The 144,179-nt window shown below is 36.7% G+C and overlaps 1 protein-coding gene across 3 annotated transcripts; it reads left to right on the top strand.

The window, feature by feature from the left end:
* The first annotated feature begins 38,262 nt into the window (after positions 1 to 38,262).
* Positions 38,263 to 139,191, top strand: SH3BGRL (SH3 domain binding glutamate rich protein like). Of its 3 annotated transcripts, XM_013050085.2 has the most exons (6): positions 38,263 to 38,590; positions 89,666 to 89,720; positions 96,097 to 96,237; positions 127,780 to 127,965; positions 132,472 to 132,552; positions 138,654 to 139,191. In XM_013050085.2, the coding sequence occupies exons 3-6, from the start codon at positions 96,193 to 96,195 to the stop codon at positions 138,684 to 138,686; spliced, it is 345 nt and encodes a 114-aa protein (XP_012905539.1). In that variant the 5' UTR covers positions 38,263 to 38,590; positions 89,666 to 89,720; positions 96,097 to 96,192; the 3' UTR covers positions 138,687 to 139,191. The 3 variants fall into 3 exon arrangements, with proteins under 3 accessions (XP_012905539.1, XP_004780696.1, XP_012905541.1); XM_013050087.2 differs by lacking the exon at positions 38,263 to 38,590 and having other exon boundaries at positions 89,488 to 89,720; positions 96,097 to 96,253; XM_004780639.3 differs by lacking the exons at positions 89,666 to 89,720; positions 96,097 to 96,237 and having other exon boundaries at positions 138,654 to 139,188.
* Positions 139,192 to 144,179: the final 4,988 nt, after the last annotated feature.

The raw sequence follows: 144,179 nt of genomic DNA, 5'->3' as shown, positions 1-144,179 counted from the left end.
AGGAATATACCCACTTTTTTTCCCAAAGTGGCTGCACCAACTTGCATTCCCACCAACAGTGTAAGAGGGTTCCCCTTTTTCCACATCTTCTCCAACACTTGTGGTATCCTGTCTTATTAATGTTGGCCATTTGAACTGGTGTAAGGTGGAATATCAATGTGGTTTTGATTTGAATCTCCCTGATAGCTAGTGATGATGAATATTTTTCATGTGTTTGTTAGCCATATGTATGTCTTCATTAGAGAAGTGTCTGTTCATGTCTTCTGCTCATTTTTTGACATGATTATCTGTTTTGTGTGTGTTGAATTTGAGGAGTTCTTTACAGATCTTTGATATCAGCCCTTTGTCTGTAGTGTCATTTGCAAATATCTTCTCCCATTCTGTGGGTTACTTCTTTGTTTTGTTGACTGTTTCCTTTGCTGTGCAGAAGATTTGGATCTTGATGACATCCCATATTCACTTTTTTTTCCTTAGTCTTTGGAGACATATTTTGAAAGAAGTTGCTGTGGCTGATGTCAATGCATATGTTCTCCTCTAGGATTTTGATTCTAGAATTAGGATTCCTGCCTCACATTGAGATCTTTTATCCATTTTGAGTTTATCTTTTTGCATGGTTTAAGAAAATGGTCAAGTTTCATACTTCTACACATAACTGTCCAATTTTCTCAGAACCATTTATTGAAGAGACTGTCTTTTTTCCACTGTATGTGTGTGTGTGTGTGTGTGTGTGTGTATCTTTTTTTTTTTTCTGCTTTGTCGCAGGCTATTTGACCATAGAGTTGAGGATCCACATCTGGACTCTTTACTCTGTTCCACTGGTCTATGTGTCTGTTTTTTTTGTTTTTTGTTTTTTTTTTTTTTTTTTTTTTTGCCAGTACCATGCTGTCTTGGTGATCACAGCTTTGTAATAAAGCTTGAAATAAGGCAATGTGATTCCCCAAGTTTTGTTTTTCTTTTTCAACACTTCCTTAGCAATTTGGGGTCTCTTCTGGCTCCATACAAATTTTAGGCTTCTTTTTTCCAGTACAGCATCCATTCCTGATAGAAACCCTCAACAAAGTACCTCTACATCATGAAGGCCATATAACAAAGATCCACAGCTAATCACCCTCAATGAGGAAAATCTGAGAGTTTTTCCTCTAAGATCAGGTAAAACACAGGAATGTGCGGTCTGATGGCTGTTTTTTAACATATTACTGGAAGTCCTAAATTCATCAATTAGACAAGAAAAATAAATAAATGTCATCCCAATGGGCAAAGAATAAGTCTGTTTCACTATTCATAGAAGGCATGATGATATATGTAAAAAACCCAAAATATACCACAGAAAAATTGCTATAATTGGAATAGGAACTCAGCAAGTTGCAGGATATGAAATCAATACACAGAAGTCTTTTGCATTTCTGCACATCAGTAATGAAGTAGCAGAAAGAGAAATCAAGTATTCAATCCCAATTACAATTACACCAAAACCAATAAGATACCTAGGAATAAATTTATCCAAACAGATAAAGCTGGTACTCTGAAAACTGCAGAACACTTATGAAAACAAAAAAATTGAAGAGGACAGAAAGAAATGGAAAAACATCCTCTGCTCATGGACTGGTAGAACAAATACTGTCAAATGTCAATCTACATATTAGTGCAATCCCTATCAAAATAACAAAAGCATTTTTTCACAGAACTGGAACAAACAATCCTAAAATTTGTATGGAACCAGAAAAGATCCTGAATAGTCAAAGAGATCTTAAAAATAAAAGCAAAGGTGGAAATATGGAGGCATCAGGATTTGGTCTTCTAGCTATATTGCAAACTGTAATGATCAAGACAGTGTGATACTGGCACAAAACAGACACATAGATCAACAGAACTAAATAGAAAACCCAGAAATGTCTCCGAACTACATGGTCAACTAATCCTTGATAAAGCAGGAAAGAACAGCCAGTGGAAAAATGAGTGTCTTCAATAAATAATGTTGGAAATACTGGACAGCAACCTTCAGAAGAATGGAAATGGACTACTTTCTTACACCATACCCAAAATTAAATTCAAAATTGGTTGAAAGTTCAATAAAGCAGGAAAGAATATCCAATGGAAAAAAGACAGCCTCTTCAATGAATGGTGGTGGGAAAATTGGACAGCCACATGAAGAAAAATAAAATTGGACCATTTTCTTACACCATACATGAAAATAGACTCAAAATGGATAAAGGACCTCAATGTAAGAAAGGAATCCATCAAAATCCTTGAGGAGAACACAGGCAGCAACCTCTTCGACCTCAGCCACAGCAACATCTTCCTAGGAACATCGCCAAAGGCAAGAGAAACAAGAACAAAAATGAACTATTGGGATTTCATCAAGATCAAAATCTTTTGCACAGCAAAGGAAACAGTTAACAAAACCAAAAGACAACTGACAGAATGGGAGAAGATATTTGCAAACGACATATCAGATAAAGGACTAGTGTCCAGAATCTATAAAGAACTTAGCAAACTCAACACCCAAAGAACAAATAATCCAATCAAGAAATGGGCAGAAGACATGAACAGACATATCTGCAAAAAATACATCCAGATGGCCAACAGACACATGAAAAAGTACTCCACATCTCTCAGCATCAGGGAAATACAAATCATAACCACAATGAGATACCACCTCATACCAGTCAGAATGGCTAAAATTAACAAGTCACGAAATGACAGATGCTGGCGAGGATGTGGAGAAAGGGGAACCCTCTTCACTGTTGGTGGGAATGCAAGCTGGTGCAACCACTCTGGAAAACAGCTTGGAGGTTCCTCAAAATGTTGAACTACCCTATGACCCAGCAATTGCATTACTGGATATTTACCCTAAAGACACAAACATAGTGATCCGAAGGGGCACGTGCACCTGAATATTTATAGCAGCAATGTCTACAATAGCCAAACTATGGAAAGAACCTAGATGTCCATCAACAGATGAATGGATAAAGAAGATGTGGTATATATACACAATGGAATACTATGCAGCCATCAAAAGAAATGAAATCTTGCCATTTGCGACGACATGGATGGTACTAGAGGGTATCATGCTTAGTGAAATAAGTCAATCGGAGAAAGACAACTATCATATGATCTCCCTGATATGAGGAAGTGGAGATGCAACATGGGGGCTTAAGGGGGTAGGAGAAGAATTAATGAAACAAGATGGAATTGGGAGGGAGACAAACCATAAGTGACTCTTAATCTCACAAAACAAACTGAGGGTTGCTGGGGGGAGGGGGTTTGGGAGAAGGGGGTGGGTTTATGGACATTGGGGAGGGTATGTGCTATGGTGAGTGTTGTGAAGGGTGTAAACCTGGCAATTCACAGACCTGTACCCCTGGGGATAAAAATACATTATATGTTTATTAAAAAATAAATAAATAAAAATAAAAAAAATAAAAGGCACAGTGTGTTTCGCCTTGTCAGAAAAAAAAAAAAATTCGTTGAAAGACCTAAACATGAAACATGAAAGAATCAAAATCCTAGAGGAAAACACAGGCAGCAACCTTTTTGACCTCAGTCATAGCAACTTCTTACTAGACACATGACCAGAGGCAGGGGAAACAATGGCAAAAATGAACTATTGAGACTTCATCAAGATAAAATGCTTTTGCCCATTATAGGAAATAATCAACAAAACTAAAGGCATCCTTTGGAATAAGAGAAGATATTTGCAAATGATATATCTGATCAACGGTTCCTACCCAAAATATAGAAAAATATATAAAACAACATCCACAAAAGCAAATAACCCAGATTAAAAATGGACAGAAGACATGAACAGACATTTTCTCAAACAAGACATTCAGATGGCTAGCAGACATATGAAGAGATGCTTAATATCGCTTATCATCAGGGAAATACAAATCAAAACCACAAGGAGACATCACCTCATTCCTGTCAGAATGGCTAAAATTAAAAACACAAGAAATAACAGATGTTGGTGAGGTGCAGAGAAAGGGGAACCCTCTTACACTCTTGGTGGAAATGCAAACTGAGAATCTACTTCATGGTTTGCCTCTATTCTCACACCATGTTCATATGTTTTGTTTCTTAATTTCCACATATGAATCAAATTATATAGTATTTGTCTTTCTTCGACTGACTTACTTCACTTAGCATAACACTCTGTTTCCATTCACATCATTGCAAAGGCAAGATTACATTCTTTTTATGGCTGAGAGATATTCCATTGAATATATATACCACTTATTTATCCATTCATCAGTCGATGGACATTGGGGCTCTTTCCATAATTTGACTATTCTTGATAATGCTGCTATAAACATTGGGATGCCTGTATCCCTTTAAATTAGTACTTCTGTAATTTTTGGGTAAACACCTAGTAATGCAATTGCTAGATGGTTGGGTAATTCTATTTTTAACATTTTAGTGATGGACATGCCCTTTTTCAGATGGCTGCATCAGTTTGTATTCCCACCAAGAGTAAGTTAGTCGAAGACAAATACCATATAATTTCATTCATATGTGGAATTTAAGAAACAAAACAGATGAACATGGGGTGAGAATAGAGGCAAACCAGGAAACAGATTCTCAGCTGTAGAAAGCAAACTGAGGGTGCTGTGGTAAGCAGGAGTGGAGATGTGTTAAATAGGTGACCTTTAAGTAGGATACTTTTGATGAACACTGGGTTTTGTCATGTAAGTGATGAATCACTAAATACTACACCTGAAACAAATCTAACAGTATATGTTAACTAACTGGAATTTAATAAAAACTTGGGGAAAAAGAAGTTGTATACATATAATGAAAAAATCTCAGCCATAGACAAGAATGAAATCTTGCCATTTGCAACACCATGAATTGGGCTAGAGAGTATTATACTAAGTATTATACTAGAGAGTATTAACTAAGTGAAATAAGTCAGTCATAGAAAGACAAATACTATATGATTTCACTCATATGTGAAATTTAGGAAACAAAACAGATGTACATAGTTGAAAAAGTAAAGGAGGTAAGCGAAACCACAAGAGACTCTTAACTGTAGAGAACAAACAGATTGTTACTGGGCGGGAGGTGGATTGGGGAATGGTTTAAGTTTCTGATGTGTATCATGTGTATCATGAGGGCACTTTTTCTGATAATCCTTGGGTTTTGTATGTAGGTGATATATTTTATTTATTTATTTGGCAGACAGAGATCACAACTAGGCAGAGAGGCAGGCAGAAAGAGAGGAGGAAGCAGGGACTCAATCCCAGGACCCTGGGATCATGACCTGAGCCGAAGGCAGAGGTTTTAACCCCTGAGCCACCCAGGCGCCCTTCTACCCACTTTTTAACTGGAGTATTTTTACTTGGAATATTGAGTTCATAAGTTCTTTATATGTTTTAGATATTTTAAATATATTTTAGATATTTTAGATACTTTATCAGGTATGTCATTCACAAATATCTTCCCCCATTCTGAATGTTGCCTTTTTGTTTTATTGATTATTTCCTTTTTTTGTGCAGAAGAAACTTTTAGTCTTGATGAAGTCCCAATAGTTTATTTTTGTTTTGTTTTGTTTCCCTTGCCTTGGGAGACATATTTAGTAAGAAGTTGCTATGGCCAATGTCAAAGAGGTTACTACCTGTGTTCTCTTCTGGGATATTGATGGTTTCCTGATTCACATTAAGGCTTTTTATTTGCTTTGAATGTATTTTTGTGTATGGTATAAGTTTGTGTATGGTCCAGTTTTCCCAACACCATTTATTGAAGAGACTGTCTTTTTTTTTCCCATTGGATATTCTTTCCTGTTTTGTCAAAGATACGTTGACCACATAGTTGTGGGTTCATTTCTGGATTTCCTATTCTGTTCCACTGATCTGTGTATCTGTTTTGTTGTTGTTGCTGTTGTTTTGTTTTGTTTTGTTTTTGCCAGGTCCATATTGCATTGATCATTACAGCTTTGTAATATAACTTGAAGTCTGGAATCGTGGCCTCAGACTTCAGCTTTGCTGAAGTGATGCCTCAGCTTTGCTTTGCTTTTTCAAGTTTGCTTTGTCTATTGGGGTCTTTTGTGGTTCCATGCAAACATTAGGATTGGTTCTTGTAGCTCTGTGAAAAATGCTGTGGGTTTTTCATAGGGATTACTTTAATATGTAGATTGTTTTGGGTGGTATAGACATTTGACAATATTTGTTCTTCCAATCCATGAGAATGGAATGTTTTTCCATTTCTTTATACCATCTTCAATTTCTTTCATCAATGTTTTATAGTTTTCAGAATATAGACCTTTTACCTCTTTGGTTAGGGTTTTTCCTAGGTATTTTATTATTTGGTGCAATTGTAAATGGGATTGAATCCCTGATTTCTCTTTCTTCTGCTTAATTATCAGTGTATAGGAGTGCAACACATTTCTGTATGTTGATTTTATTCCCTGTGACTTAATGGAATTTGTGTATGAGTTCTAGCAAATTTATCGTGGAATCTTTTGGGTGTTTCATATAGAATATTATGCTATGTGCAAAAAGTGAAAGTTTGACTTCTTACTTGCCAACTTGAATGCCTTTTATTTCTTTGTGTGTGTGTGTGTCTGATTGCTGAGGTTAGATATCCCAGCACTAAGTTATAATAATGCTAAGAGTGGAAATCCCCAACTTAGTCCTGACTATATAGGGAAAGCTCCTAGTCTTTCCTCATTGAGGATGGTATTAGCTATGGGTTTTTCATATATGACCTTTATGATATTGAGGCATGTTCTCTCTAAGCCTACTGTGCGGAGGGTATTTATCATGAATCCATGTTGTACTTTGCCAAATGCTTTTTCTGCATCTATTGGAAGGATCACATTGTCCTTATAATTTCTTTTAAAAATGTGGCATATCATGTCACTGATTTCCAACTATTAACCCACACCTGCAGCACAGGAATAAATCCTGCTTGATCTAGCTGAATGATTCTTTTCATGTACTGTTTGATTTGGTTTGCTAGGATTTTGTTGAGAATTTTAACATTCATACTAATCAGGGATTTTAGCCTGTAGCTCTCTTTTTAAGTGGAATCTTTGTCTGGTTTTGGTATCAAGGTAATGCTAGCCTCATAGAATGAGCTTCAAAGTTTTCCTTCCTTATATATTTCTTAGAAGACATTGAAAAGAATAGGTATTCACTCTTCTTTAAGTGTTTGGTAGAATTCATCCTTAAAGTCATCTGGACCCAGACTTTTGTTTGTTAGGAGATTTTTTTACTTCTGATTCCATTTCTTCACTGGTTATCAGTCTGTTCAGGTTTTATTTCTTATGGTTTCAGTTCTGGTAGTTTACGTTTCTGGGAATTAACCCATTTCTTCCAGATTGCCAAAATTTTTGGCGTATTTTTTCATAATATTCACTTAAAATTGTTTGTATTTCTGTGGTGTTGTTTTTATTTCTCATGTCTCAACTACAATTTTATTTATTTTGGTCCTTACCCTTTTCTTTTTATAAGTCTGGCTAAGGGTTTATCAGTTTTGTTAATTCTTTCAAAGAAACAACTCCTAGTTTCAGTGATCTTTTCTACCAGCTTTTCTTTGTTTGTTTCTATATAATTTATTTCTAGTCTAATATTCATTATTTCCTTTTTTTTTTTTTTGCTGACTTTGGGATTGATTTGTTGTTATTTTTCAATCTCCTTGAGGTACAAGTTTAGGTCATTTCAGAATTTTCTTGCTTCTTGAGGTAGGCCTGTGTTGCAATATACTTTCCTGTTGGGAATGCTTTTGCTGCATCCCAAATGTTTTGGACAGGCATATTTTCATGTATTGTTTTATTTTTTTAAATTTCCTGGTTGGCCCATTCATTCCTTATTAGCATCATGTTCTTTAATCACCATGTATCTCTGGTCTTTGCAAATTTTTCTTGTGGTTGACTTCAAGTTTTATTACATTGTGGTCAACACTATGCATGGTATGATCTCAATCTTTTTTACTTGTGGAGACCTGATTTGTGACCTGGTATGTGGTCTATTCTGGACAATGTCCCATGTGTACTTGAAAAGAATATGTATTCTGCTGCTTTAGGATGAAATGTTCTGAATATATCTGTTAAATTCATCTGGCCCAGTGTACCATTCAAAGCCATTGTTTCCTTGCTCATTTTCTGCTTAGATTATCTGTCTATTAATGTAAGTGGAGTGTTAAAATCCTTTACTATTATTGTATTATACTCATGAGTTCCTTTATGTTTGTTATTAATGTTTTATACATTCAGATATTCCCAAGTTAGGGACATAAATATTTATAACTGTTAAATCTTTTTTTGGACAGTCCCCTTTATTATGATGTAGTGACCCTTTTCATCTCTTTTAACAGTCTTTTGTTTAAAATCTAGTTTGTCTGATTTAAGTGTTGCTACTCTGGCTTTCTTTTGACCTCTTTTCCATGACAAATGGATCTCCATCCCTCACTTTTAATCTGCAGGTGTCTTTAGGTCTCAAATGAGTCTCTCGTTGGCAGTATATAGTTTGGTCTTTTTTTTTTTTAATCCAGTTGGACACTTTATGAATTTTTATTGGAACATTTAGCCCATTTCTGTTCAGGGTAACTATTGATAGATATGTATTTAGTTCCATTTTATTATTTGTTTAATTGTTGTTCCTGGAAATCTTCTGTGTCCCTTTCTAGTCTTTGTCATTTTTGGTCTTCCCTTACCATTCAATAAGTGTCCTTTTAATATTTCTTGCAGGGCTGGTTTAGTGGTCAGTTAGTTTTTGTTTTTCTGGTAAACTATCTCACTTTCTATTCTGAATGCAGAATAGAATAGCCTTCCTGGATACAGTATTCTTGGCTATCGACTTTTCCCATTCAGCACATTGAATATATCATCCCACTTCTTTCTGGCTTGTCAAGTTTCTGTTGAGAGATCTCAACTAGCCTTACGGGTTTTCACTTCTAAGTTTGGGAATTCTTTTGTTGCTAATTTTAGTATTTTTTTCATTATTGCTACATTTTGTTCATGTAATTACAATATGTCTCAGTGTTGGTCAACTTTTGTTGATTTTAATGGGAGTTCTCTGTGCCTCCTGGGCTTAAATGTTTGTTTCCTTCCCTAGATTTGGGAAATTTTCATCTATAATTTCATCAGATATTTTCTGCTCCATTTTCTCTCTCTTGTCTTCTTCTAGGACTCCTATGATAAGAATGTTATTACTTTTGAGGTAGTCACTGAGTTTTCTAAGTGTACTGTCGTGATCCATAATTCTTTCCCTCTTTTGTTCACTTTCATTATTTTCCACAATTCTATCTTCTATATCATTTATTCATTCCTCTGCTTCTTCCATCCTGTAATCATTGCATCCAGTTGAATTTGAATCAGGTTTTTGCATTTTTAATTTCAGTGTGTTTGTTTTTTAAGCTCTTTTATCTCTGGGGTAAAGGTCTCCTTGGTGTCTTCCATGCTTTTCTCACACCAGCTAGTATTCTTATAATTGTTGCTTTAAATTCTGGATCAGGTACATTATTTATACCTGCTTCAATTAGATCTCTTGCTGTGACCTCTTCTTGTTCTTTCTTTTGGGTTGAATTCCCCCATGTTGACATTTTGTCTAGGTCTCTGTCTTCTGTGGTTTTGGAAAGCCTGTTATATTTCTTGCTGTTGAGAGTAATGGCTTTATGAAGAAGAGGTCATATAGTGTCCACAGACTGGTGCTTCAGGGAATGTCTCTGGTATATGCTGTGTACACTCTGCTGCTGTATTTTGGTTGTTCTATCCTTCATGTCAGGTGTCCCAAGAGGTGCTCCTTGCTTGCAGTATTCAGTGTTTGGAACTTGGCCAGAGTGTGATGAGTTTTAACTAGATGTTCTCTGGTCAACTTGTTAAGAGACTTGATGGTATTTCCACTAGAACTGAAGCCTTGCAGAACTCTATCATTGGGAGAGGTAGTATGTGCCAAGGTTTCTGCTGACTTTCTGGGGAATAGGTTCACTGCACTTGGAGTGAGGCACACTTGCTGAACAAAGGTAGTACTGACTTAGAGCAGGCAGGCAGGACTTGAAGCAAATTATATAGCCAGTGTTGGCACTGTATTTTTTATGAAGTTGGTTTATGCTGAGGGGTAGGGGTAGGTCATGGTACCAGCCAGCTCCTTTTTCTCCTTGAGAGGGGTCTCTGTGCTTGCACTCCCAGAAGAATGTATAATCTTCCCCATTGCACCCCAGGTGCTTTCCATATTGTCATTTTCACCCCGTTTCTAGGTTATTTGCCTGTCATGAGTGGCACAGTGCACTTTGGGCTCTATCCCTGCCAAGCCTGCTGATTTTAAAACTCCAAAATTTATGGATGTGCTAATTCAGGGGTCTTCACTGGCCTTCTTGGGGAGGGTCTCACCATGCTGAGACTAATGCAAGTTTGATTGAAAAGGGAAGTTGTGCCAAAGTGCAGGGGCATGGGACTTGGAGCAATCAGGCTAGACAGTCAGGTTTGGGGTGAGCTGCCATCAGCGTGTGTTTCTGCATCTATGCCAATGGTGCCTGCCATTTCCTCAGTCCTTATAGAGGAGTCTCTGTGAATGCCATCTCTCTCAGTTGTGCTCTAAGAAGAGCAAACAATGTCTCCCCTTTGAGCCCCCTTCTGATTGCTCCATTTGTCCCCATGTTGCTTGCCTTCTTTCTTTTTAGCAGTATGGCAACACCCTTAAGGTTCTATCCCAGCAATGCCAGTCAACCTTTAAAACTCCAGTCTTTGAGTCCTTGTGGTTGCAAAACCTCACAAAAACCAGCCTCTTGTTTTCCCAGCCAAAGGCTTTGAGGGAAGCGTTCTCCTTGTGCATTCCCCTGTGTACTCCTTACTTTCTTACCTTTCTCTGCTACCAGGGTTCCCTCCCCTTCATGGCCCTTGGGAAGTTTCTCCCCCAAACCACGTATTTACACATCCTACCATTTTCAAAGCAGCCTCTTCTCTCCCTCTAGTTGTGGAATTTGTTCCCTCAGTCCTTTGGTCCATTTTACGAATATTCAGAGTGATGTGATAGTTATCTAGTAGTTTTCAAGGAAAAAGATGAGCCTAGAGTCCTCCTACTGTGCCATAATCTTAGCTTCCTCTCCATATTTCATTTGCATTTAAAAAAATACGTTTGCAGGCAAAGGAAACAATGTTTCATTTTTGTCTAGTAGGTCATTTTTTTTTTATTGTATTTTTGCATCATTTATGCCTCTATAATGATTCTGGCCTACATTGTTTTTATCAGTTACTGCAAGAAGCCTGTTAAAATATCCCATTATAATTGTATATTTGTCTATTTCTCCTTCTAGTTCTGTCTTTTTGTTTTATGTTTTAATGTTGTGTGACTATGCACATACACATTTAGAATAGTTATATCTTCAACAGTAAATTAACTTTTTTGCCATTATGAAATGTCCTTTTTACCTCTAGTAAATTTTTGCCATAATGCTTACTTTTTCTGATATTAATAGCAATGTCAATTTTCTTTTGGTTAGTTTTTGCATTGTACAATTTTTCCATCTTTATTTCTGTTTATTCTGTATCTTTTGATTTAGTATGTGTCTTTTATAGGTGGAATAAAATTGGGCTTTTTTGCTTATCCAATATGATCATCTTTTAATTACGTTAGTAACTCTATTTACATGTAAGGTATTTCAGACATATTTATTTTACATATATACCTTATTACTACTAAATGTCTCATCTGTCTCTTCCTATTTTCTCTCCAGTCTTTTTCTTTTGGTTTTTTATTTATTCCATTTGAATCTTCTATTATCTTCTTAAGCTTATTAGTTATATATTCCTCTAGTTTTCTTTTAGTCACTCTCCTAGTGATTAAAATAGTGTCCTTGAGTATATATATACATATACACAAACACTGTAAGCACTTCATGAATACTATAATGAATGTTGATCATTTAAACTACATTTAACTAATATATATATATTCTAATGTCTTCTAATTTTAAAAATATTTCAAATTCCACAAAAAATTACATTTTTTTCTTAAGTCTTTATTTAAATTCCATTGAGTTAACATACAGTGTAATATTGGTTTCAGGTATAAGATAGAGTGATTCAACACTTCCAGACAACACCAGTGTTCATCACAAGTGCACTCCTTAATGCCAATTGCCTATTTAGCCACTTCCCCACCTCCCCTCTGATAATCTTCAGTTTATTATCTATAGTTAAGGGTCTGTTTTGTGGTTTGCCTCTCTCTTTTTTCCCCTTTTTGGTTGTTCGTTTTGTTTCTTAAATTCCACATATGAGTGAAATCATATGATATTGTCTTTTTCTGAATGACTTACTTCACTTAACATAATACTATCTAGCTCCATCCATGTCATTGCAAAGAGAAAGATTTCATTCTTTTTTATGGCTGAATATATATATATATATATAAATATATAAATATATATATAAATATATAAATATATATATATAAATATATATATATCAAATATATATATATCAAATATATATATTTGAAAATATATATATATATATTCAGCCATAAAAAAGAATGAAATCTTTCTCTTTGCAATATATATATATATATATATATATATATATATCTCCAGTAGTATATATATCTCCATACTACTCCATACTACATCACTTTTATCCATTCACCTATAGTTGGACACTTGGATTCTTTCCATAATTCGCTTCCAAGAGATAATGTTGCTATAAATATTGGGGTGCCTTTGTCCCTTTGAGTTAGTAGTTTTATATTCCTTGGGTAAAATCATGTAGTTCAATTGCTGGATTGTAGGGTAGCTCTATTTTTAACTTTTTCAGGAAACTCCTTCCTGTTTTCTACAGTGGCTACTCCAATTTGCATTCCCACCAACAGTGCAAGAGGGATTCTGTGTCTCTACATCTTTGCCAATACATGTTGTTTCTTGTGTTGTTGATTTTAGCCATTCTGATCAGTATGAAATAACATTGTAGTTTTGATTTGCATTTCCCTGATGATCAGTGATGTTGAGCATCTTTTCATGTTTCTGTTGGCCACCTGTATGTCTTCTTTGGAAAAATATCTATTCATGCCCTCTGCCCATTTTTTAACTGGATCATTTTTTGTTGAATAATGAGCTTTGTAAGTTCTTTATATATTTTGTGTACTAGGTCTTTTTCAGGTATGTCATTTGTGAATATCTTCCTTCATTTTGTAGGTTGCATTTTACTTTTGTTTATTGTTTCCTTTGCTGTGCAGAAACATTTTATTTTGATGAAGTCCCAGTCCTTTCCTTTTGCTTTTGTTTCCCTCACCTCAGGAGACATATCTAGAAAAAAATTGCTACAGCCAATGTCAAAAAAGTTACTGCCTATGTACTCTTCTAGTATTTCAATGGTGTCTCCATTTAGGTATTTCATCCATTTTTATTTTATTTTTGTGCATGGTGTAAGAAAGTGGCCTAGTTTCATTCTTTTGAATGCTATTGTCCAGTTTTTCCAACATTAATTGTTGAAAAGAGTTTTTTCCCATTGGGTAGTCTTTCTTATTTTTTTTTAAGTCTCTCATGTTTTGTCAAAGATTTATTATCTATAATCACCACAACTACAGTCTTATGACCTGTCCAGTTCACAACTGGAAGTCTTTACCAACTGGCCCCCTGTGCCAATTTCACTCAGCCACCACCTCCCCTACTCCTGACAACCACCATTCTGTTTTATGTATCCATGAGTTTCGTTTAGTTTCTTTGTTCATTTTGCTTTTTTAGATTCCACATATAAGTGAGATTATATGATATTTGTCTTTTTCTAACTAGCTTATTTCACTCAGCATGATACCCTCAAGGTCTGTTTATGTTGTGACAAATGGAAAGATTTCATTCATTATCGTGGCTGAGTAGCATTCCATCTCATAGATAAACAGATAGATAGAGGATAGATAGATTGGCAGACAGACAGATAGATAAAATACAGGTCAAGTGTTTTTTTTATCCATTCCTCCACTAATGAGAACATAAATGTCTTCCATATATTGGCTTTTTGAAGTAGTGTTTTTGTTTTCTTCTAATAAATACCCAGAAATTTCTGGATCATATGATGACAGCACACAAGAGAATGAAACTACTATCTTCCACCAGACACAAAAATTAACTCAAAATGAATTAAAGACTTGACTGTGAGTCCTGAAATCATAAGGCACCTCAAAGGAAGACAGTAAACTTGACATCAATCAATCTCTCTCTCTTTCTCTCTCTTTGTCTCTGATTCTAAAAACAAGGCAACCAAAACAAACAAGTGGATCTGCATCAAATTAAAAAAGTTTCTGTACAGCAAAGAATACCACCAACAAAATGAAAAGGCAACCTAATGAATGGGAGAAAATAAGTGCAAATCATATATCCAACAAGGGGCTATTACCCAAAATATATAAAGAAGTCATGTAACTCATGAGGGAAATGCAAATCAAAACAGCAATGAGATATCACTTCTCACCTGTTAGAATGGCTAATATCAAAAAAAGAAGAAATGAGTGTTAGTTTATGGAGAAATAGGAACCTTCATGAATCTTTGTTGGGAATGTAAATTGGTGCACCCACTATGGAAAAATTTTTTAAAAATTTTTTAAAAATCATGATCAATTAGACAATATATAATACATCATCTGTTTTTGATGTTGTGTTCAGTGATTCATTGGTTGCATATAACACTCAGGGTTCATCTCCACACATGCCATCCTTAATGCCCATCACACTGTTATCCTATCTCCCTACCCCCTTCCCTCTGTAACTCAGTTTGGTTCCCGGATTCCAAGGTCTCTCATGATTTTTCTCCCTCTCTCATTTCTTCCCATCCAGTTTTCCCTCCCTTCCCCTGTGGTTCTCCATGCTATTCCTTATGTTCTAAATACAATTGAAACCACATGGTAAATGTCTTTCTCTGCTTGACTTATTTCACTTAACATAATCTATCCAGTTCCATCCATGTCAGTAGTCATCCTTTCTGATGGCTGAGTATATTCCACTGTATATATGAACCACTTCTTCTTTATCCATTCATCTGTTGAAGACCATCTCAGCTCCTTCTACACTTAGACTATTGTGGACATTGCTGCTATGAACATTGGGGTGCAGGTACCCTCTCTTTTCAGTATATATTTATCTCTTTTTCAGTACATATTTATCTTTGGGTAAATACTTAGTAGTGCAATTTCTGGGTCATAGGGTAGCTCTATTTTTAATGTCTTGAGAAACCACTATACTGTTTTCCTGAGTGGTTGCACCAGCTGACATTCCTACCAACATTTTAAGAGGGTTCCCTTTCTCCACATCCTCGACAATACTTGTTTCCTCTTTTGTTAATTTTTGCCACCTTAACTGGTGTAAAGAAGTATCTCATTGTGGTTTTGGTTTGTATTTTCTTGATGGCTAGTGATGTTGAACATTTTTTCATATATCTGTTAGCCATTTGTATATCTTTGAAGAAGTGTCTGTTGATGTTTTCTGCCCATTTCTTGACTAGATTATTTGTTTTTTTTGTGTGTGTGTGTTGGGTTTGAGAAGTTCTTTATAAATCTTGAATACTGGTCCTTTATCTGTAATATCATTTGCAAATGTCTTCTCCCATTCTGTGGGTAGCCTGTCAGTTTTGTTGACTGTTCCTTTGCTGTGCAGAAGTTTTTATCTTGATGAAATCCCAAAAGTTCATTTTTCTTTTGTTTGCCTTGCCTTTAGAGACATGTCTGGAAAGAAGTGCCTGTGGCCAAAGTCAAAGAGGTTACTGTCTATGTTCTTCTCTAGGATTCTGATAGATTCCTGCCTTGCATAAAGGACATTCATCCATTTTGAGTTTATCTTTGTGTAAGTTGTAAGAGTTTCATTCTTCTGCATGTGGTTGTCCAATTTTCCCAGGACCATTTATTGAAGCCACTGTCTTTCTTCCATTGGATATTCCTTTCTGCTTTCTGGAAGATTAGTTGGCCATCGAACCGAAGTCCCATTTCTGGAGTCTTTATTCTCTCTATTCTGTTTGATTGATCTATATGTCTGTTTTTGTGCCAATACTATGCCATCTGGATGCTCACAGCTTTGTATTAGAGGTTAAAGTCGGGCATTATGATGCTTCCAGCTTTGGTTTACTTTTTCAATAATCCCCTGGTGATTTGGGATCTTTTCTAGTTCTCTATAAATTTTAGGATTCTTTGTTTCAACTTTGTGGAAAAATGTCAATGGTATTTTGATAGAGATTCTATTAAAAATGTAGATTGCTCTGGGAAGCATGGACATTTTCATAATGTGTATTCTTCCAGTCCATGAGCATGGAATATTTTTCCATCTCTTTGCATCTTCCTCAATTTCTTTCTTAAGTGTTCTGTGGTTTCTAGAATATAGATCCTTTCCCTCTTTGGTTAGGTTTATTCTAAGTATCTTATGGTATTATAAATGGTTTTATAAATGTATATTATAAATGGGATTGATTCCTTGATAACTCTTTTATCTGTGTCATTGTTAGTATATAAAAATACAACTGATTTCTGCTATATTGATTTTGTTTCCTGTCACGTTGCTGAATTGCTCTATGAGTTCTAGTAATTTTGGGGTGGAGTCATTTGGGTTTTCCACATAACGTATCACGTCATCTGAGAAGAGAGAGAATTTGAGTTCTTCATTTCCAATTGGAATGCCTTTTATCTCTTTTTGTTATGTGATTACTGAAACAATGATTTCTACTACTGTGTTGAACAACAGCAGCGAGAGTGGGCATACCTGTCATGTTCCTGACCTTAAGGTAAAAGCTCTTAGTTTTTCGCCATCGAGAATGATATTCACTGTGAGCTATTCATAGATGGCTTTTATGATACTGAGGTATATTCCCTCTATCCCTATACTTTGAAGAGTTTTAATCAGGAAAGTATGCTGTATCTTGTCAAATGCTTTTTCTCCATCAATTGAGAAAATCATATGGTTCTTGTCTCTTCTTGTGTTAATGTGATCTATCACTTTGATTGATTTGCAGATGTTGAATCACCCTTGCATCCCAGGAATAAACCCCCAACTGGTCATGGTGAATAACCCTTTTAATGTATTATTACATCCTATTGCTTAGGATCTTTTTGAGCATTTTTACATCATGTTCATCAGGGATATTGGTCTATAATTGTCCTTTTTGGTGGGGTCTTTGTCTGGTTTTGGAATCGGGGTAATGCTGGCCTCATAGAACAGGTTTGGAAGTTTTCCTTCCATTTCTATCTTTTGAAACAGCTTCAGTAGAATAGGTGTCATTATTTCTTTAAATGTTTGAAAGAATTCCCCTGAGAAGTCATCTAGCCCTGAACTCATTTTTGGGGAGATTTTTTTTTAAATTTTTTATTTTTTATAAACATATATTTTTATCCCCAGGGGTACAGGTCTGTGAATCACCAGGTTTACACACTTCACAGCACTCACCAAAGCACATACCCTCCCCAATGTCCATAATCCCACCCATTTCTCCCAAACCCCCTCCCCCCAGCAACCCTCAGTTTGTTTTGTGAGATTTTTGATTATTGTTTCAATTTCCTTGCTGGTTATTGATCTGTTCAAATTATCTATTTCTTCCTGTTTCAGTCTTCACAGTTTTAAGTTTCCAGAATTGGATTCATTTCTTTCAGATTGACTAGTTTGTTGGCATATACTTGCTGATAATAATTTGTAATAACTTCCTCTATTTCTTCAGTATTGGTATTGATTTCTCCTCTCTCATTCATGATTTTATTAATTTGGGTCCTTTCTCTTTTCTTTTGGATAAGTCTAGCCAGGAGTTTATTGATCTTATCAGTTCTTTCAAAGAACCATCTTCTAGTTTCATTGATCTGTTCTACTATTCTCATTTCTATTTCATTGATTCTGCTCTAATCTTTTTTATTTCTCTTCTGCTTGAATTAGGCTTTATTTGTTGTTCTTTCTCCAGATCCTTCAGGTGTAAGGTTAGCTTGCCCATTTGAGATTTTTCTAACTTTTTGAGAGTGGCTATGTATTTACCTCTAAGGATCGCCTTTGCAGTATCCTAAGATTTTGAACCAATGTGTTTTCTTCTTTTGGTTAGCCTGAACTGTTAAAGTTCCTTTTTAATTCTTGGTAGACCCATTATTTCTTTAAGAGGATGCTTTTTAACCTCCAATTGTTTGGGTTCCTTCCAAATTTTTCCTTGTGGTTGAATTTCAGTTTCAATGAATTGTGGTCTGATAATATGCTGGGAATAATCTCAATCCTTTGATTTTGGTTGAGACCTGATTTGTGACCCAGTATGTGATCTAGTCTGGAGAAAGTTCTGTGTGCATTCGAGAAAAATGAGTATTCTGTTGTTTAGGATGAAATGTTCTGTATGTATCTACAAAATCCATCTGATCCAATGTGTTATTCAAGCTCTTGTTTCTTTATCTTCTGCTTAGATGATCTGTTGCTGTGAGTGGTGTATTGAAGTCTCCTACTATTAATATTTTATCAGTATGTTTCTTTATTTTGGTTATTAGTTGGTTTATCTAATTGGCTGCTCCCATGTTGGGGGCATAGATCTTTACAATTGTTAGCTTTTCTTATTGGATAGACCCTCTAACTATGACATAGTGTCCCTATAGATCTCTTACTGTTTTCTTTGGTTCAAAATCAAATTTTTCTGATATGAAGATTGCTACCTCAGCTTTCTTTTGAGGTCCATTGGAGTGGTAAATTGTTTTCCATCCCTTCACTTTCAATCTTCAGGTGTCTTCATGTTCATAATGAGTCCCTATAGAAAACATATGGATGAGTCTTGCTTTTTATCCAATCTGAAACCTTGAGCCATTTGATGGGAGCATTCAGCCTGTTCACATTGAGAGAGTAACTATTGAAAGATATGAATTTAGTATCATTGTTTTGTCTGTAAAGTCCCTGTTTCTATAGACTGTCTCTTATTAATTTCTCATCTACACTGCTCTTGGGAGGGGTCTTTCTTGTTTTATAGATTATCCTTAATATTTCTTGCAGGGCTGGCCTAGTCGTCACACATTCTTTCAGTTTCTGCCAATCCTGGAAGCTCTTGATCTTTCCATCCGTACTGAATGGCAGCCTAACTCAATAAAGTATTCTTGGCTGCATGTTCTTCTTATGTAATACCCTGAATATGTCTTTCCAGCCCTTTCTGGCTTGCCAGGTCTCTGTGGATAGGTCTGATGTTATTCTGATGTTCCTCCCTCTGTACATAAGAAATTTCTTCCCCCTAGCTGCTCTCAGGATAGTTTTCTTGGCTATAATTTTGGAGCTTCAGTATTATATTCCAGGATGTTGATCTATTTTTATTGATTTTGGGAGGGGTCCTCTCTACCTCTTGGACACAAATGCTTTCCTTCCCCATGTTAGGGAAGTTCTCAGCTATGATACTCTTAAATACACCTTCTAATCCTCTTTCTCTCTCTCTCCACCTCCTCAGGGATCCCAATAATTACAACACTGGAATATTTCATGGTGGTGTTGATCTCTCTAAGTCTTTTCTCATGGGTTACTAGCTGCTATCTCTATTTTCCTCAGCTTACTTCCTTTATCACTAATTTGTTCTTCTGGTTCATTTATTCTGGGTGTGAGAATATCCAGTTTAGACTGCATCTCATTCATGGCATTTTTAAGTTCAACATGACTAGATCTCATTTCTGCCCATAGACATTCTATATTGTCACTAATGCTTTTCTCAAGCCTAGCTATTGACTTCATGATTGCTACCCTGAAGTCTGTCTCTGACATCTTGCTTATATCCATGTCCATTCAATCTGTGGCAGAGGACATCATCTCTGGTTCTTTTCTTTGTTGAGAGTTCCTCTTCCCAGTCAGTCTGAGGGATGGTTGAGAGAATATACAGAGTCCAAAATATCAACCTCTACCTAAGCAAAATGCACATTAGAAAAAATCCAAAGTGGTTGAAAGCTAAAACAAATATGCCACCAAAGTCAAGATGATCCAAAGCAAAAAGAAAGTGAGGAAAATGTAAAGAGGGGGAAAAGAGAGAGAGAGAGAGAGACGTGGGTAGAGAGATTATAATCTCTCCAAGTGGACACAGCAGGATGATTGATCTGCCTTTTCCTACTTGATTTCTGATCTCTGTGTTAGAAGACTCATACCCCCAAATTGCAAAGAAATCAGAACTTACATATACATCAAGATAAAACTGAAGAGTGAAAAATGGGCTAATGTGAGGCATAAATGTATAAAACATGTGGAAAAAATAAGCAGTGACTTAAAAACATAGGTTGGAAAATATAAATGTATTTGAAATGAGAGCAGAGTTAAAAAAATAAGGACAAAATAAACTATAACAAAAATGTCAAATTTTAGTCTGAAGTATAAGCAAATCCTGAGGGGAACACCTGGAGCTCACTATATTATTTTCCCCTAATGCTAGATTTTTACAGTCCTGTGGGAAATAAGCTTATCATTCACCCATTCTTCCAGTCTGTCTTCTGGGGGAAGGGATAGCTCTCTGCTTCTCAGGTGTCTTTGTGGGTCAGGGTTGCCCCACCCATTGTCAGGGTGGATAGGCTTAATGTGAGCTGGTTGGCTGTGTGGCTTTTGTTCCATGGAGTCTTTCCACTTCTCTTTAGAGGGCCAGAGGAAAAATGGCATGCAGGAATCTCCAGCCCGAATTTATACTATCAAGGTCCCCCACTGCCACAAATCTTCCAAGTCAAACTGTCTCCACCTCTGCCTGTACCAGACTCCACAGATTCATGAAACTTGTGTCTGTCACACCTCTCCTGGGGGAGTCATGGATATCCACAAGTATCTCTGTGCTTTGTGACTTTGCAATTGCCAACAGGCATGGGCTTGCTCATGCACTCTTTTCTGCAGCTCCTAGGTCACAATAGTGCTACCCTAGTGTTCGTTCATGGGCCACACCACTCTGAGAGATGTCCCTGTCCTGGCTGCAAGCCATTCTATATCTCCTCTAGGTTATTAGATGACAGCCCAAACCTTAGAATCCTTTTCTAGTCCTTTTCAGTGTGGTTAGGCAGAAGGCAGTCTCCCTACCTGCTTGCCTTGTGGTTTATGGTACCCAGAGCTGAAAGTGTCCCCTGGGCTCATTGACCATAACCAGTTTCTCTGTTCCACTTCTTGGGCATGGTATCAGTTTTGGCTCCCCCATTATTTCTGAGTCTCCTAGAATCCTGAGACCACAATGATTCACCTAGTATTCTACCTTACTCGCTCCCTGTCCCCTTTACAGAAGGGAATGCCTCTAACTAGAAAAGTTTTCCAAGGTTCCTGACTTTTTGCTCCAGTGTTACATCACTTTCCAGCTGCCAGCTTATGGAGGTTCTCTCCCTCCTCTGCTTATTTTCAGATATTTCCCCTGAAGGTTCAAGGTTCCATACTTCCTGCCTTTCAAAAAGTAGCCATTTTTTGCTTGTGGATATCCAGATAAATCTTCTTACATCTTAGGTGAAATTCATGTGTGTGTTCAGAATGGTTTGATATATATCCAGGTAAATTTGAGGGACCAAATGAAATGATGTCCCCTATGCTACCTCTATCTTGCCCCTCTTCCCCTATTCTAACTTTTTGAGAGGAAATATAAAGGACTATAAATAGTGAAGACTTAATGAAAAGGACCAAAGTAGGAGAACTTGCAATACCACGTTTCAAGATATTAAAATTGATAGTAAATAAGATAGTGTGATATTGGTGCAAGCGTAGATAAATAGGCAAATGGAATAGAATACAAATACCAGAAACGGTCCATGAATGTACAATCACTTGATCTTTAACAAAAGTGGCATTGCAAAGCAGGGGGAAATGGGTGTTTTTATCAACCACAAGTGATAGAAAAATTGTATATCTATGTGGAAAAATTAAATTTGATCCATATCTCAAATCTTTCATGTGAATCAGTCTCAGATATATTCTAGTTATAAAAGTAAAAATAATCATAATAAAACTTTGTAAATGAATGTAAGAAGATATTTTCATGTCTCCAGGGTCTGGGAAGATTTCTTTAAGATTTTACATAAAGCAAACTAAATAGAAAGAAAGAGATTGATATATTTAAACAATGTAAAAATGGCACTGTTAAAACTATAAAATGCCCTGTCTCAGGCTGGAACACAATATTTGTAACAAATATAAGGGTCAAAAGGAGAGGCAGGAAGATGGAGTAGTAGAAGGACCCTAGGCTTTCCTTATACCATGAACATGACTAGATAACTAAAATCATGATAAATACCCCAGAAATTGACCTGGAGATTGATAGAACAAACTCCACAACTATAGGGAGAAAAAAGGCAACATCAAAGAAGGTAGGAAGTGTAGAGATGTGGTTTAGGGGAGAAACAGATTTCAGGTGCTGCAGAAGGGAGCACCTTTAGGGGAGAAATAGATTTAGGGGAGAAACAGATTTCAGGTGCTGCAGAGGGAGCTATAGTCATGCAAAAGGGCAAGAGAGAGAGGAGCAAATAGGAGAATCCACAGGGAGAATATTTCCCCAAAACCATTGCCTCAGAAAAGGAGAGTGGTTGGATCTTTATGAGTTCTGACAACCAGCAGGGCTTACAGCCTGGAGTTTTCAATGCCAGTGGGTTTGACTGGGAAACAGCCCAGAGGGCATTGTGCTGCTCTTGGAGAGAAAACAGGGCAACAACCTCTGGGCAGAGAGCATAGAAACAATGATCTGAAGAGGCCTGGGGCACACAGTGGGGCCATTATTTGCTATTCTTGGCATGCTTCCTGAGGAGCAGGTTTCATATAGACACCTCTCCATGAACAAATGAAGTGGCTGGCATCATTTCCTTCCTTAGTTCCTTAGTATAAATGCAGAGCTTCCTACAGGAAACACTGAAGTACCCACACTGGCTGCCTAACTTGCTTAAACAAAGTCCCATCCAACTGAGTTCCAGTAAAACTGCCCCTCTCTGTCAAGCTTACCTCAGTCCCTGTGCTGTGGACCCCTCCCCCAGGAGACCAGCACAAACTTCTGACCACACCACATCTCTGTACCAGAGTGTTTTTCAGGGCCTCAGTTCTAGTGGAGATGGTGACAGATTTCATTTTACAAGCATACCAGAACACACTTAATAAAAACTTGTTACATTCAGACCAGGGACCAAATAAAGGCAAGGTAAGCCTCTGCAGATGACTGGCCTGAAGGATAGAGCAGGCAGAAGACAACAGAGCACACAGTGCACATACTAAAGAAACACTCCCTGAAACAACATGCCCTGAGCACTACATGACCTTTTCATTATAACACCATTATTTTTAGGAGCAGGAGAAATAACTGGCTTTTCTAACACAAAGAAGAAGATAGGGACTTAGACAAGATGTGAAGACAGAGAAATTTATCCCAAATGAAAGAACAAGAGAAAGTCACAGCCAGATATCTGTGTGAAAAAGATTTAAGTAACATGTCTGACAGAGAATTTAAAGCAGCAATCAGAAGGATACTCACTGGGCTTCAAAAAAGAATAGAAGACATCATTGAGACCCTTACCACAGAGATAAGAGGAAAGAAGAAGAAGAAGAAGAAGAAGAAGAAGAAGAACAACAACAACAACCAGAGATGTAGAGTGCAATAAATGAGATTAGCAATATATATGATGTAATGAAGAGCAGGCCAGAAGAAGCAGGTGAATGAATTAATGACCTAGACTGGACAAGTAAAGGAAACAATGAAGCTGAACAAAAGAGAGAAAAAAGAATTATCCAAAATGAGAATAGACTTAGGAAACTCAGTGACTCCATCAAAAGTAATAACCTTCATACTATAGGAGTCCCAAAAGAAGCAGACAGAGAAAAGGGGGCAGAAAACTTGTTTGAAGAAATAATAGCTGACAACTTCCCTAATATGGGGAAAGAAACAGATCCAGATCCAGGAGGCACAGAGAATTCCCATCAAAATCAACAAAAGCAGGCCAACATCAAGACATATTGTAATTAAATTTGCAAAATATAGTGATAAGAAAAAATCTTAAAAGCAGCAAGACAAAAGAAGTCGTTAGCTTACCAGGGAAAATGCATAAGGTTAGCTGCAGAATTTTCAAAATAAACATGGCAAGCCAGAAGAGAGAGTGGTATGATATATTCAAAGTGCTAAATGAGAAAATTTGCTGTCATGAATACTCTATCCAGTATGGCTCTCATTCAGAATAGAAGGAGAAATAAAGTTTCTTAAATAAAAACTTCAGAGTTTGTGATCACCTAAATCAGCTCTGCAAGAAATATTAAAGGGGATATTTTGAGTGGAAAGAGTCCAAAAGTGTCAGTATAAAGACTGGAGACACAAGAGCAGTAAAAGTGAATATTTCTTTACAAAATTAGTCAAAGAACTCACAAAAATATAATAACATAAAATATAAATATAAATAAATAATATAAATATATATATAAATAATATAAATAAAATAAAATAACATATACCAAAAACATGAGAAGAAGAGAAGAATGGGTTCAAATTTAAATGACCATCAATTTAATATAGACTGCTATTTTCAGAGGAGGTTGTGTATAAATAAAAGTACTGGTAATTATATGTCAAAAATCACTAGTAAACGTGCAAAGGTAAAGAGAAAGGAATCCAAATATATCATTAAAGAAACTGAACAAGCCATGAGGAGAAAGGCATGAAAGGATCACAGAAAAATATCAAGAAACAACCACAAAACCAGTAATAAAGTGGCAATAAATCATGTCTATCAGGAATTACTTTGGAAAGCAAGGAGACTAAATGTTCCAGTCAAAAGACATAGCACATGAACACCTGTGTGGTCTGGTCAGTTAAGCATCTGCTTTCACCTCAGGTCATGATCCCAGGGTCCTAGGATCAAACCCCACACTGGGTTCCCCACTCAGCAGGGAGTCTGCTTGTCCCTCTTCCTCTGTGTTCCCCTCATTCTTGCTCTCTCTCTTTCTCACATGCTCACTCTCTCTCTCTCTCAAATAAATAAACAATTTTTTTAAATAAAAAAAGACACAATATGTCAGAATGGATAAAACATCAACTACAATCTATATGCTGCCTCTAAGAGACTCATTTTAGACCTAAACACACTTGCAGACTGAAAGTGAGGGGATGAAGAAATATCTATCATTCAAATGGATGTGAAACAAAAGCTGGAGTATAGGGCGCCTGGGTGGCTCAGTGGGTTAAGCCGCTGCCTTCGGCTCAGGTCATGATCCCAGGGTTCTGGAATTGAGCCCCGCATCAGGCTCTCTGCTCAGCAGGGAGCCTGCTTCCTCCCCTCTCTCTGCCTGCCTCTCTGCCTGCTTGTCATCTCTCTCTGTCAAATAAATAAATAAATAATCTTTAAAAAAAATTTTAAAAAAAGCTGGAGTATAATACTTATATTGGACAAACTAAAATTTGAAACAGAGAATGTAATGGGACCAAAAAAATAAAAAATAAAAGACACTATAAAAGGATAAGGGGGACAAGCCAATAAGAAGATATAAAAATTGTAAGTAAATATTTATGCACCCAACATGGGAGTCCACAAATATATGAAACTATTAATAACAAACTTAAGAGAACTAATTGATAATAATACAATAAAAGTAGGGAAGTTTAACACCCCATTTACATCAATGGACATATCATCTAGACAAAAAATCAACAAGGAAACAATGACTGTGAATGACACACTTTTCCAGAAGGACTTAACAGATGTATTGAGAATATTCCATCCTGAAACAACAGAATACACATTCTTTACAAGTGCTCATGGAAAATTCTTCAGAATAGATCACATACTCGGTCATAAAATCAGCCTGAACAAATACATAAAGATTGAAACCATACCATGAAACATTTCTGACCACAGTGTTATGAAGCTAAAAATCAACAATTAAAAAAAAAATCTGGGGGCACCTGGGTGGCTCAGTGGGTTAAAGCCTCTGCCTTCGGCTCAGGTCATGATCCCAGGGTCCTGGGATCGAGCCCCGCATCGGGCTCTCTACTCAGCAGAGAGCCTGCTTCCTCCTCTCTCTCTGCCTGCCTCTCCGCGAGCTTGTGATCTCTGCCTGTCAAATAAATAAATAAAATCTTTAAAAAAAATCTGGAAGTCCACAAATACATGGAGATTAAACAACAATCTACTTAACAATGAATGGATCAACCAATAAATCAAAAAAATTTTTAAAAGTACATGAAAAAAATAAAAATGAACACAGTACAGTCCAAAACCTTTTGAATAGAGCAAAAGCCATCAAAAGAGGAAAGTATATAACACTATAGACTTACCTCAAGAAGCAAGAAAATTTTCAAATAAACAACATAGCCTTACCCTTAAAGCAACTAGAAAAAGAATGACTAATTAAGGACAGCAGAAGAAAGGAAATAAGGAAGATTAGAACAGAAATAAATAATATAGAAAAATTAAAAAAAAAACACAATAGAACAGATCTATGGGTCCAGGAGCTGGTTCCTTGAAAAAATTAATAAAATTGTTAAACCTCTAGCCAGACTCTTCGAAAAGAAAAGAGAATGGACTCAAATAAATAAAATCACAAATTATAAGAAACAGAAATACTTATAAGAAAATAAAATGCAAAACAATATGCTAACAAATTGGACAACCTGGAAGAAATGGACGGATTCCCAGAAATATATAACCTAACCAGACTGAAAGAGAAAGACTGGGAGACAAGATGGCTGGGAAGTAGGAGGAGGCGCCCTTTCAACCTGTACCCTAAAGTGAGCTGATTATTTTCCAAATAACTCCGATAATATCCCAATACAAGAGTGCCCTGCGCCTGGGGACCAGCATTAACTCGGGAGTCTGGTAGAAATCACTCAAAAAGAGCAAAGGATCACCAGGGGGAAATTGTGGGAATCGGGGTGTTAGGGTCGGGGCTTAAGTCCCCAGACCCAGGACAGCCACCCCTGGTGCAGAGCCAGAGAAAGTGCAGCAGAGAAACCAGGTCTCAGTCCATGAACTACCAGCGCACCTGAGAGTGCGTGGTGCCCGGCCCCCGCGAGGGGCTGGGAGCCTCGCCAGCCAACAGAAGCACAGCCTTTTTGCAGTCCCCACAGGAGTGCCCTGCCGTGCCATCAAAGTCGTACCCCGTGCCCTCCCCTGAGAGAGGTGCACACAAACGCCAGCCAGGTGCTCTCAGACCTGAAAGACCTGGCACTCCCAGCCCCGGCCATCGGGAAAATCTTAGTGTGCGATCGCTGCTTGGAACTTCTCTGGCCGTCTGGAGCTGCCCAGACAGCCACCGCTGCCATGGTTTTGGGTACAAACAAAAAATCCTGAGTCCCCAGGGACCGCGACTGGGAACCTGCCCTGCCAGCAGCCAAGGGGGCATTTATTTGGGCTCTGCAGCCAGACAAAGGCCTCTCTCTGAGAGGGAGGTCAGGGTGCAGTTTGCTTTCCTCTAAACCTACAAAAACCATCAAAAGCAGTAAAAGCAAGAGAGAAAAACAAAAGTGAACAAATATAAAAACCTCCAGAGAACAAAAGCCTGAAAAAAACAGTTTCCTCAGAGCCCACCCCCTTGAGGGGGACGGGAGGACTTAACTGAGAGAACAGCATTGACTGAAAACCCTCATGGGAGGCCCCTCCCCCAGAAAACTAACCAGGAAAGGAAAAAAAAAAAAAAGATGACAAGAGAACAACCATCACTACTTCATAAGACAATTTTTATTATTAATTCGATCCCACTATTCTGGCTCATTTTTCTTATATAGTTATTTTTTTATTATTATATAGATAATTTTTTAACCAATTTACTGTCACAGTGAGATGTCCAGTACATCAAATTCCATAATAACCTTCTAACCTGAACTTTTTGATACATACACCTGTGTTTTCCTTTTGCATTTCTATTTTTTAAATTTCTTTTTTTCTTAATTTTAGTTTAGTTTAGTCTAGTTTATTCCTTTTTTTAATTTTTATTTTCTAATATTCATATAGAGTTAAACTTCAAGGTAATCCCCTATACCCAATCAATGCAACCCCTATAGGAAAACCAATTCTTAATCCCCCCCTTATCTTAGGAAAGTTGAGTCCTTTAACAAAGATAATCAAGATACATCCAGGAAGAATCAAAACAAACTTCCTCACCCACACTGAGAATTTACAATCACTCTCCCATCTTTTTCTTCCACCAGTATTTCTGTGTTTTTGTGTTTGTCCTAATAGTATATAAATCTTACACTTGGGGTTCTTTTTGACGAGGTTCTTCCTTTATTTGCATATATATATATATGCATATACATATACATATATATTTTTTTTTCTCTTGTCATATACTTTTATCAGTCTTTTTGTTTGTCTGTGTCTGTTTGTATACTTCATAACTCTTACCTTGGGGCCCATTTGGGCTGAACCTTCTCTTTTATCTCACCTTTCTTTCCTGTCTCTCTCCCTCTCTCTTTTTTTTCTCTTCCTTTTCTTTTTCCTCTCATTTGGGTGGGGAACCCTGATTGCTCAGAAGCATTCCAGGGTGCACCTTGACTGCACCACAGTCGATACACCCAGCTACACCCGTTCAGCCATCTCTCACCAAAATGACTAGGAGGAGGAATGCACAACAGAAGAAAAATACAGAGGATGGACCTTCTGCAACAGAGCTAATGGCTATCAACATAGACAATATGTCAGAAAGAGAATTCAGGCTAACAATTATCCAAGCAATAGCTAGGTTGGATAAAGTGATGGGTGACCAAACGGAATTGATTAGGGCTGAACTGAAAACGAACAGAGATCATGTTTTCAATATTAGGGAAGAGCTGAAAGCTACCAGGGATGAGCTTCACAAGGCTCTCAATGAGTTCCAATCTAATCTAAATTCTGTCAATGCTAGAGTAACTGAGACAGAAGATAGAACTAGTGATCTGGAGGACAAACACATAGAGAGAAAGGATCAGGAGGAAGCCTGGAACAAACAGCTTAGAAGCCACGACAACAGAATCAGGGAAATAAATGATGCCATTAAATGTTCCAACGTCAGAATCATTGGAATCCCTGAAGGGGAGGAGAAAGAAAGACGTCTAGAAGATAGAGTGGAACAAGTTCTTCATGAAAATTTTCCAAATCTCGTGAATGGAACCAGTGTTCATGTACTAGAGGCCGAAAGGTTTCCCCCCAAGATTATAGATTCTCAAAAGTCCTCGAGACACCTAATAGTAAGAATGAAGAATTATAATTCTGGCAGAACCTCTTGAAAGCAGCTAGGACAAAGAAGATCCTTACTTAGAGGATCTTCTAGAGGAAAGCCCATCAGAATAACATCAGACCTGTCCACAGAGACCTGGCAAGCCAGAAAGGGCTGGCAAGATATATTCAGGGCACTGAATGAGAAGAACATGCAGCCAAGAATACTTTATCCAGCAAGACTGACATTCAAAATGGATGGAGAGATAAAGAGTTTTCAAGACTGGCAAGGCTTGAAAGACTATGCAACCACCAAGCCGATACTGCAGGAAATATTAAGGGGACTTCTGTAAAGGAGGAAAAAGCCCAAGAATAGCATTGAACAGATATATAGAGACAATCTACAGAAAGAAAGACTTCAAAGGTAACATGATGTCAATAAAAACGTATCTATCAATAATCACCCTCAATGTGAATGGCCTAAATGCACCCATAAAATGGCACAGGGTTGTAGACTGGATAAAACGACAGGACCCATCCATATGTTGTCTACAAGAAACCCATTTTGTACCTAAAGATACACCCAGACTGAAAGTGAAGGGATGGAGAAGCATCTTTCATGCCAATGGGCCTCAAAAGAAGGCTGGGGTAGCGGTTCTCATATCAGAACAATTAGATTTTAAACTAAAGACTGTAGTCAGAGATACACAAGGGCATTACATCATTCTTAAAGGCACAATCCACTAAGATGATCTAACAATTGTAAATATCTATGCCCCCAATATGGGAGCAGCCAATTACATAAGAAAACTGTTAATCAAGATAAAGAGTCATATTGATATGAATACAGTAATCGTTGGAGATCTTAACATGCCTCTCTCAGAAATAGACAGATCATCGAAGCAGAAAATCAATAAAGAAACAAGAGCATTGAACAACACATTGGACCAGATGGATCTCATAGATATATACAGAACATTCCACCCTAAAACAACAGAATACACATTCTTCTCAAGTGCACATGGAACCTTCTCAAGAATAGACCACATACTGTGTCACAAATCAGGACTCAACCAATACCAAAAGACTGAGATTATTCCCTGCACATTCTCAGATCACAGTGCTTTGAAATTGGAGCTCAATCACAAGGAAAAGGTCAGAAGGAACTCAAACCCCTGGAAGCTAAAGACCACCTTGCTTAAGAATGCTTGGATCAACCAGGAGATCAAGGAAAAACTGAAACAATTCATGGAAACCAATGACAATGAAGACACTTCGATCCAAAACCTATGGGATACAGCAAAGGCAGTCCTAAGGGGGAAATACATAGCCATCCAAGCCTCCCTCAAAAAAAAAAAAAAAAAAAAAAGGAAAAATCCAGAAAAGAGCAGCTGCCTCTACACCTTAAAGAACTGGAGAATCAACATCAAGTCAAACCAACTCCACACAAAAGAAGGGAAATAATCAAGATTAGAGCTGAGATCAATGAAGTAAAAACCAGAGATACAGTAGAATGTATCAGTGAAACTAGAAGCTAGTTTTATGAAAGAAATAATATCGATAAACCATTGGTGACACTAATCCAAAAGAAAAGAGAGGAAGCTCAAATACATAAAATTATGAATGAAATGGGAGAGATCACAATGAACACCAAGGAAGTAGAAACAATCATCAGAAATTATTATCAACAGTTATATGCCAATAAGGTAAGCAACCTAGATGAAAGAGATGCATTCCTGGAAAACTATAAACTCCCAAAATTGAACCAGGAAGAAATTCACAACCCGAATAGACCAATATCTAGTAACAAGATTGAAGTGGTGATCAAAAACCTCCCAAAAAACAAGAGCCCAGGACCTGATGGATTCACTGGGGAATTCTACCAAACTTTCAAAGAAGAAATAACACCTATTCTCCTGACGCTGTTTCAAAAAATTGAAGCAGAAGGAAAACTTCCTGACTCTTTCTATGAAGCCAGCATTACCCTGATACCCAAACCAGGCAAAGATCTTACCAAAAAGGAGAATTTCAGACCAATATCACTGATGAATATGGATGCTAAGATTCTCAACAAGATCCTAGCCAACGGGATCCAATAGCACATTAAAAAGATTATCCACCATGACCAGGTGGGATTCATCCCTGGGCTACAAGGATGGTTCAACATTCCCAAATCAATCAGTGTGATAGAACAAATTAATAAGAGAAGAGAGAAGAACCACATAGACCTCTCAATTGATGCAGAAAAAGCACTTGATAAAATCAAGCATCTGTTCCTGATTAAAATGCTTCAAAGTAGAGGGATAGAGGGAACATTCATGAACTTCATCAAATCTATCTATGAAAGACCCATAGCAAATATCATCCTCGATGGGAAAAAGCTTCCGTCCTTCCTGTTGAGATCAGGAACACAATAAGGATGCCCACTCTCACCACTCTTGTTCAACATAGTATTAGAAGTCCTAGCAACAGCAATCAGACAACAAAGAGAAATACAAAGTATCCAAATTGGTAATGAAGAATTCAAACTCTCTCTCTCTGTAGATGACATGATTCTTTATATGGAAAACCCAAGAGACTCAACCCCCAAACTACTAGAACTCATACAACAATTCAGCAACATGGCAGGATACAAAGTCAATGTACAGAAATCAGTGGCTTTCTTATATACTAATAATGAAAATACAGAAAGGGAAATTAGAGAATTGATGCCATTTACTATAGCACCAAGAACCATAAGATACCTGGGAATAAACCTAACCAAAGAGGTAAAGAATCTGTACTCGAGGAACTACAGAACACTCATGAAAGTAATTGAAGAAGACACAAAAAGATGGAAGAGCATTCCATGCTCTTGGATCAGAAGAATAAACATTGTTAAAATGTCTATACTACCTAGAGTAATCTATACTTTTAATGCTATTCTGATCAAAATTCCACCAGTATTCTTCAAAGAGCTGGAGCAAATAATCCTAAAATTTGTATGGAATCAGAAGAGACCTGGAATCGCTAAGGAAATGTTGAAAAACAAAAATAAAATGGGGGGCATCACGTTACCTGATTTCAAGCTTTACTACAAAGCTGTGATCACCAAGAAAGCATGGTACTGGCATAAAAACAGACTCATAGAACAGTGGAACAGAGTAGAGAGTCCAGATATGGACCCTCAACTCTATGGTCAAATAATCTTCAACAAAACAGGAAAAAATATCCAGTGGAAAAAAGACAGTCTCTTCAATAAATGATGCTGGGAAAACTGGGCAGCTATATGTAGAAGAATGAAACTTGACCATTCTCTTACACCGTACACAAAGATAAACTTAAAATGGATAAAAGACCTCAGTGTGAGACAGGAATCCATCAGAATCCTAGAGGAGAACATAGGCAGTATTCTCTTCGATATCAGCCACAGAAACTTCTTTCAAGATATGTCCCCTGAGGCAAAGGAAACAAAAGTGAAGATGAACTGTTGGAACTTCATCAAAATCAAAAGCTTCTGCACAGCAAGGGAAACAGTCACAAAAACAAAGAGGCAACCCACGGAATGGGAGAAGATATTTGCAAATGACAGCACAGACAAAAGGTTGATATCCAGGATCTATAATGAACTCCTCAAACTCAACACACACAAAACAGACAATCATATCAAAAAATGGGCAGAAGATATGGACAGACACTTCTCCAATGAAGACATACAAATGGCTATCAGACAAATGAAAAAATGTTCATCATCACTAGCCCTCAGGGAGATTCAAATTAAAACCACATTGAGATATCACCTTATACCAGGTAGAATGGCCAAAATTAGCAAGACAGGAACATCATGTTTTGGAGGGGATGTGGAGAAAGGGGAGCCCTCTTACACTGTTGGTGGGAATGCAAGTTGGTGCAGCCTCTTTGTTCTCTTTGGAGAACAGTGTGGAGGTTCCTCAAGAAATTAAAAATAGAATTTTCCTATGACTCTGCCATTGCACTACTGGGTATTTACCCAAAAGATACAGATATAGTGAAAAGAAGGGCCATCTGTAACCCAATGTTTATAGCAGCAATGGCCACGGTTGCCAAACTGTGGAAAGAACCAAGATGCCCTTCAACGGACGAATGGATAAGGAAGATGTGGTCCATATACACTATGGAGTATTATGCCTCCATCAGAAAGGATGAATACCCAACTTTTGTAGCAACATGGATGGGACTGGAAGAGATTATGCTGAGTGAAATCAGTCAAGCAGAGAGAGTCAATTATCATATGGTTTCACTTATTTGTGGAGCATAACAAATAGCATGGAGGACATGGGAAGTTAGATAGGAGAAGGGAGTTGGGGGAAATTGGAAGGGGAGGTAAACCATGAGAGAATATGGACTCTCAAAAACAATCTGAGGATTTTGAAGGGGCAGGGTGTGGGAGGTCGGGGTACCAGGTGGTGGGTATTATGGAGGGCACGGATTGCATGGAGCACTGGGTGCAGTGCAAAAATAATGAATACTGTTATACTGAAAATAAAAAATAAATTAAGAAAAAAAAAAGAAAGAGAAAGTCTGATAACCACCAAAGAAATTGTATTAGTAATCAGAAATCTCCCAACAAACAAAATTCTAGGACAAGATATGTTCACAGGTAAATTCCACCAGACATTTAAAGAAGACTTTACACCTATTCTTCTGAAACTATTCCATAAAATAGAAATGATATGAAAACTTCCATGTTCATTTTATGAGGCGAGTATTCTCCTGACACCAAATCAGAGAAGGACAGCACTTAAAAATAGAACTGTGGTTCACTATCCCTGATGAACACAACCGCAAAAATTCTCAACAACGTTCTAGGAAATCAAATCCAACAATATCTTTTAAAAATAATTCACCCTGATCAAGCAGAATTTATTCCTGTGTTGCAAATATGGATCAATATTCACAAATCAATCAGTGTGATAAATCACATTACTAAAAGAAAGGATAAGAACCATATGATCATTTCAGTAGATGCAGAAATTGCATTTGACAAAGTACAACATGAGAGACCATCCCTCAACAAAAAAAGACAATATATGAAAAATCCACTGTTAGTATCATCCTCAATAGGTAAAAACTGAGTTTTTCTTCTATGATCAGGAATAAGAAAGGAATGTCCACTCTTACCACTTTTATTCAACATATTACTTAAAGTCCTAACCATAACAATCAGACTATACAAAGAAATAAAATGTATCCAAACTGGCAAGGAAGAGGTAAAACTTTCATTGTTTGCAGGTGACATAGTACTCTATTTAGAAAGCCTGAAAAACTCTCCAAAAAACCTGCTGGAATTGATAAAGGAATTTAGTAAATTCACAGGATACAAAATCAATGTACAGAAATCTTTCATTTTTATACATCAATAATAAAGCAACAGAAAGATAAATCAAGGAATCAATCCCACTTACAATCGCACAAAAATCATGAAATACTTAGGAATAAACCTAATAGAAGAAAACTATAAATCACTGATGAAAGTAATTGACAATGACATAAAGAAATGGAGAAAAACATTCCATGCTCATGGATTGGAAGAACAAATATTGTTACAATGGCTATACTATCCAATGCAATCGGGACCTTTAATGCCATCACTATGAAAATACCAACCAATTTTTTCACAGAACTAGGAAAAATAATCCTAAATTTTTTGTGGAACAACAAAAGACCCTGATTAACCAAAGAAATCCTGAAAACAAAAGAAAACTGGAAGGGTCACAATTCCAGATTTCAAGCTATATTACAAAGCTGTAGTCATCAAGCCCGTAGGTACTGGCAGAAAAACAGACACATAGATCAATGGAACAGAATAGAAAACCCATACAGTGGTAGAATTGGGGTACATAGTGTAGGAATAGGTTGAGCAGATAGAATAAGACAGAATCGAGCTTATCTCTCACATGGAAAAGTTCCATAACAAGAGTCAAATTATTTCTGGTAGATATGGGTCCATACATATTGCATAGGATAAGAACTAGAAGCCATCTCCCATTCAGAAATTCTCAGTTTCAATCTCTGTCTTTCCTTCCACCCAAACCTTTTTTACTATATTCACTGGGGGTTCTGTTTATGATGAGAAAGATCCACATCTTCAACCTTTCCTGTGTTCTTTCTACCTCCTTGCCTTAACTGATACTTGTTTCTCCAGAACAGCACTTTCCCCTCTCAAGTGGAGGCTGCTTATGTTCTCACACACCACTCAGGGTTAGGAGTCTCTAGGTGGATTATCTTCAAAAGTGAAGGTCTGCTTAGAAGCTTCATTTTCTTGCTCAGCAAATGGACCCTGGGCAAAAGTAGCTCTAATTTATCACTGAGTCCTTTGGAGTTGTAATCGATCCCCATTTCTTACCCTGGTAATTCCTTACTTTCCTGCCTAGGTCTTTGATATTATTAAGAAGATTTTGTAAGTTGTCTTCTAAAATTTTAAATTGTCTTTAGCAAAAAGGTTGTCCCAGATCACCCAGTCCATTATTGCCAGAAGCAGAAATATTTCCTATTTTTAAACTGTTGAGAAAGTGAAAGTATTATTTACCCCCTAATACAAAAAGAAGACTATAAAATCACAATTAAGAAGTGCTTAACTAGGGACACTTGGGTGGCTCAGTGGGTTAAAGCCTTTGCTTTCAGCTTGGTTCATGATCCCAGGGTCCTGGGATTGAGTCCTGCATCGGGCTCTCTGATCAGCAGGGAGCCTGCTTCCCTCTCTCTCTCTGCCTGCCTCTCTGCCTGCTTGTGCTCTGTCTCTCCATCAAATAAATAAGTAAAATCTTTAAAAAAAAAAAGGAAATGCTTAACTAAAATATATGCAAAACATGACCATGTCAGCTTCTTTAAATATTAAATTTAGTATTCATCAATATTTCATTTCACTTGAAAACAATTTGAAATTCAGATTTTTTCTTCTACAGTAGCAGAATTCATATATATATATATATATATATACATATATATATATAATGGTTGCAGAGAAATCACTATCAAGCATGATTTAATGAATTACTTGGTGTTAAGTAATTTTGAATTTAGAAATGGAGTTTTAAAATATTACTATATTTTATTTCACATTTATATTATTTATATTTAAATAAGAAGATAGGTACATTTGAATTTTTTAAAATTTTGCTACACTGTGTAGTGGTGTTTCCAAAATAAGAGTGCCTAGCATATAAGAATATGGAGGGAGAGTGAAGAATGGGACAAAAAGAGCAAAGGCATGAAAATAAGAATAAATACAGTTATTCCAATGAGGAGTCAATAATGATTATGCAGGGAAGTTTAGAGGAGCAATGGGTTTAGAGGAGCTATGTTTAGAGGAGCTATGGATATTGTAGGGTAGGATCATGGAAGGGGATCCTCAAAAACATAATTTAGGTTTCTTTGATAGTCATTGAAGAACTATCCAAAGTATTTCAGCCTACATTGTCTTTATTGATATATGCAAGTAAAATTTTAGGAGGAAAAACAGCTAACAATTATTAAGTACTTTCCCTGTTTCAGGGATGTGATATAGTGATGTTTAGGAGGGAACCTTTGAAGTTGGTTAGACTTGAGGTTGAGTCCTGATTCTGGAATTTACCAGCTATAAGACATTGGGGAAATTACTTATTTTCCTGAGTCTTAGTTTCTTCATCTACAAAATTGTTATAATAACATATACCTCTCAAGGTTGTTGTATGAATCACATATTCTGAAGAAGGGAGATCCTGTGAACAGAGAACAGTTAAGATAAGGTATTACAATTATTGATTCTAGACAAAAGTGATTACACCACTGGAATGGAGAAGGAGGAAGGACTGCAAAGGAAAAGTAAAGAAGCAGGACAGGTGACTGACTCCTTCAACTCACTCTCATTCATCTTGCAAGTTTCTTATTTCTGTTCATTTGACATAATCTGGGAAAATGAAATTATACTCTTAAGAATAGGGTCCCTCTCTGAACATTATCGATTGTTTATACATCTCCTTAGAGCTACAAATAACCATTTGTTCTCTTGAAAGACCCGCGGATCCCCTTACCCAAGAATTCAACACTGCCACAGGATGCAAACAGCAAGAGGTTCTTTATTGTTACGCAGGCGCCTGCCGGTGGTCAGCGCGTGCCTGCGGGTGGTCAGCAGCTCCTGCTAGCTGAGCACACCTGGCTGGGGTGGTGCAGGATTTTTATAGACAGGTACATACAAGTCCCGGATGGGACAGGGCCGATTGGCTGACAATTTGAACATTTGAAAAAAGGCATACTTGGTGTTAGCGGATTGGCTTTGGAAGACCCCCTCGCGCGAAGAGAAAGGCGGGAAGGGGAAACAAAGAGGGGAAGTTTGACCTTATTACTCAGCAGAAAGACATCCAGCCTACCTGACTATGCAGCCCCCTGTCTACGTGACCTACGTGACCATGCAGCCCCCTTGCCTATGTGACCATGCCTCGGCTATTAGGAGAAGGTATCTTGTTCAAACAGGAGACAAGTGTCATGCCCTAAAAGCCAAGCAGTTACAGAAAGGCAAAAGAGCAGTTACATTGAATTCAACCCTGGGGGAAGGGTCTTTTCACTGCAAGGGGAGGAGGGGCACTCTTACACAACAAAAGAGCAGTTAATTATTTAAAGGGGGGGGGGTGTCTTTCACTCTCTGTTCATCATTTCAACATCCCTGCAACATATAACTCAACTCCCTTTCTTCAGTCAATTAAAAAATAAAACAAAACAAAAATCATTCACTTTCTTATACCGTATTTTCAATTTTTTATTGTTTGCAATTTATTCCTCCATTATTGAGTTTGCCAGTCAGGCCTCCTGAAAATTTTCAGAGACAGGATTCACTATCTTAACAAAAAGTAAAACTCATAAAGGAAGCCAATCCTGCCATTTCTGGTCTTAGGGAAACTTGAAACTTTTCTTAAATCTTTTGTGCCATTGCTCACTTCTTCAGTGCCGGATTTCTGCTACCAGCTAACTTCAAAATGATCATTACATAATAGAAGTCTTAAAATGCGCAAGGCTTTGAAGGCATGGGCTCTGGATTCAACAGTCTTCTTTCAAGGAAGATTTGTCTTCTTATTTGCATACATTTCTAAGCAGGAAGTTATGCGCAGAACTTTGACTTTCTGTGGTAAAATGTCTTTCATTCTAATGTAATTTAATTCAATGCTCCCTTTTGTTTTTTCTTTCTCCTCTACCACTTCTTGGGGATAGAACAGTCAACAGATCTGTTTCAACAGATCTCGCGGTGCTATTCGAGATTCCCTATTAAAAAAAAAAAAAAGAAAGAAAGAAAGAAAGGAAGGAAGGAAGGAAGGAAGGCAGGAAGGAAGGAAGGAAGGATGCAAAGGAGCCTGTGTTTTCCAGGCTTTGGGGCTGGGACTGCAGTGTTCTGAGCTCAATGAAAGCAGTCAAAGGAGGAGGCGGGACTCCGGCGAGTTCCCCTTCCACCTTCCCCCACCCATCTCTTCCCACCTTTCTTCCACCTCTACCTCGATTCCAGCCTTTGCGGCAGCTGCTCTCTAGCCGTTTGCACGACCCAAAGAACAGCGGCCTTTGTTCCCAGGATGGTGATCCGTGTGTATATTGCATCTTCCTCTGGTTCTACGGCGGTAAGGAGGGTGGGGAAACCGCCTTTGTTTTCCTACACACCTATCTCCTATTGCCCCAGAACCGTTAAATTGCAGAAGTTCATCAGGGCAGCTGTTCCTTCAGAGGACACAAGCGTCTTCCGCGTCCTGCCCTTCTCTTTCTTTCCTTTGTTGCTTCAATTTCATTTTTCCGTGGAGTTTAGCTTTGTTTGCCTTATGATGTTAAGATCACATTTCTTCTTTGAGGGAAAAGAAAAGCTACTGAATTTTGGTAGATGGGGAAAGGTGGTATATAGGGTCTTTAAGGTTAGTGGAAGAAGTCAAATAAAATCACAGACTGGTGAGTTTCAGGAGTGGGAAATTTGACATTTGTGTTTTAGGTACTGAGACGAAGGGCTGGCGTGCCCTTCTGTAAGGATGTAAAACATGCGCCGGCTGATGACATTGAGTGGAGGCCTACTGAGGCATTGCGATTATTTTTGAAGTGAGGCCGCTTTAATCAAAGAGTCATTTTGCCAGTGTGTAGGAGAGGGTGTTTAAACTCAGACTAAAAAGAGTGTTAGAACTAGGCAGAATTCGGGAGGTGAAGTTGAGAACAATGGTGCAAAATTGTGGGGTTTTTAAAAAGCAATGTAACAAGGGACCTGTTTTTTCTTTCCATAGTGTCCCTTATTTTGACTTCTTTTTTTTCCCCCAAAGATTTGTCTTCTAACAGGTTCTAACTGCTTCAAATATATTGAGAACTAAAAAGGGAACTAACAAGTAAGTGGCTTGTGTAGTGGTAGACTCCAGTTGCTGTTTCTTCAAATGCTGGGACAGTTCCTCCCTGGATTCATGTGCTTTTAATTTAGAGTAACAGTTCTTCAGCGGCTGTGGGAAGCAATAGGATAAACTGGGATGTAACCTGACTGTATATCCATGATAAATCAAAGTGCCTGTTTTTCACAACTCGAACAAAGCTAACAGTAGCAAGAGTAGATAGAAGAGTTCTGGATATAGGATGTAATAATTGCCTCCTCTTCTGAGCTTTAGAGCAGCAGCTATTCCATGTTTTTACTGTTGCTGGTTGTTTTGCTTATGTACCCCTAGGTGGGTTTGGGATAAAACTGAAGGTTATGTGAAATCACAAGAACCTTGAACTTTGAAATTTGTCTTCTCTAGACACTATGTGTGGATGTGTTTAGACAGTTTTCTGACAAAAAACTTGACATTTTTTTAGCAAGTTCAGGTTGAAAACATAAAATTTTCATATTGTCTTTGAACTTCACTTCATGAGCTTCTTGCTTTATTATTAACCACATATATTAATTTTGATATTTTGAAGTAATATTTGAGTTACTCTGAGTCTCAAATCCAATACAGTAATTATAAAATTTTAAAGACCAGCTTAATAACCTTACTTAAATTCCTTATTAGACTGAACAGATCAGGAAGTTAGTTTCATTTTGGGTGATATGCAGTTCCAATATTGCCATTTACTCTTTGCTTTCTTGCTCTTCTGCCCCTCCCCCAAAAGCAGATTAAAAAATAAACTCCTTTCATAATTTCTATTAAAGAATAATTGTACCTCTTTCTTTGTTAAGACTTAAGTTTCTAAGGGCCTTAAAAAATGACTGCTGTCTCTTATTATGCACATTGTTAGACTGGATTGCTGAAGACTATACAAATAGGAAATATTTATGCTACTTGTGTTTTGTTTGATTTTTTTCTTATCAGTAGAGGTTTGTATGTTGTTTCACTAATTATAGTTTTATGAGCCTGTTATCAAAATTATGCATAAGGCCAAAATAAATTATTTTTTTAAAAAGCATGGGTACTTTTAAATAGTGCTAAAATAGTATAAAGTGAGTATACTTCATTTATAACACAAATAGTTATATACTTATATACTTATAATACTTATAATAGTTATATTCTTCATTTATAACACAAATACTAAGGTTTCATTAAAATTGCTACCATATAGTTTTTAACACACGATTTAGAAATTTTGGGGCAAAAATCTTAATGGAAACACAATAATTGGTCAAAATGAGACAGTCCTATAAGTTACTAAGTGTAGGTCTCTGGAGAGCATTTAAAAGAAAGCTTTTGGTTTTGAATTTGTAATTTCTCACTGTTTTCTGATTCCTTCTAGTGGTTGTTATAAAAATAACCAATATTAGATGTTTTATCAGCTAGAGGAGAATCTATGCTAAGTCCAAAACAACATTAACTTGTTCTGTTCTTATTTCAAGACTCCTTTTCCTTCATAGACTGATTAAAACAAAACAAAACAAAACAAAAAAACAGTTTTCAAGTGTTTACTCAACTCTGCCCCAACACAGCACTTGCTTCTCAAAAGTTTAGAAATGAAAGCAAGTAGGTTGGTTTTGCAATGGTTTTCTTGCATCAAAAACTAATGACATACTGTATGGTGACTAATGTAACATAATAATAAAAAAAGAAAGTGATAATAATAGGAACAATTAAGTGTATCAGGTACTATTTCACCTTTTCTTTACAATTTCTAGTCCTGTGAATTAAGTTTATGATTATCTCTATTTTTAAGATAAGGAAATACAGGTTCAGAAAGTTTAAACAACTTTCTCAAGGTCACATAACTAGAAAGCCACAGAACTTGAATCCAACACAAGCTGTTTAAATACAGTAACATGTATTTAACCACCAAGAAATACATTGTCCCAGTGAGGCATGTAGAGGAGGCATGAGAAGAGAAATGTGAACATGAGAGGAGAGGTACAGAAATGACTTTCCCCTGTATATGGAAGAATTACCTGAGCATATACACATATAGGGATTAGAAAAATGAGGAGCTGATGTGGAAGAGGGATAGCATGTCTAAAGTTGAATGTCAGTAAGTGAGGTAAATGACTTTTCATTCAAGAACATGGAGATAAAGAAGACATTCCTATTTGGAACTATTTTTTATAGGTCAAGGTAGAAGAAATTCAGACCTTAATACAGTTTCTTTTTATGGAAATCATTTAGCAGGAATGCAATTCCAAAGTTGTCTGACTATAGGAGGTGATTTCTGCCTGTTCAGAACTGTTTGTGCATGTCTTGACCAACTATAACACAGAAGTGTATACCTTTTTTGTCAAGATTGTAATGCATTATACATTTATATTTAATGGAAAAGGAATAGAAAACACAGACCTTGTGTATCTTAATAAACTTCAAAAACTTTTTTTTTTAAAGATTTTATTTATTTATTTGACAGACAGAGATCACAAGTAGGCAGAGTGGCAGGCAGAGAGAGAGAGAGAGAGAGAGAGAGAGGGAAGCAGGCTTCCTGCGGAGCAGGGAGCCCGATGCGGGGCTCGATCCCAGGACCCTGAGATCATGACCCGAGCCAAAGGCAGCAGCCCAAACCACTGAGCCACCCAGGCGCCCCAAACCTCAAAAACTTTTAACAAAAATCAGCATTGGGTTTTGATGAGAATTGCTGGAGGGATGATTGCTTGGAGAATTTTAACTGTTTTGGGAGGATTTTTTCTCATACTTCTTGTAAGGTTTTTCCGGCGAGATAAACACAACACCAGGCAAAGTGGGTGCAAGGCAAGATTTATTAAAAACGCTCTCCGGCGAAGTTTCAGGGCTCAGGAGAAGGGGAGCCAGGAAAGTTGCACCGGGAGGAGGTGGGCACCCTCGGGCGAGGTTCCACCACTCTGGAAAGCAGAGTGGCGGAAGTTGCGCCCAAGGCAGGGACGAGGGGGCTTTTAAGGGGTCTTGGGGAAAGCTCAGGGGTCTTTTGGCAAGTTTCCCTTATTTGGATATCCCACCACTCATCGGGATCCCATTGGTCCACAGGAGCCCGGGGCGGGGGTCTCAGATTCCTGCTTGGGCCTTTGTTCTCCTGTCCGAGCTCAGGTCTTGTGGCGGGAACTTTCGCCATCTTTGGTAGCCCTTCCTGCCAGCCCAACACTTCCTTTCCCTGGACCCATAATAATCTCTATTTTATGATCTCTATGTATTCTAGGTATGCTTGGTGTAGAAATGTTAAGATTGTGATACATAGATGGTTTCTGAGGGGTTTATTTATGAAATGATTTTTTTAAAATGATCTCTTTTATGACTGTTAAAGGAAACTATTATCCATGTAAGAAATGAAATACACATAATTTTTTTATGACAGTGTTCAGTACACAACTTATAAAAACAAGTAAATAAATGCTTGTGATTGCCAAAGCATGAGTCACTAGGCATAGTATTTTTTTGATTTGGATAATACAGATGTGGAATAAAACACTACAGTTCTTCATTTATATGATTCTCACTTAATTGTATTTTAGGTGACAGAGTATTTTGCTGCTCTGAGTCTGCATTTATAATGAACATTGATTTGATGTATGGTCTTTGTTATAGCTTTCAAGGTTTGTTTGGATGCTGTTTAAAGGTATTTACAAACTATTTAAAAGAACAAAATCAGGAACTGAATGTTTGGACATACTTTTTGGATGCTCTAAACAGTGGAAAATGACAGCATTCTCTAGGTTAATGCAGGAACTCAATATTAGTGCTTTCAACTTGGTGCCCTATATTCTATGACTGACTTCCTAAATTTCACAGCAATAATGGAAAAGTTTTTGGAATAATTTGGCCCAACTTAAAGATGCTTGGAAAACACAATTATCAGTAATGATGATTCTTGAGCACTTAAAAGTCAAATGGTTTTAGGGAAGAATGTATTTTGGGAATTTAGTATAAATTTAGGTTTATGATCTGGTAGAAGAGAAAGATAAAATGAATTCATCTCTAGCTCAAAGACTAGTTTCTCTACTGAGGAGGCATTTTGATCTATGTACCTTAAGGTCAATTTTCCCCCTGGATTGGCCTGGGGGAAAAAAATAAATTGAAACCCCAGACACATTCAGGTCAAATGTTCTAATTCTCTGTAGTTTATCTCTAAATTCTTCTCTAAAATATACATTGCAAAATCAAACATATATCTTTTTATAGGAATATTTTCTGCTACTTAATTGAATAATTAAGCCTGACTGTGGTATTTCATCTCTTACTGAAAATATTAAACATATTGACAATTTGTCAGTGACTATGACCATCTGTTTGCTTTCAGTTCTGCTTTGTAGCCCACCAGAAAGCCTTTTATGCCTAGTCCTTAATGACTTCCTCCAATCCAGATCAAAATTAAATGAAAGTATAATTAGAGAGAAGGGGCTGTTCATTTATGAAGACTTTTTTTATTAATATGAGAGGCGAAGCTGACATTTTACACTTGGTTTAGCAGAATTCTAAGCAAAGGGATTATTTGCTAGTCCAGTCCCTCACATTTTGGCTTTATTAGGTTGTTTGAAGTTTTGCAGATTGCCAGAACATTAGGTAAAGTTTAAATATAAATTAAAACATATCATGACAAATTCAAAGATTATATATTTAGAAGTATTCAGTGTCAGTGTTATTAGATTTTTTTTTAAGGATTTTATTTTTTGATAGAGAGAGACACAGTGAGAGAGGGAACACAAGCAGGGGGAGGGAGAGAGGGAAAAGCAAGCTTCCTGCTGAGCCGGGAGCCCAAAAGACATGGATCCTGATCGCAGGACCCAAGGATCATGACCTGAGCTCAAGGCAGATGCTTAACGACTGAGCCACCCAGGAGCCCCAGAGGTTTTTGTTTCATTACTCATTCATTAACATGACTAATCAAGATTTGACTCTATTAATAGTAAAAGCTAACATTTATTTATGCTACATATATATATCAGACACTGTGCCCAGTGCTTTACATACATTATCTTAATTAGTTTTATCTTTATAATAACACTAATAAGTACTATTATTAGATCTATTCCATAAAATTGGAGAGAGTATCTCTAAGACCCAGAAACATTAGGTATATTGGTCAAGATCAATATAAATACTATTACTAGATCTATTTAATGAAATTGGAGTATTTCTAAGACCCAGAAACATTAGGTATATTGCTCAAGATCAAAGAGTTACAAATGACAGAACTGAGATTAGAACCCAAGTTGTTTTGGGGGTGCCTGAGTGGCTCAGTTCGTTAAGCATCCAACTCTTGGTCTTAGCTCAGGTTTTGATCTCAGGGTTGTGAGTTCAAGTTCCATGTTGGGTTCTACATGGAGCATGGAGCCTGCTTAAAAGAAGAAGAAGAAAAAAAAAGCACAAGTTGTTCTGACTCCAGAACCCACTCCTAAACACTCTGTTACTTACACTTTCACTTAGTGTATAGGTATTAAACAAAAATTATGTCAATAGTGCATTAAAATCTTGTCATGTGACTAGGGGCCTATAGTTGCTGTTTAAGACTGGATGATGCCTGAAAAGAAAGAAAAAGACTGAATGATGCCTAACCAGGCAAATGTGTCTTCATCCATACTCTTTACATGAGAGTTAGGTGAGACTGTGGAAAGTAGGGAGGTTGGTTAGTAGCATCAATTTCAGATACGTTTTAGTTCTTTTTTTGTTGTTGCTAATAAAATTGCCTAAGGGCAGATTTTTAAATAGCATTTGTGCCATGTATTGAACACTTATGATTTTGATTCTCTTCCCTGAAAAAGTATTTTCATGTTGCTATAGGCCAACATAATTCAAATTCAAATTCAAATTCTTTGGGGGTAAATACCTAGTAGTGCCATTGCGTGGTCCTGGGTAGCTCTATTTTTAACTTCTTGAGAAAACTCCATACTGTTTTCTAGAGTGGCTTTATGAGGTAGCATTCCTACCAACACTGTGAGAGGGCTCCCTGTTCTCTGCATCCCCACCAACATTTCTTGTTTCCTAACTTCTTAATTTTAGCTATTCTGACTGGTGTGAGGTGGTATCTCATTGTGGTTTTGATCTGTATATCACTGATGGCAAGGGATAAGGAGCATTTTTTTTTCATGTTATCTGTTGACCATTTGTATGTCTTCTTTGGAGAAATGTCTATTAATGTCTTTTGCCCATTTCTTAACTGATTATTTGTTTTTTCAGTGTTGAGTTTTCTAAGTTCTTTATAGATCTTGGATACCAGCCTTTATCAGATATACCATTTGCAAACATCTTCTCCCATTCCTTAGGTTACCTTTTAGTTTTGTCGAATGTTCCCTTTGTTGTGTAGAAGCTTTTTATCTTGATGAAATCCCAGTAGGTCATTTTTTGCTTGCCTCTGGAAACATGCCATTTTGCTTGCCTCTGGAGACGTGTTTAATGAGAAGTTACTCTGGCTGAGGTGGAAGAGGTTGCTGCCTGTGTTCTCCTCAAGGATTTTGATAGATTCCTGTCTCACATTTAGGTCTTTCGTGCATTTTGAGTTTATCTTTGTATATGGTGTGAGAAAATGGTCCAGTTTCATTCTTCTACATGGGCTGTCCAATTTTCCCAAAACCATTTATTGAAGTGACTGTCCTTTTTCCATTGGATATTCTTTCCTGCTTTGTTAAAGATTAGTTGAGTTGACCATAGAGTTGAGGGTCCATTTCTAGGATCTCTATTCTCTGTTTTTGTTCCAATACCATAATGTCTTGATGATTACAGCTTTGTAATAATAGCTTGAAGTGTTGTTGTATAAAATAAGATTAAGTTTTTTTATAAATTTTTTTAAATTTATAAATATTGTCTCTACTGCAATAATTGTTTTAAGTCACACAAGGTGGGTTTCTGTACATAAAAGAACAGATTTTGAGGCTTCATCAGTGTTTCTACAGTTTATGTCTTAGCTTTTCTCCTCTCAGTATGATGAGCCTGTCAGGATACAGCAAATGTTAACAAGGATGCAGAGAAAGGGGAACCCCATTATACTGTTGGTGGGAATGCAAGCTGGTACAACAGCTCTGGAATACAGTATGGAGGTTCCTCAAGAAGTTAAAAATATAAATACCCTATAATGCAGCAATTGCACTGCTAGATATTTACTCAAAGAATATAAAAATACTAATTCAAAGAGATATCTGTACTCCGATGCTTACAGCAGCATTATCACCACTAGCTAAATTATGGAAAATTCAATAGAGATAACAATTTACCTACCTTCTTTCTCTACCATATCATGAACTTCTTACTGTCCAGAATATGCTTATTCATGGTAAGTTTCCAAATAAATATTTGTTGATGCATGAATGGATGGCATGTTTAAATTCATGTTCAGACATGTCATTCAAATGAGGTTCTGCAGTTGCTAGTGGGAAATGTGTGGCTAGAACTTGGGGAAGGTGGTGCTGGAGAATATATATTGGAGTCATTCAGAAATAAGTACTTGAAACCAAAGGAAAGAATGAGCTCATTTGAAAGGAGGAATTGTAGAGTGAAATGAGAAAAAGGCTAAGAACAAGGACAGGATATTAGTGGATGTTCACATTTAGGATAGGGTAAAAGGAAGCAGGTGCAGCAGATAACAGGAGGATTCATTAAGAGAGATCAGAGTGGCATCCTTTAGTAGAAACCAGAGTACTGATTTAGAAAGGCTGTTGAATTCAGCGTAAGGAAATCATTAGTGATCCTGGAAATAGCAGTTTCAGTGGAATGCTGAGGACAGAAACCTGATTAAAAAGTCTAAAGAAATGCATTATATATTGAAAAGAGGTGAGTAGGTAGGCTAAGATTTGAGTAGTTTGATAAAAAGAAAAAAAAGTTGAAAAGAATTAAGTAACATTACCTTAGAGCTATTAAAATGGAACAAAACTAAGTAACTGGAATTTTGCCTTAAAAAATCCTATTTGTCAGTTTTCCCAGCCTATATTTATCAGAACATTATTGTTGTTTTATTTCATTGTAGAATCAACTTTAAACTAACTCAATTATTAGTGGCTGAAATATTCAAGAATTAGTATTTTAGAAATTATGACAGAGAAAAATGAATATTTGTAATTATAAAACAATGAAAACAAGTAAACATTTTTGTTGAAATGTCCACTGAACATTTTATCAAGACAGATACAAATTACTTCAGAAAGTATTGTCTTTAAAGTATAAAAGTCTTTGTTAATTTCAGTTGCCATATAAAGTCTGTGTTGACTATGTAGTAAAATGTCTTTATTTTTAGCTGTAAATTTAAATTGCCCTTGTAAGAGAATAGTCAGGAAAGTCAAAGTTCCTACAGAAATTATGAAGAATAGCTGGACAACTTACATTACTCTAAACTTCAGTAAAAACTAGCTTTACTCTTCAGAAAATATTGTTCTCTATGCTCTAACTTCTATGAGGTGGATTATTTTAGTCAAAAGAAAGTACAATTTATCTTTTTTTTTTTTTTTCAATTTGTTCTTCTACATTTAGTCCTCCACCTCCTAATCTTAACCTAGCTTCCAAAATTTCTGGGCTGACTTGGGATCTGGTGAAAGCAACTCAATAAAAAAGACATAGATAAATGGAAAGAAATTAGAAATTTGAGGCTCCATATAAATTAAATTATTAAATTCAACTTCAGAGAGTTTATAGAGCTCTGGTTTAGTACTTCTACATTGAGCAAACTTAATACGTACACATACACATACTAGATAAAAATTTGGTGGAGATACTCAAGTGCTGAATCTTAGCATGGACAGGCCCTGCCAATTCTGGATCTATAGGCTATGCTGAGCATTCCCTTCTTTTATCCCAATATTCATTCATTCATTCAGAAAATATTTATTGTCATCCATTGAGCTAGATTCTAGACCCAGGTACTCAAGAGTGAAAAGAGCCAGGAATAATCCTCAGCCTCTTCCCTGAGCCAGAATAAGGGAGGACATATAGAGATGTCAGTTTTAGTGACCAAATTATATGGTTTACAAATAACATATATATGAGGGGCTTGAAAGTGGAAGTACTTTAAGGACTATTTTTGTGCAAGTTGGTATGCTGTCTCGCAGGAATTAGCATTCTCTTACCTCCAAAAAATACCCCAAAGTATTTTGTCTACGTCTTCCAGTTGCCCTGACAATGATCTTCACCTTGAATCACTATTCTGAAAACAGTGATAGTTTAATATTGACTTTAACTTTTACTCCTTTTTCCTGCCATTTCACTTATATTTATAGATTTTGCACTGGTACTATTATACAGTTCTGATTAAAGTCAAATGTAGCAACAATGACAAGTTAAGGATTTGTGGTTTTATTACCTATTTCTATCAGTTACCTTGGGATTCTTGAACAAAGCATGCTAGACCTCTATTTTATTACCTCAGAATGTCTTTTAGTCCACTCAATAATCCCTTCACTTTGGAGTCACCCCAGCTTTGATCTTTTGTGTAAACAATTATGCTTTACAAAAATCTAAGGTGTATTCATTAATTCCTTTATTTATAACACCTCAGCCATCTTATTTTTTGTCTCTCCCTTTGTGTTCTCTCTGGCTCTTTCCTTCTTTTCCAAGGACTATAGGATTTCCAGCTATATATATTTCGTGAGACTTGTGATTTATTGACTTTAAATTAATTTCAAAATCAGCAGTTTATGCACTTTGAAATCAGTAATTTGCTGAAGTCTAAGTATTAGGCATCATTCATTTATGATAGATGACAGTATTAATAATGAAGAGAATCATATGCCATGACTAATGTAAGGCTTAATGTAATGCCTTTAAAAGATTTTATTTCCATGGGCACCTGGTTGGCTCAGTCAGTTAAGCATCTAACTTTTGATTTCAACTCAGGTCATGATCTCAGGGTTTTGAGATTAAGCCCCAGGTAGGGCTTTGGGTTAGGCATGGAACCTGCTTAAGATTAGCTCTCTTCCTTGCTCTGTGACCCTCCCCATTTCTCCCTCTATAAAAACAAAACAAACCAAAACACACACATACTCTGTCTCTCACTCACACTTTGGGGCACCTGGACGGTGCCTGGGAGGCTCATTCTGCTAAGTATCTGCCTTTGGCTCAGGTTGTGATCCTGCGGATCCAGTCCTGCACAGAGCACTCTGCTCAGCAGGGAATCTGCCTCTCCCTGACCACCGCCCCCCCCCCCCGGGGCTCTTGCTCACTCTCAAATGAATAAATAAAAAATCTTTATTAAAAAAAATAGTTGTTTCATTGTTAGATAATTCCAGTTATTAAAAGTAATTTTAGGGGCACCTGGGTGACTCCACTGGCTAAGCATTCTGCCTTTGGCTTGGGTCATGATCCCAGTGTCCTGGAACAGAGCCCCACATCATGCATCCAGCTCAGCAGAGAGCCTGCTTCTTCATCTGCTCCTGCCCTCCACTCATTCTCTCTCTCTCAAATAAATATTTTTTTTAAAAAGTAATTTTAAATTAAGTCAAATTATGGTTCATTCAAACTTCTACCAGTGGTCTGAATTTTTTTTAATTTGGAACTAAATCATCTCTTTGATATTAGATCCCTTTACCTAAGGTAAGACCCACATCATGACTTCTTGCAGTTTTTTGAAAATAGTTTTTGAATATCTGTCTGCAGACTGATTGTTCTTAGTTCTTTCAAATATTCCATATAATGCATATATTTTGTCATTTACTATCCTGACTGTGAGTTTCTAATTTAAGTCTCGCTAATTATCTTTAAAGTTTTTAATCCTGAAACCTTGGTGTAAGTATTCAGTGTAGTTTGGGATATATATGCTTATATTTCTGAGAAATTTGATGAATTTTAATAAAAGCACATTAAGATGAATGATGTGTTCAGGTTGTCCCTGTGACTGAGAGAGAATCTGATGGCAATAACACTTGGAATAAATGTGACAGAGATAAGAGCTGTGCTTAAGTTTTATAGTTAAGTAGAAAAGTAATTTTCAAATCTCCTTTTTTCTATTAGGGCAAATTGAAGAGGGTTATTTTTATGATCATTTGACTATACTGGCTACATTTATTGGGTGAATTAACATAGATGAATGCCTGCATACAATCACATTGGATTAACTATTAGTGTTAAGGCCAACTGTGGTAGACAGAGTAATGGCCTCCCAAAGAAAGCCACATCCTAATCTTTGGAACCTGTAACTATATTACCTAACATAGCAAAAAGGACTTTGCAGATGTGATTAAAGATTTTGAGATGGGAGAATATCTTGGATTATCCAGAAGGGACTGATGTCATCACAGAGTTTGTTATAAGTGAAAGATAGAGACAGGACAATCAGTGTCAGATTGACATGAGAACAAGTTGACAGCCATTTATGGATTAAAGATGGAGAAATGGGCCATGAGCCAAGGAATTCAGACAGCTTCTAGAAGCTGGAAAGAGATACAAAATGGATTCTCTCCTATAGTCTCCAGAAGAGAACACAGCCTTCCCAACACCTTGATATAGCCCACTGAGAAATGTTGGACTTCTGACTTCTAGAAATTTAAGGTAACAAATATCTGTTAGTTTAAGCCATTAAATTTGTGGTGATTTGTTACAGAAGTGAATAAACCAATGTTTAAATTGAATAGTCTCAGTTTCCCTTGATATAGTATAGAGAATTGAAAATAGGAGGTTCCAGAATATTGTCAGTAATGGAGGAGTAGGGTAAGATTTCTATATGGAACAATTGAGCATTTTTCCAATGATCTGGTCATTTGGTAATTGTCTGTAAGGAACTATGATCAGAGCCCTGAACTATCTAATCTGGCACCACAAGAATTGTGCCTGCCTGCCTGATTGTTTTGTTGAGAAAGACATATGACAGTGAACAGAGTCAGCATATTATAGATAGTCAATATAACTTAAACTCCATATAAAACTTTCTGACTATATAATCTACAGTTATGGAAAGAGCTTGGCAGAAGGAGCCAAATGCAGGTCTATTTTAAAGTTCAATCCCCAATTTTTTTTTCCTCAAGAGAGATTTTAAGCAAGTTTCCCTGCTTTTATCTACCTAAGATCTTTATGACTAAGCAAATGGGTCATATTTCTTATATTAAAGACAATTAGCATATAATATATTATTTTATTTTATCTTATTTATTTTCAGCATAACAGTATTCATTGTTTTTTGTACCACACCCAGTACTCCATGCAATCCGTGCCCTTTCTAATACCCACCACCTGGTTCCCCCAACCTCCCACCCCCCCACACCTTCAAAACCCTCAGATTGTTTTTCAGAGTCCATAGTCTCTCATGGTTCACCTCGCCTTCCAATTTCCCCCAAGTCCCTTCTCCTCTCTAACTCTCCTTGTCCTCCATGCTATTTGTTATGCTCCACAAATAAGTGAAACCATATGATAATTGACTGTCTCTGCTTGACCTATTTCACTCAGCATAATCTCTGCCAGTCCCATCCATGTTGCTACAAAAGTTGAATATTCATCATTTCTGATGGAGGCATAATACTCCATAGTGTATATGGACCACATCTTCCTTATCCATTCGTCCGTTGAAGGGCATCTTGGTTCTTTCCACAGTTTGGCAAACATGGCCAAACTATATGCTATATGCTGCTATAAACATTGGGGTACAGATGGCCCTTCTTTTCACTACATCTGTTTATCTTTGGGGTAAATACCCAGTAGTGCAATTGCAGGGTCATAGGGAAGCTCTATTTTTAATTTCTTGAGGAATCTCCACACTGTTCTCCAAAGTGGCTGCACAAACTTGCATTCCCACCAACAATGTAAGAGGGTTCCCCTTACTCCACATCCCCTCTATCCCCTTATTTCCTGTCTTGCTAATTTTGGCCATTCTAACTAGTGTAAGGTGATATCTCAATGTGGTTTTAATTTGAATCTCCCTGATGGCTAGTGATGATGAACATTTTTTCATGTGTCTGATAACCATTTGTATGTCTTCATTGGAGAAGTCTCTGTTCATATCTTCTTCCCATTTTTTGATATGATTGTCTGTTTTGTGTGTGTTGAGTTTGAGGAGTTCTTTATAGATCCTGGATATCAACCTTTTGTCTATACTGTCATTTGCAAATATCTTCTCCCATTCTGTAGGTTGCCTCTTTGTTTTCTTCACTGTTTCCTTTGCTGTGCAGAAGCTTTTGGTTTTGATGAAGTCCCAAAAGTTTATTTTGGTTTTTGTTTCCTTTGCCTTTGGAGACATATCTTGAAAGAAGTTGCTGTGGCTGATATCGAAGAGATTACTGCCTATATTCTCCTCTAGGATTCTGATGGATTCCTGTCTCACGTTGAGCTCTTTTATCCATTTTGAGTTTATTTTTGTGTATGCTGTAAGAGAATGTTCGAGTTTCATTCTTCTACATATAGCTGTCCAGTTTTCCCAGCACCATTTATTGAAGAGACTGTCTTTTTTCCACTGTATATTTTTTCCTGTTTTGTTGAAGATTATTTGACCATAGAGTTGAAGGTCCATATCTAGGCTACTCTGTTCCACTGGTCTATGTGCCTGTTTTTATGCCAGTACCATGCTGTCTTGGTGATCACAGCTTTGTAGTAAAGCTTGAAATTAGGTAACGTGGTGCCACCAGTTTTATTTTTGTTTTTCAACATTTCCTTAGCAATTCGGTGTCTCTTCTGATTCCATACAAATTTTAGGATTATTTGCTCCAGCTCTTTGAAAAATACTGGTGGAATTAGGATCATAATGGCATTAAAAGTATAGATTGCTCTAGGCAGTATAGACATTTCAACAATGTTTATTCTTCCGATCCAAGAGCATGGAATGGTCTTCCATCTTTTTGTGTCTTCTTCAATGTCTTTCATGAATCTTCTGTAGTTCCTCGAGTACAGTTCTTTTATGTCTTTGGTTAGGTTTATTCCCAGGTATCTTATGGTTCTTGGTGCTATAGTAAATGGAATCGATTCTCTAATTTCCCTTTCTGTATTTTCATTGTTAGTGTATAAGAAAGCCACTGGTTTCCATACATTGACTTTGTATCCTGCCACATTACTGAATTGCTGTATGAGTTCTAGTAGTTTGGGGGTGGAGTCTTTTGGATTTTCCATATAAAGAATCATGTCATCTGTGAAGAGAGAGAGTTTGACTTCTTCATTGCCAATTTGGATACCTTGTATTTCTCTTTGTTGTCTGATTGCTGTTGCTAGGACTTCTAATACTATGTTGAACAAGAGTGGTAAGAGTGGGCATATTTGTCGTGTTCCTGATCTCAATGGGAAGGCTGCAAGCTTTTTCCCATTGAGGATGATATTTGCTGTGGTTCTTTCATAGATAGATTTTATGATATAATATAATTCTTAGTAGTTCTTCTCAAAGCTTCGTGAAGATGACAAACAATAGAATGTTTAATTCATATGAAGGTTGCTAAGCATTTGTGAATGGCAGAAACCCAAGATATGATAATATTAAATGACTAGTCAGAATTCTTAAAGAAGTGGTAGCAGAGTGAGGATTAGAATTTTTTGGCTTCAATTAGTATTTTTAGATTGCTCTATATTTCACTATAATAAGGACATCTATTCTATTTGGCAATTTATGTCATTCATGTTAATAACTTTTAATATCTTGTTTAAACTTATTTCAAATATGAAAGTGAGTTTTAGAAGGATGAAAAGACTTGATCAAGGTCACACAGCTCACCAGTGAGGTCACTGAGAGAATATATGTGGTTTTAATTAGGCAGCTGATGTCAAAATTAAGCTTCATAATTCAGATGTAATACCCAGTTGTTTTTTTTTTTATCTATAGAGGTAAAAATATTTTGGGGGTTAGATGGGATGAAGGAGGGATAGGAATTATCTGGTTTATGTAAAGTTTTTCATTTGTAATACTTGAACTCACTAGATAATTACCAGCCATCTTTCAAATGTTGGTATATAAGCTTTTACTCTGCATCTTAGTCTACTGCTGACAGTCTTAAAGCTAGAATTTAACAATCTTTTTTTTTACTGTGAAAATGTTTTGCTCTGTTGAAAATATTCAACTCAAATATTTCTTTATATTTTTATTATTACTCTACGTTTGTTAATTTTTTTAATTTTAAATTACATTGATACTCTGTTTTAACAATGTGTAAATGAGAGAGAAGGAGAGAGAGAGAGAAGATTGAGAATGGATTATTTATTTCACCAGAATCCCAGGATCGCACAGAAAACCAGAAACAACCCATGGAGGCCATATTACCATGAGCAAGTCATCTTTGGTTTAGTGGGTGAAACATGAATGTATTTGAATTCGGTGTTCTTCCTGAGGTAGGCTAGATCTAGCCCTCAAAGATATCAAGTCTTAATCTCTGGAACCTGATAATATTGCCTCATATGGCAAAAGGGGCTTTGCTGATATGATTAAATTTATGATCTTGAGATGGGGAGATTATCTTAAGTTATCTAAGTAGGACCTAATTGTAATTACAAGGATTCTTATAAGAAGGAAGCAAAGGAATATTTGATGACAGAAGGGGAAATAGGAGATATAATGATGGAAATAATAGGTTAGAGTGCTACAAGGAAGGGAATACAAGCCAAGAAGTGCAGGTAGCCTCTAGAAACTATAAGAGGCTAGGGAAATCAATTACATCTAGAACCCTCAGAAGAAACTAGCCTTACCACCATCTTAATTTTAGCCCAATTAGGCTAATTTCAAATTCTGACCTCCAGAGTTGTAGGTGAATAAATCTGTATTGATTGAAGCCACTAAATTTGTAATTATATGTTATTGTGACAATAGGAAACCAATATAATTCCCTGCTCTGTCGTTAAATCATGTATTCTTGGCTAATTCGTTTAATTCTGTGACTACTTTTGTTCCTTTTAGGTAATGTTGGGTTTAACAGTGCCTGTTATAGCTCTATCAAGCCTGTTATGAAGAACTGTGTAAAGTTGTACCTGAAATAAATATTTTGGGCTTTTCACTACAATATCGCTAAAGCAATTAACTAGTCTCTCATTTAAGAGTTCCACTTTATTTTTCTACTTAAAAACAAGGAAAATATTTTCTTCTGTACATTTCTTACATTTCTTACCACCATATGTCCTCACTCTGCTAGATTTATTTTAGAAAATGGAAAACCTGCCATATTGCTTGCAAAACCCTTGGGGCTTGAGTCTATGTGAAGATTGCACAAATATTCTTGAACAGACTATCAGATGGAACTGTTGACATCTCTCGAGCATAAAGGGAACCAAGTTTTACTTTTGCTTTACAAAGGACTTTTTTTTTTTTAACTTGCTGTCATGGTTAAGTCTTAAAGTCACAATAATTAATTTGCTTCTTAAAAGTAATAGCCTTTAAATATCAAATACTCTTTAAATCATGGAATTAAAAATAAATTGTCATTTTTCCCAGCTCTTATAAGCTTGTATGTTGTTAAATAACCTAAACCAAGAGTGGGATGAGTACAATAAACTAACATCTGGAATGTTAACTCACAGATAACATACTTCACTAATTTCTTGGATTTCTGCACTCTCTAATTTACAGAAATATTACAAAACAAATTGTGACCATGTAGCTTCATTCTTTTATATATTTTATTAAGCAGATAATTTTAGATACAAGGGCTCTAGAAAATATGTTTACAATGATTGCCCATGAATACGTATTGACTTTCCTAGTGGTAGTTATTATTACTATGTTTATAAGAACAGTCCATTTTGAACTATAGTATATAGTCAACCCATTTTACTTTGTTTATATTTTTTGGATATATAACTCTAAAATCTTTTGTTCAGCAAAATGACATTAAGTGTGACACATGAGCTATAGCTTATAAGTTACATATAGGAATTACAGGTTTTGAGATTCACTATTATCGAATTTTGGGAATCCTGAATGTCTGGTTGAAAGGGAGGTCTGCTTTTGAAAAGAACATAGATAATCTGGCAACTCTTATTTTTAAAAAGATATTATTTACTTATTTGAGAGAGAGAGAGCACAAGGGGGATGCAGATGGAGAGGGAGGAGGAGACTCACTGCTGAGCAGGCAGCCAGAAGATGTGCTCAATCCCAGGATCCTGGGACAGATACTTGACTGACTGAGCCTCCCAGGCACTCCTGGGTAACTCTTCTTCAAGGAAGCTGTGATGCATATTCATCTCTGGTGCCTAGAATTCATTTCCAGAGGCTATAGAGGAGGTATCAGTGATTAAATGAAATGGTATTACTAGTAATTAGGGATTTACCAAACATGTAGTGTAATGAAAAGTCCATTGGATTTAGAGTAAGAAATTCAGAAGTTGAATTTCAGTTCCATCATTCATAGCTGTGTTACTAGGTCATTTAGTTTCTATAGACCTTAGTGACCTCAACTAGAGAATGAGTATACTAGTACTTGCTCTACCTATTCCATAATGTTGTTGTAAAGAATGAGTGAATATGTATCTTTTATTTATTCATTCATCAAGTACATTTGGAGCATTTACTATGTTGCTTGGCTCTGTGCTAGGCCATGGGGATTCAGCAATGAATAAGACTGACATAGCACTTGCTTTCATTAAGCTTACATTCTAATGGTAAATGCAGATACTAAAAAAGTAAAGACATAAATATGGAATTACAACTTGTGATAAGTACCATGAAGGAGGGGTTTGGGGTTTAATGTGAGAGCATAACAAGAGACTTACTTCAGGTAGTGTGGTCAGGAAGGATCCCACTGTGGAGGTGATAATTAAGTTTACTCTTGAAAGAAGGAAGAATCAATTACATGACACGCAAGAAAAATAATATTTCAGAAGGAATAATAGCAACTTTTTGAGATATTTTGAGATAAAACTGAGAAGTGAGAAGACATTAAATAGAGCTTTGAGAACATGATGGTAAACTTTATAAACTCTAAAATCCTCTGTAAGTTTAAGCGGTGATAATATTATTGGCACTACTATTTTTGATGTAATATCCCTGAGTTCTCTCATCCCTATAATGAATGTGTGGCCCTAAGTGAATCTTGGCACATGGAGATAGGCCTGTGGATTTCTGTATTTCAGCTTTGACTCTGAGTCAGATGGGATGAAAGCTGGGTTTTCCTCATTTGTCTTCAGATCAAAGGTATTCTAGGTGTCTTCTATAGTTACTTTTCCCCAAATGAAATTATTGGTTTCTTGGAGTTCCTGATTAAGTCACAGTAGGCAGAAGAGTTTTATCTGTTTGCACTTCTAATATCAACAATTTCATCCCTGAAAACTAAGTAAAGAACTGTTTTATTGAGTGGTCACTTGAAGGCATACTTCTTTATGTCACACTCATCAGGAAAAACAAGGACTTATTTTTCCAATGAGTTTCTAGAAGAGAAAGATTGATAATTAGACATCACTTATTATACTTGGGTTATCTGTCTGTTGAAGTGGAAGACTTCATGAAACAACAGTGTAGCAGAATAGAAAGCTTCCTTAGAAATAAGCTATTTAAAATTCGTGATTATATATATAAAGAGCTACAGCTCAGGAACTAAACTCCAGGTTACTTGACTTGTAGGTCAGAGCTCTTGAAAACAGTATGTTGATACACTTGATGAAGTCTTAGAATATAGATAAGGTTTAATGACATAGAGTTCAGAGCCTATGGACAAGAAAAAATTCTTGAGATGTCTTTGATGCAAAATGGTGGTTTAATAAAAGCACAGGGATAGGACCCATGGGCAGAAAGAGCTGCTGCTCTGGGGTTTTGAGGAGTGGTGCATTATATGCTTGCAAGATGGGAGGGGGTTAGGGAATGGCATAAGTCTCTAAGGAATCTTAGAAGCAAGGTTTTCAGGACCTTGAGGGGCTAGCTATTGTTGAGAAAAAGGTCATTCATTACCAGTAATAAAACCTTTTCATGAGACCCTTTAGATGTGTATCAGTAGGCCATATGCTTAGGAGTGATTGTCAACACTATCTTGGAGGGTTTAAAGATAAGATTTCCAAAGGAATTTGTTAAAGTAGAACTTACAGGATCCTGGTTGAGGGTAGGGGTCTTCAGGCTAGGATTGCCCTTTGCCCTTAGCAAAGCATTAAGGTGAAGGCAGTTGAGTCCCTAGAGGAATGTCACTCTGCCTGTTTTAAGGGCTTGTCAGTGGGTAAGGAAATTTAGTAATTTTTCTTCTGCCTCTGTTTCCCACATCATTCTCCCCTGAACAATCTTGGCCCTTAAATTTTTAAGGTTGCTGAGGGTAGAAGTTCTCATGTTCTATAACTTCTTCCTGCTGAATAGGAGCGTAGGCTGTCCATACCTACGGGTCAGTATTGGTCAGTCGAGGAATGTGTAGGGGAATTACAAAAGACAGAGCCAGCTGAACCCAACGCTGACAGTAAAGAAGTGTCTCTGTGAGTGATAAGGATCATCTGTCGATGAGAAGTCATTGTAGCAATGGAGTCTCAACACCAAATAGAGACACACTGAGCAAGGCAACACATTAAGATTAGTAAGGCTAACAATGAGAAGTTCAATAACGATCTTTAATTGTTGACCATAATCCTCCTTTAAAACAGGAACTTAACCAATCACTGAGAGAAAAAGAAGGATTTTGTAGAATCCCAATTTGGGTATTCATATCTTATGTTATAATCTGGTGACATTTTTGTGATAATCTGGGATGTACACACAGAATTTTGTTCTGGTAACTGCACATGTGCTGCCCTGTGCTGCTCTTAGGACAGCTAAGGTTGATTTTATTTTGTAAAACTGCTTTACACCTTTTGTGTTTCAGTTATTTAATAGAGAAATGCTATTTTGAGTATCACTATGGTATTTAACCATATACTTGTTAAGACCTTTTATGTGCCAAAAAACACCCTTCAGTCCCAAAGGGGAAACAAAAATGGTTGTTAGTTGGTCGCACCAATGAGACACAGAATGAGCTCACCATTGTTTTAAGTTTTGGAAGGTTGGCCAGGTTGGTAATGGTTTTAATAATGCATCCATGATTCTGGGCAAAACCCAAAGTACAGTGACCTATCCACTCTGGGGAAGCCATGAACATAAATTAGAGCCATATAACCATCAGGTCCCATTAGGAGACAATCCTCCAATTCTGGGTTTCTATAACTGCAGTTAAGATCTCAAGGGCTGTTTAGTTTTGGAGGGCCGTCTTTTTAATGTGTAATAAAGGCAGAACATTGTTACTTTGTAGGGACCAAGGGAGTCCAAACCTAGGGACAGTTTTCCTTCACAAAGTTTTTGTCACCTCCATGGCTTTTTTGCCCAAATCAGTGGCCTGGTGTAAACCTTATATTACTTTGGATCCTAAGGTCATATCCTTTGACATCCTTTGAAGTGAATTATAGCTATCTCCTTTAGGTAGGTGTACAGCCTTAAGAAAAGTAATAATTTTAGGCCTGTATTTGATTGTGGAGTTATAGCTTGATAATAATCCCCCTTTCTTCCAAATTGCTCCATGGACATAAAGGACTAGAAAAGCATATTTGGAGTCAGTATTAATATTTATTTTTTAGGTTTTGGCAGTTGCAAAGCACTAGTGAGCACTATGGCATACCCAGCTTTTCTTATTCTTTTTATGAAAACTATAAATATTGTCTTCAGTAAACCAACTGTCATTTATTTTTAATAGGGGCATCTTAAATCTGGTCAACTAGAGTAAGCAAGATCAATAACCTCTGAATGGTCAGGTCCAGGTATAAGGGTAGATAAGTCTGATAGGTTGAGTATTATTTCAGGCATATCTGTAAGTGAAACCTGGTATTTATAAGTTGGCCTCCATCATCCATTGGTGGGTGGCCTTTGGTTTCGAAGACAAATCTGGACCTGATGTGAAGTCATTACAGTCAGGGACTGTACTACAGTTAGATTTGAGGCTCCCTTTACCAAGAGCACTGTTGTATGCTTAGCTAAAGCCTTTGTTTGCAATTGTACCTTAATAGAGGTGGCTTTTAGGATAAATATGACTAAGGGATGAGACCATTAAAAAGCTCTTTTTGAGTGGTCCAGCCTTAATAATATCCTAATTACTAGCAAGTGGGATCACTTGCAAGTGGGAGAAAACTTGTCAAGAGATAAGGGGAGTCCCACATGCATCATCCAATCCAATCATAAAGAAATTGGCATAATTTATTATCTCCACAAGTCCATAGTTAATCCTATGGAGTAGGGTATGCTTTTGGCTTTTGGACAATTTTATTATCCCAACCACACAGAATTGGTAAACGTTATAGTTAAGTTATATAATTGTTGGGGAATCAATCCCATTTTCCAGTTGTTTAATCATGTGCCATGGGGTCTTGTTATAATCCCCACAGAATAAAAAGCAAGAAGATTGTCTAAACAAGCTATTGTGCAACCTTTCTGAAGTTTACCTCAAATTGTATAGCTTAGGTAAACAACATTTAAAGACAATCAAATCTAGAATTTAACATTCACCAAGGTGTGTTATTAAAACAGAATTTTTTAAAAGATTGTATTTATTTATTTGACAGAGAGAGATCACAAGTAGACAGAGAGGCAGGCAGAGAGAGAGAGAGAGAGAGAGAGAAGCAGGCTCCCTGCTAAGCAGAGAGCCCGATGCAGGACTCAATCCCAGGACCCTGAGATCATGACCTGAGCTTAAGGCAACGACTTAACCCACTGAGCCACCCAGGTGCCCCAGAATTTTTCACTCTAAAATAACCCTCATTTCCAGAGATAGCCAAGTCAGGACTAATTTATTTGAAAAACAAGTCCGGTTTTAACAAAGTTGGCCTAATTATTTACATAAGTTCAGCAAGAACAGTGAGTGATCATATAAATCTTTTAGAATCTGCTTTGCTGGAACTTCTTATAAGGAATATCTAGGTTGAACTTTTAGTAGCCTCTGAGGCCAGAAGCCAAGACAAGTACTTGCCATCAGACATGCCTGCAATACCTGTCGATTTGGGCAGAGTCCTGTTAGAGGTCCCCAAAATATCCTGAGGTTCCTGTACCTGACAGGAAGTGACATTCTTTACTCACCTGTTGAGGCTACTGTGAACTCCGTAAGCAAGGTATCAGGCCCACAGTTCCAAGGGGCTTTATGGCTCCAGGTTTCATTAAGTCAATCTCAATTCCTTAAAGCTGTCTGGTGAGTGAGTCTATGCATGTCTTTCTCAAATATGACCTTCTAGTCAAAGCCTTGGTAAAATAACCAATGTTTCCAATAGTGTCCTGTTACAAGAACAGATTCTTATTGAACTTATGCAAATGACTGCATGGAAGAAAGAATACTTTCTGAGACCTTGAGTTTCAGAGGGTTCAGATAAAGAAAAAGAATGCTTTGATTTGTTACAAATGAATATTTTTACATTTTTGTAAGTCACAGATAACTTAAGTAAAATTTTCCTTAGTCTGAAAGAGCAAAATTAGAGAACAAGCAATGTCTAAAATAAGAGACATAACACTATAATCTTTTAGTTCATTTAGTCCCATGTTACTAACTCTGGTTTAGTTTGAATGCAGCTTTAGTTAGTTCTGGAAATTCTTACCCATTTCAGTTTTAGGATTTTCAATATATTGAATACCTGTATTTGTCCTGAAAGTCCTTTATATGAATCTCTTTGAAGATAAAACTCATTTTACACGAGAATTAGAACAATTATAAGTGACAAAAAAAACTCAGAAATGGACATTGTTAATGATCTGAAATAAGAGTTCACTATGATACTATAGCCAAGGAAACTCAGTTATCCTATGACACACTGACACATAACACTTTTACAGCCAGAACCAGAATGTACCATACCAAACAAGCAAGCCTAATTAGTCAAGACTTTGTTCAAGATTTAAATCTTGGGAAAGTTTTTAAAACCTTTTAAAGCACATGCCTAAATAGGATTAGGGATATTAAAGATCTGATAAAACAAAACATAGAAACTATTTTTTTTCTAGGCAGGCAAAGAGAAATCTATTTACATTTTCTTCTTAACAGCAGATCAATTAATCTAAGAAAACTTTGTCTTTTTGAACAGAGAGAAAACCAGCTTTCTATACCAGTGCCTTTTTAAAATTCATTTCAATCTTTAGTCCATCCTGACCATACCTAAAATTCCATTCCAAAGATTTCCCTTCACAAACCGTCTACAAGGTTTGCATTTCCTTTGCATTCAGATTTTGTCCCAAGCCATTTCCTTACAAACAACCATCTCATTTAGGACAAAATTACCTTCCTTTACCTTCAACAAAATGCATTCCCACTCCTTATATCTTTCTTACATATCTTCTACTTTTCCACATACAGAGTTGTTTTCCTTATTTCCATCAGTCTTAGTTACACTTAGCAGAATTCTGTACTCTTAGAAGCAACTTAATCTCTAGTGATGGCTAAGTATTAACCGATTGTCAACTGTTACAAGAGAATTTTTTAGATGGCAAATTTATGAATCAGTTAAGCACACAATATGTTTGCCAACAATTTTAAATATTTTTAATTTTTTGCAGTAAGTTAAAAGTACAAACCTATGTCCAGTAATCAATGTTTTAGCACCTTATCCTATTTGGAAAAGACCTAGATGTCCAATAAATTTAATTTCATTTGTCATCCAAGCAAAACTTTAAACTTTTAGGTTACCAGAAACTTTGAAAGCTATCTCAGCAAGTACCCATAAGAAATTTGAGACAGAATATTAACCATCAGTTTAGTCATCTCTTTGCTAACAAATTTCAACAGATAACACAAGCTTATTTGACCTTCAGTAAACTTTGAAGTGTCATCTTTAATTATAATAACTCAAAAGACACGTTTATCTTAATTAAACAAACAGACTTAACTTAGTTCAATTACTGATTTACGTTCCACCTGGACCCACTCCACTTTCCAATGTTTACCTGAGACAAGGGTGGGGAAATCTGGAGTGGGGCGTGTTAGGTCCAGGGGGTGCTCTTCTTGTTCCTTGAGAGAGAAGAGAGGAGGTGCCATGGTGCAGGAGGCACTGAAGATGGTCTAGAAGCCAGTTATCCAAGTCATACCCAGGTTGGTGCAGAAACAGGAGAAGGGGAAGACAGAAGAAACAAAGTGCTGCCAGAAGGCAGAGAAAGGGTTCCTGGTTTTAGAGGTCATCAGCTCCAACAGAGGAGCAGATGTCATGTTTTCCCACCAACAAGGAGGGAAGGGTTAGACAGTCCATGTCGGGCCAGAAAAGACAGGGAATTTGCCTGAAACAAAAGGAGTTTCAGCAGCTGCTTAGGAATATTCCTTAAAGTGTAGAGCAATGAAGGCCTAGGTATGAGCAATGAAGGTATCCTAGTTCATTTGCCCTATTTCCTACAGAGGGGATCTAACTGATAGATCCTACTGAGGCCATGCAGTGATACAGGAGCTCAGTCCTTTCCTGAGTTTTATAATGCAATTTGTTTCCAGTGGGTTAAAAGGGCACTCCAAGGTAGAGTCCTTGGAAACCAAAGAAGCCTACTGAGGCCATGCTCCCAGAAAAGTAAGGAAGGTCCATTATTAAATCCCCGCTGACTCCTGGGTGGGGTCCCACACCAGATATGTCAGAGGTTCCCCTTTGTCAAAAGGGACCGGAGGCATCCCTCACACAAGACATCACTATTGATCAGTATCCTGCCTTCCCTGGGAAGGCATTCCTGCTGTAAAAGGCCTTGAAGGGGTACTGGTGCCCTCCACTACCCCATCACATCCGAGGCTGCCGATGGATGCCTGATGAATGGACTAAAATACCGTGCTATGCCATGCCATCATCTGTCCTGAAATTTTTGTACTGCTTTGCTATTTTAACCCATGGAAAATACTAGGAAAGTTTGGCAAGGGGAAATTACCCAATTTTGTAGCTTTAAGTAGTGAAGGACACTGACAAGAAACAGTAAAGACTGAAATCCATCATGGTCTAAGCAACATTCCAACACACATAGTCCTTACAGACAAATTCCCTAGGAAATGATCCCTGGTTGGGTTTTAATTCAATCAGGTACTGGTTTTGGCCAGCTCCCAGTGGGGGATCCCATGGTCAGAAGTGGCTAGACCAAGGATGCAGAGGGGATCATATTAGATCAATAAGGAAGAAACATCACACAGGAGTCTTGATTGGCAGCCATCCTGGTGACTTAGGTGGCTATCCCGTGCCCAAGACAGACCACTTTGTTTGAGAACAGGAATAAAGAGAGGGCATCAAGTTTCTGGATCTTATTACCATTCCAGCCAGGGTACTAACTTCCAGCCCAAAGGCAGACATTCTCCTCCCCATTCAGTAGTCATAGTCTAGAGGACTGCATGCAGCCTGAGCAATTGACATGAAAGTGTTCCAATAAGACCATACTCCTTGAAAAGCCCCTGAAATGAGAGTAAAGGAAGAGAGAAAGTACTCACCAATTTTGCACCAAAACTTAGAGTCCAGATCTAAAAACTCAAAGTCCCTTCATGGTCACCAAATGATGAAATCTTAGAGTATAGATAAGTTTCAGTAATGTAGAGTTCGGAGCCAGTGGGCAAGAACGAATTCTTGAGATGTCTTTGACGCAAAATGGTGGTTTATTAAAGCACAGGGTTAGGACCCATGGGCAGAAAGAGCTGCTACTCTGGGGTTTTGAGGAGTGGTGCATTATAGGCTTGCAAGTTGGAAGGGGGTTAGGGATGGCATAAGTCTCTAAGGAATCTTGGAAGCAAGGTTTCCAGGACCTTGAGGGGCTAGCTATTGTTGGGAAAAAGGTTATTCATTACCAGTAATAAAACCTTTTCGTGAGACCCTTTAGATGTGTATCAGTGGGCCATATGCTTGGGAGTGATTGTCAACCTGTATCTTGAAGGGTTTAGAGATAGTGTCCAAAGGAATTGTTAAAATAGACTTACAGGATCCTGGTCGGGGGGTAGGAATCATCAGGCTAGGATTGCCCTTTGCTCTTAGCAAAGCCTTAAGGTGGGGGTAGTTGAGTTCCTAGAGGAATGTCACTCTGCCTATTTTATGGGCTTGTCAGGGGGTAAGGAAATTTAGTAATTTTTCTTGTGCCTCTGTTTCCTATTGAAGGCATAGCCATTGAAGGCAAATGCATTCACTAATTGGTAGTCTGTGGCTCTATAAGGAGAGAAGCCAGAAAATCCATGTTGGATTGCTCTTGAAAATTTTTCATGTAGAAATAAGTTTAAGGGGCGCCTGAGTGGCTCAGAGGGTTAAGCCTCTGCCTTGGGCTCAGGTCATGTTCTCAGGGTCCGGGGATCGAGCCCTGCATTGGGCTCTCTGCTCAGGAGGAGCCTGCTTCCCACTCTCTAGCTCTGCCTGCCTCTCTGCCTGCTTGTGATCTCTGTCTGTCAAATAAATAAAAATAAAATATTAAAAAATAAGTTTAAATATAATTTTAGTAAGAAGCCTGTGAATACAAGCGTTGTTTGCTCTTAATCTTTCAAGAAAATAGTTTTCTGCAGAAGAGAATGACACATTTCACTGACCATATACCATATACCTACCTGTCATCTAAAAAAGATGCACTTGAAGATGAAGTTCTGTTTGTACATTTGCAGTCAAGTGAATACTCATCATTCCTAACTCCGTGACATTAGGCTTTTTTTTTTTAATGAGAGAAATTGAATTTCATTCCATACATATTATTGGCCTTTGAAAATAACAGTATCCGTTGTTTGTCATTTTAAAAATAGACAAATTAGGGATGCCTGGGTGGCTCAGTTGGTTAAGCAGCTGCCTTCGGCTCAGGTCATGATCCCAGCGTCCTGGGATCGAGTCCCACATCAGGCTCCTTGCTCAGCAGGGAGCCTGCTTCTCCCTCTGCCTCTGCTTGCCATTCTGTCTGCCTGTGCTCGCTCTCTCCCCCTCCCTCTCTCTGATAAATAAATAAAATCTTAAAAAAAAATAGACAAATTAGTTTATAGTTTTGGGCACTTTATTTTTTTAATCATTTCTTTCTGAAACTAAGGACCTAAATAAAGTAGTCCAGTTCTATGGGATTTTGCCCTGTGCTAGAAAGCAGTTGACTTGTTGCTATAGCTGACTGGAAGGGGGATTCCTAACTCTTATCATCTAATAGCAATTATTTTAACTGAATTGCTACCTGTTAAATTGGTGATTGTATAATCAATTTTGTGATGAGCTTGTCAAATTTTTGCTGAAAAGTTAGTGTAATTAAGTTAAGTGTGTAATTAATTGGGTATAATTAAGTTAGGTGTAATTAAGAAACAATATTCAGTTTCAATTTGTGCAAAATTACTGTGTTGACAGTTTTCATAATGACTTCTTATTTAAGTTTTAGCATGCCATTGTGGTACAATAAATAAATTAATTAAAAATATGTATATATTAATTATATTAATTATATTGAGCTCAATCACCAGTGGCCAGAAATTTAATCAATCTTGCCTACATAATGAAATCTTCATAAAACCCCAAAATGACAGGATTTGGGGAACTTATAAGTTTTTTAATATATCCATGTTCCAGGAGAATGGTGCACCCTAATTCAACAAGAACAAAAGTTCCTACACTTCAGATTCTTCCAAAACTCACTCTATGTATCTTTTTATCTGGCTGCCTATTTCTATCCTTCACAATAAATAGTAAATAGAAGTGTTTTGTTTTATTTTGTTTTTCATAGACCTTTCCTAAGTTCTATGAGTTGTTCTAGTGATCTTGGGGGGTGGGGTGTGGAAACCCTTGAATCTGTAGTTAGAAGTATGGGCTTCCTGGGGTCACCACTTGTGACTGGCATAATCCCAGGACTGAGTCCTATAAATGTGGGATCTTATTTAATTGCAAATAGTGTCTTAATTGTATTGGTAGACACATGTGGTATCAGAGAATTGGAAAATTGGTTATTAATGTAGAAAAATTACATATAGCTGTCAGAAAAACCACATTAGCATGCTAGTTAGTTTTGAGATTAAAATGTGAATGTTTGACATTTAAATTCCAGTACTCTTCTTTGGTTCTTGTTTTGTAACATTTATTAGTGTTCATAAGTGATACCAATAATATCTCTATAGAAGAACCTTTCAGAACCTTATAATATATGAAACTCAGCTACATAAACATTAATGCCAAGCTATTAGAAGACCCCAGTTGTAAAAGTGTCAGCTTTGGGTACAAGGCTACAGTAGCAATATTCTCTGGGAACTAGCAAATTAAATTAACTAGGATAATGTGTATGGTATTTAGCATAATACCTGGCACATAGTAAATGCTAAATATATATGTATGTCCATATGTTATTAATGTGTATGTGTGTATTTTAAAAAAGTGATTAAACAATGTAGGTAATATAAACAAACTATATTCAACACATCATGAAGGAGGAAGTCTTCATTTAGAGAGCTGCAAAATGGGGTGGAAGGCAGGAAGCTTTTACAGAATAAAGAATAAAGAATAAGGAAGAGAAAAGTAGAAAATATCTAGTTGGTTGGGGACACATAGTCTAACTTGTTTGGGGTGAGAAGGCCCAGATTTAGCATGCTATTTTGAGATTGACTGACTGGGTATACTGTTTCTGGCCAAGTACAACATTATAGGAACACAAAAAAATATCTAAATTTTAGTTTCCTAACATGGCACTCCAGTCAGGAGTGGTTCCATCTTTTGCTTAGAAATTATAAACTGAGGGTTGCTGGAGGGAACGGGGGTGGAGGGGATGGGGTGGCTGGGTGATAGACATTGGGGAGGGTATGTATTGTAATGAACAGTGGGTATTACATAAGACTGATGAATCACAGAATTGTACCACTGAAATAAATAATACATTATATGTTAATTAAAAAAAGAAATTTATTACAAATAAATATGCACACACACACTCATATGCACACACCTCTAAGCCTCAGTAAGACAGAGATAATAAACCTACCTTACTTGGCTGTTATGAAGTTTAAATGAGATAATATAATTAGTACAGTGTTAAAGCAGTAATTGTTCAATGTCACTTGATATTATTAGTTTTTGTAATTATTATTTATTATTACATATAAATAGATGAATTCATATTGTCCATAAAATCCTTTACTAGGTACAGCATTGTATATAAGTTATTTAATCCCTTCTGAAGCTCATTTTATGAAATGGAGGTAATATGACTACATATACATCACAGAATCACTGATAACTAAACATGATGAAGCTCTCAATTTAATGTTTGGCATACTCTAAGTATTCAATCAATCATAATGATGATAATAATGATAAAAAAAGATGATTTGTCTGTCCCATGGATAATAAGTGTAGACTAGCTGTCAGCCCTTTTGAACAGAAAGACTTTTACTGCTCTATTGATACTGACCTGGAATGGTTTTTCCTGTTACTAAATTTACACTTTCAAATGCATACCCATCTCTTTCTCTTCTCATTCTCTCTCCTGTGCTGGCTCTGGTTTTTGCATGCTAAAGGTAGCTGCTTTGGGAAAGCACTCATGGCATATATTTGCTTTTTCAGAGATCTAACTGAATACTTAGTAAAACAATTTTCATACTGTGAAATAATGATCCAGTATTTCCTTTTTCTTTTGACATACAGGGTCATATTCTCAATATGCTTATGAACTAGTATCTGGCTCTGCACTTGTCTGATTCATCTAACTCACTTTACCATAAATTTGGCCTTATCAGATCATGTCTTTATTTAAAATTTTGATATTTTGTTCATCATATATTTTTTGTATTAATTTTTATTTTAAATATTTCTTTAAAATATTATTTATCTTGATTACTGGGGTTTTTGGCACCCCTTAAAATTTTACTCTAGGTGAGGGCCTCACTTCCTTCACCCTAGTCTAGGTCTGTTCTAAACAACTGAAGAACATCATAAAACTATAGAGCTCCTTGAGATAATGGGATATAGCTTTTCAGAATATAAATATGGAAATATACCCTGATAGTATTTGAATTTTTACTATGTATTGATTAATAAAATATAAGAAAAACTACCATAAATTTGGTAATACTTTGAAATGAATTTGTTTTTTATACTTGATCTTAGCCAAAAGGCTGAGAAGCAATGAAATGAATTTGTATTTTAATTTACACAACAGTTTCTATACATATTAGAAAACATAATCATACGTTTCAGTTCAAGACGTATTCTTTAAATCTCTAGAAAATGCTTCCTGTACTCAGAGCTTTTTAAGTCATTTACAGTAATAACTCTATTCTTCCCTCTTCACAGTGATTTCTTGACCACAGATCAGAAACCACTGTATAAGAATTCAGATTAAATAAGGAAAATCAGTGCAATTAAAATATATTTTATGTATGTAAAATAAAACATATCTCATATAATTTATTTATTTATTATATTTATATATTAATTCATATTTAAACAATATATTTATATAATTTATTTATATATTTATATAAAATATAATTATATAATTTATATAATTGTAAATTTATTTTATATATATATAGTATATATTTTATTTTATATAAAATAAAAAAGGCAGAGACTTTAACCCACTGAGCCAGCCAGGCACCCTAATTTTAGGGCACCTGGCTGGCTCAGTGGGTTAAAGCCTCTGCCTTCGGCTCAGGTCATGATCCCTGGGTCCTGGGACAGAGCCCCATATCAGGCTCTTTTCTCAGCGGGGAGCCTGCTTCCCCTCCTCTCTCTCTGCCTGCCTCTCTGCCTACTTGTGATCTCTGTCTGTAAAATAAATAAATAAAATCTTTAAAAATGCATATATTATATATTATACATATTATATATAATATATGTAAATATATTATATGAAAGGTAAAACTTTGGCTTAAGTTTGAAGATCGAGTAAAAGAAAAGGAGGAGGCCATGAAAAAGTTAGGATGGCAGAGAAGCAGGGGGACCTTGACCTTTCCTCATCCCTCAAACACAGCTATATTGAGGTCAGATCACATGGAACACCTAGGAAATCGATCTAAGGACTGGGAGAAGGAACTCCACAGTTGGAGGGAGATAATGTGGCAGATGCAAGAGGCTTGGAAGTGAATTGGGGGAGAGAAATACTAGTTTTCCAGGGAGAGAGAAAAGGGAGAGATAGAGGGGTCGAGGAAATGCAGCACTGGGTTGGCACAAGATGAAAATCTCTCTGCATCACAGACTGATGAGCAAGGGGTTCTGAATGTTGCAGGTCTTTTGCATCAGCTGGTGGTGCTCAAACTCTAAGGTTGCGAAGGGTACAACTTCCATCAGAGCAAAGCTGTGGTGTGTATTCCTGGGGAGAAAGACGGTGCTGGACCCAGAGTGCAAACGTGGTGTAGGGATATCCTAGGTCACACTGGGAGAAAACTTTCCCCTTCCCGGAGTACATTTGAAAGAAGGTATATTGTCTCTCCAAGGACAAAATCCTATAGGCACCCTCAAACATATACAAAAACAATAACAAAAAAAAAAAAGAACAAAGGAAAAGGAACAACAACAAAAAAGACAATAAAAAACTATACTATACTATACATCCCCAGGGGTCAGAGGCATGCACAAAGGGTGGGTAATTTGGTCACTGCTTTTCACTGTGCTATACCATAGATTCTGTGCTCTGTGCAGTTAGGATAAAGAACATTAGACAGAGTGCTGCAACAAGACTGTACTCCAAAAGAGGGGACTGGTCCTTTTAGTGCGGGTCCTTTAAGATTTGGAATTTTGAATCCCATCCATGCACCAAACATAAAAAGCAGGAGAGCTGTGGCAGTGGGCACACTGAAGGTCTTCACTATTCTGTGAGAGCTTCCTAAACAGTGGAGGGATTTGAGATACCCTGTCCAGGGAGGAGATAGTGCAGTGCTCCCATTTTCCCATTACCAATAACATGGTCAACTTCAGAAAGCAACACAGTGGCCCCCAGTGGAGGAGAGAGTTGCTTATACCAAACCCCAGGCTGCTGTGTGTGTCAAGTGCATGTTCACTAGGGTAAGTCTGACTCTGAGCCACTGAAATAGGCCTCTCCCTGAGAAGACCAGCATAGGCAGCACTCCACATGCACCACATAGAGTGGTTCAAAGCATCACCTGAAATGCTGATGGAAATAGGACAAGGCTTTACTTTCTTTTTTTCCTTTTCTTTGGAATCAGGGTTATAGTTTTTTGTGTGTTTTTAGGGTTTTTTTTCCTTACTTTTTTTTTTTTAATGTGGCTTCTTTTTGCTTTTCTTTTCCTTCTTCTTCTTCTTTTTTTAACCTTTCTTTTTCTTTGGAATCAAGCTTATATAGTATAGTTTTTGATTGTCTTTTTTGTTGTTGTTCCTTTTCCTTTGTTCTTTTTTTTTTTTGTTGTTATTGTTTTTGTTTATGTATTTTTGGTCAGGATTTTTTTTTTTTTTGCTTTTTCCCCCCTTTTTTTCCAGACTTATGTTAACAGACAAATCAAAGCAAACCTAGTTAAAGGTGCAAACACTCTCCACTGCAAGCAAAGAGGAACTCTGCAGAGGAATAAACAATGGGAGAGAACAACTAAAATGTACCAGTAAGGCGCACACAGCATACACGAGAAACACTTCCTGAAGTGCCAGGTCCTGGACAGTGTATGACCCCTTTTTAATATAGTATTACTGTCAGGTACAGGAAACAACAAGATTTCAAAACACACAAATGATAGAAACTTAGCCAAAATGACAGAAAGGAGGAATTCTCCCCCGGGGAGGGGGGTGCAAGAAGAAATCATAATCAGAAACTTGCTCAAAAGAGATATAAGCGGTATTTCTGAACAGGAATTTAGAACAATAATTATAAGACTATTAGCTGAGCTTGGAAAAAAAAAAAAAGCCCTAGAAGATAGCAGAGAAACCCTTGCTGCAGAGATAAAAGACCTAAAAGCTAAGGTGACTGAAAAAAAAAGTGCTGTAACTGAGATGCAAAACTGACTGGATATAACCACAATGAAGATTGAAGACATCAAGGAGAGTACAGGTGGTATAGAAGAAAAAATTGTGGAAAATAATGAGGCTGAAAATAAGAGGGGAAGAAAACTATTAGATCACCAAAGTAGACTTAGGGAACTCAGTGATTCCATAAAACTAGTAATATCTGTATTATAGGAGTCCCAAAAGAAGAGTGGGTTAGAAGAGCAGAAGATTTATCTGAACAAATTATAGCTTTGAACTTCTCTAATCTGGTGAAGGAAAAAGGCACTCAAGTCCAAGAGGCACAGAGAATTTCCCTCAAAATCAATAAAACCAGGTCAACAAAAAGACATATCCTAGTGCAACTCACAAAATACAGTGATAAAGAGAGAATTCTGAAAGCAGCTAAGGACAGCAGTTCCTTAACCCACAAGGGTGGACACATAAGGTTAGCAGCAGAGTTGTTCACTGAAACTTTGTGGGCCAGAAGAGAGTGTGAAATGGGAAAAATATGCAGGCAAGAATACTTTATCCAGCAAGGCTGTCATTCGGAATAGGAAAGATAGTTTCCAACACAAGCAAAAACTAAAGGAGTTCATGAACATTAAACCAGCTCTTCAGGAAACATTAAAGGAGACGCTTTGAGAGGGAAAGAGAGACCAAAAGCAACAAAAAGTAGAAAGGAACACAGACAATCTATAGGAACAGTGACTTTTCAGATAATACAATGACAATAAATTCATACCTACTGATAATCACACTGAATATAAATGGACTAAATGCTCCAATCAAAAGAAATAAGGTGTCAGAATGGATTAAAAAAAATCCATATGCATTTACAAGAGACCCATTTTAGACCCAAAGACACCTCCAGATTGAAAGTGAGGGGGTAGAGAACCATTTATCATGGTAACAAACATCAAAACAAAGCTAAAATATCCATCCTTCTATCAGACAAAATAGATTTTAAACCAAAGAATGTAAGAAGAGATGAAGGACATTCTATCATAACAAAGGGATCTATTGAACATGAAGACCTAACAATATATTAATCAATTAATAACAAACACATAGAAATTCATTGATAATAATACAATAACAGTGGAGACTTTAATACCCTACTCACAGCAATGGACAGATCACCTAAACAGAAGATCAACAAGGAAACAAGGGCTTTGAATGACACAGTGGACCAGATGGACTTAATAGATGTATTCAGAGCATTTCATCCTAAATCAGGAGAATACACATTCTTTTTGGGTGCACATGCAGTATTCTCCAGAATAGATCACATACTGGCTTACAAATCAGGCCTCAACAAGTACAAAAAGATTGAAGCCATACCATGAATATTTTCAGACCACAATGCTGTGAAACTTGAAGTCAACCACAAGAAAAAAAAATGGAACTGACACAAATACATGGAGGTTAAAGAACATCCTACTAAAAAATGAATGAGTTACTCAGGAAATTAAAGAAGTCAAAATATACATGGGAGCAAATGAAAATGGAAATATGACAGTCCAAAACTTTTGGGATGTGGCAAAGGTGGTCCTAAGAGGGAAGTATATAGCAAAACAAACCTTCCTCAATAGTCAAGAAAAGTCTCAAAAACACAACCTAACCTTACCCCTGTAGAAGCTGGGAAAAGAAGAGCAAATAAAGCCTAAGTCCAGCAGGAGGAGAAAAATAATAAAGATTACAGCAGAAGCCAATGATATAGAACTAAAAAACATAATATATATAAAACAGTAGAACAGATCAACAAAACTAGCAGCAAGTTCTTTGAAATAATTTATAGATCTGATAACTCCCAAACAGGCTTATCAAAAACAAAAGAGAAAGGACTCAAATAAATAAAACCATGAATGAAAGAGGAGATATTACAACCAACACCACAGAAAAAAGAAACAATTGTAAGAGAATATTAGGAGCAATTATATGCCAACCAATTAGGCAATCTGGAAGAAATAGATAAATTCATAGAAACATATAAACCACCAAAACTAAATCAGGAAGAAATAAAAAAAAAAATCTGAGCAGACTCATAGTCAACAAAGAAATTGAATTGGTAATCAAAAATCTCCCAACAGGGGCACCTGAGTGGCTCAGTGGGTTAAAGCCTCTGCCTTCAGCTTGGGTCATGATCCCAGAGTCCTGGGATCGAGCCCCACATCAGACTCTCTGCTTAGCAGGGAGCCTGCTTCCTCTTGCCTGCCTCTCTGCCTGCCAACTTGTGATCTCTATCTGTCAAATAAATAAATAAAGTTTAAAAAAAACACTTAAAAAAATCTCCCAACAAACAAGAGTCTGGGACCAGATGGCTGCCCATTTTATTTCACAAAACATTTAAAAAATAATTAATACCTATTTCTCTGAAACTGTTCCAAAAAATTGAAATGGAAGGAAAACCTCCAAACTCATTCTGTAAGACCAGCATTATCTTGATTCCAAAATCAGACAAAGGCCCCAATAAAAAGAATTACATGTATTGCATGGAGCACTGGGTTTGGTCCATAAACAATGGATCTTGGAACACTAAAAAAATAAAATAAAATTTTAAAAAATGTTGCACACCTAGTAAAGGCCAAAACCAAAATTCCAATCTAGATTGTTAAAAAAAAAAAAAATTACAGACCAATATCCCTGATGGACATGGATCAAAAATATTCAGCATGATACTAGCTAATTGAATCCAGCAGTACATTAAAAGGATTATTCACCACAACCAAGTGGGATTTATTCCTGTGCTGTAGGGGTGGCTCACTATGTGCAAATCAGTCAAAGTGATACATCACATTAATAAGAGAAAGGATAAGAACCATATGATCCTCTCAATAGATGCAGAAAAAGCATTTGATAAAATACAGCATCCTTGATAAAATCCCTCAAGAAAGTAGGGATAGGGATGCCATCAGGGGCCCCTGGATCAAGCCTCTTTAAACAAGTAGACCAAAGCATACTTAGGTAAAGCTTGCCAGACTGTGGTAAAAGTCCAAATATTCCCTACTGCAGGCAAGGAGAAACTACAGAGATCTGGCCTGAGGGAAGGAATAACCAAAACACTATGAAATTTGAAGTCAAACATAAGAAAAATATTGGGAAAAGCACAAATCCATGGAGGTTTAAGAACTCCTAGTGAAGCAGCACCTGGGTGGCTCAGTTAGTTAAGCCTCTGCCTTAACTCAGGTCATGATCCCAGTGTCCTGAGATTGAGTCCTGCATCAGGATCCTTGCTTGGCTGAGAGCCTGCTTCTCCCTCTGCCGGCTGCTTCCCCTACTTGTGCACTCTCTTTCTCTCTCTCTCTCTGACAAATAAATTAAATCTTAAAAAAAAAATGAAAGTAGGTATGGGTGGAACATACCTCAACATCATAAAGGCCATATACAAAAGACCCACAGCTAATATCCTCAATGAAAGCTTTTCCTCTAGGTTCAGAAACAAAACTGGAATGTTTACTCTCACCATTGTTGCTCAATATTTTCCTGGATGACCCAGCATCTGGATCAAACAACAAAAAGAAATTAAAAAACAAAACAAAACATCCAAATCAGTGAGGAAGAAGACAAACTTTCACTCTTCACAGATGGGATGATACTCTACATATACAAACTGAAGAACTCCACCAAAAAAAAAAAAAAAAAAGAAAAAAGAAAAAAAAAGTTAGAACTAATACAGGAATAGAGCAAAGTTTCAGGATATAAAATCAACAGACAGAAATCTATTGCATTTCAATACAACAATAATGAAACAGCAAAAAGAATAATCAAGGAATTGACCCCATTTACAATTACACCAAAAACAATGATACCTAGGAATAAACCTAACCAAAGATGTTAAAAATGTGTAATCTGAAAAGTATAGAATAATTATTAAATAAATTGAGCAAGATTCAAAGAAATGGAAAAAATATTCCATGTTCATGGATTGAAAGACAAAATATTGTTAAAATTTCTATACTAGCCAAAGCAATCTACACATTCCATGCAATCCCTATCAAAATAACAGCAGCATTATTCACAGAGCTAGAACAAATAATTCTCAAATTTCTATGGAACCAGAAAAGACCCTAAATAGTCAGAAGAATGTTGAAAAAGAAAACCAAAGCTGGAGGCATTCCAATTCCAGACTTCAAGCTGTATTACAAAGTTGTAGTAATCAAGACAGTATGTTTCTGGCACATAGATGAATGGAACAGAATAGAGAACCCAAAAATTGACCCACAGCTATATGGTAAACTAATCTTTGACAAAGCAGGAAAGAATATCCAATGGAAAAAAGTTTCTTCAACAAATGGTGTTGGGAAAATTGGAGAAAAACTTGGAGAAGAATAAATCTAGACCACTTTCTAACAACATACATAAAAATAAATTCAAAATGGATGAAAGACCTAAATGTGAGACAGTAATCCATTAAAATCCTATAGCAGATCACAGGCAACAACTTCTATCTCAGCTGCAGCAACTTCTTGCTAGACATCTATCTCCAGAGGCAAGGGAAACAAAATCAAAAAGAACAATTGGGACTTCATCAGGATAAAAAGCTTTTGTATAACAAAGGAGTCAACAAAACTTAGACAACCAACAGAATGAGAGAATATATTTGCAAATGATATATCAGATAAAGGGCTAGTGTCCAAAATCTATAAAGAGTTTATCAAACTCAACACCCCCAACCAAAAAAAAAAAAAATCCAGTTAAGTAATGAGCAGACACATGAACAGACATTTCTCCAAAGAAGAAATACAAATGGCCAACAGACACATGAAAAAATGCTCAGCATCATTCATCAGGGAAATACAAATTAAAACCAGAATGAGATAACACCTCACACTGGTCAGAATCACTAAAATGAACAGTTCAAGAAACCACAAATATTGACGAGGATGTGGAGAAAAGGGAATGCTTTTGCAGTGTTGGTGGGAATGTAAATTTATGCAACCGCTCTGGGAAACAGTAGGGAGGTTCCTTAAAAAGTTCAAAATAAAGTAGCTGAGGTCCAGCAATTGTACTACTAGGTATTTATCCAAAGCATACAAAAATAGTGTCTAAGGGGCCCATGCATCCAGCAGCACTATCCATAATAGCCAAAATATGGAAAGAGCCCAAAACTCCATCAGCAGATAAGTGGATAAAGAAGAGGTAGTGTATATATACAATGGAATATTAGCCATCAAAGAGAATGAAATCTTGGTATTTTTATTCGTGTGGATGGAACTAGAGTGTATTATGCTAAATAAAATAAGTTAGAGAAAGACAAATACTAGATGATTTTATTCATATGTGGAATTTAAGAATCAAACAGATGAACACAGGAGAAGGGAAGGAAAAATAAGATAAGGAAAAAAACAGGGAGGCAAACCATAAGAGACTTTTAACCATAGGCAACAAACTGAGGGTTATTGGAGTGGAGGTGGGTGGGGGATGGGGTAAATGAGTGAAGGGTATTAAGGAGGACACTTGTAGTAAGCACTGGGTGTTATATGCAAGTGATGAATCACTGAATTCTACCCCTAAAATTAATACTACACTATATCTTAACTACCTTGGACTTAAATGAATCTTGAAAGGAAAAAAAAAAGAAAGAAAGAAAAGGAGGAGAAGGATGTGGAAAGGCTTTCTATTTATTGAGTGTTTTGAGGGTGCCAGGCTCAAAGCCAGGCTCATTATTCCTTGAATTATTATGAATATATATATATATATATATATATATACATTCATTCATACATACATGCAATAATATATCTGTGTTATATCCATTTTACATATAAGAAAATAATGTCTCAATGTATTTAATAACTTGGCTGAGGTCTTACAGCCAGTAAATCTGCATAACCAGGATCCATACCTTGATTTTACCTTAGCATTATTCTAATGAGAATTACAAAATCCAGCTACTGTTAATGTTGATAAAGAGAGTGAATTTGAACTTGTAAGCTTGGCCTCCACAGAAATTATAACAGTGGTTTGCTTTTGAACTTCCTCATTTGGCAGGCCCATCTTAATTATCCCAATATGTTTTGAATATCCTGTTGAGAAAACTTATGCTGTTTCTAGACCATCATTGAAGAGATTATTTCATCTTTGATTGACTTTACTTGTTGTTGATTATTTTGTGTCCAAAGACAGTAGATGTGATTTGTTGATTACACTGTTTTATGATCTATGTTATGACAAAATGTTCTTTGTTGAGTATTTTTCCTATAACATGGAAAAAATTTTCTTCTGTTGTGAGAGGATTGTGATATTTAACATAACATTAGACATTATGGAAATTAAAAGTTCTTAGATGCAAGTTGACAGGAGTTATTCATCCTTTCTTTTTTTTTTTTTCCAATTCTGTCTCCCTCTAAAATCATTAAACCTCTCGGGATCTTGAGGCATGCAAATACTTGATCACAACTGTATGAACTTGGTAATAGGATACCTAGGATAGGTAATATCATGAAGGATTATAATTCTGAGCTTTGGACTAAGTCCTTTTGTCTTCCTTTAAAAATTTTTGGTTATGTCTTTGACTTATGCCAGTAGTTAGTGCAGATAATTATGAGCTAGTCAATAGTCATGAAATATCTGAGTTTCTGCAGACTATAGAGTTGATCAATTGAGAGCACAGGGTTTAGATTCAGATGTATGGGTTCAAATTCCATGTAGTGGTTTAAACCACCATTTACTCTTGGTTATCTGGAGTAGGTTACTTAACTTTTCCCCCTCAAAGGCTCTGTCAAATAAAGTTTCTGGTTTCTGTCAAATAAAGATAATACTATCAACCTCACAGTTTTCTTTTAAAAATTAAGAGAGAATGTGATATGCTTTACAGTGTGCCTAGTGTATAGTGGGTACTTGATAAGATGTAAGGTATCTTTATGGTGATGATGATGACTTGATAAGATATAAGGTATCTTGATGATGATGATGATGATGATGATGATGACAACGATGATGATGATGATATTTAATTTTAACAAAGAAAACATGCATTTATGAGCTTAAGTGTTCAGGATCTAATATGTCTGGCAGAGACCACTACCAAGCTGTCTCAGAAAGTTAGTTGCTTTTATATTTTGGGAAGTTTAAAGAAGTCTAATTTTGAGAACCCAGACCTTGCAAAGATGGGGAAAATGGGAAAGAGATCAGTGAATTTATCTTTTTAATGCTTGGGCTTGCTAGGTAGCTTGGTATCTCTGAAAGGCTGATGTGGCTATACGGAGAAGGAAAGAAATAATACTTCAAGCAAACTGAAAAGCAGTAGTTCACTCTTTCTTACGTATGACCTACAGACTGCCCAACTGCACCTAGAAGGGTGGTTTCTTTTTTTTTTCCTCTTTTTTTTTTAATGCAGATTTCTGAGCCCATGTCAAGATTTCCTGAACTATATTCCAAGTCATACTAAGGTCTGAAAATCCACTAGTATAGTGAAATTAGGTTGATCTGGTTTTAAATCCCTATTTTGCCACTTATTAACTATCCCCAAGTCTTCTACTCTTCTCATGTGTCACTGCCAACTCTGCTGTTAGCTCCCTCCCTCCCTTATTTCCTCCTTGTTACTATATAGCTAATCCCAACTGTATAAACTGATTTGGGTAGTTGTGTAACCAATCATCTTTTCCCCTGAGACCACTGGAGTAGTATCACTTAACTACTCCTTACAGAACTTGCACATTGTTCTAGCTAACATTGTTTTTTGTTTACTTCTCATTCTCAATGATTGGTCCTGACATAGCTGCCAGTCTTCCTTTCCAGTTTCTATGTGGTTTGGGTTACTACCTTAAACCAATTTGATGCCAAGTTCTGTAAACTTTTCAGTTAGTTTACCCAGTTTACAGGCCTTATAGCAAATTTAACTCAAGGACACAGACTTAGATCTAAAACTTCAGTTTGTAAAGCCCAGAGACCCTATGATCACTCAATACTTATATCCCAGTGCTGATAATGTTCCATATTTTATTCAGAGGAAAAGAACACATGTGTCAGGTGTGAGGGAAATAGACTGAAAGGCTACATTTAAGCCAAACCTCAAAAAATATGCAAAGTTTTTACTATTAGTGTTGGAAAAAACATTCCTGAGAGAGGCAACAGTAAGAGCAAAGATATGATAAGAGGACTGGTGAACAACTCAATGTTAGGTGCTCTATAAACATTTCTTTGTTTCTCATGGTTTAATATGGGGACCACCTGCATCAGAAATCTCACAAGATGCTTGTTCAAAATGCCATTCATGGATGCTCTACTGAATTATGATCTGTAAGAATGTGACTCAAGAGTCTACATTTTGAGCATCAGAGGCAATATCAAAAAGAATCAAGTAGCTATATGTAACTAAGGTTAAGGAGCTGAGGAACTGGGGAGACCAAACCAAGTCCTTCTTAAAGTAATGAAAATTACATGGCTTGGAGAATTAATAATGACTTTCTAAAATAAGTGGCAGTGTTTGGAATTAGTCTAGGTCCAGGGAACCACTTGAGAAATAATACGTAGGGTTCTAGGAGAAAAAGAAAAACTACTCTGAAATTCAGTAAGTTTTGTGGTATGTGTGTGTATGTGCACGTGTGGGTGGGTGTGTAAGAGAGATAGAATAGAATAGAATAGAATAGAATAGAATAGAATAACAGTGCAAAGAAATCCTGATATGGTTTTGAAGTCCCAGGGAACACTCAGTAAGAAAGCAGACGCAGCCTGGAGACTTGGGACCATGGGAATTAAGTAGACTCAAGTAAGATGATGTTAGTGAGAGAAAAGTCAAGAAATTTTATTGAATTAAATCATTATTTATTATATTTACAAAGTCTTTTCACTTGGAATATCATATTTCACATTAATACTTGCAATAATTTATAAGCATAAGTACTCATGTCACTCTTTTGGACATTAGGAAACTTGAGGCCCAGAAAATTTAAGTGACTTGTTTATAATCACATATCTAGTAGGTAGAATAGACAAATTTTGAGCCTATTTTTTAAGTCAAAGTTCAGTAATATTACCAATACACCAATACTGCCTCCCTCACCTATGGAAATAATAATATCAGTAATAACAACAACTAACATTAGTTAAATGCTTACTGTGTGTCAGATATTGTTTTCAGCATTTTATATCTTAATTCATTTAGTCCTCTTTTTTTCTAGAATCATTTTATCTATCCAAGATTGGTTTTCCATCCCAACTTCTAAAATCCTTGTATCTAACATATGTGCCTTTCCTATCCTTAGATACTCCTTAGAACTCTTTATAGAACACAGACAAAAAAAAAGGTGGAAAAGAAAGCTAAGAAAAAGGAGTGGTAGAAGGACACTTATAAATTATAGGGCCAGAGAGGTCATGTTATTTAAGACTATGTTCATGTAGCTATCTCTGATGACCATTTGTAAGGAAGTAGTCAAATAATAATGTTAAACTTTAAAATGTTGATCAACAGTGCACATTTCCATGAAGATTTTAATTGAGACTCATCTTTTGTGAACCTTGTGATATTATGCATCTATACAGCATTTAATTTCATGCTTTTTGCCTCAAGGTGTATTTTTTTCATTTTTGAATTGTCTACCTTCTCAAACTATACAGGCAGAGTAAAAACCAGTTGTACATACATAATCATCTTTTAACCTTAGCTAATTCTAAGTAGATCTTCTAGTGGCTCATATGTTAAGTATTTGGTTAACAGCTTTAAGAAAGATTCCTTACTGTCCATAAACAGAAGACATTTTAGATGTTGGGCAGAGGAAGATAAAAACCTGGAAGGAGTTAGAGATACTAGCAAAGCATTTTTACCTTCTTTATCTCTTTGCCTGCCTCTTTTTTCTGGCTTAGTTTTAGAGCCTGAAAATCCATATACTCTGTTTTTCTCAAGTTCCTTTTCTTCTTATTTAGAATTGGATCAAAACAGGCTTTGATTGAAAGTTGACAATACTAGTAGTAAATAATTTTACAGTGGTTACAGTGCCAAAAGAATAAATCCAGTTAGTATTCTCATGAGAGGAGAACCATCAAAGTGATGCATCATGGTTTAAATAAGGTCTTCTGCCTTGAACAGACCTTAACCTAAAAATATTTTTTCAATATTCACAATGTGTAAGGCATTCTGGTATTCTGATGGAAACAAACATAAATCCAATGTGGGGCCTGCCCTTCAGATTGCAATCTAGTAGGGATAACAAAACTTGTATGTAAACATGTGTATGTGTATATATATTTCAGTATCAGCTCTATAATGACATAGAACTTATATTAACAGTTAACCATGGCAGTAGAAAACAAAAGAGAAGCACAATGCATTAATTTACCAATTGTTCATTCCTTACTGTGAATAGTCATATGATTATCATAAACTAAAACTTCTTCATGTGTAAAGATAGCATTTTCTAAATTTGTCATCTTGTTTTATTGTGCTGAGGTAGTTTCTTTTTTTCTTTGTTCAGATTGTACTTTTGGCTATCATACCCATGGGTTGATTTCTTCCCCAAACAAAGGACTTCTAGCTCAATTTATTTAAACATAACTCATCATCTTTACTATCTGTTCCTTCTTTCACCATCTTTTCCTTCTCAGATATACCCTCTCAACACACACTCTTACATACAGAAGGTCTGCCTTCATTTACAATGTCTTGCTTTTGCCAGTGGTCCCATGTGATTGTCAGCAACATCTTTTCATTAAATGAGAAAAATTTTTTAAAAGCCTACTCCATTAATTGACACTTACTTAGTTCTCTTGCATTTGTTCTGTTTAAATTTGGGAGTCATTTTCACTTTGATAACTGATAGCTTTTATCAATTAATTAATATCTGAAATTATTTCATCTATTTGTTAATTTGTTTCCCTATTTATTGCCTGCTTCTCCTCATTAGATTATAAACTCCATAGAGGAAGGGACCTTCCTTGTCTGTCTTGTTTATTGCTCTTTTATCTGTTCCTTATAAGTGCCAAGAACCTAATAGGTTCAGCTCAGTAAATACTTATTAAATGAGTGATTGATTTTAGGGGCACCTGGGTGGCTCAGTCAGTTGACTGTCTGACTCCGGATTTTGTCTCAGGTCATGGACTTGGGGTCCTGGGATGGAGCCCACATCAGCTACCATGCTCAATGTGGAGTCTGCTTGTCTCTCTCCCTCCCCTGGTTCACACACATGCTCTCTCTCTAATAAATAAATAAAAATAAAATCTTAAAAATAAATAAATGAGTGAGTGATTTTAAAAATCCTAATCATAATGTTTCCCAACAAATCCTATCAGTTTTTCACTTAATAATGTTTCTTAGATTTTCTACTCCCTCCACACTTATATAACTCATACCTTTCAATTGACCCCTTGTCCCTTTAGACCTAAAAATAATTTCTTACCTTCAGTCTTTTTTTCAATCCATTCTGCATAGTACATTCATGGTACATAGTACATTCTGATGTACTACTTTTCCTCACAGTATCTTTTATCTCATTTCATTACTTAGGAATCTTCCCCAAATGCTTCTTGGTCTTGAATATGAAAGCTTAAAGTGCTATGTGATGTTTTGATCTTCCTTTTGCTTATTGGATTATAAGATTTACCAATTATTTCCACCCCAGCTCTCTATTCTTATTTCCTTTCTAAAACATTTATAGACCTTCCACTTTAATCATCTTGATAACCTGATAAAAACACTAGAGCCGCTTCTCAAAGATATACATGTACGCATTTTAGAGAAAGAATCCCTTTCATAATATGAACCTCACAATTAAACATTTCATTATATAAACTCAAATTGTTATAAAGTTTCACATTCCTATGACCTCCCTTCTTATGTACTATTTTTATCTTCTCTTACTGTAGTTCCCAGAATAATTTGTGCAATTCTGAGCTCCGAAGAGGCACTTCTGGCCTGACATACATACCCTTATCTGAGCTCAGAAGAGGCACTTCTGGCCTGACATACATGCCCTTATCCTATTGTGTTTCTGTGAAAAAAACAAACAACTAAACTAAATTCTTATTCAGCAAAAGGTTGAAAGAATCTAGCAAGTAACTATGCAATAATAGTAGTTAAGAAGAATATCTGTGAACTGAAATTTTAATTATAAAAACTAATCCACACAGAGGCATAACTAGAAAATTTCAGAGGGAATAAAAGAACTATTCTGATTCTGCTGGTGATTGCATGACTTTACACATATGTCAGAATTCATAGAATTGTACCCCAAAGGAGTAAATTTCACAATGTATAAAAATAAATTTAAAATATTAAAAAAAATTAAGTAATTTCTACACTCAACATGGGACTCAAACTCACAACCCCAAAATCAAGAATTGCATGCTCTACCAACTGAACCTGCCAGGCACCTCTAAAATATTTTTGATATTGTGAAGTTTTCAACTTTTTTTTTCTATTCTATCTGCTAAGCAGTATCAGGTCTCTATGTTTTATAATTATGGAACTGTGATTATTTTCTTTCTTTATTTTTTTAAGGTGTTATTTATTTGTTTGACAGACAGAGATCACAAGTGGGCAGAGAGGCAGGCAGAGAGAGAGGAGGAAGCAGGCCTCCCACGGAGCAGCGAGCCTGACGTGGGGCTCAATCCCAGGACTCTGGGATCATGACCTGAGCCAAAGGCAGAGGCTTTAACCCACTGAGCCACCCAAGTGCCCCAGTTTCTTTCTTAAGCTAAGGTAGAATACCTTCTATAATTCAAGTCTGGTGTTGACTTCTTTTTCTCTCTTTCAAAATAAAGGTGAAAGTATGCATTCATTAGTGATGCAATAGCTTAATTTATGTAAAGTCTACAAATTCAACTGTTTTTTTTTCTTTTTTTTCAACTATCTTATTCTCATTTAAAGAGCAAATTTTCCATGCTCCTGGGTGACTCAGTCTGTTAAGTGTCTGACTCTTGATTTCAGCTCAGGTCATGATCACAGTATTGTGGAATTGAGCTCTATATCAGGCTCCACAATGGTCATGGAGCCTGCTTAAGATTCTCTCTCTCCTTCTCCCACTGCCCCTCTCACCCTGCACACATGCACTCTCTCTCCCTCCCCCTCTCTCTAAAAACAAAACAAAACAAAACAAAAAACACAAACAACAACATCTACAACAACAAAACAAAAAGAACAAATCTTTAAGGCCAAATTCTGGTTCTTTATAGGAGAAACTATAAGTCCTTTAAAAAAAAAGCTGGATTTACACCTTAGTTTAAACTTTCTTTCCCCCCCCCCAAATGGTGTTCAAAAAACAGGCACGAGGCATTTTGTTCAATTGTACTAGTAGGTTTATGAGAATTAAGTATGTATTGAATATATCTGAATGTATCCTTTGCTGGATGGAGAATCTAGAAACCTTCATTCTGTGTCCTGTTGCCCTGCCAAATAAACAGAAATTATGGAAATCTCCTTCCCAGACCAAAACATTCCAAGGAAATAAGTTCTCAGCTGCAAGGGAAGGTTTGGTGGGCCTCTACTCTGTGCTAGGCTAGATGGGAAAATTACTCTGATATACCAAATATCTTGATAAAAAAAGTTCAAAATAATTGCAGCTATCCTTTTAGTAGGAGATTTTAATGTGACAAATAAATTCCATCTGTGTCTGCACATTTAGTAGTTAAAAGAAATATTCCAGCCTTAACTTCTAGTCAAACTGACTACAGAGTGATATGATAAAAATAATAATAATAATAATTTCCAGTCTTTCATTAATCACACTTTCATGCAGATGAACCCTACAGATCATATTGACCAGAAGCTGTGACAAGAATTGTTCTGTGAACTATTCAACCACCATATTTACTGAGGAAACAACTGTATTTAGTACAGACTCAAGGAAAATATATTTGATAACATAACATGGTAAAGAGCAGGAAAAATACAGTTTTAGCATATATGATAGATCTCAATCTAAATATCTGATATTTCACAAAACAAATAGCTAATTTTAAATGGATGCTACATAATTAAAGAAATCTCCTAAGACTTTCCCAAAGGAAAAACACAGCTCTGTCCTCATAAACTAAGTTGGAAAATCTAAAAAAAACTGTATAATCATTGCTTTCTTTTTAATATATTTTATGCAATTGCATTTTAAATCCATTTTTACCTTCAGTTCTACATTTGAAAAGTAACAAATACTGGGAAAATGTATTGGACAAATGTATGTATTTAAATGGAAACAACTGCTTAAAGTATGTTTTTAAAGTCTTAAAAAGTATAATTTTATATTTTAATCCAATAATATCCCTTTTATTAGTTTTAAGCCATCGGTCTTTTCAGTGGCTTGACTAGTTAGCTGCTTTTCAATTTTTAGAATAAAAAGAATTCCTAATTATTTAATAAATTTCTGGTATCATTTCCTTATAGCTTACTTAATTACTTAACTTCTATTTGTATAATGTGGTGGTGAAGATAATGGATTCGTGCAGCTGAAGCCAAGCTGGTTGCTGGAGGTGAGGGGAGGTGGGGGAATAGGCAATATAGGTGAAGAGGATTAAGAGTACAAACTTCCAGTAATAAAATAAATAAATCATGGGGATGAAAAGTATAGCATAAAGACTATGGCCAATAATATTGTGATAACTTTGTGTGGTGACAGATGATAACTACACTTCCCCAGTGAGCATTTTATAATGCATAGAAATGTCAAATCATAGGGCACCTAGGTGGCTCAATCATTTAAAAAAGTGTCTGCCTTCACTTCAGGTCATGATCCCAGGGTCCTGGGACCAAGTGCCCCATTGTTGGACTCCCTGCTCAGCAAGAAGTCTGCTTCTCCTTCTGTCCCTTTCCCTGCTTGTGCACTCTCTCTCTCTCTCTCCCTCTCTCAAATAAAACAAAACAAAACTTTAAAAAATGCCAAATCACTTTATTGTATACCTGAAACTAATGTAATATTATGTCAACTGTATCTCAATTAAAAAAAAATAAAGCCTGCTTATAATGGGTGTTGAAATTAAGTGATGAATCACTAAATTCTACTCCTGAAACTATTACACTGGATGTTAACTAACTGGAATTGATTTATTTTTTCAAAAAATTATCAGAGAAAGAGAGAATGAGAGTACAAACAAGGAGAGCATGAGGCAGAGGGAGAAACAGGCTCCCTGCTCAGCAAGAATCCTGATGTGAGACTCAGTCCTGAGGACCCTGGGATCATGACCTGAGTTAAAAGAAGACACTTAAATAAAAACTTGGAACTAAAAAAAAAAATTAAAATCTGCTTACTTTGATTCTCTGTTCCTCTGTTTTCTAGTTGTGTCTTTGACAAGGTTAACTGTTCTAAGAACTATTTTCTGACCTATAAAAATGAGATAATCACACAAAGTGCTTAGTGTGATATTTAGCACATAAGTATTTAAAAAGTCTATCACAAGCATTTTGCTGAAATGCAGAAAATTGAATTTAGTGTCCTTAATTTTAAACGTTTGTAAAACAGAAATAGTGTTTTTTTTCCTTTTTTGCTCCCTGAAGAGCTAGGCTGTGGAAAAAGAATTAATATACAGGATTGGGGGAAAGGGTAGATTTCTTTACTAAGATATAAGGATGGATTGAAGAAAACAGAAAAAAAAATGTTAATTTAAAAATTCTTTTAATTACATGCAGTGTAACAATGAATCTCTTTTCCACCATTTTACTTGTTTTTATGCTCCCAAAATGGAATTTCACACATTCTTGAAGGCTGGGAATATTTAGCAATTATTTCCTGTTGCCCTACAAAACTAGTCACTGAAATGTTTGTGAGTCCCAAGCCTAATGTTAAAAAGTGGCAGGATTCTATGATGAAGGATCATTAATAAATATGTATCATGTAGATATTTTATAAGATCTATGAATATTTAAGGAGACTGCATATCTCCCAACCCACAAATATGAGATGTTACTGCTGTGGTAGATTACACAGTTAATCAGTAACATTCAAATTTTATAAAGGCCATGATAAGTGTGGATTTGATGACCATATTCTGTTAATTATTCTTACAATTCTTTACTATAATCTGAGTGAGTCAGATGCTTAGGGCATTTAGATATATTTCCAAAAATTATCTACACTGTCCAATCAACTAGATTATAACTTAGAATAATTTATCCTCCTTGTGCATATGGATCTTAATGCAAAGAATATATCTTATTGGCTCACCATGGAAACTGATCTATAACTGACCCCGAGTTTTCAGTATCCTTGGATTCTTCACGGGTTTTGTCTACATTTGCCATAAGAGTAAAACACTTTTTAAAAATGGTAAGGTAGGCTTCTCGCCCGCCGCCCCTCCCCCTGGCGCGCCGGCCTTGCCCGGCTGGCCAGCGGGCCTGGCTCCCCTCCCCGGCCACGACAGGTGGGTGGGCTGCCCTGAGGAGGCGGGGAGGGGAGGTCTGGGCCAGCCCGCGGGTGGGTGCCGATGCCGAACTTCGGCAATGCCCCCAACTGCACGAGGAAGAGCACGCAGTCGGACCTGGCCTTCTTCAGGTTCCCGCCGGATCCGGCCAGATGCCAGAAGTGGGTGGAGAATTGTAGGAGTGCAGACTTAGAAGATAAAACGCCTGATCAACTAAACAAACATTATCGATTACGTGCCAAACACTTTGAGACCTCTATGATCTGTAGAACTATACATTTTGCAGAGGCATCAGAAAACTAAAGAATGATTGGGTTATTTTATTTCTCAAAATCAATTGAAGCAGATACTTGTGAAGTCATGGGAGAGTCCTTATAGGACAGTTCTTCGAGATAATGCAATACCAACAATATTTGATCTTACCAGTCATTTGAACTATCCACATAGTAGACACAGAAAACGAATAAAAGAATTGAGTGAAGATGAAACCAGGACACTGAAACAGAAAAAAAATTGATGAAACTTCTTAACAGGAACCAAAACATAAAGAGATAAACAGCAACGCTCAGAATCCTAGTGCAGAAGAAGGGGGTGAGGAACAGGATGAAGATATTTTACCTTTAACCCTTGAAGAGAAAGAAAACAAAGAATACTTAAAATCTCTATTTGAAATTTTGATTCTTATGGGAAAACAAAACATACCTCTGGATGGGCATGAAACTGATGAAATCCCAGAGGGTCTCTTTACTCCTGATAACTTTGAAGCGCTGCTGAAGTGCCGGATAAATTCTGGTGAAGAGGTTCTGACAAAGCGCTTTGAGACAACAGCAGTTAACACATTGTTCTGCTGGAAAACACAGCAGAAACAGATGATAGAGATCTGTGAGAGCTGCATTTGGGAAGAAACTCTCAGGGAAGTGAGAGACGCGCACTTCTTTTCCATCATCACTGATGACGTAGTGGACATAGCAGGAGAAGAACACTTGCCTGTGTTGGTGAGGTTTGTTGATGAATCTCATAACCTGAGAGAGGAATTTGTGGGCTTCTTGCCTTGTGAAGCTGATGCAGAAATTTTGGCTGTGAAATTTCACACTACCATAACTGAGAAGTGGGGGGTTAAACATGGAGTATTGTCGTGGCCAGGCTTACATTGTGTCCAGTGGATTTTCTTCCAAAATGAAAGTTGTTGCTTCTAGACTTTCAGAGAAATATCCCCAAGCTGTCTACACACTTTGCTCATCTTGTGCCTTAAATATGTGGCTGGCAAAATCAGTGCCTGTTGTGGGAGTGTCTGTTGCGTTAGGAACAATTGAGGAAGTTTGTTCTTTGTTCCATCGATCCTCACAACTGCTTTTGGAGCTTGACAATGTAATTTCTGTCCTCTTTCAGAACAATGAGGAAAAGGGTAAAGAACTGAAGGAGATCTGCCATTCTCAGTGGACAGGTAGGCATGATGCACTTGTTTTATGTTTAGATGGTATAAATAATGATACAAATATTAGGTGGAATAACTATATAACTGGTGGAGCTTTTGTACTCTGCTGTGCAGTAACAGATTTTGATTTCATTGTTACCATTGTTGTTCTTAAAAATGTTCTATCTTTTACAAGAGCCTTTGGGGAAAATCTCCAAGGGCAGACGTCTGATGTCTTCTTTGCAGCCAGTAGCTTGACTGCAGTGCTGCATTCACTAAATGAAGTGATGGAAAATATTGAAGTTTATCATGAATTTTGGTTTGAAGAAGCCACAAATTTGGCAACTAAACTTGATATTCAGATGAAACTCCCTGGGAAATTCCGCAGAGCGCAGCAAGGTTACCTGGAATCTCAGCTCACTTCTGAGAGTTACTATAAAGAAACTAAGTGTTCCAACAGTGGAACACATTATTCAGGAACTGAAAGATACAGTCTCAGAACAGCACCCACCTCAAAGCTCTTAAATGCATATCTCTTGTACCCTCTGTCATGGGACAGCTCAAATTTAATACATCAGAGGAACACCATGCTGACATGTGCAGAAGTGACTTGCCCAATCCTGACACACTCTCAGCTGAGCTGCATTGCTGGAGAATCAAATGGAAACACAGAGGGAAAGATATAGAGCTTCCATCTACCATTTATGAGGCCCTCCATCTACCAGACATCAAGTTTTTTCCTAATGTTTATGCATTGCTGAAAGTCCTGTATACTCTTCCTGTGATGAAGGTTGAGAATGAACGCAATGAAAATGGGCAAAAGCATCTCAAAGCATACCTGAGGAACACTTTGACAGACCAACGGTCAAGTAACTTGGCTTTGTTTAACATAAATTTTGACATAAAACATGATCTCGATTTAATGGTGGACACATATATCAAACTCTATACAACTAAGTCAGAGCTTCCTACAGATAACTCAGAAACCATTGAAAATACCTAAGAAACATTTAAAGTAGGCTTTCTCTTATGTTTGATATTTGGAAAAATCTGTAAGAAATTTGAAAACATCTTACAGAAAATCTGTCAGGTGTATGTAGGCCATTTAATCACTGAATATCTTGACATATTGACCTCTCATTGAGTATATTAGACTTTGATAATATGCCTATTTAAATGGCCCCTGTTTAAACTCTCATGCTTTGGAGACATACCTGTTCTTCCAGAAGATAGCATTGAAAGTGCCACATTACACTTCTATGGGATTTCTGCTAGTGGCACTTGGGAATTGTTTTAGTTAAGTCATTTTAGACATAACATTTATTATCACTGGATTCAATTGTCGGGTATTGAGTTATCACTTCTTAGAAGATAAAGATTTTGAAGAGGTATGGGGGGAAGGGGATATATTTTAGAAAATGTTACAAGAAGCTCATGAGTGACCCTTGAGTAGTAGGAGTGTTAGTATGTTAAAATCTGTAATGGACAATTCAGGGAGTTACCAGACAGAAACATGTGAGCTTGCCAAGCAAGGATTGCAGTACAGATTTTGTCTTTACCAAATGAACTTAACAGAACAAGTTACAGTTGAAGTTTGAATGGGAGAGCCTCCCATTGTTCCACATTGGGTTGTTGCTATTTACATTCCTTTGTTGAGCCTACATATTCATAAGCTCTTTAGCACAGGTATGTCGAAATACCTATGACTTCATAAGCTTTTTAGCAGGTATATGTTGAACACCTCTGTTCATGGTCAAGGCAGGATCAGAGGCCATGGATACTGACAACTGATTTGTCTGTTTTCCTCTGTCTTTTCCCATGACTATATCTACCGCCTCATCTTGATTTATAAACAAAACCTGGAAAACCTACAAAAATAAGTGTTTTGTGGTTTATCTAGGAATAATACAGAAAATATTGCTGTTATTTTTGGTGAAGAAGATCAATTTGTATAGTTTATTTCGACTTAAATAAAATGTGAATTTTGTTTAAAAAAATGGTAAGGTAAAATTAGCATTTTAATTTTTGTAATTTTATTCCCTACAGTGTATGGTTACTTCTAATACTGATTAAAATCAAAACAAAATATAAAAGCAATGTTGTTTGTATAACATTTTCATAGTAACATTGACATCACAGTCCTTTTTTCATAGAATTTACTTTCAATAAAAAAGTGATAACTTCCAAGTTTTTTTTTTCCTTTTTAAACTTGACTAATAATAGATTTTTTAAACAAATCATTTCCTGAATCAGGATCAAAATCCTTACGGCAAACACATGTTTATAGAGAATGAATGCTTTGCAGCTTGTCTGGACTTCAAAATGAGGTCATGATTTATTTTTTGTCTTTTGGCAAACATATGGATATTTGTTTTTTCAGTGAGAGAAGTTAAAGATATGACATTGATTACAAGAACTGATTTCACAAATGAACAACCTAACTTATGAGGGACTGCTGAATACATGTATTATCCCTGGGGGAAGAAGAGCTCAGTCTGGTTTGATGGATTCTTGAAGAATCCATGATTTCTGTTTTTTTTTTTTAATATATATTTTATATTTTTTCAGTGTTTCAAAATTCATTGCATGTGCACTGCACCCAGTACTCCATGCATATGTGCCCTCCTTAGTACCCAACACCAGGCTCACCCAGTCCCCCATCTTCCTCCCCTCCAAAACCCTCAGTTTGTTTCTCAGAGCCCACCGTCTCTCATGGGTTGTCTTCCCCTGTGATTTCCCCCAACTCACTTCTTCTCTCCATCTCCCAATGTCCTCCATGTTATTCTTTATCCTCCACAAGCAGGTGAAACCATATGATAATTGACTCTCTCTGCTTGACTTATTTCACTCAGCATAATCTCTTCTAGTCCCGTCCATATTGATACAAAAGTTAAGTATTCATCCTTTCTGATGGAGGCATAATACTCCGTTGTATATATGGACCATATCTTCTTTATCCATTCATCCACTGAAAGGCATCTTGGTTCTTTCCACAGTTTGTCAACTGTGGCCATTGCTGCCATGAACGTTGGGGTGCAGATGGTTCTCCCTTTCACTACATCTGTATCCAGTAGTGCAATTGCAGGGTCATAGAGTAACTCTATCTTTAATTTCTTAAGGAATCTCCCCACTTTTTTCCAAATGTACTAACTTGCATTCCCACCAACAGTGTAACAGGGTTCCGTTCCCCTTTCTCCACATCCTCTACAGCACTTGTTGTTTACTGTCTTACTGATTTTGGACATTTTAACTGGTGTAAGATAGAATCTCAATGTGTTTTTTATTTGATTCTCCCTGATGGTTAATGATGATAATTTTTTTCATGTGTCTATCAGACAGTTGTATATCTTCTTTGAGGACGTGTCTGTTCAAGTAGTCTTCCCATTAAAAAAAATTAATTTATTTGACAGACAGAGATCACAAGTAGACAGAGAGGCAGGCAGACAGAGGAAGGAAAGTGGGCTTCCTGCCAAGCAGAGAGCCCAATGTGGGGCTTGATCCCAGGATCCTGGGGTCATGACCCTAGCCAAAGGCAGAGGCTTAACTCACTGAGCCACCCAGGAGCCCCCCTCTGCCCATTTTTTGATGTGATTATCTGATTCATGTGTGTTGAGTTTGAGGAGTTCTTTATCAATCTTGGATATCAGCCCTTTGCCTGTAGTGTCATTTTCAAATATGTTTTCCCATTTGTGGGTTGGCTTTTTTTGTTTTGTTTTGTTTTTGTTCTTGTTGACTATTTCCTTTACTGTGCAGAAACTTGATCTTGATAAGTCCCAAAAGTTCATTTTGGCTTTTTTTTTCGTTTGCTTTTAGGGACATGTCTTTTTTTATTTAAGATTTTATTTATTTATTTGACAGACAGAGATCACAATTAGGCAGACAGGCAGGCAGAGAGAGAGGAAGGGAAGCAAGCACCCTGCTTAGCAGTGAGTCAGATGCTCCCTGCTAAGCAGAAAGCCAGATGCTCCCTGCTGAGCAGAGATCCAGATCCCAGGACCCTGGGATCATGACCCAAGCTGAACTCAGAGGCTTTAACTCACTGAGCCACACAGGTGCCCCTGGGGACATTTCTTGAAAGAAGTTGCTATGACCAGTGTTGAAGAGGTTACTGCCTATGTTCTCCTCTAGGATTTTGATAGATTCCTGCCTCACATTGAGGTCTTTTATCCAGTTTGAGTTTATCTTTGTGTATGGTGTAAGAGAATGATCACATTTCATTCTTCTATACATAACACCCAACAGAGGAAAAATTCAGAGACTGTGCCCTCTCCATCAGAACTATTGGATATGTACATAAACATTATATCAGAAAGGGAATTAAAGGTAACAATTATTCAGGCAATGGCTAGGTTGGAGAAAACCATTAGTGACAACATAGTGACACCATAGAATCTCTAAGGGCAGAAGTGAAAGGGAAGAAGTTCAAAATGCTATCAATGAGATCTAATCTAATCTAAATATTCTAACAGCTAGGGTAACTGAGGCAGAAGATAGAATTAGTGATCTAGAGGACAAATTGATAGAGTAAAAGGATCAGGAGGAGGCATGGAAGAAACAGCTTAGAAGCCATGGAAACAGAATTAAGGAAATAAACACCATGAAGTGTTCCAATATTAAAATTATTGGGATCCCTGAGGGGGTGGAGAAAGAGTAGATTAGAGGTTATAGTTGAACAAATTCTGCATGAAAATTTTCCCTCGACATGAACAAATGTTCAGGTCTTAGAGGCAGAAAGAACACCTCCAAAGACCGACGAATCTAGAAAGAACTCAAGGCACTTGATTGTGAGACTGACAAATCATAATTTTAGACAAGAGCTTCTGAGGGCAGCTAGGAGGAAGAGATTACTTATGTACAAAAAAAAGTACATCAGAATACCATCAGACCTGCCCAGAGAATGCTGGCAAGCCAGAAAGGGCTGGCAAGACCTAATCAGGGCCCTAAATGAGAAGAACATACAGCCAAGTATACTTTATCCAGTGAGGCCTATATTCAAAATGGATGGAGAGAAAGAGCTTCCAAGTCCAGAAAGGTTTAAAAGAGTATGTGACTGCCAAACTGGCACCACAAGAAATATTAAGGGCATCTCTATAAAAGAAGAAAGGACTCCAGAGTGACATAAAACAGAAATTTACAGAGACAATCTATAGAAACAAGGACATCACATACAACATGACGTAAATAAAAACATATCTTTCAGTAATCACTCTCAACGTGAATGCCCTAAATGCTCCAAAAAAATGGACAAGGTTGCAGATTGGATAAAACAACAGGACCCATCAATATGCTGTCTGCAAGAGACCCATTTGGAACCCAAGGAAAAATCTGGACTAAAAGTGAAGGGAGAGAGAAGCAATTTTCATGCCAATGGGCTTCAAAGAAAGCTGGGACAGTGATTCTCATATCAGATAAATTAGATTTTAAAATATAGGCTTTAGTCAGATAAAAGAAGGACAGTACATCATTTTTAAAGGGTCTCTCCACCAATAAGATCTAACAATTGTAAATATTTATGTCCCCAATATGGGAGAAGCCAACTACATAAGACAACTGTTAATCAAGATAAAGAGCCATATTGATATGAATACATTATTGTAGGGGATCTTAACACACCACTTTCAGTAATAGAAAGATCATCCAAGCAGAACATCAATAAAGAAATAAGAGAATTGAATGACACATTGGACCATATGGACCTCATAGATATATACCAAACATTCTATCCTAAAATAACAGAATTCTCATTATTCTCGAGTGAACATTGAACTTTTTCCAGAATAGACCACATACTGGGTCACAAATCAGGGCTCAACCGATACCAAAAGACTGAGATTATCCCCTGTCCCCTGCATATTATCAGACCATAATTCTTTGAAACTGGAACTCAACCACAAGAAAAAGGTTGAAAGGAATGACTTCTGGGGTTTTTTGGTTTGTTTGTTTTGTTTTGTTTTAAGATTTTATTTATTTATTTTAAAGACAGAGATCACAATTAGGCAGAGAGGCAGGCAGAGAGAGGAAGGGAAGCAGGGTCTCTGCTAAGGAGAGAGCCCAATGTGGGGCTTGATACCAGGATGCTGGGATCATGACCAAGCAAAAGGCAGAGGCTTAACTCACTGAACCACCCAGGTGCCCCATGATTTCTCTTTTTAGTAGAATTTCTGTACAACCAAATTCTTACAATTTTCTGTTCTACAAGATGGTGAAATTATGGGATTTCATCACCTAAAACTAAATTCAATGTTCAGATAGCTTCCTTTTCAGATACCTAGAAGCCTTGAGAACCTTATAATAGCCAAATAAGTTGTAAATAGTAAATGTTGGCAGTTATCCATTGGTCTCCTTCATTTGTGCACATTTGTGAGCAAAGGCACTGACTACATTTGTTCTGTGTTATCTTTTCAAGGATGCAACCAGTCTTGAAATATGAGATATTTTCTCTCTCCAAAGCAAAAGGAAGATTTGTGTTTGGTTCAGTATAAAAAATCTGGGTTCCTTAACAATGGCTTCCTGTGCCACCATAAAGGAATTGACGAACAGAGAAAAGGTATAAGAAAATGCAGGTAATCTGAATACTATTGCCATTGTGACCTAGAAGTCTCATGTTATCTGCCACTATCCTTAAAACTCTGGCTGGGTTACTTGTTAGTTTGCAAGTGGACTAAAAATATTAGATCTTTCACAATTCTTGACAGTAGTTCTTTTTTAAATATATTTTTTATTTCTTTTCAGCATAACAGTATTCATTGTTTTTGCACCACACCCAATGCTCCATGCAATCCGTGCCCTCTATAATACCCACCACCTGGTTCCCCCAAACTCCCACCACCTGCCCCTTCAAAACCCTCAGATTGTTTTTCAGAGTTCATAGTCTCTCATGGTTCACCTCCCCTTCCAATTTCCCTCAACTCCCTTCTCCTCTCCATCTCCCCTTGTCCTCCATGCTATTTGTTATGCTCCACAAATAAGTGAAACCATATGATAATTGGCTCTGTTTGACTTATTTCACTCAGCATAATCTCTTCCAGTCCCGTCCACGTTGCTACAAAAGTTGGGTATTCATCCTTTCTGATGGAGGCATAATACTCCATAGTGTATATGGACCACATCTTCCTTATCCATTCATCTGTTGAAGGGCATCTTGTTTCTTTCCACAGTTTGGCAACTACATTCAATGTTTAGATAGCTTTTCAGATACCTAGAAGCCTTGAGAACCTTACAGAGAGCCATTATATGAGACCTTATATGAGACCGTGGTCATTGCTGCTATAAACATTGGGGTACAGATGGCCCTTCTTTTCACTACATCTGTGTCATTGGGTTAAATACCCAGTAGTGCAATTGCAGGGTCATAGGGAAGCTCTATTTTTAATTTCTTGAGGAATCTCCACACTTTTCAAAGTGGCTACACCAACTTACATTCCCACCAACAGTGGAAGAGGGTTCTCCTTTCTCCACATCCCCTCCAACACATGTTGTTTCCTGTCTTGCTAATTTTGGCCATTCTAACTGGTGTAAGGTGATATCTCAATGTGGTTTTAACGTGAATCTCCCTGATGGCTGGTGATGATGAACATTTATTCATGTGTTTGATAGTCATTTGTATGACTTCATTGGAGAAGTGTCTGTTCATATCTTCTGCCCATTTTTTGATATGATTATCTGTTTTGTGTGTGTTGAGTTTGAAGAGTTATTTATAGATCTTGTATATCAACCTTTTGTCTGTACTGTCATTTACAAATATCTTCTCCCATTCTGTGGGCTGCTTCTTTTGTTTTCTTGACTGTTTCCTTTGCTATGCAGAAGCTTTTGATTTTGATGAAGCCCCAAAGTTCATTTTCGCTTTTGTTTCCTTTGCCTTTGGAGACATACCTTGAAAGAAGTTGCTGTGGCTGATATCGAAGACTTTACTGCTTATGTTCTCCTCTAGGATTCTGATGGATTCCTGTCTCATGTTGAAGTCTTTTATCCATTTCAAGTGTATCTTTGTGTATGGTGTAAGAGAATGTTCGAATTACATTCTTCTACGCATAGCTGTCCAGATTTCCCAGCACTATTTATTGAAGAGACTGTCTTTTTTCCACTGTATATTTTTTCCTGTTTTGACTCTCTCTGCTTGACTTATTTCACTCAGCATAATCTCTTCCAGTCCCGTCCATGTTGCTACAAAAGTTGGGGATTCATCCTTTCTGATGGAGGCATAATACTCCATAGTGTATATGGACCACATCTTCCTTATCCATTCGGCCATTGAAGGGCATCTTGGTTCTTTCCATAGTTTGGTGACCGTGGCCATTGCTGCTATAAACATTGGGGTCCAGATGGCCCTTCTTTTCACAACATCGGTATCTTTGGGGTAAATACCCGGGAGTAAAATTGCAGGGTCATAGGGAAGTTCTATTTTTAATTTCTGGAGGAATCTCCACACTGTTCTCCAAAGAGGCTGCACCAACTTGCATTCCCACCAACCGTACACATGGAGAACCCCCTGCGAGGAATATGTGGAAGAGTGATCCCCTTTCTCCACATCCTCTTCAACAGATGTTTTCTGTTTTGTTAATTTTGGCCATTCTAACTGGTATAAGGTGATATCTCAATGTGGTTTTAATTTGAATCTCCCAGAGGGCTAGTGATGATGAACATTTTCTCATGTGTCTGATAGCCATTTATATGTCTTCATTGGAGAAGTGTCTGTTCATATCTTCTGCCGATTTTTTGATATGATTGTCTGTTTCGTGTGTGTTGAGTTTGAGGAGTTCATTATAGATCCTGGATATCAACCTTTTGTCTGTACTGTCATTCTCCCATTCTGTGGGTTGCCTCTTTGTTTTTTTTGACTGTTTCCTTTGCTGTGCAGAGGCTTTTGATTTTGAAGTCCCAAAAGTTCACTTTTGCTTTTGTTTCCTTTGCCTTTGGAGACATATCTTGAAAGAAGTTGCTGTGGCTGATATCGAAGAGCTTACTGCATGTGTTCTCCTCTAGGATTCTGATGGATTCTTGTCTCACACTGAGGTCTTTTATCCATTTTGAGGTTATCTTTGTGTATGGTGTAAGAGAATGGTCAAGTTTCATTCTTCTACATATAGCTGTCTAGTCTTCCCAGCACCATTTATTGAAGAGACTGTCTTTTTTCCGCTGTATATTTTTTCCTGTTTTGTTGAAGATTAATTGACCATAGAGTTGAGGGTCCATATCTGGGCTCTGTACTCTGTTCCACTGGTCTATGTGTCTGTTTTTAATGCCAGTACCATGCTGTCTTGGTGATCACAGCTTTGTAATAAAGCTTGAAATCGGGTAACGTGATGCCCTTTCCTTAGCGATTCAGGGTCTCTTCAGATTCCATACAAATTTTTGGATTATTTGCTCCAGCTCTTTGAAGAATACTGGTGGAATTTTGATCAGAATGGCATTAAAAGTATAGATTGCTCTAGGCAGTATAGACATTTTAACAATGTTTATTCTTCCAATCCAAGAGCATGGAATGGTCTTCCATCTTTTTGTGTCTTCTTCAATTTCCTTCATGAGTGTTCTGTAGTTCCTCGAGTAAAGATCCTTTACCTCTTTGCTTAGGTTTATTCCCAGGTATCTTATGGTTATTGGTGTTATAGTAAATGTAATCGATTCTTTAATTTCCCTTTCTGTATTTTCATTGTTAGTGTATAAGAAAGCCACTGATTTCTGCACATTGACTTTGTATCCTTCCACGTTGCTGAATTCCTGTATGAGTTCTAGTAGTTTGCGGGTGGAGTCTTTTGGATTTTCCAAATAAAGAATCATGTCATCTGCAAAGAGAGAAAGTTTGACTTCTTCATTGCCAATTTGGATACCTTTTATTTCTCTTTGTTGTCTGATGGCTGTTGCTAAGACTTCTAATACTATGTTGAACAAGAGTGGAGAGAGTGGGCATCCTTGTCGTGTTCCTGATCTCAACAGGAAGACTGCAGGCTTTTTCCCATTGAGGATGATATTTGCTGTGGGTCTTTCATAGATAGATTTTATGAAGTTCAGGAATGTTCCCTCTATCCCTATACTTTGAAGCGTTTTTTAATCTTTTCTTTAAAGATTTTATTTATTTATTTAGTTGACAGACAGAGATCACAAGTAGGCAGAGAGGCAGGCAGAGAGAGAGAGAGGAGGAAGCAGGCTACCCACAGAGGAGAGAGCCCAATGAAGGGCTCTATCCCAGGACCCTGGCATCATGACCTGAGCCGAAGGCAGAGGCTTTAACTTACTGTGCCATCCAGGCACCCCAACTTTGAAGCTTTTTAATCAGGAACAGATGCTGGATTTTGTCAAATACTTTTTCTACATCAATTGAAAGGACCATGTGGTTCTTCTCTCTTCTCTTATTAATTTGTTCTATCACATTGATTGATTTGCGAATATTGAACCATCCTCGTAGCCCAGGGATGAATCCTACCTGGTCATTATGGATAAGCTTTTTAATGTGCTGTTGGATCCTGTCACTTAGGATCTTGTTGAGAATCTTGCATCCATATTCATGAGTGATATTGGTCTGAAATTCTCTTTTTTGGTAGGGTCTTTGCCTGGTTTGGGGATTAGGGTAATGGTGGCTTCATAAAAAGAGTCTGGAAGTTTTCCTTCTCCTTCAATTTTTTGAAATAGCTTCATGAGAATAGGTGTTATTTCTTCTTTGAAAGTTTGATAGAATTCCCCAGGGAATCTGTCAGGTCTTGGGCTCTTGTTATTTGGGAGGTTTTTGATTACTGCTTCAGTCTCGTTAATAGATATCAGTCTATTCAGGTTGTCAGTTTCTTCCTGGTTCAATTTTGGGAGTTTATAGTTTTCCAGGAATGCATCCATTTCATCTTGGTTGCTTATCTTATTGCCATATAACTGTTGGTAATAACTTCTGATGATTCTACTTCCTTGGTGTTAGTTGTGATCTCTCTCTTTTCATTCATAATTTTATTAATTTGGGCCTTCTCTCTTTTCTTTTGGATTAGTGTGGCCAATGGTTTATCAATCTTATTGATTCTTTCAATAAACCAACTTCTAGCTTCCTTGATACATTGTACTGTATCTCCAGTTTCTACCTCATTGATCTCTGCTCTAATCCTGAATATTTCCCTTCTTATGTGTGGATTTGGTTTGATTTGTTGTTGATTCTCCAGTTCTTTAAGGTGTAGAGACCACTGGTGTATTCTGGATTTTTTCAATTTTTTTGAGGGAGGCTTGGATGACTACATATATCCCCCTTAGGGCTGCCTTTGCTGTATCCCATTGGTTTTGGACTGAAGTGTCTTCATTCTCATTGGTTTCCATGAATTGTTTCAGTTCTTCTTTGATCTACTAGTTGATCCAAGCATTCTTAAGCAAGGTGGTCTTTAGCTTCCAGGTGTTTGAGTTCCTTCTGAACTTATCCTTGTGATTGAGATCCAATTTCAAAGCATTGCGATCTGAGAATATGCAGGGAATAATCTCAGTCTTTTGGTATCGGTTGAGTCCTGATTTGTGACACAGTATGTGGTCTATTCTGGAGAAAGTTCCATGTGTAGTCGAAAAGAATGAGTATTCTGTTGTTTTAGGGTGGAATGTTCTGTATATATCTAGGATGTCCATCTGGTCCAAAGTGTCATTCAACGCTCTTGTTTCTTTACTGATTTTCTGTTTCGATGATCTGTCTATTTTTGAGAGAGGCGTGTTATGATCTCCTACTATTAATGTATTCATATCAATATGATTAACAGTTTTCTTATGTAATTGGCTGCTCCCATATTGGGGGCATAGATATTTACAATTGTTAAATCATCTTGTGGATAGTCCCTTTAAGAATGATGTAGTGTCCTCCTGTATCTCTGACTACAGTCTTTAGTTTAAAATCTAATTTATCTGATATGAGAATCGCTACCCGGGCCTTCTTTTGAGGCCCATTGGCATGAAAGATGCTTTTCCATCCCTTCACTTTCAGTCTAGGGGTATCTTTAGATTCAAAATGGGTCTCTTATAGACAACATATGGATGGGTCCTTTCATGTTACCCAATCTGCAACCCTGTGTCATTTTTTGGCGCATTTGGGCCATTCACATTGAGAGTGATTATTGATAGATATGTTGTTATTGACATCATGTTACCTTTGGAGTCTTTCTTTCTGTAGATTGTCTCTATATTTCTGTTTAATGCTATTCTTAGGATTTTTCCTCTTTTATATAACCCCCCTTAATATTTCCTGCTGTGTCGGCTTAGTGGTTGCATAGTCTCTTAAGTCTTCCTGGTCTTGGAAACTCTTTATCTCTCCATCCGATTTGAATGTCAGTCTTGCTGGATAAAGTATTCTTGGCTGCATGTTCTTTTCATTTAGTGACCTGAATATATCTTGCCAGCCCTTTCTGGCTTGCCAGTTCTCTGTGGACAAGTCTGACGTTATTCTGATGAGCTTTCCTCTGTAAGTAAGGAGCCTCTTTGTCATAGCGGCTTTCAAGAGGTTGTATCTACAATTATGATTCCTCAATTTGACTATCAGGTGCCTTGATGTTTTTTTGGAATCTATAATCTTGGTTGGTATGTTTGTCCTCTAGTATATGAATGCTGGTTCTATTTGTGAGATTGGGAAAATTTTCATGAAGAACTTTTTCCACTATATCTTTTAGACTTCTTTCTTTCTCCTCCCCTTCAGGGATTCCAATAATTCTGATGTTGGAACATTTCATGGCATCATTTATTTCCCTGATTCTGTTTTCGTGGCTTCTAAGCTGTTTGTTTCCATGCTTCATCTTGATCCTTTCTCTCTATCTGTTTGTCCTCCAGATCACTAATTCTATCTTCTTTCTCAGCTACCCTAGCTTTTAGAGAATTTAAATTAGATTGGAACTCATTGAGAGCATTGTGAACCTCATCCCTGGTAGCTTTTAACTCCTCCCTAACATTGTGAAAATCATCCCTGGTCGCTTTCAGTTTTGCTCTAATCATTTCTGTTTGGTCATCCATGGCTTTCTCCAACCTAGCTATTGCCTGGATAATTGTTAGCCTGAATTCTCTTTCTGACATATTGTCTATGTTGATAGCTGTTAGCTCTGTTGTAGAAGGCCCATCCTCTGTGTTTTTCTTCTGTTGGGCTTTCCTCCTCCTAGTCATTTTGGTGAGAGATGACTGAACAGATGTAGCTGGATGTATCGATTATGGCACAGTCAAGGTGCACCTTGGAACACTTCTGAGCAATCAGGATTCCCCACCCAAACTAGAAAAAAAAGAAAAGAAAAAGAAAAAGGAGAGATAAAGAGAGGAAAAAAATGGGAGGATAAAAGAGAAGGTTTAGCCCAAATGGGCCCCAAGTTAAGATTTATGAAGTATACAAAGAAAAACAGACAAACGAAAAGACTGATAAAAGTATATGACAAGAGGGAAAAAAATATATATGTATATGTATATGCAAATAAAGGAAGTACCTCGTCAAGAAGAATCCCAAGTATAAGTTTTATATACTATCAGGACAAACTCAAAAATACAGAAACACTGGCAGAAGAAAAAGATGGGAGAGTGGTTATAAATTCTCAGTATGAGTGAGGAAGTTTGTTTTGATTCTTCCTGGATGTATCTTGATACCTTTGTTAAAGGACTCAACTTTCCTAAGATAACGGGGGATTAAAAATTGGTTTACCTATAGGGGTAACATTGACTGGAGAAAGGGGATTACCTTGAAGTTTAACTCTATATGAATATTAGAAAATAAAAATAAAAAAATAAACTGGACTAAACTAAACTAAAATTTACAAAAAAATTAAAAAATCAAAATGCAAAAGAAAAACACAGTTGTATGTATCAAAAAGTTCAGGTTAGAAGGTTATTATGGAATTTGATGTACTGGACATCTCACTGTGATGGTAAATAGGTTAAAAAATTATCTATATAAAAAAAAATGAACCAGAATAGTGGGAACGAGTTAAAAATAAAAGTTGTCCTATGAAGTAGTGGTGGTTGATCTCTTGTAGTTTTTTTTTTTTCTTTCCTGTTTGGTTTTCTCGGGGAGGGGCCTGCCTCCTGGGTTTTCAGTCAATAATGTTCCCTGACTTAAGTTCTCCTGCTTCCCTCAAGGGGTGGGCTCTGAGGAAACCGTTTATTTCAGGCTTTTGTTCTCTCAGGTTTTTATGTTTGTTCACTTTTTTTTTCTCTCTCTCGCCTTGACCACTTTTGATGGTTTTTGTAGGTTTAGAAGAAAGCAAAATGCACCCTGACCTCCCTCTCAGAAAGAAGCCTCAGTATGGTCCCCTGCGGGTGCTGCAGAGCCCATTAAAATTCCCCCTTGGCCACTGGCAGAGCAGATTCCGAGTCATGGTCCCTTGGGACACAGGATCTTCTGCTTGTACCCCAAACCACGGCAGCGGTAGCTGTCTGGGAAACTCCAGACCACCAGAGAGGTTCCAAGTAGTGATCACACACAGATTTTCCTGCTGGCCCGGGCTGGGAGTGCCTGGTCTTTCTGGGTCTAAGAGTGCCGGGCTTGCACGCACCTCTCTCAGGGCAGGGTGTGGGTCACGTGTGTGTCTCAGGCTCTGAGAGCAGGGCGCGTGTCCAAGAGCACCAGGCTGTGCCTTCACGCACCTCTCTCCTGGGAGGGTGTGGGTCGCACGTGTGTCTCAAGCTCTGGTAGCAGGGCTCAGGTCCAAGAGCACCAGGCTGTGCCTTCACGCACCGCTCTCAGGGGAGAGTGAGGGGCACACGTGTCTCAGGCTCTGTAGCACGGCTCAGCGTTCTGCCATCTGGCGAGGCTCCCAGCCCCTCATAGGAGCTGGACCCCATGCATTCTTCGGTGCGCTGGCAGCTCAGGGACCAAGACCTGGTTTCTCCACAGCACTCTCTCTGGCTCAACGCTAGGGGAGGCTGTCCTGGGTCTGGGGACTTAAGCCCGTTTCCCTAGCCACCCCGATTCCCACAATTCCCTCACCCCCACGATCCTTTGCTCTTTTTGAGTGCTTTCAACCAGTCTCCAAGTTAATGCTGGTCCCCAGATGCAGGGCACTCTCATATTAGGGGTATTACTCTAATTGGTCACCTCTGGTGGTTTCCTACCCCTTTTGTTTATCTTCCGATATCAGTCCCCTGTTCCCACTCCGCTTTACCTGCCCACTGGCATCTTCTGCCCCTGTAGAGATCCAGACCTGTATAATTCCGATCTCAGGCTGATTTCATGGGTGATCGGAGCTCTTTGGTAGGTAATCAGCTCACTTTAGGGTACAGGTTGAAATGGTGCCTCCGCCTACTTTCCCACCATCTTCTCTCCCCCTTGACAGTAGTTCTTATTGATGTTCATGCTCTTCTTCTTGATGGTCATAGTCCAAATAACAATGGTGACTATTAAACTGCATTGAAACTCACTGATGAGCCCACAGAATGGCATAATCCAGACCTCTTTTGTTTAGCAACTTTAGTTTGCTAGTTGGTTAACTGCTTGGACCATTTGATCCCAGTCTTATTTAACTAATTAGGTAACACATAGTTATTCTCAGCTGAATAGTTTGGAACATGATTTATATTGGCTTTAGTCTGGGGATACATTCATAGTGTTCTCTGGAATGTTCACATGGGCCCCACTGGTCAGCTAAATCTTCAGACTAGTTATTTTTCTTTCTTTTTTCTTTTAGGCTAATTATTTTTCCTATGGAAAATAGATTATTTTTGTCCAGAATTCTCTATGTTGCCATGGTCCTTTGAAAAGAAAGTATTTAATTTCACTTATAATGTTATCACTTCAATAATAGGGGACAATATTAGCACTACAGATAAGTCGGTGGTCTGAAAATGTCGTATTTACTTTTTTCGTGTTTGCTTCCTGAAGTCATAGGCAGCATTATAGGTGTCAAGATTATGCTATGGACCCACCATCAGCTGGATATACTTAGCAGTTGTTTTCCCAGGAAATTCTAGAAAGCGTGATCAGGGACATGCTTTTTATATGTGTGTGAAAGTAATTGGACAAAGATTCATCTACCAACTGAGCCCGCACACCTTAAATAAATAGTCATATAAACAACTTTTGAATTATTAAACAACATTTAGTAATATGCACTTCTTTGTAAAGATTCTTAAAAGTTCCTTTAAAAAAACAAAGAAAAAAGTTGAAATCATCATATGTTTGTGTAAGGCCACTTGAAATTCTTTACCTTGAAGAGACTGAGGGCTTTCTTTTAATTGAGTGGCTGTTTGTTTTTAGTGTATAAAACAAACAAACAAACAAAAATGCTTATTTTTACATTATATTACATTAATAAACCATGCTATTTAGTTAGACAAAGCTTTTATTATTTGGAAAGCTGACCCTAAGATCTAAAAATTTGGCAGAATTATTTGTGAAAGTTACCCAGTTAGGTAATGTGTACAAAAATTTGATATCTCCTGTTATGTGTTTGATAGAATGGTAATTTTTAAATGTAAATAAATTGAATTTGAATAAGTTGAATTGGTACCTTTTGTGCCATGCCCATGAATTTGATCAACATTCAAAAGGATTATGGTCTTTTCCTGCATTTGATGTTTTGCTTCATGGTGGGCAATTGAGATTCTCTCCCTATTTGACTAATGTCATTAGTAATAGGTCAAACCTTCCCAAATCATTACGTTTTATTCCCCTTCTTTCTGTTGCCACCACAATACCACTCTTAATTGAGAAAACCATTGCCTTAAAATATTTTTTATTGTACTGAGACAGAATTTGGTTATAGCAATAATATGTTTTACTGGGTTAAAAATATAATATGACATATGTAAAAACAGTTTCTTTTCCCTTTGAAAAAATAAAGGGAAGTAGAGATATCATTTTCTTTCAACCAAGAATTATTAGGAATTGCATTCTGAGAATGTGCATGTGTCTTTTTATTTGAGAGTATTACTGGTCTTTCGAGAATAATTTGGAGGACTTTGAGAGATTAAGTCAATGACTTCGTTACTCATTGTTTCACTGTATTTTTGGTCTTACCCCTTTTTTTTTTTAAAGATTTTATTTATTTACTTGAGAGAGAATGAGTGAGAGAGAGCATGAGAGAGGAGAAGGTCAGAGGGAGAAGCAGACTCCCCAAGGAGCTGGGACCCCGATGCGGGACTCAATCCTGGAAGTCCGGGATCATGACCTGAGCCAAAGACAGTCGCTCAACCAACTGAGCCACCCAGGTGCCCTGGTCTTACCCTTTTAACAGTAACAAATGTTAGTGGATTTTTATGGTGAACACTAGCTAAGTGTTGTGAGTATAGAGTTTGTTAACTTTAGAATTTTTTTTTCTACTGCTTCAGATATATCTCAGTTGGGAGAAGTAATTATTTTGCATTTGGAGCAGTTTAATAGATGCCAGATAAAGCAACCAATCTAAGAAAAAGACCAGTTTTATGATTTGACAGGATTTTTTTTGTTTTTAAGTAAGCTCTATGCTCAATGTGGGGCTTGAACTCATGACCCTAAGTTCAGGAGTCACATGCTCTACCAACTGAGCCAGCCAACATACTTCTGGCCATATATATATATTTTTAAATATATCCTTAAAAGATCTTATATATGTATTTATTTGAGAGAGAGAGAAGAGAGGGACAAGCAGACTCCACGTTGAGCACAAAGCCCAATGTAGGGCTCTATCCCATGACCCTGAGATCATGACCTTAGCTGAAATCAAGAGTTGGAGGCTTAACATGCTAAGTCACCCAGGCGCCCCCTTGGCAGGATGTTTTTAATGGAAATTGACTCTAGGTTTCAAGAAATGTATTGCTTGACAATACCTAACTGCCAGCCAACTTTCTATTAGATTCTCTTACATTAGAAGTGCTTTTCTATAGAATATTATCAGGATACAATTTCTTACTTTGGTCAACAATTTCTAAGCACAACACCTTCAGAATTTTACTGTAACATGGTAAAGAATTTCATCTTTTTAAGGTTTCTTAAGAGGAATTTTACAGTCTCTGAGTGGTCCCTCAAACATTTGGTTGGTGTGCTTGACAGCCCATCTTGTTTCTCAGAGCCCCAGAAATTTAGAGAGAGAGAAGTCATCAGACTATGTTAATGTTCTGGCATCAGTCCAGCACTTTACAAACCACTTGCCCTATTGTGACTACCTAGGGACTGCACTGCTTGCTTTAAACACCACTTTATCATCCTTATGTGCAATTTCCATTGATACTGATAGCTGCTTATCAAAAAGTTACATTGAATTGTGCAGATACAATATTTTTAAGTTTGATTCCAGTGTCTGGCCCTTCATATGCCTACCTTCACTATCATACTGTTCTGGAAAGACTGTCCTGTATTATGATTGATGCACTATGGTGTAATTCATTGTTTTTAATAACTTGAGAACAGGGGTTCTTTATGCATATTTAAAATAGTAGCTACCATTCCTGGAGAGCTTATTATAGAATAATAAGCTATAGAAATAATAAGAATAACAAGCTATAGAATAATAAGCTATAGAAAATAATTGAGCTTATTTATAGAAGACCTGCTATATGGGGAACCTGATGGATCAGTCAGTTAAGCCTCCTATATACATTTAACATTTTTAATTTCAAGGTTTGTAGATATCACCTTAAAAACAGAAAATTTTTAAATTACAAAAAGTATTAAACAGAGGTGCCTGGGTGGCTCAGTACATTAAGCATCTGCCTTTGCCTCAGGTCACGATCCTGGGGTCCTGGGATAGAGCCCTGCATCAGGCTTCCTACTCAGTGGGGAGTTTGCTTCTTCTTCTCTCCACTCCTCCCATCACTTCTGTGTACTCTTTCTCTCTCTTTCAAATAAATAAATGAATGAATAAAATCTTTTAAAAAGGAACACCTGCTTTTTTTTTTTTAAACAACTGTAATAGTTAAGATATGATAATGGGCACTGGATAAATCATCAGCAAGATAGATATTGTTCCAGCCATGAAAGAGCATATAATTTTCAATTTAGCCTGCTTTGTGGGAGGCAGTGTAAGGGGTACATTGCTTCTCTTACCTAAAATTTTGTCTGTAATCATTTTGGAAGGTGAGTGCTATTATTCTCAACTAATAAATGCGGAACTTGAGACTCAGCATGGTTAATTAATTTGCTCATCACAGAGATAATAAGTGGAGGATATAGATTCAAACCCATGTCAGTCGTGTTCTGTATGAATTTTCAATGCTGTGTAACAAATTACTATGAATTTAGTGGTTTAAAACAATAGACATTTATTATATCACAGTGTTTGTGGGTCAGGAAATCTGGTATACATTAGCTGGGTTCTCTACAAGGCTGTAAGCAAGGTGCCAACCAGGACTGGCTTGCCATTGAGAGGATCCACTATCAAAGAATCCATTTTCAAGCTCATGTGGTTATTAGCAGATTTCATTTCCTTGAGGCTGTTACACTCATGGCAGTTTTTTTTTTTTTTTCATTTCCAACAAAGGAGAGAGAAAATCTAATGTGGATCAGCTAGAAAGATAGTTTTACAACTTCATCACTAGAGATGCATCCCGTCACCTTTGCCATGTTCTATTAATTGGAAACAAATAACAGGTTATTTCCACACTCCAGGGGAAGGTATTATACAAGGGCATGAATACCAGGAGGTGAGGGTCATGTGGGGGTGCCCCATGATAATATGTTTGCCACGGGTTCCATAATCTTTTCACTATACTATGCTGCTTCTATTAAGAACCCAATATACATAAATTGATTTTTGAAATATTATTAAAAATTGTGTAAAACAATATAACACCACTAAAGAAGTTTGATGAGTAAGCACTGGGTAGCTCTTCAATTAAACATCTGACATTGGGTTTTCACTTAGGTCATGATCTCAGGATTGTGAGATCAAGTTCCATCTTGGCTCCATGCTGGGAGTAGAGCCTGCTTAAGATTCTCTCTTTCTCTCTCCCTCTTCCTCTCCTCCCCCATTGCATATGCAAGCTCTCTCTCTCTCTTGAAAAATGTCAATGGGGGAATCCCCATAGTCTCATGATCCCGGCACTACTCAGTCAGTCTCCTGAGCAAGGTGCTAAGAGATAACATTCCTACTATCTATATAACCACTCATAATAATTGTGTTTGAATTCCTGTCCAATCTTCAAAAAAGTTTTCCTTTTCATAAATTGGATTCATAGCAAATACATGATTCTCTAGACTTCCTTTTCCATTATTTTTACCATAAAGTTTTTCCTTGTTGCTACGTAATCATACAGTTGTCAGTTTCAATTGGAGTCAACAATCTTTTGAATGACCATACCATGGTTTATTTAACTAAGTCCAATTATTTTGATGCAGACAACTTTCAATATTCCACTGCTAAAAGGTCAAACAAATAAATGACAACAATAAAAACACAACAAAACATTGTATAACATCTTTAGGCACAATTTCTAGCCTCTTTTGGATTATTTACTTAAACCAGAAATCTAGAAGTGAAATTACTGCATCAAGAAACTTGAATATTTCCACGACTCTTGACGCACACTCTCAAAATCCTTCTAATTTTATTTGACTTTGAATGAATTAACCAGGCTTCAAAATTTCAGAAGCATATGATAATGCTAATTGAAATTCTATGACCACAGGAAAGAAAGACAGTAACTTAACTGTTCTTAATGTGGGGGTTTTGGTAGCGATAAGTAGGAGAAATTATCTTCTCTTTATGGTCATGGACCAGGTCTCAGGATGTTGTTCTATCCTGGATTTCAGGTGAGGAAAAGGATCCCCTCAGGTCATATACTTAATAGTAAAGGATGTTACTTACACAGATATTTTTCATAATCATAGAGTAAGACACTATCTTCCCTACAATGGGGCAGAAACTATTCACATGAGATACTTCAGAAATTTATATTTTCTTCTGTACAGGGGCAGATTTGACTAATTTATTTCTTCAGATGCCATACCCTGTTGTTGACTGCTCCATGTTAGCAGCAGGTAGCCTTTCCTAGAATTGAAAAGGAAAAGAAGAAAAGGGAATAGCTGATATAATGCATGGTAGATTGGCTCGTATTTGTCATCTGGTTAACACTAATAAGAGCAGATCAATTGCTTACTTTTCTTATGATCCAAGAACTGATAGTTTGGAGTTGGTGGTTACAGCACCCCCCTCCCTTTTTTAAAGTATCTGTTGTGAGCTGGAGAATTTAGCTACCATATTTGGTTTTCATATGCCTGCCCTGTGACCTTACATTAGCCTGTTGGAGGATTCCTGTGTTTTTGGTTATCCTTATATGGGAAGGCTGCCTCGAGAATCTGTCTGACCAGAATTAGAAACCTGTAGCATTTGCAGAAAGCGCAGCATTAGGAAGAAGTCTCAGATTGTGTAATTAAGTTTCTATACTGCCATAATTTGTTTCTTACAGAGATACTGAGTTGGAGAATATCCTTGCTAACTCTAAAATCACCAGCATTTTATACCTTTTAATATACCAAATTTCCTTTATTCTATTATAAGAAAGTTTTAAAGAGGATTTAAATCTGTATAGAAACTCTTGTACTGAGTTGATAATGATTCTTTTAAAGATTTTATTTATTTGCCAGAGAAAGAGCAAAGCATGGAGAGCTGCAGGCAGAACATGCAGAGCAGGCAGAGGGAGAAGCAAGCTCCATACTGAGCAAGGAGTCCAATGCAAGACTTGATACTAGGACCCTGGAATCATGACCTGAGCCAGAGGCAGCCGCTTTAACCAACTGAGCCACCCAGGTGTCCCTGAATTGATAATGATTTAAGTGTTTAGATCAGGGAGGTGAAAGCTGGAATAAATTAATTTGTTTATTTTTAAATTCTTAGTGCAAACTTAGCCTGAATTTTGCTGGAACATAAGATCCACACATATGTTAAACTAGCACTTGTCACAAATATTTAGCTTTGATATTTGATTATAACACCATGATTTGCTTCAAGGACAGTTTTTGCTTTAAGGGCATTCCCAAAGCAGCTGGAACAGCCAAAAATACTTGTTGCCCTATTTCTCCATTTGCGTTAATTTCCTGTAGCTACCTATGGCCACAAGTGACTAACACTTATGTGGAAGAACTTAGAAATGTTCTTAACTTCACACTTTATTTGTCCAAATATATGACAGTTTTAAATGGAGAATTTTTTTAATATATAAAAACAGGGAGATTCATACGAATGACTGCTTCTTCACTGTAACTTTTTCTTACCAAGTTTTAAAGTGCCAGAAGCTTTTATTACTTGTGGTATGTTTGTTTCATTATCATAGAACTTCAGAATAGGAAAAGACTAAAGGGGTTATGTAGAAAAATCCACCCTGTGTATAAAACCTTTGAAACAACCAATGGGTTTTCTCACTCTTACTTTAGGCCAAGGTTTGGAGTTAAGAATGATACAAAAGAATTGACCCATATTTGCACTCAAAGAGCCATCATTAAGTTGACAGTACAATTTAGTATGAGATAACACACATGGTGGTGCACCATGGTGATGCATGGTGGTGCATTATTCATTATACTTAGTGTTTAAGTGGTGTTTTCACTCTGACAGATGTTGAGCAGGTGTGTGCTTTGAAGGAAGTTTCTTATTCATTTGAGCATTAGTTTCTTCATCTATGAGTCTGGAATGAAAATAATAGTAGCTGCCTTAGCTGCCTCCAGCCGTTATGGAAACTAAAGATAAGTACGTGGCAGAAAAAAGATAAGCACATAAAGGACTTAGATAATGCCTGGTCCATAAAAAAATCCTTAATAAATAATAATTACTAAATTGAACTTTAGAGTTAGATTACATTTTGTGCAATGCAGACAGGGACCTGGTACATATAAAATTGTGCAGCACATTATTAGCATACCCTAACTTGGAGTCTGTGTTCTATTGTTTCTCCTAATTACCCCAGCCCTAATCCACCCACTATCATGCAGCAGAAAGAGGCCAGACTTTGATTAAGGGCCTAGATTCCATTGCTTAAATTATCTGCTAGTATGGAATTTATAATCCTATAATTATAATTTATAAATTCCTTGAGACTATAAGTAATATCTATTTTATTTTATTTTTACTTATATCAGGGTAAGAACAAGGGCCTGGAGGCTCAGTGTTTACTTAGAAACTATATTATTTTTATAATATTTTAATTTGATTGTAGCTCACATACAATGTTACATTATTTTCAGGTGTACAACTTATTGGTTCAACTTCTCTATACATTATGCTATGCTTGGCACAAGTGTAGCTACCCTTATTGATTGAATGGTAGCCCTTAATATTACCAAGGCAGGAGTCCAGCACTAATCCTTTTCTAGCAGCAAAGGATCCTAGAGTTGGAGTTGAGTAGTCTAGTCACTTTTTTTCATAATGATGTGAGATTGATTAAATTGTATGTACATTTGGATGATAATGGAACCAAAATTATAGTCTGGTAAGTAGAATATAGTATGAAATTATATAGTAAGAACACATCAAAAGGTGTTATTGCTCTTTGTAAGAGATTGCCAATCTTACATATTTAAAAAAATTATATAAGATAGTCATGAAGCTGGGTAGGGAATTATCATTGAATGAACTTAAGCTTTGGAGATAGAGATAACTAGGTTTAAATGTCAGCCCTGCCACTCACTAACTTTGTAACTTCGGGTAAATTTACTTAACCTTTTTTAGCTTCACTATTCTGATCTGTAAAGTGGAGGTAATAATATATACCTTATAGAGCTATTATAAATATTAAATGAAATAGCATTTATAAAACACTTACCTTGCCAACTGTCACTTAATTGGCTTTCTATGAATCATAGTTGTGATTGATTGGTATAAATAATAAAGAAAATATCTGTCTCCCAATCTTGTTTGAATGCAACCACAATTTGAAATTACTGTGAATTTGGGAATATTTACTGGTCACCTTCTAATACCTCAAAATGTCCCTCTATGGTAGATGAAACCATAGTTTCTGTGAGCCCACATACTCTAAATCTTGTGAAGCTTATGAGCTTCAATCCTTCTGATTCTGGGGAAACAATACATACAGAAAAAAAGTGCTAAATAATAAACAGCTGGGTTAATGAGGTTCTTCAGAACTGACTATTTAATTTAGTCAAGAAAAGCCTTTTTAACCTAGAAAATAAATGTGACTGTACTTTCCTTACTGTGACTATCTTAAGAAATAGCTATTTCTGAGAAAATACCTTAAATATCTACTCTTTCTTCTTCTCACACTAGGGTCTATTTTTTTTTAATTTAATTTCTTTTCAGTGTAACAGAATTCATTGTTTATGCACCACACACAGTGCTCCATGCAATATGTGCCCCCCATAATACCCACCACCAGGCTCCCCCAACCTCCCACACCCCACCCCTTCAAACCCTCAGATAAACTACTTGGGCCTTAGTATCTGTGTAGACATGAGGTGGTAAAAGTAAAACTAGGGCCTCGGTGGGTTAAAGCCACTGCCTTCAGCTCAGGTCATGATCCCAGAGTCCTGGGATTGAGCACCCCCATCGGGCTCTCTACTCCACAGGGAGCCTTCTTCCTCCTCTCTCAGTGTTAACAGTGGTAACATGGCACTTGTCCAGTGTCAAACAAACTAAGTGGTAATTCAGATTTGATTCTCCTTTTGGATTTTTTTTGTAAGTAGGTCGGCATATTTAAATGTTATTTACTCCTCCTTCACTTCACTGTTAAATCTTTAGGTACAGGCTAGGCAAATAGAGGCTTATTATTTTCCTACAAAGAGGAGTGATCCTTCTTAAGGAAGCATTTAAAATTAGCAGAACCAAGAAAGAGTTTGAGGACAGAAAATATGATTGAAACATGACCATACTTGTTCCATTGTCACAGGGTGGGAATATAGGGTTTCAAATCTTCTATGAAAGAAGTAGCACAAACACATGAAAAATAACCTTAACAGCACATGTTAGTGGCTCATGAGTGGTACATGTATATTCCAAACCTCATATACAGGCATGTTTAGCTCATAAATTCTTATCCAATTTATGTTCTAAACAATGAAAATTGAATGTAGAGTAACTCTGACTTGTAACATGGTCAAGGAAAGATTCATTTCTGTTTGTTTTAGGATGCTTATTAGAACAGAGAGTATAAAGAGAAAGGAATCAAATTATATTACCAAAGAAAACCATCAAACAATGAAAGAGACCAAGAGAAGAAAGGATAAGAGAAAATGATAGAAACAACCACAAAACAAGTAACAAAATGGTAATAAATACATATCTATCAATGATTACTTTGAATGTAAGTGGGATAAACACTCCAATCAAAAGACATAGGATGAGAGAATTAAAAAAAAAATCAAAAACAAAACAAGATCCACCTATATGCTGCCTATAATAGACTCGTTTCAGACCTAAAGACACTTGCAGATTGAAAGTGAGATGATGGAGAAACATCTATAGTTCAAATGGATGTCAAAAGAAAGCCAGGGCAAACAGACTTTAAAACAAAGACTAACAAGAGACAAAGAAAGATACTATAAAGGGGATAATTCAACAAGAAGATGTAACAATTGTAAATATGTATGCACCCAATATAGAAGCACCCAAATACATAAAACAGTGAATAACAAACAGAAAGAAGATAATCGAAGTGATACAATATAGTAGGGGAATTTAACACCCCATTTACATAAATGGGTAAATCAACCAAACAGAAAATCAACAAGGAAACAGTGGCTTTGTATGACACACTGGACTAGATGGATTTAACAGATATATTCAGAACATTGCATTCTAAAAGAGCAGAATACACATTCTATTCAAATGCACATGGAACATTCTCTAGAATACAGATAATAATAGACTATAGATTAGCCATAAATCAGGTCTCAAAAAATTAAAAAAAAAAGATTGAAATGATACCATGTGCCTTTTCCGGCCACAAAATTAAGAAACTAGAAATCAATCACAAGGAAAAATCTGAAAAGACCAAAAATTCATGGAGGTTAAGTAAAATGCTTTTAAACAATGAATGTGTCAACCCAGAAATTAAAGAAGAATTAAACAAAATTAGGGGCATCTGGGTGACTCAGTGGGTTAAGCCTCTGCTTTTGGCTCAGGTCATGATCTCAGGGTCCTGGGATTGAGCCCTGTGTCAGGCTCTCTGCTCAGTGGGGAGTCTGCTTTCCCCTCTCTCTGCCTGCCTCTCTGTCTACTTGTGATCTCTCTCTCTGTGTCAAATAAATAAATAATATCTTAAAAAAATTATGTGGAAACAAATGAAAATGAAAATAAACATAAACATAATAATCCAAACCATTGTGATGCAGCAAAGATTCATACCAATAAAAGTTTACTTCAAGGAGCAAGAAAAATCTCAAACAACCTAACCTTACACCTAAAGGAGCTAGAAAAAGGAGAAAAAACGAAACCTAAAACCAGAATGCCTTGGTGGCCTAGTCAGTTAAGTGTCTGCCTTCAGCTCATGTCCTGGGATCAAATACTGCATCAAGCTCCTACTCAATGACGATTCTACTTCTCCTTTTGCCCCTCCCCCAACTTGTGCATGCTCTCTCTCTCTTGTAAAAATAAATAAATAAAATCTTTAAAAAAAAACTAAAACCAGCAGATGGGAGGAAATAATAAATATTAGAACAGAAATAAATGATATAGAAAATAAAATGAAAAATAAAACAATGGAAAAAATCAACAAAATCAGAAGGTTTTTTTTTTTCAAAAAAACAACAAAATTGATAAACCTCTGGCCAGACTAATCAAGAAAAAAGGAAAAAGGACTCAAATAAACAAAACCACAATTGAGAGAGGAGAAAAAACAACCCAAACCACATAAATACAAACAAATTTAAGAGAATACTATTTTAAAAAAGTCAACTAACTGCACAAACTAGAAGAAATGGATAAATTCATAGAAACATATAAACTACCAAAACTGAAGCAGAAAGAAATAGAAAATTTGAACAGACTCATTATTAGCAAGGAAATTTAATTAGTAATCAAATAACTCCTGACAAACAAAAATCCAGGACGAGATGGATTAACAGGCAAATTCTACCAAATATTTAAAAAGTTAGTGCCTATTCTTCTCAAACTATTAAAAAAAAAAAAAAAAACAGAAGAGGAAGGAAAACTTTCAAATGCCTTCTACGAGGCCAAAATTACCCTAATATCAAAACCAGATAAAGACACCAAAAGAAAGAAAAGAAGAGAAAGAAAGAAAAGAAGGAAGGAAGGAAGGAAGAAAACTATAGGGCAATATCTCTGATGAACATAGATGCAAAAAACATGAGTGAAATACTAACAGATTCCAACAACACATTTAAAAAATTATTCACCACAATCAATTGGGTATTTTTTCCTAGGATGCAATGGTGGTACAATATTCGCAAATCAATCAATGTGATAAAATACATTAATAAAAGAAAATATGAAATCCATATGATCATTTTAATAGATACATAAAAAGCATTTGTCAAAGTAAAACATGCATTCATGATAAAAGCCCTTAACACACTAGGTTTAGAGGGAACATACCTCAACATACTAAAGTCCGTATATGAAAAATCCTCGGTGAACATCATACTCAATGATGAAAAACTCAGAACTCTTCCTCTAAGATCAGGAACAGGACAAGGATGTCCACTCTCACCACTTTTATTCAACATAGAACTGGAAGTCCAAGCAACAACAGATAACGAAAAGAAATAAAACCAATTCAAATTGGCAAGGAAGATGCAAAACTTTCACTCTTTTCAGATGCCTACTATATATAGAAAACCCTAAAGACTCCACCAAAATGATATTAGATTTCCTAAATCAATTCAATAGTCACAAGTTACAAAATCAACATACAAAAATCTGTTCTATTTCTATACACTAATAATAAAACAGCAGAAAGTGAAATTAAGGAATCAATCCCAATTACAATTGCACCAAAAACAATAAAATATCTAGGAATAAATCTAAACAAAGAGGTGAAAAACCTGTTTTCTGAAAACTATAAAACATTGGTGAAAGTAATTGAAAAAGATACAAGGAAATGGAAAGACAATCCATGCTCATTGATTAGAAGACCAAATATTGTGAAAATGTCTATACTACCCAAAGCAACCTACACATTTAATACAATCCCTATCAAAATGCCAACAACCTTTTTCTCAGAGCTAGAAAAAAATTATCCAAAACTTGTATGGAACCACAAAAGATCTTGAATAGCCAATGCAATCTTGAAAAAGAAATGCAAAGTTGGAGGCATCACAATTCTGGGCTTCAAGTTATGTTAACAAAAGTGTAGTGATCATAACAGTAGGGGACCACCATATAAACAGATATGTATATCCGTAGAACAGAATAGAAAATCCAAAAGTAAACCCACAATTATATCAGGAATTATTTTTTGATAAAGTAGCAAAAAAGATCTCATGGGATAGAGTCTCCTCAACAGTGTTATGAAAACTTGTCAGCTACATGTAAAATAGTGAAACTGGACCACTTTCTTATACCACACACAATAATAAATTCAAAATGAATTAAAGACCTAAATGTGAGGGACGCCTGGGTGGCTTAGTGGGTTAAGCCTCTGCCTTCGGCTCAGGTCATTATCTCAGGGTCCTGGGATCGAGCCCCACATCGGGCTCTCTGCTAGGCAGTGAGCCTGCTTCCCCCTCTCTCTGCCAGCCTCTCTGCCTACTTGTGATCTCTCTCTCTCTCTGTGTCAAGTGGATAAATAAAATCTAAAAAAAAAAAAAAATACCTAAATGTGAGAGCTGAAACCATAAAAATCCTAAAAGAGAGCACAGGCTACTGTATTTGACCTTGGACATAGCAACATTTTTCTGGATATATATCCTGAGGTAAGGGAAACAAAGGCAAAAACAGACTATTGGGACCACATCAAAATAAAAGGCTTCTATGCAGTAAAGAAAACAATCAAGAAAAATAAAAGACATCCTACTAAATGGGGGCAGATATTTACAAATGGCATATCTGATAAAGGGTTAGTGTCTAAAATATATTTTTAAAAAACTAATGCAACTCAATAGTCCCCCAAAAACAAATAATCAAAGTCAAACATGGGCAGAAGACATGAACAGACATTTCTCCAAAGAAGACATATAGATGGAGGATGATGGAAGAGTAGGAGGACCCTGGACTTGCACTGTCCTTTGAACACAGCTAGATGAGTATAAAATCATTTTGAACACACAAAAATTCAATCTGGGGACAGAGAGAGCAATACTGCAAAGCTGGAGGTAGAAAAGTAACCAACCATATCATGGAAGTTAGGAGCTGAAGAGAGTTGATTTGGGAGAGAAAAAAACTGAAGGTTTTGCAAAGGGGAGAGTGCCCTGATCACAGAGAGAGGAGATGGCGGGGCGGGGTGGGGGGGTGTAGGTGGGAGGCAGGAGAGAGACAAAGATTGAAGGCATGATTACACAGGAAGAACTTTCCCCCAAAACCATTGATTGGGAAATAAGAGGGGCTGGCTACTGCAAGTTTTTATGAGCTGCAGAGTGCAAAGTCTGAAAATTTGGAGGTTTGTGCCATTGCCAGGGTGGCCCCAAGGAGGCTTGGCAGTGCTCCATTGGGGAAGGAGGGCAGAGATCCAGGAGTGGGCAACATCATCTGAGGATCCCCTTGACTGCCTGGGGAGAAATCTTTCCCCTCCATTTGGGAGAAGTAGCACAGCCTCTCCATGGGCAAAATATCCAGCAGATACCAACATGTAGCTCTATTCGCTGACAAAGGAACAGAGAGACCATCTGAGGACAGCAAACCTTGGTGGTGGGTTCTGACTATGCTTTACCATAAACTCCAAACTGCTGCATAGTTATGTGACCAATTTCCAGGACAAACTGAGACCAGACTCAGTGCTGCGATGCCCTCCCCCAGAGCAGTGCCAGTCGGTAGCCGGCAGTTCTCCAAAATTTGGAGTTTTGAAACCCTCCTGTGTGCCTGAGATGAAAAGAAGGAGTACCACGTGGCCTGGCAGACAGATAGATTGGACGTAGGCAGGGAGAAGGCAAGAATCTGATGAAGCCAGGGACACAAAGGGTGATTCTTTGCTCTTCTGTGAGGGCTTCCTGAAAAGTGATGGGCACTGCTTTCCCACTCTGAGGAGTTAGAGTGGGATAACATCATATTCCCATCCCCCCATCATCACTGACCCACCTCAGTGTACAAAACAGCGCCACCCAGTGGAAGCTGCTGTCCCTTACACTAAGCCCCACCCTCGTGTGTCTCACAGATGCCTCTCTAAATAGGGCAAGTCCACCTGAGAATCAGAACAGCAGGCTCTTCCCCCAGAAGATGCTCACAAACCCCTCACACACAAGTCTACTGATTATAGAGGGCTGCAAAGCTTCAACTCTAGGGAAAATAGGATCTAGCTTCTTTTAATAAGCAGACCAAAACAGCAGACCCAGGATTTACCTTTTTAAAATCATTTATTTATTTATTTATTTTTACCTCTTCTTAGTATAACCATTACTCTTAAGAGGAAGAACACGACAAGCTTTCCAATAATCACAGAATAAACAGTGATCCCGAAAAAATGACAAGATGAAAAATTCGCCCCAAAGAAAGAGCAGGAGAAAGTCCCAGCTGGGATTTAATCAATACACATAAAAGAAGTCTGAATCAGATTTTAAAACAATAATCATCAGGAAATCAGTGGGGCTTGAGAAAAGCATAGAAGACCTAGAAAATCCCTTTCTACAGACATAAAAGAATTAAGGACTAGTCAGGCTGAAATTAAAAAACAAAAACCAAAAAGAACTGCTATAACTGAGATGCAAAACAGAATGGATGCAATGACAATGAGAATAGATGAAGCAAAGGAACAAATCAGTGATAAAGAAGATAAAAATTATGGAAAATAATGAAGCTAAAAACAAGAAGAAAAGATATTGGATCAGGAATACAGACTAAAGGAATTCAGTGACTCCTTAAAGTGTAATAATGACATTCATATTATAGGAATCTTAGAAGAAGACGACTAAGAAATCGAGCAGAAGGTTTGTTTTAGCACATTATAGCTAAAATGTTCCCTAGTCTAGAGGATACAGACCTCAAATCCAAGAACCATAGAGAACTCCCAACAAATTCAATAAAAAATGGTCATCACCAAGAAATAACGTAGTCAAAATCACAAAATACACAGACAAGGAAAGAACCCTGAAAACATCAAGGAAAAAAGTCCTTAACCTACAAGGAAGGCAAATAAATTTAACAGCATATCTGTCCCCAGAAATTTGGCAGGCCAGAAGAGAATGGAATGATACATTCTGCGTGCTGAATGGGAAAAATATGCAACCAAGAATACTTTATCCAGCAAGGCTGTCCTTCAGAATAGGAAAAATAGTTTCCCAAAAAAACAAAAAACTAAAGGAGTTTATGACTACTAAAACAACCTTGCAAGAAATTTTGAAGGAGACTCTATGAACGGTGAAAAAATACCATAGGCAGCAAAGACTAGAAAGGAACAGAGAGCATCAACAGAAACACCAACTTTACAGATAATGCAATGACACTAAATTCATATATATCAATAATCACTCAGAATATAAGTAGACTAAATGTTCCAATCAAAAGTCATAGTGTGGGACGCCTGGGTGGCTCAATTCGTTAAGTGGCTGCCTTCAGCTCAGGTCATGATCCCAGCGTCCTGGGATCGAGTCCCACATCGGGCTCCTTGTTCTGTAGGGAGCCTGCTTCTCCCTCTGCCACTCTGTCTGCCTGTGCTTGCTCACTCTCTCTCTCTCTCTGACAAATAAACAAATAAAATCTTTAAAAAAAAAGGTCAGAGTGTAAAAGACCCATCTATATAATGCTCACAAGAGATTCATTTTAGACCTAAAGATGCCTGCAAATTGAAAGTGAGGGGATGAAGAATGATCAGTCATGCTAGTGGATGCCAAAAGAAAGCTGAAGTACCCATACTTAAATCTAGACAAACTAGATTTTAAAGCAAAGCCTGTAACTAGAGATGAAGAAGGGAACTATATCATAATAATGGCGACTATCCAACTAGATGATTTAACAACTGTAAATATGTCCCCAACTTGAGAGCACACAAAATATACATTGATTAATAATAAACATAAAAATACTCTTTGTAATAATGCAGTAATAGTAGGGAGACTTTAACATCCCACTTACATCAATAGATCAACTAAGCAAAGAATCATTAATAAATAATGGATCCGCATGACAAACTAGACCAGATGAACTTTTTTTACTTTTTATTTATTTCATAATTTTACTTTATTTTTTATTTAAATTCAATTAATTAACATATAGTGTATTATTACTTTTAGAAATAGTTTTGTCATTCATCAGTTGGATATAACACCCAGTGCTCATTACATCAATTGCCCTCCTTAGTGCTCATCACCCAGTTACCACATCCACCCACCCACCTCCTCTCCAGCAAACATGTCTGTTTCCTATAGTTAAGAGTCTCTTATGGTTTGTCTCCCTCATTGATTTTAGACCAGATGAACTTAACAGATATATTCAAAAAATTTCATCCTAAAACAGGAAATTACACATTCTTTTCAATGGCACATGGAACATTCTCCAGAATAAATCATATAATGGGTCCATAAATCAGCTCTCAACCATTACAAAAAGAGTAAGGCCTTACCATGCTTATTTTAAGACCACAACACAGTGGAAATTGAAGTTAACCCCAAAATGGGGGGAAAGAAAGAAATTGGAAAGACCCACAAATACATTGATATTAAAGAACATCCTACTAAAGAATGAATGTGTTAACCAGGAACTTAAAGAATATATATTTTTTAAAAATGGAAGCAAAGAAAATGAAAATATGATAGTCCAAATCAGTTGGGATACAGCAAAGGTGGTACTAAGAGGGAAGAATATTACTTTACAATCCTACCTCAAGAAGCAAACAAGTTTCAAAGATAAAACCTAACCTTACACCTACTAAAAGGATCTAGAAAAGGAACAGCAAATAAAGCCTAAAGCCAAAAGAAGGGAAGTAATAAAGATCAGAGCAGAGATAAACAATATAGAAACAAACAAAAAACAGTAGAACAGATCAACTGAACTAAGAGTTGATTCTTTGAAAGAATTAACAAAATTGATAAACCCTTAGCCAGACTTACCAAAAACAAAATAGAAAGGACCAAAATAAATAATATTGTGAGTGAAAGGGAGAGATTACAACAAAAAAACACATAAATACAAACAATTATAGGAGAATATTATGAAAAATTATATGCCAACAAACTGGGCGACCTGAAAGAAATGGACACAGTCCTACAAACCTGAAAACTACCAATACTGAAGCAGGAAGAAATAGAAAATCAGAACAGAGCCATAACCAGCAAAGAAATTAAATCTGTAATCAAAAATCTCCCAGCAAACAAAAGTCCAGGGTCAGATGGCTTCCCAGGGGAATTCTACCAGACATTTAAAAAAGAATTAATAACTATTCTTCTCAAAATATTCCAAACAATAGAAATGGGAGGAAAACTTCCAAACTCATTCTATGAAGCCAGCATTACCTTGGTTCCAAACCCAAAGACCCCACTAAAAAGGAGAATGTCAGAACAATACCCTGATGAACATGAATGAAAAAAAAAAATCTTAACAAGATATGAGCAAATGGAATCTAACTGTATATGAAGAGAATTACTGATCATATATCATAATCAAGTCAGATTTATTCCTGGGCTGCAAGGATGGTTCAATGTTTTTAAATCAATCAATGCAATACGCCACATTAATAAAAGAAAGGATAAGAACTATATATGATCATCACAATAGATGCAGAAAAACCATTTGGCCACATACAACATCCATTCTTGATAAAAACCTTCAAAAGAACCGTTATAGATGGAACATCATAAAGGCCATATGCAAAAGACCCACAGCTAATATCATACCCAATGGGGGAAAACTGGGAGGTTTTCCTCTATGGTCAGAAACAAGACAGGGATGTCTACTCTCACCATTACTATTCAACATAGTACTAGAAGTCTTAGCTTCAGCAATTAGACAAGAAATACAAGGCATCCAAATCAGCAAGAATGAAGCCAAACTTTCAGTCTTTGCAGAAGACATGATACGCTCTGTAGAAAATCCAAACAGTTCTACCAAAGACTTTCTAGAAAAGATACAGGAATTGTGTAATGTTACACATTAAAAAAAAATATCAAAGTACAGATCTCTGTTGCCATCTGTACACCAATAACAAAGCAGCAGAAAAAGAAATTGATCCCATTTATAACTGGGTCAAAAACAACAAGATACCTAGGAATAAACCTAACCAGATAGATAAAAGATGTGTAGTCTTAAAACTATAGAACACTTATGAAAGAAATTGAGAAAGACACAAAGAAATGGAAAAAAATATTCCATGCTCATGGGTTGGGATAATATTGTTAAAATATTTGCTTTACCCAAAGCAACCTGCACATTTAATGCTATCCCTATCAGAGTACCAACAGAATTTCTCACAGAGCTAAAAAAAAAAAAAAAAATCCTAATATTTGTATGGAACCACAAAAGATGCCAAATAGTCAAAGCAATCCTGGAAAAGCAAAGCAATGCAAAGCTGGAGGAACCATTATTCTGAACTTTAAGCTATATTACAAAGTTGTAGTCTTCAAGGCATTATGGCACTAGCACAAAAACAGACACATAAACCAATGGAACACTGTAGAAAACCAAGAAATGAATCCATAACTATATGGTCAACTAATCTTCAACAGAGCAGAAAAGAATACCCAATGGAAAGAAGGCAGTCTCTTCAACAAATGGTGTTGGGAAAACTGAACAGTAACATGCAGAAGAATGAAACAGTACCACTTTCTTACACCAGACACAAAAATAAATTCAAAATGGAAAAGCTTCCGCACATGAAAAGAAACAACAACAAAAAAAACTAAAAGACATGGAATGGGAGAAGATATTTGCAAACAGTATATTAGATCAGAGGGTAGTATCTATAAAGAACTTAACAAAGTCAACAGCCCAAAAATTAAAAAAAAATAAACAAAAACAAATCAGTTAATAACTGGACTGAAGACATAAACAGATATTTCTCCAAAGAAGAAATACAAATGGCTAAAAGACATGAAAAAATGCTTAAGATCTCTCTCATCATCAGAGAAATACAAATCAAAACCACAGTGAGATACTGTCTCATACTAGTCAGAATAGCTAAAATTAACAACTCAGGAAGCAACAGATGTTGACAAGTATGTGGAGAAAGGAGAACTGTCTTACACTGTTGGTGGGAAGGCAAACTGGGGTAGCCACTCTGTGAAACAGTTCCCTAAAAAGTAAAATAAACAAATAAATAAATAATAAAATAAAAATAGAACTACCCTATGACCCATCAATTGCATTACTATGTACTTATCCAAAGGATACAAAAATTCAAAGAGGCACATGCAACCCAATGTTTATAGCAGCACTATCTGTGGTAGCCAAGAACTTGGAAAATTCCGAGATGTCCATCAACTGATCAATGCATAAAGAAGTGATACACACACTATGGAATATTATTCTGCCATCAAAAAGAATGGAATCTTGCCATTTGCAATAGCATGGATGGAACTAGAGTTTATTATGCTAGGTGAAATAAGTCAGTCATAGAGACAAATACTATATGATTTCACTCATGTGGAATTTAAGAAACAAAATGGATAAATATAGGGAGAAGGAAGGAAAAGAAAAGAAAATAAAGGTAGGGAGGCAAAGCATAAGAGACCCTTAAATATGGGGAACAAACTGAGGGTTGCAGGAGAGGAAATAGGTGGGGGGATGGGGTAATTGGATAATGGACATTATGTATGGTGCTTGAATTAATGAGCGCTGGATGTTATATGCAACTGATCAATCATTAAATTCTGCCCCTGAAACTAGTACTACACTATATGTGAACTAACTTGTATTCATTTTTTAAAAGTATTTATTTATTTTGCTGAGAGAGAGTGTGAGAGAGAGAGTGCACAGTGGGGAGGGACAAAGGGAGAGAGAGAGAGAGTCTTAAACCAACTCCGTGCTGAGTGTGGAGCCTGATGCAGGGCTTGATCTCATGACTCTGAGATCATGACCTGAGCCGAAACCAAGAGTCAGATGCTTAATCAACTGTACCACCCAGGTACCCCTGAACTAAATAAAATTTAAATAGAATATTGAAAGAAAAAAAATGGTAGACCCAAATGAGAGATAGGAAGCCACCAAAATCCTAGAGGAGAACAGTAACCTCTTTGACATTGGCCATAGCAACTTCTTACTAGACATGTTACTGGAGGCAAGGGAAACAAAGCAAAAATTAACTCTTGGGACTTCATCAAAATAAAAAGCTTCTACATGGTGAAGGAGACAATCAACAAAACTAAAAGCAGCTTACCAAATGGGAGAAGATATGTGCAAGTGACATATCTAATAAAGGCTTAGTATCCAAAAACCTATAAAGAACTTAATAAGTTCAACATCCTAAAAACAAATCATCTATTTTAAAAATGGGCAGAAGACATGAATAGTCATTTTTCCAATGAAAACATCCAGATGGCAAAGAGATACATGAAATGATGTTCAACATCACTCATCATCAGAGAAATATAAATCAAAACCACAATGAGGTACCATGTCACCCGTGTCAGAATGACTAAAATAAACAGTCCAGGAAGCAACATATTTTAGCAAGGATGCAGCGAAAGGGGGACCCTCTTTTCACTCCCGGTGGAATGCAAACTGGTGCAGCTATTTTGTAAACTTTATGAAAGTTTCTCAAAAAGTTAAAAATAAAATAAAAATAAAAATAAAAATACACTATGACCCAGCAATTGTACTACTAGGTGGTTACCCAAAGGATACAAAAGTACATATTTCAAGGGGTACATGCACCTGATGTTTATATCAGCATTCTCAATAATAGCTGAAATATGGAGAAAGCCCTAACGTCCATTAACTGATGAATGGATAATGAAGATGTGGTGTGTGTGTGTATATATATATATATAATGGAATATTACTCAGCCATCAAAAGGAATTAGATCCTGCCATTTGCAATGATTCAGCTGAATCAAATCTAGTACAAGGTTAAGAAAATAAGTCAGTCAGAAAAAGACAATTATGATTTCACTCATATCTGAAACTTAGGAAACAAAATAGATGGATATATGGAAAGGGGGAAAGAAGAGAGGGAAGCAAACCATAAAAGACTCTAAAGGACAGAGAACAAACTGAGGGTTGGTGAAGGGAGGTGGGTAGGGTATGGGCTAAATGAATGATGGGTATTAAGGATGGCGCTTGTTATAATAAATACTGGGTGTTATATGTTAAGTGATGAATCAATGAATTCTACTCCTGAAACCAATATTACACTATATATTAACTAATATATTTATATATATTTAACTATATATTAATTAAAAATTGAAATAAAAGATATATAGATGGCCAATAGACACACGAGAAAATGCTGCACATTACTTATCATCAGAAAAGTACAATTTATTTTATTTTTTAAAATATTTTATTTATTTGAGAGAGAGAGAGAGAGAGAGAGTGACACAGAAAGAGAGAGAAGAGTGTATGAGTAGGGGGAAGGAGTAGAGGGAGAAGGAGAAGCAGACTCCCTGCTATGCAGGGAGCCAGATGGGCTTGATCCCAGACCCCGAGATCATGACCAGAGCTAAAAGCAGTTTTAACCAACTTACTCAGAAACTCTGAAAAATGCAATTTAAAAACACATCGAGATATCATTTTATACCTATCAGATTGTCTAAACAAGAAACGAGTGTTGGTAAGGATATGGAGGAAAGGAAACTCTTGTAGCATTGGTAGGAATGCAAATATGTGCACCCCCTGCAGAAAATAGTGTGGAGTTTCCTCAAAATTTTATAAATAGAACTACCTTATGATCCAGTAATTGCACTACTGAGTATTTACTTCAAAAATACACGAATTCAAAAAAACACTCATTCAAAAGGATACATGCACCCCATGTTTATTATACCATTATATACAATAGCCAAATTATGAAAGCAGCCCAAGTGTGCAGTTAGATAAATGGATAAAAGTGTGATTCTATAAATAAATGAACATTACTCAGCTATTAAAAAAACAAAAAACAAAAACTCCTTGACATTTGCAAGGACATGGATGATAACATAATAAAAAAAATGAAAAATAAAAACAAAATCTGTATGTTCAACATAGGTTCTTTGTCCTTTGGGTTCTAGATTAAGAAGAAACAGCAAGACGTGCTTGGTTTTTTAGAAGCTAACAAAATAGGATTTGAAGAAAAAGACATTGCAGCCAATGAAGAGAATCGGAAGTGGATGAGAGAAAATGTACCTGAAAACAGTCGACCAGCCACAGGATACCCTCTGCCACCTCAGATTTTCAATGAAAGCCAGTACCGTGGGGTAAGTAACCAATTTAAACTCTTGTTTTATCAAATGGATCACCTTAAATCCATCCTATCCCTTTCACCCCACCTCCAATTTTGCATAGAGCCATTTCTCCTGTTCATCTCTTCATCCATCCTAGGCAGCTGGGTTATTTCTACTAGGAAGCAAATGGAGTCATCCCCCCCAAAATGTCCTGTAAATGCATAAATACAGACCTTGAATATATAGTTACCTTTCCATTTCTTTTTTTTACGATTTTATTTTTAAGCCATGTCTACAACCAACCTTTGGATTGAATTCATAACCCCAAGATCAAAAGTTGCATGCTTTATCAACTAAGCCAGCCAGGCAACCTGCCTTTCCATTTCCTCATCTTATTTCTATCTAGAGCAATGGTGTTGTTTCAGTTATGTCCATGAAGAAGCTTCTGAGAAGTCAGCTGCTTATTTGGATTAAAAATAACTTAAAAAGAGTAATATCTTACTTCCTACTTGAAGCCAGTAATACTTTTATTTTGGTATTATTAATGAAGTTTTAGAAAATGTTATGTTAGGTAGTTAAACTCATTGAGAAACAAGGGAAACAAAAATAGGCTTTTGCTTTGTGACTGGTGCTTTCAAGTATGCCATCTTTAGTCTTTATTTAAGCCATAGAGTAGTTTCCTTTAATCTTCTGTTAATGTATATTTAACATTTAATACTTTATATTTAGCAGCTTATGGCCTTTCTGGGTTCCATGGCAAGTACAAGTATAAATATATATATTTTTTCTCTTAAGGAGCTGGTTGGAAGTGAGGTTTGGAAAAGTCACACACACCTCAAACAATTGGAGTGTGGTTATGAATCCATAGCTATGTGGTGAGAGAATACAGAAAGCATTTGTAAGGCTTACAGGAATTTCCAGTAAAGAACTGTTTGAATTGTTATGTCCTCAGAATTAGCATGACTGGAGAATAAATGTATTATAGCCAGCAATCCAAATATTCTAGTTTATAGGTTTCCATGGAAGTAAAAGGATTCCTTTGGTGGGGATCTTTTTTTGTGTGCCAATTCTGAAAATTAAAGGGAGGGAACATGGCAAAAATGAGAATTTTACTGACACAAAATATTTTCTCTGTGAATTGAATTTTTTTTTTAGTTCTGAGGAGGGTCCTGAAGATTTCATCTGTTGTTACTAACAGTACCAACGTGTAATGATGTACTCTGCAGATAAGAAAAAGGCAATTAGGCTATTCATTTAGATAGTGAAACCTCAATGCCTCTATAATTGAAATTTTTGTAAATGCTGTATCCCAGGAGCTGGAAGAGGCCTCAGAGGCCATCCAGTCCAATATAAGTCAGCATATATTCTTAACTTTTTTTTTGAAGTAGATATTTTAATTCATTTGGCTTTAAAACCAAACACATTTTAGGTTATAAGGGTAACATTTCAAAAAACCCCATTGACCTGGTTTATTTCTCCTTCAGAAGCCACACTGTAAGGAAATGGAGTGTATTACACAAATCAGGTATCCCTGAGAAATAGGGAGCTGGAAAGGAAGGGGCAGGAGATGAGACTCAACCAAATAAATATTTGTTAATGGAAGAAGAATCCAATTTTTATCGAATGCCTGCTGTGTATCAAGCACTAAGCTAAGAGTTTAATAACAATAAAAATTAAGATTTTTCTCTATACAGACTCTTAGAGAGAAGGGTATATAATAACCATCATAGAAAGCGTGTGATGTGTCAGTTATTATACTACATACTTTATGTGTATTTTATTAGTTAGTTCCCATACTAATCACATGAGGTAGGTGTTGTTATTCCTGTATTATGGATGAAAAAATTGAGGCCTAGAAGGTTAACTGACTAGCTAAATCTGTTTTATTCTCAAGCTTACTTTTTCTGTTAAATTACTGTATATGTCATTTTCCTATTTATACAAAGATTTCATTTTCATTATTTTCTTCCTACATTCTGTATTATGGTGGGGGGTACTGATCTCAGTAAATTATATTTCCCAGTCTCTATTGCTGACTGGCTACCTATTAGGTTTGGCCAATTAACAGGAGAATTGGTTGGAAGAATGGAGGACAGAAGAGAGGAAAAGCCAAGGTATTCACTTCCTTCCTGCTTCTGGAGGTGGCCATGGCAGTGGCTGTGTCTCCTTTGTGGTACCAGGTATCCCAGCTCCTGGTTTCTGTAATATCATCTTCTGCAATTCTTCCTTTAGCCCTATAACTGTGGTAACATCTTCTTGCTATTGCTAATCTTGGTGGTTGCCTTGCTATTTCCCATTTGTCTTTCATCAGTTCCTTGGTAAATAAATTCTTCACATCAAATTCCCTTGTTTAAAACATCTCAAGGTCTCTCAACGTTGGCACAACTGACATATTGGGTTGGATAATTCTTGTTGTTGAGGGCTACCCTGTGCATTGTAGGACATTTAGCAGCATCTTGGCTTCCATCTATGAGCACCAGTAACACCCTCACAGTTGTGAAAAACCAAAAGTATCTCCATACTTTGCCAGATGTCCAAGGGTGTAGGGTGGTGGATTACTTCCTACCACTGAACTCTGGCTTAGGTTCTTATTTCTAGACTGGAAATAACCAATCTACAACATAGATGAAGCTCTGCTATAGTAGGTAAAACATTTATAAGGATAATCTTGGTTCTGAAAAAGCTTCTGATATGTATATGGAGAACTGGAGCATTTTTTCATGATTAGTAACTAATATGATACCAATATATGGTAGAATACATTATGTATTAATCTTATTGAAATCCCAGAGGTGTAAACAAAATATCTTTTATTTTTTCCTCACGTGAATTCCTATAGAAGAAGCAGATGATGTCACAATTGGTTTTGTATACTCCTTGTAAATATTTTAAATTTGCATTCCGTAGGATTGAGCCATGTATAGATACGAAGATCTTCATGTTTTGTTTATCTTGTATTCTTAGCACCAAAAATGATTGCTATGTAATAGGTTCTCAGTACATATTTGCAGAATAAATTAATTAATCTGGCTTAATTGAGAAATGGATCATGTTCTTTTCTCTCAGAGTTACAAACCTAAGTCCAGGGCCAAAAAATGATAATATACATTGATCCCAAAACACTTGAAACAGACAACTAGATTAGCACTTTATGATCAGATTTCAGTATAGCTGAAACCTACTTTCTTTCACATGAATTTAAAGACTGGCATGAGTTATTTCTGTTACTTTGAACAAGCGGTAAGAAATACCTCTTCTGTGAATGTTGAACTCTTACAACTAGCATTTTGAGGTTCCTTTCAAGTGGTTGAGTGTAGAAATGATGTATATTGTCTGTTTACTTTGAGTAGTTTATAAGTCTCATGTGTCTCAGTATGAAATTATTGTCAAGATCCAATTAGTTTCACTTTTTGAAGAGTAAACTCATAGGAGGCTGTTCATAAATGTCTGCTGTTTAGGGTTTATTCCTTTGCCAACATGGAGGGAACACAGTAAGATGCTTTGAATCAATCCTTAGGGAGATTCAAGTAGCTCTGAACAATTCTGACTTTTTAAAAATAATCCCTAAATAAGAGAGATACTGATGTTTCTTGGGGTGAGGTTCCAATTTAGGGTCATCAGTGGCTTGAGAAATCCTCCAAGTACCAGAAATCCTGCATATATCTAAACTTTATATCTCCAGATCCTCCAAGTGCCAGGACGTGACCCTGTAATTGATTATTTATTGGTGAGGGAATCTCTAGAGAAACCAGCAAATTATGAATGCTTTTTACTTCCAATAAATTAGCCAAAATGTCAGTCTTAATTCTATGTGTTTTAAATTAAACAAAGTAAGGCCAGCTAGAGGCAATGGCTGTGTTTTATAAGTAGATTTGCTATTGATTACATTTTATAGTTAAATTTAGGCAATTCTTTGTGTTACTTCTAAAGCATGCTTGGTGACTTAGAGGATGACAGTGGAAAGCCCAACCAAATTCAGTCATGTGGGTTTTTTTCTTGGATCCCTGAACTGAAACATCTTACTGGTTTGTTTGCTCTTCTGGTCATATTTCATGAAAATCTCATTCCTTTCCTCCAAAGACAGCATAGCTTTATTACTCTCATGGCCTAGCTAATATCTGGTATACTGTAGGTTCTGAGGATATCTCTACCTTAATCAATAACGAAAGGGAAATAATGCAAAACAGGAACAACACCCCCCTACCAAAAATAACCAACCTTTTACTGGTAAATTATGGTTGCTTTGGGCTGTGGAGAAAGCTACTTGTCCTCAGACAGATTTGAATGCTATATGATATGGAATAAGCCATTTTGCAGTTTCTGCCCAGCAGAACAGCACTTATTCTAACCCGCGTTAAATGGGATCTAATATGCCTTGCGTTTTCACTTCTCTTTCTAAAATTCTAGCATTTTGGAAGTTAGGTAGTCTGTATGCCCCACCCAAAAGGTTGACCAATGAGTTCATTTTGAATAAATTTATTCTTTTATTTACCTTGCTGGTTGTTTATTGCTAACTCCTCTTGCCTTCTTTTCATTAAGGACTATGATGCCTTCTTTGAAGCCAGAGAAAATAATGCAGTGTATGCCTTTTTAGGATTGACAGCCCCACCTGGTTCAAAGGTATGATTCTTTTTTATTCCCCCTCCTTTATAAGCCATTTTATTGCTGCTGGGTTTTTTAGTCAGTGAGAGTTCTACCTTTAGTAAGTACTCAGGTTAAACTAGAGGCAGTGTAACATGGCTAAAAGGAAATATTCCTTCTCTGCATGCACTTAATCCCAGGTATGGCAAACAGATGTGCATAATCAAATATGTAAAGTATATGAGTAGGAGGTAGGTGGAGTGATTTCCTCATTGGGTTATCCAAAGCAACAAATTTATCATTGACTCATTCATAAGTGACTACCAATTTTAAAGACTCCATTATTTCAGCTGTCATGCATGGTTTTGTATCAGCAGAACTGATCTTAGTTTATAGTTATCTTCTTGGCAGCATCTATTGTCTTTGTGTGAAAGCAAATGCTTTAACTAAAAGCATTTGAGTTTCAAAATTGGTCACTAAATTGCTGGCTAAATTTGGGGCTTTCTCCCTGCCAACAACAAATTAATTTTTCAAGTGGTAATGTTTCCAGGGGAGACCATATAAAGAAAAGAATAAAAAAATTAGATTATCTATTTAATGAAATGTCTTAAAGCTATGGGCATTAAATATTTCTTTGCCTTTCACCATAGGTCTATTCTATACAGGCTGGCTTAACCAGAACGTATGTCCCTGTTCTATCACTTTATGTTTTGTTCTTAGCAACTAATTTTATGTTAAACAGATTCTTTGAACTCCAACTTCTTCAATTTTCAGAGTCTGTTATTGCTCATGTTTTCAGCAGAGAACATTTACTAGCATTGTTTTCTGAGTCACTGTGAAATTCTGTTTCCTTGATGAAATTTCTTTTCCCATGGATAAAATGTCTTATTTTAGGCTTTGTATAATTTGAGTTGTAAGAAATGTTAAGTAAAATATTTTTGTTTTAATCAAGTTAGGAAAATCCAATTTAAATCATTGATATCAGTACAGATAAGAGGAAGTATGAAAGGAGAGATAATCTATTTTCTGTGGCTCATTACTCCCTCTCCTTCAATTAAAATTATGAGTAATTCATTTACTTACTCTTTCAGCAAGTATTGACTGCCAAGCACTAACTTGACATTAATGGTGGAACGAATACAGAGAATGAAGCATAGTCACTACCTTCAAAGTGTATTTAACCTAATGAAGGAAAAGTATACAATAATTCTTCAACAAAAATGTCTGCAAATAATTATAATCAAACACATATTATGGTAAATTCTGTATACCCTGAATAAAATGTAGGTGACCAGAGGAAATAATAATAAATTATTACTAAGGAATTTGGGGAAAGTTTCACAGAGGAAATGACAGTTGAGCTGTTAGGATTCAAAAATACTGAAATGACACAAAGATGTCTTTCACAGAGGCAGCAATAGGAACCACTGCATTGGGATGTAGCTTCAAATGATGGTATGTTCAGGAAGCAGAGTGTAGTGCAGTTCGTCTCCAGAATAGGGCATATTAAATAGAGGATGTGAGATTGGCTAGGTAAGTTTGACTAAATTATAAGTGCTGTGTTAGGTACTTTCAGCTTTATGCTCTAGGTATACAAAAGCCATGGCAGGAAATGGGGGAAGACAATGATAAGTTTATCTCTGCATTTTTAAGATGTGATTTTATCTATGTCTTAAGAAAATTGGCAGTTGAACAAACCATAAGTGACTCTTAATCTCACAAAACAAACTGTGGGTTGCTGGGGGGAGGGGGCTTGGGAGAGGGGGGTGGGGTTATGGACATTGGGGAGGGTATGTGCTATGGTGAGTGCTGTGAAGTGTGTAAACCTGGCGATTCACAGACCTGTACCCCTGGGGATAAAAATACATTATATGTTTATAAAAAATATATAAAATAAAATATAAAAAAAAGAAAATTGGCAGTTGTATAAATTGTGAAAAAAAATGGGGGAAATTAGATATTAGAGATAGATAGGCCAACCCATTATATAGTCTTGAAACTTTGAAAACAAAGTTAAACATCCAAATATAGGGTCAACAAAAACAGTTTATTTACTGAATGAACTAGTGCTTTCAGTAAAAAATGTGTTTGTAGGCATGCCTGGGTGGCTCAGTCAGTTACGCAACTGCCTTCAGCTCAGGTCATGATCTCAGGGTCCTGGGATCAAGCCCCACATTGGGCTCCTTGCTCAGCAGAGATCCTGCTTCTCCCTCTCCCTCTGCCTGCTTGTGCTCTCTTTCTCTCTCTCTCTATGTGTCAAATACATAAATAAAATCATTTAAAATATTTAAAGAAATAAAAAAAATTAAATTAGTTTATAAAAAGTTGAAAATAGAGTTACTGTATAACCCAGCAATTGCACTACTGGGTATTTACCCTAAAGATATAAAGGTAGTGATCTGAAGGGGCACGTGCACCTGAATGTTTATAGCAGCAATGTCCACAATAGCCAAGCTGTGGAAAGAACCTAGATGTCCATCAACAGATGAGTGGGTAAAGAAGATGTGGTATATATATATACAATGGAATATTATGCAGCCATTAAAAGAAGTGAAATCTTGCCATTTGCAACAACATGGATGGTACTAGAGCTGAGCGAAATAAGTCAATCAGAGAAAGACAATTATCATATGATCTCCCTGATAAGAGGAATTTGAGAGGCAGAGTTAGGGGTTTGGGGGGTAGGGAAGGAAAAAATGAAACAAAATGGGATCGGGAGGGAGACAAACCATAAGAGACTCTTAATCTCACAAAACAAACTGAGGGTTGCTGGGGGCGGGGTGGAGGGGTATGGAGAGGGTGGTTGGGTTATGGACATTGGACAGGGTATGTGATATAATGAGTGCTATGAAGTGTGTAAGCCTGACGATTCACAGACCTGTACCCCTGGGGCAAATAATACATTATATGCTAATAAAAATAATTAATAAATAAATAAGGGGTTTGTGTAAAGATACACTATAATACAGTACATAGCTGTTTTTACTGTATAATTAATATTCTAATTATGTTAGGAGACTGAACTTAACCATAGCTAAATGTGACTATTTTCTCCTTTCTTCATTTTCCAAATAATTAACATACATTGTCTTTATATTTAAGAATTATTCAAAACCAATGCAGTGGAGAACTTGATATTTAAAAGTACCTTATGACAAATATACTTCCATAAAATAAATCCTTCTGTGGAAGACAGTTTTTATATTTTTTTGTATATTGGATGCATTTAAAACAGTGCATATTGATACTTACAAATTACTCTTTTTTATTAATACAAAAGTTTATTCCTTAGTACTAGCATTTCTTTATAGTGGAGGTGATTATTTTCAGATATGAAAGAAAATATTGTATTTATACTAAAAAGTAAAAATTTGGTGATATCATGTTGAGAGAAAAATCATTAACTGTTATTCACTAGTATGTTGATGGAGTAGAGAACACTGATTAGAGAAATGTTCTCATTAGCTTTGGTTGAACCACCCTGCTTTAGGGAGGAGCAATGGAAACTCCCTCTGCTGTGAGATTTGAAGCATTCCTATTTCCACTAAGCCCATCCTATTGTACTACATCTCCAAGAGAAATTCTATATTTCACTTAGCTGTGGTGTTGGTGCTGGTTATTAGGCAAGAAGTGGAGTGGAGAAAAGCAGGAAAGAAGGATGGATGTCTGCAATGGGCCAAGCACTGAGCTAGACACTTCACATACATCTTGTTTTATCCTTATATCATACTTATGAGCTTGGTGTCCTCAATGGCATTTTACAGTAGAGGAAATTGATGTTCAGATAATTTAAATAATTTGTTCAAGGTTACATAATAATTGAGTAGCAGAGCTGGAATTTGAACCCAGGATTATCTGACTCAAAATCAGTGCATTTATAGAATAATGTTTATATTAAGAATAGAGGAGGAGGATGCCTCATATCTCTGTTTCCAATCTCTCTGGTTGGTTACATAATCCATGAACTATAAATATTGGCACATCTGTGTAGTAACAAATATTTCAGCCCAATTACATAAATGGTGTATAAAATGTAATTAGAAAACTAATTAAGGGTGCCTGGGTGGCTCAGTGGGTTAAAACCTCTGCCTTCAGTTCGGGTCATGATCCCAGGGTCCTGAGATTGAGCCCTGCATCAGGGTCTCTGCTCAGCAGGGAGCCTGCTTCCTCCTCTCTCTCTGCCTACTTGTGATCTCTCTCTGTCAAATAATAAATTTTTAAAAATCTTTAAAAAAAAGAAAATGAAATAATTTAAAGATGATGTATTAAAAAGATAAACCATAAAGAACTTTGAATTGTCTTTTTGTTTTGGATGTTTGTGCTAATAATTTCTTCCATTAAAAGGGATAACTGAGAACTAAAGTATTTATGACAAATTACACCAAAGATTGATAGGATGTGATTTTAGGGAATTAGGCTGTTTCCAAAATACTAGTTACTCAGGGGCATTGGATGTGTAAAAGAAAAAGGACATCACATTAGAACATATTTACATATAACTACTTCCCCAACTATATGTGCTAGGATTTTGAGGGAACTTGGTGTAAAATTCATTCTCTGTGCAAGGAAATTCTTGGAATTTAATTTCATAAAATGAAACAAAATGTATAATGTGGGTCTAAGATATATTCATTTTGACCGCCAAACACTGAGTTTGATGTTTTAAAAGAGATCAGGGCTGTTTTTTTTTTTTTTTTTTTTTTGGAAGGGTATTGGAAGGTGAGTTAGTACAGTGTCTTCTCTAGTATCCTTCCTTCATTTCTCCATTTTTTGTTTCATAAAAATCTAGCATATTTTTTTTCTTTTTCCCCTTTTTCTGGGCATAGTATCAGATGCCCATTTTGGAGTATTCAACTGTCCCCACTCCTCCTGAGACTATCAAGTATTCAAGTTAAGGCACATGTTTATTATGGTATTGTCTAGTATACACGATTTTTACAACCTAACTCTGAAGTAACTTTCACCAAAGTCACTTTTACCACCCATCTTTAGTTCCACAAACATTTCCTGCAATGTATTTTGTGTCAAGTACTATGGTAGGTGCCAGAGCACATCAATAGGTCAGAGTTCCTATGCTGGAGATACTCATTGCCCAGAGGAGAAGAATAACAACTTGACCTCTTCTCCTGCCTACAGTTGTAAAATTTAAAAACAACAATATTTTAACAAATAGCATATTTTTTTGAAAGAATCAAGAAGATCGATTTCCAAGTAATTTCAACCTTAATTAAACAAAACAATTTACTGTAAACCTTAGGTGACAATGTTGTGGAACAGCCAGTTTTGGTGAAAAATCATACAGAAAAGAAATCATCTACTTCCAAATAATATATGAACTATACTTGTAAATCACTTGCCTTTATGGAATTATTTCAAACAATTAGTAATGATTAGGCAGTCTTCTATTATAGCTGCTTCTAAGCAGAAATTTCTACTTTATGGTTTTTCCTTTTTTAAAGATTTTTATTTATTTGAGAGAGATCTAGAGAGAGAGCATACACACAGAGGGAGAGGGAGAGAGAGAACCAGAGTCCCCATTGGGCAGGGAGCCTGATGCAGGGCTGGATTCCAGGACCGTGGGACCATGACCTGAGCCAAAGGCAGACAACTGAGCCACCCAGGCACCCTTTACAGTTTTTCTACTAAGAATTTTTAGGCAAGGCAGTCTTCTCCAGAAGCCGTTTTTGTTTTTGAATATTCTGTTTTGATAGGTGACCCTGGTGGTGGGTGATATATGTATATCCTCTGTCATGAAAAGATGATTCCTATTTTTTTTTATTATGTGAACAAGGCAACTCACTGAAATATATAATCTAATCTAACCTCAAAAAATATATTCTGTTTTAAAAAATCTATTTACGTTTGAGAGAGAGAGAGAAAGAGGACACATGAAGGGGTGGAGGGAAAGAAACAGACTTTCCACTGAGAGCAGAGCCAGCCAGAGGACTCGCTAGATCCCAGGACCCTGAGGCCATGACCTGAGCAGAAGCCGAGTCAGATGCTCAACAGACTGAGCCACCCAGGCACCCCAGCTTTTGAATATTCTTAATAATTTAAGTTAATATAATTTATCCACAATGTACATAGATGTCCCTTCTGTGATATTTAAATATATCTGTTTTGTTTGTTTTTCATTTCAGGAAGCAGAAGCTCAGGCAAAGCAGCAAGCATGAACCTTAAACATTCTGCCTTAAGCATCCTGAAAAAGGAGTCTCTATTGCTTTTAAAATCATCTTGGCTTCAAGAGAAATCAGCTTAATGTTGAGATAATAGATTAGTTGGTTTTTTCACATGCAAACAATCATAACGAATACATAACTAAAATATGAATATTATGATGAGGCTAATGGGAGGTGTGCATAAAAATTTTAGATGTCATGGAACAGTATTGTTATCTTCCAAGGCATTTTATGTACTTCGGTTACTTTAAAAAGCGAAGACCTGTCCTTTGTTTGTGGTATTATTATTGCAGCTTCAGTATTTCTGTAGCTTTATGTTGAGGAATTTAAAATACAGAGTGAAAGAAAGAATCCATCTCTTGTCCCCAAATTGCCTCATTAATTTTAGTTAATAAAAATATGTACATTTTTTTATGGTACAGTCACTTTTGTTTTGTTTTGTTTTGTTTTGTTTTAATTTTTATTTATTTGACAGACAGAGATCACAAGTAGGCAGAGAGGCTGGCAGAGAGAGAGAGGGGGAAGCAGGCTCCCTGCTGAGCAGAGAGCCCAATGCAGGGCTTGATCCCAGGTCCCTGGGATCATGACCTGAGCCGAAGGCAGAGGCTTAACCCACTGAGCCACCCAGGCGCCCCAAATATGTACCTTTTGATGTGAAGTTTTTGTGATTGAAAGGTACCTGCAGGTAATATTTATGATATGTTAGACATTGTAATTTCTTATGGTAACTATAACATGCCTATTATTTTGTAATTGAAACTGTATGTAGTAAACCACAGGTTTTCTAGGCTTCTAAATGTAGCCTTTCATTGTATATTTCAGTGATTAGAACAGATGACCTCCTACAAAAAATAGATGCATTCAGTTAACAAGTTCCCTGCTTAACTGCACAGCTATAATGTGATCATGTTTCTAAGTTGCTTGCCCAGTGATACATGTGTATATATGTTAGGAATGTATGATAGCATGCAAGTTTAAAATGGCAACCTTTTGCAAAGAGCTCTGAATTTTAATTAACTACTGTAAGATAGGTCACAGCATTCAGTGCCCAAGACTGGTTTTTGTAGGATCTTTGCTAAAAAATTCTTAGCATTTCCTCCTTAAAATGACTTATGATCACAAATGCCACTACTTCTTAGATATTTGATATTTTTTTTTCAGTTTAGGCATATATTGCATGAAATTATTAATGTAAGTGGAAAGAATATTTTCTATGCTTCTATTACAGTGAATAGCACAAGTATTAGATTAAAAACTTCCATTTTTAAAATTTTAATCATGAAAACTTCTAAGAAAATAAGAAACATTATGGCTTAAATTACTTACCCAGAAGATATACATATTATACTTTTATTCCATACTAAAACTTTAAAAAACCCTTTTAATTTAAATTACTTTATCATATCATTTGATATATTCAAGTCTGTGCTTTTTGCCAAAATCAGCATATAATGAAGATATAGCTTTGTTTACTGAAATTCAAACTTGACACAATGCTTTAAAATAAATTCAGTCTTTTTAGAAATATAATCTATGTGTCCCTAGAGTTTCTAAATAGTATAATAGTAATTTTAGATGAATAACACATGTTTTAAAAGGCGTCAAAGGAGAAAATAAAAAAAAAGAAAAAATAATTTGAATGCAATTTCTAAATTTCCTTTTTAAAATTCTAAATTTTGCTACCCACACTAGACTAGCACAAAGAGCTATTCCATTGTTTTGTCTTCAAAAATAGGCCAGGGAGAACTCTAGAGAAAACAGGATGCCTTGTAATAGATTCTGGAAAATGCTAAAAAAATGTTTGGTGACTATCTTTTCCTAAGCTTTATTAAAAGTTGATTATACTACTTGCGATATTCTATGTGGACATTTCTTTATACTTACTCATTCAAAAATTGTATTTCAGTTCATTTAAATTATGAGAAAAGTAATAGTACTAAGTTGAAATATTCTTAAATGATAATAACAAATAATATAGCAAATCACTATTGCTTTCGTTGGCTTACTATCCTAACATTAATTATGGTGAATTATTTTGATATTATAAATGGGAATGTAAGACATAATGCTACCAACATGAAGAGTGAATCATTCCTCCAGCAGTTCAGAGTTTTATAATACCTCCCTTATACTTTTTAAAACATTGTTATTCATGACACAGATATTCAACAAGAGAAAGAAATTAACATTTAATTCAATTGTTTAATACAATTTTATAGTTTTATTATGTGCTCAGAATAATCACAGTGGAGGGGTGCCTGGTGGCTCAGTGGGTTAAGCCTCTGCCTTCAGCTCATGTCATGGACTCAGGGTCCTGGGATCGAGCCCCACATCAGGCTCTCTGCTCAGCAGGGAGCTTAGTTTCCCCCCCCCGCCTCTCTCTCTGCTTTCCTCCCTGCCTACTTGTGATGTCTTTCTCTGTCAAATAAATAAAATCTTTTAAAAAAACCTATAATCACAGTGGAGTATAGAAAACAATGTCAACCCACTTTTCATCCTTCAAGTTTACATTGTCTCCAATGAAGCATTCTTTTTTTTTTAAAAGATTTTGTTTATCTATTTATGTATGTATTTATTTGAGAGACAGAAAGAGAGAGAGAGCACAAGCGGAGGGAGAGGCTGAGGGAGAGGGAAAAGCAGAGTTCCTGCTGAGCAGGGAGCCAGATGCCTGGCTCCATATCAGGGCTCTGGGATCATGACCTAAGCTGAAGGTAGACAGTTAACTAATTGGGCCACCCAGGTGCCTTTCCAATGAAGCATTCTATAGTTTGTACTTAATAGTTTAATTTTCATTTCAATCCAAATTTTCACAAGATAGAATAAGACACTATAATATCTTATAATAACAATAATATAATATTGCTACTGTGAAATTCTGAAAATTCAAAACATATTTTCTGTTTTATATAAATAGATTATTTCAGAATATAAGGCTCAACATGCTACATATACATACTTATGGATTATAGTGTTAAAAAGCATCTTTCACACTTACTTTGATGAGCACTGAGAAATGTATGAAATTGTTGAATTGCTACATTGTACACCTAAAACCAATACAGCACTGTATGTTAACTGCACTGAAATTATTTTTACTATCAAATAAGTTAAAAATGTCAAAAATCCATCAAAAACAAATGACATTTTTGACCTCAGAGTTAAGATGATGGAGGAGTAGGGGGGCCCTAAGCTTGCTTCATCCCTCAAACACAGATAGATAAATATAAAATTATTCTGAACACTCAAGAAATCAGTCTGAGGAGTGACAGAACAAACTGCATATCTACAAGTAGAACAATGGTCACATTGTTAAAGGAGTTGTGGAGAGTTCATTTGAGGGAGAAAATAGTGTGGGTGCTGTGGAGAGAGGAGGGAATCCTGATCACAGAGAGAGGAGTGAGAAAGAGAGAATGAAAGCATATAGGAGATTGGTCAAGAAAAACTTACCAAAACCACTGACTGGGAAAAAGAGTTGGGGTGACTACTTACTGCAAGTTTGTAACCCAGCAGAGCTCAAAGTGTGAAGTTTTACAAGTCTACAAATTTGTGAAGTTTTACAAGTCTACAAATTTTACAACCCTACAAACCAGGGTTGTGCCTGGTAGGCTTAGCAGTGTACCTGTGGGGAAGGAGGGCTGAGGCCTAGGAGCGGGCAATGTAGTCTCAGGATCCTCTGGGCCCCACAGGGAGGAAGAGTTCCCCTTCCTGGAGTTCATGTGGGAGTGTTGGCATGGCCTTTCTGGGGACAAAAGAGCTGGCAGGAGCCCATGTTCTGCCCTGCTCACTACCAGAGGAACAGAGACCCCTGCTGATAGCAGCAAATCTTGGTGTCACCATTTTTGCTGCAATATACTATAAATTCAGAACCACTGCATGGTCATGTGACTGCTTTTCCGGGACAGACCAGCACCAGACACAGTGTGGCAAGATCCTCTCCCTAAAAGATCAGTGTGACTCTGTGCCATGCAGGTGCCTAAAATTTGGAGTTTTGAAACCCAGCCATGGGCCTGAGACAAAACACAGAGGTACTGTGCAGCCTGGAAGACAGGGAGCTTGGACACAGGGTGAAGGCATGGATCTGATAGAAGCTAGGGAGACTAGAAGAGAGTTTGCTCTTCTGTGAGGGATTCATGAAAAGTGGCAGGAGTGAATTCCCCACGACAAGACTGAGAGGACAAGACAATGCATCCCCCTCCTCCCCATCAGTACAAACCAACTTCAGTGAGCAACACAGCGTCCCCATTGGAGGCTAGAACAGCTTGCATAAATGACCCACCATTTGCGGGTGTATCTCCACTAAAGCAAGTCCACCTGAGAAATCAGCACAGCAGGACCCTCCCCCAGAAGACCAACACAAACCCCTTGCACACAGCAGATCTATGGATGGTAGACTGCTGCAAAGCTTCAGCTCCAGGGGAAATAAGATCAAGCTTCTTTCTACTTAATTTTTTAAAGATTTTATTTATTTGACACAGAGAGAGAGAGCATGCACACAAGCAGGCAGAGTGACAGGCAGAGGAAGAAGGAGAGACAGGCTCCCCACTGAGCAGATAACCCAATTTGGAGCTTGATCCCAGGACTGATGGGTCATGATCTGAGCCAAAGGCAGACAATTAACTGACCGAGCCACCCAGGGGCCCCAGGATCAAACTTATTTTAAGAAGCAGACCAAAACACACCTAAGTAAAACTTACCAAACAGTGGAAAAGGTCTAAACACTCCCCACTGCAAGCAAGGAGAAACTTTGCAGAAGACTGACCTGAGGGAAGAGTAAACAAAACACAAAAGCAGAGTGCACATGCTGAAACACCTCATCAAGCAGCAGGGCAGGACAATATAAGACCTCTCCTAAATATAACCATTAGTCTCAGAAGCAGGGATATAACAGGCCTTTCCAACAATCACACACACATACACACACATACACACACACACACACACACACACACACACACAGTGACTCAGATAAAATGACAAGGTGGAAGAATTCATCCCCTAAAAAAGAACAGGAAGAAATAATGGCCAGGGACTTAGACAAAACAGATATAAATAAGGTACTGGAACCAGAATTTATAAAACAACAATCATAAGGATACTAGCTGGACTTGAGAAAACCATAGAAAACACCAAAGAATTCCTTCCTGCAGAGCTAATGTAAAAAAAAAACTAAACTAAAAACTAGTCAGGCTGAAATAAAAAATGCTATAACTGAGAAGTAAAGCTAACTGGATGCAAACACAATGAAGATGGACAAAGTAGAGGAGCAAATCAGTGATATAGAAGATAAAATTATACAAAATAATGAAGCTTAAAGGAAGAGGAAAATAAAGATAATGGAACATGAAGGTAGACATAGGGAACTCAGCTGCATATTAAAATGTAATAGCATTCATATCGTAGGAGTCCCAAAAGAAGAGGGAATAAAAAAAGAGGAGAAGAGGCTTATTTGAGCAAATTATAGCTGAAAAACTCCTGAATCTGGGAAAG

The sequence above is a fragment of the Mustela putorius genome, unplaced genomic scaffold, assembly GCF_011764305.1.
Source record: "Mustela putorius furo isolate JIRA1106 unplaced genomic scaffold, ASM1176430v1.1 tig00001021_pilon_pilon_pilon, whole genome shotgun sequence".
Lineage (NCBI taxonomy): Eukaryota > Metazoa > Chordata > Mammalia > Carnivora > Mustelidae > Mustela > Mustela putorius.
Note: the sequence above shows the minus strand (reverse complement) of the source record. Positions and strands in the feature narration are given on the sequence as shown.

Excerpts from the sequence above, each read along its gene's own strand:
- SH3BGRL (XM_013050085.2), top strand. The coding sequence starts at position 96,193 with ATGGCTTCCTGTGCCACCATAAAGGAATTGACGAACAGAGAAAAG. Across the intron at positions 96,238-127,779 it reads AATTGACGAACAGAGAAAAG|ATTAAGAAGAAACAGCAAGA; the intron begins GTATAAGAAAAT and ends TTTGGGTTCTAG. Across the intron at positions 132,553-138,653 it reads CAGCCCCACCTGGTTCAAAG|GAAGCAGAAGCTCAGGCAAA; the intron begins GTATGATTCTTT and ends TTTTCATTTCAG.